A 131598-nucleotide genomic window follows, 5' to 3' on the forward strand; every position below is an offset into this window, starting at 1 on the left:
GTTTCCCAGGACAATTCATTTCACGTGAAAGGGGTTCTTGGCATGCCCCTGGGAACTGTGATCCGGCCCCGCTTCTCAAGTTGTCCGGTCGAGCAGAGACTCGTCTAGAAAAGGCCCAACCTCGCCTCCTCTGCTGGCCGAAGTCTGGTGTCAGCAATCAGCCAGGCTGCCCCCTCCCCCCAAGGCCGCTGGTGCATGACTCTGCCCCCTTTGGAGATGCCACATCCCACCCTTCTTTTCCTAGCCTCTCCTCCTTAAGAGGGCAGCGGCGCCAGGTCTGTGCAGTCTCCCGGGCCCGGTCTCTGAGAGCTCGCCCCTAAAGCCGGCTCCTCCCCTTCTGTGTCCAAGTCTCGGTCTCGCTCTGAAGACCCTGCCCCCAGTCACCCGGCTCCGCCCCTCCATTCTCAAGACCCCAATTCTGTCTTAAGGCCTGACTCAGCCGGTCGTCCAAGCCCCACCCCTTCCGTCTCCAGGACGGCGGGCTTCGGAGATCGGGCGTCCCGAGTACGCGCCAGAAACCTGCCTGTGCTTGGTTTATTTCCCTGGAAATCGGCGAGAAGCCTACACCTACCTTGCCGGGGGGTGGGGGGGTGGCTACGGGGTTCGCGAAGAACCCAGGAAGGCTCCAGGCCCCAGGGGGCGCCCGGGGCAGGGTCGCTTGCAGATCTGTACGCGCGCGCGCGCGCACACACACACACACACACACACACACACACATATGCGCGCGCGCACACTCGCAAGTGGACCGCCCCGGCCCGCGGCCCCCTCCCTCTGCCTCTCACCTGCTGCGACAAACAGGATCCCTGCGCCCAGAATGATGTTCCTCTTGGACTTGTATACCCGGGAGGCGGCCACGCACACTCCCCCGAGAAGCAGCAGGATGGCGCTGAGGATGGGGAAGATGCTGGAGGCCCGGACGACGCCTGCGGGGCACGAGGGAGAACGAGCGCGCGGTCAGAGCGGCCACCCGCGCCTCTCGCCTGCTGGCGGCTCGGTCCTCCTGGCTCTTCCTCCTGGCTCCCTCTCTTGCTGTGTTTTAGGGCGATTTTCTTTCTTCCCTCCTTTTTTTTTTTTTTTTCTTTTTTCATTTTCTCTTCTCTTGCAAAATCTTCCCTATTGCTAGGTCGTATTTCCTCTCCTTTCTCTCTGCCCTTTCCTGCCTCAGTCCTTATTCTGTCCCTGAGTTTTTTCTTCTTTTTTTGCTCTAAGTCATGCCTCCTCTCTAGTTTTTCTCCGAACTTCTCTATTTCTCTGGTTGACCCTCCCCTTTATCTCTTTTTCTTTCCTGCCTGCCCCCTCCCTCCCCTTCTCCGTCCCCCTTTCTGCACGTCTCTTTCCTTTCTCCCAGTCCCGCTTACAGAAATTAGAATCTCTCTCTCTTTCTCTTTCTCTGTCTCCCTTTCTCTCTCTCTCTTTCTCTCTGTCCCTTTTCTGTCTTGGTGAGTCTCTAAGATTTCCTGTCTCTTTCTCCCTCCCGCTCTCTCTGCAATCCTTTCCACCCCCACCACCGAAATCCCAGGCAACCAGATTTTGCGATTTCTGAGCCAGGCCGAGGCCGCAGCCAATCAACACTCGGGATTTGCCGCGCTCTCGGGGTGGCCGCCAGTCGCCGCCCCACAGCCCCAGGGCGCGGGGGCCAATCCCAGCCCGGGAACCCACCGCCAGTCCCAGCGCAGGGCGGCCAGTCCGCGCCCGGGACCCCACTTCGACCCGCGCGGAGGTGAGAGGAGGGGGGGGGGGGGGGGGGGGGCGCCGCGCCCGTGAGGAGCCCGTGGGGAGCCCGCGGACGGCAGCATCTGGACCTGGAGAGGCGGTGGCGCTAAGCTCCACGCATCGCGGCCAGGGCCCGGCCCCTCCCCACCCCCGACCGTCCCGGGCCCCCACGTACGGAGCAGATACTCCGCGCTGTCGTGATCATAATCCGTGTCCTCCGGGAAGTGGTTGATCTTCACGCAGACGCCTCTTTTCAACCCTGCAGGGGGACGGGGTGGTGAGGGGGACCTCGGAGCTGGAGGCCGGCAGGCCTGGGTGAGAAAAGGCCCTCCCCTGACCTAAACCACATCTCTCTGGGTTGATTGGGAGGCGGGAAATCCTAGCTCCTGAACCTGTATTGGGATCTGGGGCAAACTTTCAACTTCTCTGGTCTCAGTTTCCCCACCTGTTAAAAGAAGAGCTAACAAACGAGGGCCTAACAATGCTCAGTAAACGGCCACAGGACCTTGGCCCGGCCACCCCGGGAAAGTCACACAAGCTCTCCAGAACTGTTTCCCCCTCTGTAAGAAAGAGGGCGTGGGTTGCAATTAGAAGACTCTGTCCTTCCAACGCCAAACTTGTCGACACCTCCTAAAACGCGTGTGAAAGCAAAGAAAGGGCTGCAGGGGAGCACCAAGAACTACATTTCCCATGAGACCCCAGGAGGTCTTGAGTCCAGCCGTGGGGAGAGCAGCCCCAGTGGATCATGGGAGTTGTAGTCTCTTCGGTCCTGCGTCTAAAGAACGGGAGTCCCGACCTCTTTCTGCCTTGAACCTGGAACCTAACGGAGCGACGTGGCGTGATTGAAGCAAGCAGAGGCAGGTAGAGGAGGTGGAGTATGTCTTTCGGCGTCCCGCCGTCTCACCTTCCCTCCTGTATCCCAGAACACCTTCCTCCTGCCACTCAGATCCCCCTCCTCAGACCCTTTGGGAATCTACCTTCTCTTCTTTGGAGATGGTTCCTGTGTTACTACCTCTAACACATACCTGGAGATTAATCAATCGATCGATATAAATATATTGAGTTCAGTCAACTCGGGAGGCTCCTGCGACCTCCAGGCTTTTGCCCAGGCTGGCACAGTCTGTTCAGGTTCTCATGTTCTCTCCTTATGGAATACTTACCCTTCCAGGTGCCGCTCAGAGGGCACCACTTGATAAAAACATTCCCTACACACACACCAAAGTTGGGACAGTTTCTTCCTCTAGGGCTCTGCAGCTCCCCCTGCTGTCCCCCTCCTGACATGCTGCAGGTTGGTTTGGGATAAGCCTCAACAAGCTGGGGGTTCCTGGAGGAGGGGGGCGGAGGGTCTGAAGAAGCCTCTATGTCCCCACCATCATCTAACTTGGGCCTGGCACACAGGGGGCATCAAGGAATGGGTGTTGAATGAATGGATGAAATACTGAATGACTGGACAGCATAAGGGGAGAATAAAGGTGGGGTACAGGGAAAGGAATGGGGAGAAAGGAAGAATTGGGAGAGGGAATAGAAGGCAATAAGCAAAACCAGCGAGAGCTGGCATTTGCTAAGTGCTTCCTAGGTGGATTATCTCATTCAGTGCTCCTGGGGCTCCAGCGATAGACAAATGCTTGGGTACTGAGATCAAACCCCTGTGTGTGAAGCCAACTCCGCCCCCTACATACTCTGTGACCCTGTTGGTGGTACTTGGGCCAGCTGGCTTCAATTCCCTCATCCCACTTCCCAGCTGGCGGGTGACAGAAGCAACACTGAAACGCACAGCAGCCTGCCTTGCTGGAATGTAAGGTTTTGGACTGGACACCACTGGCCCCCCAGCATTGAAAACAGTACCTAACACAAACTTGGTGCTTGATAGAGATTTGTTGAATGAATGAATGAACATATAACTCCCAAGTGCAAACTCTTACCCATTGATGCATCCAGTGTAGCATGGAAGTAAGTTCATGGGCTCGGTCCCCTGCTTTCTTAAATGTAACTCTCTCGAGGCATCAAGGATAATTAAATGAGGTGGAGCATGCAACGCACCTGGCATGCAGACTGTCTCAACAGGTGAGCGGTGAGCAAAAAGGACAAGCAGCACTCACTGAGGGCTAGCCGTGCACCTGGCACTGTTCTAAACATCTGATGAGTACTAACTAGCTCACTACTCATGACAGACCCTAGGAAGCAGGGAGGAGTAGTGTCCCTGCTTTGCAGATGAGGAAACCGAGGCACGGAGAGTTGAAGAACTTGCAGAACCCACAGAGATAAGTTGGGGGAGGAGATTCAAACTCAGCTCAAGAAGCGATAGGGAATGGGTGAGGATGGTGGACTCTGGTGTGGACTTTGGAACCAAACTCTTAGCTCACATCCTAGCACTGCTGCTTCCCTGCTCTGCGGCTTTGCAACCCTAGACCCCTCTAAGTGTCTGCTTCCTCACTGGGGAACATGAAAATGATAACACGCTGTATAGGGTTTGGATGCATTTCAATGACATTTGATGAAGAGCCCAGCCAAGCACGGAATACCAGGTGCTTATCGTGTGTGCTTCTTTCTATTGTGAGTCAACTGGGCTGGAAGCTTTCTGTGCGTAGGGCTAATGCTGACGTGTTCCTGGATCTCTCCCAGGACCTGCCTAGCACAGAACTGGGTGGGCGGAGGTTACGGGGAAGCGTGTGTCGTGGTACGAATATGGGAGAACTGGGTTCTAGTCCCAGCTCAGCCCTTTCCACGTGGGTTGGCCCAGGCTGACTCACTCACTACCTCCTGCTGGCCAGCAGCGTCCAGATCTAACAAGCGAGAGGGACGATGATACCGTCCCCTGGTGCAGTTGTGAGGATTCGAGAGATAACAAGGCATGCAAAGTGCTTGGCACACAGGACTTTATATTGCTGGCACTAACAGATGGGGCTTTGGGTTCAGATTCTGGAGTCCGGAGAGAGGGAGAGGCACGGCACGGGGGGAGTGTAGCTAAGATTCCTGAGAAGGGGGCTGGCTCTGGCCTTTCCAATCCAAACACCACCGGCCTCCAGGAGTTTCTGAGCATCTAAAAGATAGTGACGCAAAATTGAGATGGGCTGTGACATCACATATGCCCCGGATTTCAGACTCAGTGAGAATTAAAAAAAAGTGTAGTGCATTAAAATTTTTCTGTTGATTCCATGTTAATCAATCAATATTGATTGGCCACTTTGGTTTAATTTGGTTAATAAATTACTATCATTAACTACACTTGTCTGAATATCGCTACTGGAAACTGTTTAACTCTATATGCGGCTTGTAGTCTATTTCTATGGGAAATTGCGTGGCTAGAGGTCGGGTTTTCAGGACGAGGCTCCAAGGGCCTTGTCCCTTAAATTCTTAATAACGATCAGAAGATAAGGAAAGACAACAATAAAATAGAAACTGAGTAATCTAGTCCTTTATTCCTGCTAGCCTTTATTATTGTTATTTTAAAAATTTATCCTGATAGCCCATGACAAACTCTGGGATCTGTCCTGTAACTTCTTGTTGAAGAGTGGTTTGAAACTATGCTTTTTTTCTTATTTTGCTTTGTATAGACGTTATATTATACAATAAAAAGTTAAAAAAAAACTGTCCTGTTAGCCTTATAAATGCTTTACTCATATCAGCCCATTTAATCCCTCTACTCCCCTGAGTCAGGTGCTATTGTGGGGTACTACTGGGATTCCCCATTTCATGGAAGGTGGGAATGAAGCACAAAAAGTTTACGTATGACTGCAGGTCAGCCTGCGGCATGAGGCAGAGGCAGGAGGTAAACTCAATCCGTCTTGTCCCAGATTTTGTGTCTCACATTAAATCAGAAAGAGGCTCCAAACACAGATGGGGTCGAGCCCAAAAACTCCTAGAGAAACACGACTTCAGGAGGCGATGGCCTGAGCAGCCTAGGTTTTACACTCTTGGTGCCCCCTTGGGCTGCAGGCACTGATGGAGTTGATGCTTTGTTCACCTTGGAAACGAAACAGACCTGAGTTCAAATCCAGTCCCTGCTGCTTATCAGCTGTGTGACTCTGGGCAAGTTCCTGCACCTCTCTGAGCCTTGTGGGAGTTATATTTGTATGTCTTCCAGCAGTCGTGAACATGCAGTGACAAAATGCATGACAATTACAGTAAAAATAAAGTCACCTTTCACTTATCGCCTCCTTAAAACTTACTTCCTTTGCCTTCTAGGATGCCCACTTAACCTGTTTTCTCTCAAATCCCTGCGGCCTTTCTCACCCCTTTGCTGGGTTCTTTTCCTCTCCCTGAACCTTCAGGAGAGAACTCAGCCCCTGAACTGGGAAAAGATTCTGTTTGTTCCTGTCTCTACTCATTCATTCTCTAGGTCATCCACATATGCCAATAACCCCCAAATTTACATCTCCAGGTGCCAGACTCATGTTTCACATCTCTAATTTCAGATCAGGGGTCAGCAAACTGCAGCCCGCAGGTCAAATCCAGCTAAGAATGGGTTTTGTGGTTTTAAATGATGGAGAAAAAAATCAGAGAAGAATAATATTTCGCAGCATGTGCAAAGTCTACGAAATTCACATTTTAGTGTCTGAAAATAAAGTTTTATCGGAACAAGGTCACGTGCATTGCCCACTTGGCATCGCGGCCTGTGCAGGGGCCTTACAGATGCGGTGGCTGCAGAGCCTGCAGCGCTCACCACTCAGCCCTCTGCAGGAAGAGCGGGCTGCACCCTGTCCTAGATGACACCGCTAATAGGCCTCGTAAATAAACAAAACTGAGCTCGTGATCTCCCTCCTGATAGTAAATTAGATGAGAGAAAATCAAAGTAAGTAGATAAAATATCTGTCATCCCATCTTATGAATGGTTTCCCCCATTCCTAGGTGCTCAGGCCAAGAACTTAGCGCAGTGACTCTCGACTAGGGGAGGGGTGTGTGTGGATTTTATTCCCCAGGGGACAGGTTGACAAAGGCTAGAGACAATCGACAATTCTGACAGTCATAACTGGGAGGAGGGACGAGCCCGGCCCCTGAAGGCGGAGACGCAAGGATGCTCACATCCTGTGAATGCACGTCAGGGCCCCCCCATGGCGCAGAAGTCCCAACATGCCAACAGCGCTGGAACCCTGCCTTCGAGGGCTCCTCTCTCTCTCATACCCCACAGCTGACCCACCAGCAGTCCCTCCCCACTGTAGCTTCAGAATATACCCCGAATTCAAGCCGCTTCCCAAACTCCACTGCCCCCTCCCCCCCCCCCTCACCGTGGACCAGCCACCTCCCGCTTCCCCTCACTCATTTCCCTACATGGCTGCCAGAGTGATCCCTTAACAATTAAGTCAGCTCACATCACTCATCTTATCAAGAACCTTCGAGGGCTCCCATCTCAGAATAAAGAGCAAAGTGCACTCCAGGGCCTATAAGGACCTGTTACCTCCTTGTACCACCCGCAACACCCCCCTCACTCACCCCACCCCAGCCCCAAGGGCCAGTACATGCACAGGTGTGCTCCCGCCCAGGTGCAGTTCCCACAGCTCAAAGCCCTGACCCCAGATGGTCACTGACTCTGCCTCTCACGCCATTCAGACCCTCACTCAAATGTCACCTTCTCAGCGGGGCTTTTCCTAGCACCCTTTTCTACCATTTCATGCACACCTGACACTTCCCATCCCCTTCCTTGCTCCTGTCCCTCCTTAGCACTTAGCTCTATCTAACACCCTAAACGCTTTATTATTCACCTCCCTTATTATCGGTCTCTCCCTCTAGAATATAAGATGTACAAGAACAGGGATTTTTTTGGTCTATTTTTCCCCCCACTGTGGTTTCCCCAGACTCGAGAACAGTGCCTGACACACAGTAGAAACTCAATCAATATTCACCTTTGAATGAATGAATAATGAATGAATGACATTCTTACTATATGCCATACACTGACCTAGTAGTTTTGTGATGCAAGCCCTGCATTTGACTTTGTCAGACCAGTGAATGGACGTGAATGCAGATGCACAGAGGAGCAAGCAGGTAATGTATTGAGAGAATTGGCGGGGTGTGAGGCAATAGGGAAGAGAGGCAACTGGGGTGAGATGGAGCCCCTACGCCTGTCTGAAGCAGCTGCTACTCAGATCCCGCCCATATGGGCGCTGCAGAATGTAGTTGTCAGATCTTCCAAAGAAGGCAGAAATTACTCTAATATGAAGATCTCCCTACTTTTAACTGTGGGCAATGGATTCCAATTTGGCTGCAATTTGAAATGTTCCTCATGAATCTGCAGATTCCATGCATCAGTTTGCGGCCTCTGTGACAGGCAAACCTGAATTCTCCTCTGGCCCTCCCCCTTTCACAGCTGGGCCACCATGAGTAAATGGCTTAGCCTCTCTGAGCCTCACCTTTCCCATCTCCAAAGGAAGGTGCTACCGCCTCATAGGACTGAATGAGATAATGATATTTCTGACTTGTCGTGAGTGACCAGTGAAAAAGAGAGAAAGGAAGGAAGAAAAGTGGGGGGCGGTGAGGGGTCTGGAAAAGGGGGTGTCAGTTTCTTGATGTGGAGCAGAAGCTTCAAGATTGGTTAGTTCTGCTCCTTCCTGTTGCGGGTGAGAGCTGGGAGGCTCAGGGAAGTGATAAGACAGCAGCTGCACAGGGGTACAGATGCACAGTGGGACTGGAACCCCTGCTTCCCAGCGGGCTCCAGGCTACCAGGAAAGGAAGCAGAGAGACTGAGGGGTGGGAGAGAAGGAGGGGAAGGAAGAGGGCAGGACTGGGGAAGAAGCGGGGGAGGTGGGAGGGGAGGACCCTAGCTAGGATGGAGCCCAGGTCTGACAGGGAAAATGGGAGAGAGGAAAAGAACGAGTGGAGATTAGAAGAGGCAGTGGGGTCAGCAAAAAGAAGTCTTGGGGTCAAGAAACGGAAGCAGGAAGGAGGGAGGAGGAGGAGGAGGAGGCTGGAGTGGAGGAAGGAGGTGTGGGTCAGGCTTGCAACGGAGAAATGAGGCAGAGGCGCTTCAAGGAAGAGGAGGAAAGGGGCCAGGGCCTGGGGCGGGGAGGGATCCCGGCGGGCGAGGGGTCCCGGGGGCAGAGGCGAGGCCCCGGACGGCGCCGCGAGGAAGCCCGGGGAGCGGGGAGGCGGGGTGCGCGCGGGTGCCCCCGCCCCTACCTTCCAGGCAGCAGATCCTCCAGAGGCCGGAGTGGGTGAGGCCGCCGGGGTCCTTCTTCTCCGGGGGCCCGCCCCCGCGGTGTGGGGGCGCGTCGTCCGCGGCCGTGAGGTTGGTGGTGTTGCAGATGAAGGCGCGCGTGTACAGCCAGTAGTCCGTGCTGATGGCGATGGTCATCAGGCCGAAGGCCGCGAACGCGCCCACCGTGGTGAGAAGCACCTGCACCCCCTTTTCGCACCACAGGCCCCTCTCCTCGTTCCAGCGCTTCAGCGACTCCAGCTTGACCACGGGCAGCCGGGGGGCCGCGGGCCACCACCGGGGCAGCGGGGGCGGGGCCGTGCCGGCGGCTGGGGGGGGTCACAGCGCAGGCAGAAGCGGGGGCCCGGGGCCGGCGGGGCTGGGGGGGCGCGGTGAGGAGGAGGCCGCGGCGGGGGACGGGGTCAGAGGGCAGCCATGGTCGCCGGCTGGTGGAGGGAGGGCGGGGAGTGGGGTAAGGGGGGTTAGACTCCGAGGCAGATGCCCCTCGCCTGGTATCCCACCACCACCACCACCCCCTGCCCGCCCCAGCCCCCCCCCAAACCCACCTATTTCCTCTATTGAAAAAATCTCCTCTTCTCTAGAAAGATCTTCCTCCAGGAAACACTCCTGGTTAATTTTATCCCTCCCCAGCAGTGCTTCCACCCCCACCCCCGCAGCACAGGACACACCCCCAGGCCCCCTCTCCAGCTCCCCCCTCCAGCCCCGCTCCCTCCCCCGAAGGAACCCCTGTTCTGTCCTTCCTGTCTTGCAAGACACCCCTATCCACCATTCTCTCCCACACCTACTATGTCCTCTACTAAAGAAAAATCCATGCCTGTCTCCTAACTTTGCCTCAAATACCTCCGCAACTTAGCGAGGCCCCAACACCACCATTTCCACCTCCCCTCTTTGGGGAACTCGCCTCCAGGAGTGCCTGCTGTCCCCTTCTCTCCTGCAATTCCTCCATGCTTTCCTAAATAAGTTCTCCACTCCGGGGAGGGTGTGTGTGGGGGGTCTCTCCATTTCTCCTCAGCCATAAAAGCATTTTCCCAACTAACCCTGCCTATTTGCACAACTCAGAATAACCACCGGGTCACCAGCCCCCACCCCCCATCTCCTCTGCTGGGGGGGCTCCTGTCCCCTTTTGGGCTCACTGTATTCAACCTCTGCTGCACCCTGAAATTACCTGGGAGTCTTTAAAACTGCTGAGGCCTGGATACCACCTGACAAATTCAGATTTAATTACTCTGAGGTATGGCCCAAGCATCTAGAGTTTTAAAAGTTCCCCTGGGAATTCGAACATGCAGCCAACGGTGAGACACATTGAGAGTTAGAAGAATGCCGGCATCTCCATTACATGCCCTCCAAGGGCCCCCACCATGTCCTCTCACAGGATGTCCCACCCCCTACTACATCTTCTACTCAAGGAAAAATCCCCCGTTCTTCCCTCTGCCTCGAAAAGTCTTCTGAGTCTAGCCCCCACTATCTCTACAACTTAGACGAACTTGTCATAAGCATCATTCTCTCCTCCATTAAGAAAAATGTTCCTACTCGTGGGCTTCCCTTCCTCCAGACCCCAAAGTCTTCTCCATTCAGGAAGCTCCCCAACCACTGACCTGTACCCCCACTTCTGTCCAGGAGCCTCTGCCCAGTGCCCCCAGGTCCCTGCTTCTCTGCCTTTCTACTCTCTCCCACTGCCTCCATATCCCCTCCTTGTAGCCCTTGCCATCGTCACCACACAAGAACCCCCCAACTCTAGATGTCCCCAGCTCGCTTTGATCCCCACTTTCTATTCAACACCCCCCACACACTTCTCTTTTGTCAGGAAGAATCCCCTCTGCTTTTGCCCACTTCCTGTACTCACTCTAGCGCTCAGCATCTCCTCCACTTGGGAAAATCCCCTCCATGGGCCCCCACCAACTTCCCCCCTTGGAAATACCCCTGCTGCCCCCCACCCCCACTATTCCTCCTGTGCAGAATCATGCACTGCCGCCCCCTTCATCTTCAGGATTAAAAAGAACCTCCCCCACCCCCCTTAGACTGTGACCCTCAGAAAAATTCTGCCTACAAGACCACAACTCTCTTCTCAAGTGGGAACAATCTCCCACCCTGTCCCCGTGCCCCACTGTCCGTTCTTTTTCTCTTCTGCAGCTTGCTTACCACCTCGCCCCCGGCCCTGCCTTTTCCCACTCACCCCAACCCCTCTTCCCTGCATGTGCCCCGTTACCTGCTTCCATCATTCTTTCCTAGACTTCTCCCAAACTCCCTCCAGTTCAGAGCCTGGAGGGCTTAGAGGAGGGGGTTAAAATGCTGGGTCCCAGCACAGGGTGACCTTGTCTCCCAGTTACTTCCTGCCCATCCAAGGGCCCCGGCTGGGGCTGAGCCAAGGAGGGGCTGCTAGGGGGGTGTCTCCATGGCAACCGGGCCTGCTGGCCCCACATGCCGCTTCCCCCCTGCCTGCCCACATGCAGACCGACACTCACCAGCCTCCAGGGCACTGGCAGCCCCCCAGCCTCCCTCCTCTCTTTCTTGGTCCTTTCCTCTCTTTCTTCTCCAGAGTTTCCTCTCCTCTTATCTCTCGGCCTCTTCTCCCCTCACTTGTGCCCCCCTAACCACCATCTCCACTGTCTTAGCAAATTTCCTCTCCTCTCTGGAGTGGGCACCTCCCCCTACTGCCCCCCCCCAACCCCGTAAAGAGAAGGGAAGAGGGGTCAAGGAGGGAAATGCCCTTTGTTCGGGTTTGAGGACCTTTTCATTTTGTCTATTCGAGGGACAATCCATTTAGCTTTAGGGACTCTCCATTTAGTCCATCAGTCAGAGGAAGCAAAGGAAGAGGGAACAGGGGACCCCCAACTCTAAAGCTCCTGGATATGGGGGGATGGTTACATCTCCTCTCCCTCTGAGGGGAGCTCAAAACCTGCTCCTTCCTCCTGGATTAGGGGAGGTCACAGAACCTTCATCCTACAGCCACCCACCTCCGATTAATAAAAAGATCTGTCTCACCTCTGTTAACGATAGGTCAAATCTCCGATGCACTGGGGAGGGGACGGTGACACCCCCTGTCGGCACCCCCCCAGAAAAACACTTTTGGCCCCCAATCCTCACGGCTCCCCTCCCCCAGCAGCGAGGGACCCAGGCGTCCGACCGGGCTGGGGGGTGGAGATGAGGAGGCGTAAGGGAAATGGGGGTGTTGGGGTGAGAGGAGAAGCTGGGGGGCAGCTCTGGGCTCGGGCCCCAAGGGAGCGAGGGTCGGGATGAAAGAAAAAAAAGGTGAGGAGACAATTTGGTTCTCGTGTCGCTGGGTAAAGTGCGGAGCTGGAGGACGAGAGAGGGAGGGAGGGGGAGGGGGAGGGGAGCCGCCGAGAGGAGATGGGTGGGGGGAAGGGAGAGAATTGGGGGGAGCGAGGTCTTGGTGGCAGAAGGAAGCTGGGGAAAAAAGAGAGAGAGAGACCCAGAGAAGGAGGGGAGGGACAGAGAGAGAAGGAGAAACGGGAAGAGAGAGATCCAGAGATTGGGAAACAGAAATGGGGGAGGTAGAAATTTGGGGGAGGCTGCGACTGAGAGCAGAAGGAAGTTGGAGACACACACACACACACACACACACACACACACACACACAAATGCCAAGAGAGGAAAGGGGACAGAGACACAGACCCCAAGGGAGAAACCAAGAGGCCGGGGGGGGGGGGCATGTAGGGGGGGAGAGTAAGGAAGAAGATGGGGGGGTCAGGGTCTGGATAACAGAAGGAAAGAAGAGAGAGGGAGAGAGTCATCCAGAGGGGGGGAGGAGAGACAGATGGGGTGAGACAGACAGAAAAAGAGAGATTGAGAGGATGGGGGAGAGAGAGTGGGGGGAGCAAAAGAAATAGAGAAAGGGGGAAGAGAAATTGGGAACAAGAGCAAGGTCTTTGTAGGGAAAGGATGCTTTAGAGTGAGAAAAGAAAGATACCCAGAGAAAAAGAGAGAGAGAGCAAGAGAGTAAATAATGAGAGACATTTAGGGGAGAAGAGTCTGAGTGGCAGAAGGTGCCTGGAGACAGAGAGGCAGGTGCAGAAGGAAAGGGGAGACCCAGAGAGAGACAGATGGAGAGAGACTGAGGCTGGAAGAGAGAGAGAGACCCAGAGAGTCAGAGACCGAAGGCACCAAAAGGTAGGGGAAAGACGGGAGAGGGGCCAGGCTCCCGCGAATTAAGGGGTTCGGGGATGAAGAGGAGCCCTGCCCCCTCCCCACCCGCGGCCCCTGCCCCCGAGCCCTGCCGCCCCCCCTCGCAGCCACCACCCCCACCCCCACTAGCCTCCGTCTCTCCTCAGCATCGCTCGCAGCCGCCACCGCCTCTTCCTGTCGTCATGGCAACAGGATCCAGGCGCCCAGCCAAGGCTGGCAGCCGCGGCCGGAAATGAGAGGAGGGCCTTTTGAAAAGGGCCCCCCCTCCCAAAATCCAGGGGAACGCTCGGCCGTCTCCGGTCCTTACCACCCGAAGTGCCCGGTGCACAGAGATCCTAACCCCCACCCTGCAAAAGCTAAAAGGACGTTCCATGAAAATCACAAGGCTTAGCATCCTTTTGAGTTTCACCAACGATTTGGGGTTTTGGCCTGGCCCCTACCGGCCCCTTCTTGATGGGAAAGAAGGGGTACCATGTGTGTGTGTGTGGGGGGTTAGGAAGCCAGACGTGAAAAGCTTGAGTAGAGAGAATTCTTGAAGAAAGCTGTCCAGAGGGAGGGCAGTGGGGGGCCAGGTCGTGCCCCAGTGTAGGGAAGAACGGATTTGGCAGTTCTGGAATCAGCCAGTGGGCAGGGGGAGGTAGACAGGGTGGGTCCAGGGTCCTGGGTTCGAATCTCAATGGTGCCCTTTAGCCACCGGGTGACCTTGGGCCCAATGTTACCCCCTTGTGGACTCGGTTGTCCTTGGTTCCCGTGGGGACAGACACTGCCTGCCATGAGGAGAGAGTATGGGTGGGCCAGGACTTTGCAGAACCCTGTGTGCGGTCCCTTCAGGGCCCAGCCTCGTGGGCGCGTGGGCAGGACGACGAGCCGTCCGCCCGCAGGGCCTGGTCTCCTCACCGAGCCGACACAGTGCGGGGTGCACAGCCTCACGTTGTGCATGAGGAAACCGAGGCTCGGGGAACTGACATCCTGGGTGCTCAAGATCCCCCAGGGGGTGAGTGCCAGAGCTGGGCATGAAGAAGCCGTCTCGGGGGGTGGTGGGGACCTGGGGTGGGGCCGGTGAGGAAGAGGTGAACTCCAGAGTCACTGAACTCAGCACAGCATTACGGGCCAGTCCCTCCATCCTGGAGGTGGCCGAAGACAGGGACACCCATGCTCCCCTCACACCCCCGTCACCCAGTGTCCATTCCCAGGATCCCCGCCCCTGGAGGCGCAGAAGCCGTGTGCATCCAGCATCTTCGGTGTCAGCTCCTTCAAGTCTCACCATGCCCCCTGGGGCAAAGAGTTTAGACAAGTGTCTTCACACTCCTGGGCTGGAAGCAAAGAAACAGAAGCACCAAACAGAAGGGGCCTGGAACTCTCTCCCTTGGGAAGTATTTGTCCAGCCTCTGCTCCTTGCCAGGGAGAGGAATCAGCTGTGAGGGATAGGGACCGGCCAACTAATGCATGTGCTTGCCTCTGAGCCTCTGAGCGCCCGGGAGGCTTCGGTGCACCCTTCAGAGCCGCTCTGAGGAGTGGGTTCTGTCATCATCCTCCATCTTAAGGAAGCAAAGCCGAGGGTGAGGGAGGTGAAGCAAAACGCATGGCTAGGAAGCTGTGGCGGTGGAAACTGTAGCCACGTTTCCAGATTCCAGAAGCTGTCATTCCTTGCGCTGAGCTGCCTCTCTGTTCTTTTTTTTTTTTTTAAAGTGGGGGAGGTGTGGGGGAATGGTAGGCTGTGTGTCCTCAATGAGGAAACTAAACATAAACACCGATGAAAAAACATATGCTTTCAAATGGGGACAAGAACTAGGTAGGTAAGAAAATAAGCCAGAGTTTCCTCAACCCCAGAGCTATTGACATTTTGGATCCTTTGTTGTGGGGGCCATCCTGGTACACTGTTTAGCAGCATCTCTGGCCTCCACCCTCTAGAAGCCAGGAGACCCCTCCCCTGGTCCATGCCTGACTAGGTGTCCCTTGTGGGCAAAACTACCCCTGCTTGAGATCCCCTCTAAACAGACTACTTTATTTTCTATTTTAAATGAAATTTTATATCCTAATCAAATCAACATATGCCCTGGCTTTAAGAAACAAATATTATCAAACAATACACAAGGGGTTATTATAGAAATAATTCAGTCTACCCCTACCCAAACCTGTTCCTTACAGAGAAAGCCCTTTTAACTTTTTTTGCCCTTTCTTTCTTACCTTTACTCCTCTAAATGACCATTGTTTGCTGGATGTGTCGACGGTAAACAATGTCTGAATCTTTAGATTTTCTCTCTTTGATAGGCAAAGATTTCATTTCAGTACACCACACCTTTCCCTCCTCTCCTCTCAGTAGAGGTGTTTTCCGTTCTCCCTTTGGGTACTTTTATGAGGTTAAGTGGTATGCCTATTTCAACGGGCGTCTCTTGATTGCATTTTGTAAGGTTGGGCTAACAGCGCCACTGATGGCTCCTTCAGCTCCTGGGGTGGGCCGTGGGGAAAGGGGCCTCATGGGATTGCAGGTTGAGGACCCTTTCAGAGCTAATTCCCACATTTGCCGGAGCATTCATCTCACACTCGCCAAGGCCTCCCATGGATCTGATCCTGTGCTAGAGACTGCAGACCCCGAGATAGATCTGATGAGTCCTTTCCTTTGGAAAGACCTCCTGCCCTCATTTCCCCCAATCTCGTGAGGTAGGTAGAATTCTAAAACCCCAAGTTTCCTGCCCCTGGTGTACCTAATCCCCTGCCTTTGAGTGTAGGGCTATCATAGCCATGATCAGGTTACATTATACAGCAAGATAAAAAGCATTTGACAGATATAATTAGGGTCCCTAATCAGCTGACTTTAAGGGAGTGAAAAGGGAGACATTCTGGGTGGGCCTGACCTAATCAGGTGCACATGTGAGAAAAGGGTCAAGAGATCTAAGAGATTTGAAGCATGAGGGATCCTCCTGCTATCCTTGAAGAAACAGACAGCCATGTCTAGGAGAAGACCATGTGGCCAGGATCTGAGAGTGCTCATTAGGAACCAAGAGAAGTCTCTGGCCAAGAAAACAGGGGCCTCGGTCATGCAGCCACGAGAAAATGCATTCTGCTCAACCCGAGGGGGCTTGGAAAGAGGATCTGTCCTTTGTGGAGCTTCCAGGTGAAAATGGAGCTGGCAGACACCTTGATTTCAGCCTTGTGAGACCCTGAGCCAAGAACCCAGAGGACCCTGTGCTGGGCTCCTAACCCATAGAAACTGTAGGAGACTACATTTGTTTTGTCTTAAATCACTAAAGTTTACAGCAATTTGTTACGCAGCACAGATAACTAAAACACCCTGTAAATCACGTTGCACTGTGAAGGTCACACCAGGCTGCCCCGCTAATGTTAAAAATCAATGCCTCCCTCTTCCTCGCTCCTAGCAGCCAGTGAATCCCCAGATGCTGACCCCTCCCTTACCTCTGTCCTGCTCTTGCCTGGACTCACCACCCCCTCCCCAGTCCAAAATAATCCCTGAAGGATCTTTCTATCATGCAGAGCTGACCCTGTCCTCCTCTGCTTTAAACTCTCCTGTGGCTCCCTATTGCTCTCAGGAGAAAGCCTAAGCTCCTCACCTGGTCATTTGAGCCTCTGCATCCTCTTGTCAATATCAGCCTGATCCTATGCCTTTCCCCACTGCTGCCTCCTGCAAACTGGAATAGTTTTCCCTAGCATCTCCAGCTCCTTCCTGCTTTCTGTTTTTCCTCATATGGCTCCCTTGCCTAAAATCTCCATCCATCTCGCATCCATATAACAAACTCTCAATCCGATATTCAAGATTCAGCTTAAATGCTCCTTCCTCCAGGAAGCCCTCTCTGACTTACCAAGGAACTATGACTGTTTTACCATGCTCCATGCTGCTTCCATTGGGGTGCGGTCACCTGTAAATGGCAGGTCAGTTTTCCCCACCAGAGTTGGAGATGTTCAAGAACCGGCACTGGTCTGATTCCTTTTCCAGTGCCCCAGAGCTCAGCACAGCCCATGCCTGGTAAATAGGGGGTCTCAGTGACTGGATGCGGGATGGTTGGATGGATGGATGGATGGATGGATGGATGGATGGATGGATGGATGGGTGGATGGGTGGATGGATAGATGGATGGATGGATGGGTGGATAGGAACTGAGCAGATGCATATTCAGGGTCCTCTCGTCCCCGTCCAACCCCTCTCTCCTGCCCCCCAACATCCTGAGTGTGCTTTTTCACAGGTGCGCGAGTGTTTCTCATCAACAACAGCTGGGGCCTTTGTGTTTGCTCAAGAGGAACAGCGTGGTGGTGGCATGTTTTCCTGCTGTGCCAGGAAGAGGGAATCAGCGTTTCTAAAACGTCCTCATTCAGGGTGAAGTGGAAATATTCCAGCGCCGGGAGTCAGGTGACCTCAGTTCCTATCCTCGGTTTTCCTTACCTCCCTGAGTGACCTGGAGCCGAACTCCGTGCTCCCTGGACTTTGGTCCTCCGGTGCATGAGAGGGGATGGGATGCAGTTCATGATATCTCTCCTGGTGGGATGATTTAGAACCCCAGTTTGGATAACACACGCTGAGAGAAATTCTGACAGCGTTCTTTGGGTGTCTGTGAAGCTCCTAAAATTATGGATGAAATTTTGTGCAAAATTTTGCATTTTTTTTCTGGGGCTCCAAAACTTTGTATCTGATCCTCACAGGGGTTTCTGATCGCTTACAAATTAAGAACCACTCGTATATTCAGCAAGAGTCCATTTGCGTTAATAAAAGATAAAGGCGAAAGAGAATTTAAAAAGCAGGGGGAGAATATATAAAATCATGAATGATGTCCAATGCAGGGCTCCTGAGCCTCAGCATGACTGACATTTTGGGCTGGATTGTTTTTGGGTTTTTTTTGGGGGGGGGGGTCCTGGACATTGTGGAATGTTGAGCAGCTTTTCTAGCCTCTGCCCACCACATGTGGGTAGCACCCCCTCCCACCTCCCCAGGTGAGACAACTAAAAACGTCTTCAGAGGTTGTCAAGTGTCCCCTAGGGGACACAGTCTCCCCCAGCTGAGACCCACTGGTCTAGAAGGATAATAAGCAATGGACAAACATTGTTTTCTCTGGGGAATGAGAGTGGGATTGAGGAGAACAAAAAGAAAGTCCCTTTTTTTCTTTTCACACTTTTATGCTGCTTAAATTTTCAAATCATGACTAAGCGTTAGATTTATAATAAAAATGGGCTTGTTGTTAAAATAAATTTCCTCCATTCACTGGACCACTACACAACCATTTTTTTTAATGAAGCATATCTTTATACCTGATACATTACAGTAGCACTTCTTAGAACTTTTGGTCTCAGAACCCCTTTATAATCATAAAAGTTGTAGAGGACCACAAAGAGCTTTTGTTTATGCATGCTATATCTATTGATATTTAACATATTAGAAATTCAAACTGAGAAAAATGTTAAAAATATTTAAGTAAAATAATAAACATGTTGCATATTCATATAAACAACTTATTTTATGAAAAGTAACTATATTTTCCAAAGGATGAAATACAGCGATACTGTTTTATATTCTTACAAATCGATTTCATGTGTGGTCCACTAGAAGAAAATTGCATTCTCATATCTGCTTCTGCATTCAATCTATTGTACTATAACTTGTCGGGTAGTCTCCAGAAGACTCCATTATACAGTCATGAGAGAATGAGTGAAAAAGGCAAATAGGAGCTTAGTATTATTATGAAAATTGTTCTGATCTTGTGAACCCCTTAAAAGGGTCTCAAGGATCTCCAGGGTCTTTGGACGACATTCTGAGAACCACCACTGAATATTATTGTTATGTAAAAAATAGTAACAACAAGGTGTGGAACAGTGAATAAAACTGGCAATGACCACTTATCAGCTGTGTGACCAGGAGAAAGTTAATTAACTTCTCTGTGCCTCAGGATCTTGTTTGTAAAGTGGGAATGCAGTAAGTTGAATGCAAAGAGGCCGGCAAGTAGCAAGGACTAGATACATACAAATTATTGTTATTAAGCAACCTTGAAGCAATAAGGTAGAGCTACATAACTCATACTAAATGACATCCATAATACATTGCCATGTGAAATTGGAAGACACAGGGCTATGTAGATACCATGATAAACGTTGTGTAAACCAGTCATGTGTGTGATACATGTACACAAATGTGTGGATTTAAACACATGCATATATGCTTGAATATGCACTGAATATTGGTGAATGTATGCATCAAAAGCTGGTGACCCCTCAGGAGAAGGGGGACTTTTCGTTTCAGTAAGTCAGATGTGGAACTTAACTTTTCACAGAATTTCTTAAACAAAACAAAACTGTGGGGTTCCATCTGACTTAAAAATGCAGAAAACAAAAGAACAGCAGCTAACCTAATTTTTTAAAAAGATACAAATTTCAGGATTTTCGTTAAGTTCTGGGCAAAGTCAGCAAATATCCACTCTTGGGGCCACTACTGCCCATCCTGCTGGCATAGCAGACAGCACCAATTGATCAGCAGGACAGACCAGAGCAATCGATGGGCTTATTGTTTCCCATTGAGCAGGTGGGCGTTCCCAATCCTTCTCGAAACTGTGCTCCAAGCAGCCACTACGGATTGATTCGTTTTGACAAAGAAGCTGAAACATATTTGCCATTCTAAATCTTGAGCATGACCTCCGCAAATTTCAGAAATCATCGAAAATGACTCAGAATATTTCCCTCTGGGAATTTGATCCAGCTGAATCTTAATTCTTTCCTGCCAACCTACCCCCACTGCCTTCCCTGATCCAGAGGGATTTGGAGACATCTAAATCCCAAACCTGGGTAGATGCATATAGAATCCTTCTAGCCACCTCTCCTTGTTTTTTACAGGCGAGGAACTGGAGGCCCCAGAGATTTGGACTTGTTCAAGGTCACAGAATGAGTTTGCATTAAAATCCTTAGTAATATAATACCAGGGATTTAGGAGCATGGATTCTGGGACAGGACAGATCTGCGCATGAATTCTGTTTTGCATCTTTCCAGCTGGATGGTCTCTCCTCCTTGAGCCTCAGTTTCTCTGTCTGTAAAGTGGGGCTAATTAGAATGCCTACTTCACAGGATGGTTGAGAGGCTCCAACTAGCTAATAAATGAAAAACGCCTAGCACAGTGTGTGACACCTGTAAAGTAAATGTGTTTGTGGTCCTTGGTTGTGCTTGTGTTTGGGGACATTTGTGATGGCTACTCAAGAGCAAAGAAGTTGCAGCACACTTCAAGAAGAAGCTTACACACACTTAGGGCTGTTCTCAGTCCCCCGGGGCTGCGGGACTGCAGACCTCAGAGGCGCCACTTAATCATTCCAACTTCTTAAGGCGTGGTCCCCTCACCTGCAAATCGGGGGTGACAATTCCCATCCTACAAGGTGACTGTGACTGATGATGGTGGTGTCTGGCTCACAGTTGGTGTGCAAATTACAGTTATTTCTCAAGAGTGACCAAATCAAGGGTTAAGAAAACCCATTGCTCCTTGGTACGAGGGGAAGGAAACTGAAGCTTTGGAACCAGATGAGCCTGGTTTCAAGGGATGACTCTGCCAGTTTCTGAGTGACTTTGGGTGAGTCGTTTTATCTCCTTCAGATTATTTGTTTAAAAAAAGAAAAAGTCAATAAATTCAATTTGCAGAAAATGAAATGAAGCTATGAATGAAGGGGGAAGTTGAGTAACTGTATTACAAAGTGGGTTGTGGGAATACTAAATTACTATTTATTGAGCCTGACCTGACCTTCTCTGCCCTACAGCACTTTACAGGGAGGGTTGTTTGTAATTATGATAATTAAGTCATTTACCCACACCCAATCTAATCTTCTTCTGCAGCGTTAGGGATACAGACCTATCCAAGCCCCTTCCCCTGGGCAGGTGGAGACGTGTTTGAAATAAAGTTTATTGAAGTTTCTGTCGATATTTACATATGATACACGGTAAATAACAGAGCCAGGGCCCCCCCCACTCCGCCCCGCCCCCAGTGTCCCACCCCCACCCCCGCCCCAGCCTCGTTAAAAATCGCTGCGTAAAGACTGGTTAACTGCTGCGGCCCCCTCCCCCTCCCTCCTAAAATGCGAACTAAAAGCCCCCGTCCCACCCCCTCCCCCCACCCCGGGGGCTAATCCGGTTCCGTGTACAACACTGTGCCACCTCGCCCCTCCTCCCCTAATAAGGGGGAGGGGGTTGCGAATTTCTGCGGACCCCCCTCCCCAAATCAGTCCAAGGGGGCGGACGGGCCCTTGAAAGAGGCCGGAGTCGGAGGCCTGAGATGGGAAGGGGACTTCAATGGGGGTGGGGGTGCCAGAAAATGGAAGACTTCGAGGTTTGGGGGGGTGTGGACCCCCGCTACTGCCTCTCCCTCCCCCGACGGGGCCTCGAGGGGGAAGAGGCGGGCGCAGGCGTGGGAGATGGCCTCGGGAACGTCGTCCACCTCGGGCCCCGGTCCTTGTTGCAGGGTGTGCGGAGCTGACCGCACCGCGGGGCTCGGAGAAGTCGGGTGGGGGCGGGGGTGGGGGGGGGAGGGAGTTAGGGGAGGAGGAGAAAGGAAAGAAAAGGAAAAGGCGCGGACAGCTGAGGAAGCAAGGACATCCGTTCGAGCCCCCTAAAAGGCTTCAGGGGGCAGAAAAGAGCGCAGTCGGTGAGGAAGGAGAAAGAGGGGGGTCCCCCGAGGAGCGGAGGCCGCAGGGGAGGACGAGGCCAGCTCTCGCCCCGCAGCCCCGGGGCGCCCTGCAGGGGGTTGCGGGGCGCGGTCCTGTCCGCTCGGGCCCGGCTGGGAGGGTGCAGGGCCTCGGCGGAGGTGGGATCCCGAGGCGGGGGGGTGCCATCTCGAAGGGGCGGGAACCAGGGAAGAGGAGAGGTCGGACCCAAGGGGCCCAGGCAGAAGGAGAGGAGGGAGGAAGGGGGGCACGGCTGGGGTGGTGGGGGCTGGCGCAGCACCCCCCGGGCGGGAGCCGCAGGGGCCTCAGCAGGGCGAGGTGGAGATGTGCAGGTGGTCGGGGTACTTGATGGCCGGAGGGTAGTTCTGGGTCATCTGGATGGACACGTCGCTGGAGATGTCGGACGGGCTGCGGCCGCGGCGCCACGCTTCGGGCTGCAGGAACTGGCCGGAGTAGTCGGAGCAGTCGCTGAGGCGCGGGCGGTAGAAGGCGGGATGCGGGCGGTACATCTCCTCCTCCGCATAGCGCTTGGTGAACAGGTACACCGACATGACGCCCGCCCCCTGCGGGAGGCCACCGTCACCGCCAGGAGCGGGTCCTCAGGCCCCTCTGACCCCGCGCGAGAGCCGGACCCCAGCGTCCTCTCTCCTCAGACCTGGGGCCCCCCAGCCCCTCCTCCTCCAGACTCAGGGGTCCCCCAGCCCCTCCTCCCTCAGACCTGGGGGTCCAGGCCCCCAGCCTCTCCTCCTTCACACCTGGGAGTCCCCAAGCCCTTCCTCCCCCAGACCCAGGGTTCAGGCCCCCAGCCCATCCACCTTCAGACCTGGGGGGTCCAAGCCCCCAGCCCCTCCCCGCTCAGACCCGGGGTCCCCCAGCCCATCCTCCTTCAGATCCAGGGGTCCAGGCCCCCAGCCCCTCCCCGCTCAGACCCGGGGTCCCCCAGCCCATCCTCCTTCAGATCCAGGGGTCCAGGCCCCCACCCCTCCTCCCTCACACTCGGTGGCCCCCAGCCCCTCCTCCCTCACATCCAGAGGTCCAGGCCCCTAGCCCCTGCTCCCTCAGACCCAGGGTCCAGGCCCTGGGCCCCTCCTCCCCCAGACCCAGGGTTCCAGACCCCCTCTTCCCCCAGACCTGGGGGTCCCCCAGCCCCTCCTCCCTCAGACCCGGAGGTCCCCCAGCCCCTCCTCCCTCAGACCCGGGGGTTCAGGCCCCCAGCCCCTCCACCTTCAGACCTAGGGGGTCCAGGCCCTGGGCCCCTCCTCCCCCAGACCCAGGGTTCCAGACCCCCTCCTCCCCCAGACCCGGGGGTCCCCCAGCCCCTCCTCCCTCAGACCCAGGGTCCAGGTCCCCAGCCCCCCTTCCCCCAGGACTTGGCAGTGAGACACCCAGCCACCTTATCTCTTGTGAGCAGGAACCAGGCCCCCAGCCCCTCCCCTTTCACAGCTCTAGTGTCTGAATCCACAAGACATCACCTCTTTGAGTAGAAAGGAGGAAGCAGCGAAGGCAAAAGACCACCCGTAGCGGTAGTGAAAGTACTGCTCCGAGCTGCTGGGCCTGTTCATGACCTCGTCGTTGATGCTGGAAATGTAGAGAACCAAGCCCACCACCAGGGAGAGGCCTGGGGGAGCAGAGGGCGTCCTTGCTCCATCAGAACTGGACGCCTTCTTGAGCAGCAACCCTTCCCCGTCTCACTGCCTTCGCCTCCTCCCGGCCCTAATGTCCATGAAGCCTCATGTGCTGGGCCTTGGCTGAGTGCAGGGAACCCAAGATGAATCAATAACCCCCTGCCACCCCTCAAAAAAACACACAAAAATCCCTGCGTTTAGGCACCCACATGCAACCAAGAAAGATAAATATGGCCTTGGGTCAATAATCATGTGGGTGGTGACAGTAGAGGAGGGAAGAAGCACAGAGCTCTGTGGGAGCCCAGAGGAGGGGTGCGGGTGGACAGGTCAAGGTAAGCTTCCTAGAATGGCCCTTACCCTGGGACTAAAGGACGAGGCCCAGGGAAGAATAGGGGTGTACAGTTATACCACCCCAGGCACTAGGAATAGCACCCACAAAGTCTGGGGATAAGAGCTGTGCGGGCATCGAGCTGATCCATGTGACCAAATGCCAGGCTGGGAAGCTTGGCTTCATGTCAAGGGCACTAGGGAGCCATGGAAGGTTTGAGCAGGGGATGGTCAGGGACAGATCAGGGTGTTAGAAGGTCCTTCTGGGGCTGGTTGGCATAGAGAACAGAATGGAAGGGAAGTCCTGGAGTTGGGATGTTCCAGGGGGAAGGGGACGAAGCCTGAGCGGGAGCTGTCAGATAATTACAACTGCCACTATTCACATCATCAATGATAATCATTATTATTATTATAACAGCCACTTTTTCTACAGGTCTTGCTCTGTCAGGCACTGTTCTCAGAGCTGTTCATATATAATTCACTTGAACCTCACAACAACCCTTTGAAGTAGGTACCGTTTTTATCTCCAGGTATGTTGAGGAAGTAGGGGCAATGGAGAGAGTGGAGAGAGCTGATTTGCAAATTTTTAAGAGCCAATGTCCTTTCCTCCTGATGCATTTCCTCCTCAACCGTAGTCGTGACAAGCCCTGAATTAAACCATCCAGTCCTTACCAACACCTCCCCCCAGAATGCTGCAAATGGACATTTATGTGTCCATCAGATTCAGAATAAAATCGAGTTATCTTGTGCCTAGAAGAGGTTTCAGCAAACTCTGGGGGCCCATGAGCCCAATCCAGGCCCCTACCTGTTTTGTATGGCTCGTGAATTAAGAATGGCTTTTATATAACTAATTGACTGGAAAAAATCAAAATAATTATATTTCAGGGTATATAAAAAATTTATGAATTTTGCTTGACAGTTCCTAAAAAAGTTGGATACAGAGTTGCCACATGATCCAGTCATTCCACTCCTACGTATATAACCGAGAGAAGTGAAACCATAGGTTCATGCAAAAATTTGTAGCATTATTCATAAAAGCCAAAAAGAGTGAAAGCAACTTAAATGTCCATTAACTGATGAATGAATAAACAAAATGTGGTATATCCATGCAATGGAATATTATTCAGCCATGAAAAGTAACGAAGTAGTTTTACATGCTAACACATGGATGAGTCTCAAAAACATTATGCTAAGTAAAAAGAAGGCAAGCATAAAAGGCCACACATTGTATGATTTCACTTACATGAAATGTCCAGAATAGGCTAATCCACAGAGACCAGAAGTAGATTAATGGTTGCTACGGACGGAATGAGGGGGGATGGGAGAATCGGGACGGATTGCTAATCAGGATGGGGTCTCCTTTTGGGATGATAAAAATGTGCTAGAATTAGATAGTCGTGAGGGGTGCACAGTCTTGTGAATATATAAAAAACCACTGAATTGATGCATAAAAAATATGGATGGAGAATGAACAAATAATGGGGACAAAGCTTAAAATAAATTGGGTAGATGGAAATACTGGTGGTCAATGAGAGGGAGGGATAAAGGTATGGTATATATGAGGTTTTCTTTTTTTCCTTTTGTTTCTTTTTCTGGAGTGATGCAAATGTACTGAAAAATTATCATGGTGATGAATGCACAACTATGTGATGCTATTGTGAGCATTGATTGTACACCATGTATAGAATGTATGTTCAGATTTATCAATAAAAATATTTAAAAAACAAAACATGTAACATAATAATTTTAATATAATAAAATAATCACATGTTAAAATCATTTCCAGTGCTATAAACAAATGGAAAAAATGAAGTATCTGCTCCCCATCTCAAGAGTAATGAGTTCAATCATTTAATTAAGGTTATAATTTTGTTAGTTAATTTTTTCCTCTCAATGCAATTAGAAATTGATTCCTTGTCAGTCTTAACAATCAGTGTTATCTTTTTTCCAAAGGAAAGATGACATTTGATTTTAAAAAAACCATGGAATTACATATTTTAAAAGGGTTAATTTTCTGCTATGTGAATTATATCTCAATTTAAATATATATATATATTTCAAATTTCAGTGTCCATAACAAATTACATTGGAATACGATCATGCATGTTCATTTACATATTCCCTATTGGCTGCTTTCAAGCTTTCCACTGTGAAGTTGACGGGTTGTGACAGGGACTGACTTGCTGAGCTGAAAATATTTACTATCTGACCCTTTACAGAAAAAAGTGTTTCCGATCCCTGGGTTAAATGCCTGCAGGCTCGAATCCCTGCCAACTGCATCTCCTACTGGCCTCCCTTCCCCAGGACCCTTGCACTTGCTGCTCCCTCTCCCACAGTTTGATCACATCATGTAGATTCCCCTTGCTTGTCCACTCTTAGGAAAAGACCACCTGGTGTCGTGGTTGGTCTTGTCTTTTAAAGCACTCTCAATGCAAACTATTCTGAGATATGCCTCATCAGTCAGAATGAAAAGTATACTGAGATATCTCTCATCAATCAGTTAGTTAAAAATCTTTGTAACCCACTCTGTCGGTGAGTCAGGGGGAATGCAAAATGGTGTGTCCCCTGTGGAGGGAATCTGGCAATCTGTAACAAAACCAATCTCTTTCTGGCTAGAAACCCCATTTATAGGAATTTACCCTGAAGGCACCCCTCCAAATATGTAAAAGTATATATGTATAAGCTAATTTGTCAGCATTATTTGACATCACAAAAGGTTGGAAATGAACTAAATGCATTTACAGAGGGGATTGTTAGAATAAGCTACAAAATAGTCACATTGCAGAGTGCTGTGCTGCATTAAAATAAGAATGAAGAAGGATTCTACAATCTGCTATGGGGTTCACTGATATTTCCAGAGTGTATCAATAAGTAAAAAAGTAATGTATAAAAGAGTATATACAGTATGCTACCTTTGGAGGAAGGAGGAAGGGCACAAAAATGTATATATATATAATATATATATTCGTATACATATTTTATAAGTACATGCTTATTTTTGCCTGAAAAGACGTAGGAAGGACTAATGGAATTGGTTGATTACCTACGTACAGGAAGGAAGAGTTGAGGATGGAGTGCATTTCTCTGAGTACATATCTTTGTATGATTTCGACTGTTGGAAGCCTGCTAATAATTTATGTGTTCAAAATATAAAAATCAACCAGATTAGGGGGGAAATTAAAATTCAAAATGAACAGAAATAAATTTAACTTTATATCAAATGAATAATATAACCACAGGGGGTGGCAAAAGTACTAATCCAAGTAGCTTTTGAATATATATATCTCAGTCTGAAGACAAAAAGATCTGCAAAGAAACCTACAACCTCTTTTACTAGGTTTATGGTTGGAGGGGGTATAGTAGCAGCAGTTCAGAAATTATTTTGTGTGCATTGTAGGATTGAGCAAATTGTAAATATTTGGATGTTTTGGTAAGCCAAATATTCTAAACAGAAGGAGAGATGAATACAGACTGGGGCAAGGCAAGAAAGAACCCTGTGGTGTTTAGGTATCACTATGAATTCCTGTTATTTAAATAGATATAATTTCCCAGCTTCTTGTCCTGGATGCACTCATACCTGGCAGCAGAGAGCAAACCTGGCGTCCACATCTGTTCTCTCATTTCATCCCCCAGTAAAAGGCACAAGAGGGGCAGGGTCAGTAAAACTGCACCTGAAGCATTTTATTGTGCCAACAAGTAAGGAAATAAGGAAAAAGTAATAGGGACATGTCAAAAAAAAACATACAGAGAGGTATCAGCTAAAAGGGTTCCTGATGATCAGCTTCCCCAAGCTGCACATCAAAATGAAGAAGGAAGGTAACAGCGTATGGCACGTTGAATTAAAAACAACAACAACACGTGAGTCCATAAGGATAATTCAAATAAATAAATAGGAGAAAAGAGAAAGTCTTCTTTTCAGTAGCATACCAATTTATAAATGTAGGCGGAATAGTAGAGTTACAGGAAAACCCCACATGGCAGCCTGCTAGTAATGTTAGGTTCAAGCAGGAATCATCAAGGGATGCTAAACTGTTGGGTGGCAGGATCTCCCAGTAGGGGTAAAAAGGCTCCTTTGTAGTGAAGAGACCTGGCAGACACTGCCGTCATCAAAGTCAGATCACAATTTATGGGGCGAACCGACATCACACACTTCCTGAAACGATACGAGACGCCACTCCGTTTATGGAGCATTCCTGCTGTAAGTGTGTCATCTGAATCCACTCGTGACGGAATGGGGGAACGCTCTATGAAACACTCGGCTGCACTCTTCAAAACTGTCAATACGAAAGATTTAAAAAGAAAGGCTAAAGAACTGTAAAAGATGAAAGAAGACTAAAGAGACGCAAGTAGATGCAAAGCGTAATCCGAGATTGGATCGTGAATTGTGGAAAGAATGACTATAAAAGACGGTGTGGAGACAATTGCCAAAATTTTAATATAGACTGCATATTAGCTATAGTATTATATAAATGTTAAACTTCTTGAATTTATTATTGCAGGGTGGTTATATAAAAGAAATGCACTTGTGCTGAGGAGATACTTGCTGAAGTATTTGGGGATGAAGTGTTTGCAACTTACTCTCAAGGGGCTCCATATATAGGAAAGATATAATTGTCTGTGTGGGTGCACATGGGAGGGAGAGGGAGTGGGGAGAGAGGGGGTGAGAGAGGGAGAGAGGGGGAAGGAAAAAAGAGGGGGAAATGTAGCAAATTTGTTGCATCTAAACGAAGGATAGATGGGAGTTCATTGTATTATTTTTACGATTTTTCTGTAGGCTATTTTTTCCCAAAATAAAACATTTTAAATAAAATAAAAGATATCCTAGAAGAGGATTTGTTTTCAAGATGCCAAAGTGTTACCCTGCAAATCACTCATTAATTATAAAGAGAACAAATGTACCTTTACAAAGGAGCAGTCTGATGGGTACCACCTTTGCCAAGCGTTCACACTTTGCAACCACTCACAGCGGGACAACCTGACACTATTTTCCACCCGAAGTGATGAGATATAAAGTACCTGTCGCCACCTCTGAATGATCTTGCCAAATGTGTTCAGCATGAATCTGATCAAGCCTCTAGTCTAGACATAACTTCCAGGTTACAGAAAACATAGAGAAAGAGAAACAAATTCATAAATACTATGAGGATTTAACAAATCCAGAGTGCAGGGTATTTTCCAAGATTTCTTTTCCTGAAGTCTTCAAAAGAATGATGACACGCATACAGCTGGCACTTCCTAAACCATTGATCAATCTTAATGTCTCAAAAGGAGAGGGGACCAGACATCATGTGCATCCTGATGATGTGAGGTGTGAAACACAACCTATCTATGAAGTTCTCTTGCCCCTCCCCCCCCCCGAAATCAAGCCTGAATACAGCAAGCCTCTTCTAGATCTCACTACAAGTTCATAAGACGATACAGGTATTAAAGGAACATATTAAACCATGACACAGAACCACGATGGGAAAAATCCAGAGTATGGGAATTCTTCATGACAAATGACCAGACTTCTTCAATAAATAAATGACAAGAAAAAAATAAAAGGGGAGAAACTGTTATAGACTCAAAGAGACTTCAGAGATCTATCAACTAAATGCAATATGTGGAATTTGGATCTCTATTCGCAACAAACTAACCATAAAAAGGCATTTATGAGACAAATGGGGGAAATTTGAACATGACTGGATATTAGATGAAATTAAGGAATTTTTCTTAATTGCTTTGGCATGGCAATAACATTGTGGTTCTGTTAAATAAAGGAATGCTTATTTCTCAGAGATATACTTTCATATTTGTGGATAAATGTTTGAGACTGATTTAAAAATAATCCCGTGAAGTAGAATAAGAGGGTATGGGGGTTAAGTTAAAAAAAGTTTAGCCACATGTTGATAATTGCTGAAGTTGAATGATGGATGCATGGGATTTCATTATACTATTCTTTTCGGGTTTTTGTTGTTGCTGTTATGCTTAGAAACTTCTATAATTAAATATATTTTAAAAGTCGATATTATAAAACAAAGTGGGAGAATTATTCTAAACAAAAAGAAACTTAACTGAATGTGAAGCATAGGCTTAAACTGAGTCCTGGTTCTGGGGAAATACTACAAAAGACGTTTTGAAACAACTGGGAGCATTTGAAAATGAACCAAGTTTTATTATGGGATAATTGTACGAATTTTAGGTGTGAAAATGGTCTTGCAGTTATGTGGATGAGTGTCCTCATTCTTTGCAGATGAACATGGAATTGTTTAGAAGTGAACTACGGAGGTGCCTGCAACTTACGTTCAGATGGGGAAGCCAAAATGAATGCATTTGTGTCCACGTGTACCGGGGGAGAGGGGAGCAAGGAGGAGGAAGGAGAGAAAGAGAATGCCAAAATGTTAGTAAATGTAATATTTAGGTGGATCAGAGTTAGGGAATGTAGACTAGTGTTCACTATAGGATTCCATAGATTTCAAAGTTTTCATTTAAGGAATTGGGGTGATTGGGATATGTGCTGGTCTGAAAGGATTATGCGCCCTAGAAAAGCCATGTTTTAATCTTTTTGTGGGGGCAGCCATTTCTTTTCATCCTGATTCAATAATGTAGGTTGGAATCTTTTGATTAGATTACCTCCATGGAGATGTGACAAAACCAATTGTGGGCATTAACTTTTTGATTAGATGGAGATGTGACTCCACCCATTCCAGGTGGGTCTTGATTGTGTTACTGAAATCCTTGAAAGCAGGCAGCATTTTGGGGAGAACCACAGAGCCATGAGAGGACAGAGCCACGAGACCCACAAAAGCCTACGCAGCCAGAGACCTTTGGAGATGAAGAAGGAATATGTCCCTGGGGGAGCTTCATGAAACAAGAAGCCTGGAGAGAAAGCTAGCAGATGTTGCCATATTCACCATGTACCTGTCTGGTTGAGAAAGAAAACCTGAAGTCCATCAGCCTTTCTTAAGTGAAAGTAACCTCTTGTTCATGCCTGAATTTGGACATTTTTATAGACTTGCTTTAATTGGGACATTTTCACAGCCTTAGAACTGTAAACTTGCAACTTAATAAATTCCCCTTTCCAAAAAGCCATTCCGTTTCTGGTACATCACATTCCAGCAGCCAGCAAACTAGAACAGGGTAGGATAAAATAATGAGCCCATCACTTTCCTTCCCCTTAACCTGCTTTATTTTTCCTCATAGCACTTATCACCATATAACACGACACTTTTTTTTTAAACATAACAACATACAAACACAAACATTCTTATCATATGATCACTCCCTTCTTGGTACATAAACAATAACTCACAATATCATCACATAGTTATATATTCATCGCCATGATCACCTCTCAGAACATTTGCATCAATCCAGAAAGAGAAATAAAAAGAAAAAAGAAAGAAATTCATACAAACCATAACCCCTACCCTTCCCCTTCACAGATCACCAGCATTTTCAATCTACTAAATTTATTTTAACATTTGGTCCCCCTATTATTTATTTTTACTCCATATAACATGATATTTTTAATATGTTAATTTTTTATCATATATCTCTCCCATCTGCACTAAGATATAGGCTCCTAGAGGCTAGAACCTAGCCCATGTTTTCCCTCTTGTATTCCTAGCATCTTGCACAATACCCAGTATATAATGAATATTAATTGAGTGGATGAATATACTTGCAATGCAGCCGAATTTCTAGAAAAGCTTATTAGCTGCTGTCTCCCTTTAGAGGCCCACCGTTCTCCCATCCCTTCTAAGAAGCAAACTTTCCTTTCTCTGAACTTCTATACCACTTTCAACTTCTAGTATTCTGTAATTTTCACATTCAGGAAGAGGTAGCCCATGAAGTTGTGTGTGGTGAAAAGTTGTGTGAGATAGCTCTTAAAAATACTGAAGGAAGTACAGAAGCCACCACTCACTCGGGTACCCAAATCAGACTCAAGAAATTCATTTTGATCCTCTACCCACCCACCCATCTCACCTGGCATGAATGATCAGTCGCTAATTCGTGTCCATTTTACTTTCTGAATCCCTCAAAAATCAGAGCCTCCTTTTCCATCCTCAAGCCCCCTGCCTCAGCTCAGGCCCTATTCCCTATACTGGAACAAATGCTTTCAAAACCTTATTTTCCTGCTTCAGATATTTGTTCTCTCTAACCCAGAACAGATTCTCTCCCTCCCTACTCAAAACTTCTCCCTGTGTTCCAGTAGCCATGTTTCTTGAGGATGATTGAATAATGATATAGCTTTCACAATGTGACTGTGATTATGAAAACCTTGTATCTGATGCTCCTTTTATCTACCTTGTCAACAGATGAGTAGAACATATGTAATAAAAATAAATAACAGGGGGAAGGAATGTTAAAATAAGTTTGGTTTGAAATGCTAATGAAAGCAAGGGGTAAGGGGTATGGTATGTATAATCTTCTTTTTTCTGTTTTTGTTTTATTTTTTTTTCTGTTGTCTTTTTCTTTTCCTGAATTGATGCAAATGTTCTAAGAAATGATGAATATGCAACTGAGTGATAATATTGTGAATTATTGTTAATGTTTTAGATCGTTTGTTAGATATTTTTAAATTAATAAATAAATTAAAAAAAAAAAAACTTCTCCTTGTCCAGGGGAGAAAGTATTTGTTCCCCAACCTGACAGTCCAAGCTCTCTAGGTGGCATCTCGTGCCTCACCTCCCACTTCAAACCTGGACCCCAGAAGCATGGGTCATGCGACTTCTCGAAAACAACAAACAAACGTTACCCATGTGTGGAGAGTCAGGAGCGGGGGTTGATGAGAAGGAAGCAAATATTTCCAAAAAGGAAGAAGTAATTTTCACAGTAATTGCAAATTATCCAAAAATAATGTCAAAACATAAGTTATTCCTTCTCCAGCCTGGCCATTTCACAGTAGTTGTGCTTCTCCGAAAATAACCTTCTTTTCCCTCTCCTTTTTTTCTCCTTCTCTCCCTCCATCCTTTCTCTGCAATCCAACTCTCCCCCTCCTTCTCCCTCCTAGCTACATCTGCTTCAGAATTCTTAGAGCACAGTGGACAAGAGTCACCTACATTCTATGCTGAAGAGAAAAACAATCTGGCTTTAGAACAAAAAGATTTCAGAACCATGGAGAGCTGCACACATGGCTATCTCTGAGGATGCTTTCTAGAGCCTTGAAATAATCTGTGAATTCCATCTCCATGCAATGCACTTTTCCTTCTTTATCTGGAAAATCCCCCCATTGCTCTTTCAGAACTTAGATGTCACTTCCTCCTGGAAGCCCTCCCTGGCTGCTCCCACCCTCCCCATACCACCCTAATGCATCCTTCTTTTTCCCAGAACGTCCTGAGCTGTCCTTGTCATTCAATAGACAGTTCAGTGTGTACTTTGTATCAGTAATTAATCTGGCCCTGCAGCTGCAAATGAAAGAGCAAGTTTGAAAGGTCCCTGTCTTTTTGGAGCTTACATTCTGGTGGAAGGAGACAGAAAACAAACAAGCAAAATAACATTAGCCATAAGTGCTATGAGAAAATATATAAAATAGGTGAAATGATAAATGGTACACTGAGTTCAAGACAACATTAAGTACTGTTTTCAGGGAAAATTTGAGCCCCATCGAGAATCAGGAGAGACTTCCGGGCAGAGGCGGGTCATGAGTGCCAGGGTCCCGACGTGGGGGTAGAACACATTAGGATGTGAGGTCAGAGACCTGAGCAGTGAACAGATCACAGACTTCCTCGTGGGCCAGAGAGAGGGGTTTGAATTTATTCTAGGTGCAATGGGAATCCACCGAAGGAATGTGAGCAGGTGTGTAGCACGTTTTAGCTACATGCTGGGGGCTGTTTTGTGTTGTCTCTGCCTGGGCTCTCTTTTGGGATTCAGGTGTGTCTCCAGGACAGAAGCTGGAATTCGGATGGAAATATCCGATGAGCAGATGAACGAGTAGACACATGCAGCCTGTTTGAGGATCAGGGGATATGGCGCATGTGTGGGAAGCTGGCTGGAAAAGAAAGTCAATGCCACTTAGCTTTCTCCCCTACCTCTCACCAACCCCAACCAGTCAGGCAGCTGGTGCTACTGATCCTTCTGTCAATATCTCTTGTCCCTCGCAGTTGACCAGTGCTCTTTATCCTCATTTCCCCAGCTCCAGCTCAGAACATACTCTGAGTGGCTATTGTTGGGACAACTCCATAAGCTTTCTCCTTGGCTTGCCCATTCGCAGTCTCTTTCCCTCTAGTTCATCCACAGCATGCGTCTCTGGGTGGGTGGGTGGGGGGTGTTTCAACACTCAGGTGTCCCTGCCCACCCCCTCGCCCAGCTCTCCACCGGGTGGGATGCTAACCCGCTGTGGATCAGACATTGGGCAACTGCTGTCTCACTCACTCTGAGCCTTGGTTTCCTCACTGAGAACATGAAGGCCAGAAAATTCCATTCTAGATCCAAGGTATTAGACTTATTTCCACCCTTAATCTCTCCTGTTTGGCAGGGCAGCCTGCGCCACGGTGAAGAGCTGGGCTGGAATCTTGCTTCTACTGCTGAGCAACTTGATCTGCAGGTGCCCCCGCTTCCTCAACAGAAAGATGGATAATAATCACATCTAACTTACAGGGTGAAAAAGGGTAGTGCTAAGCACTTGGAACTGCCCCAACCCCTGGCACTCAATAAAGCGTTTATTACTATTATTATTATTATTATTATATTTATTTGTTGTTTTCTTTTCTCGGTGGGGGTGCATGGGCTAGGAATGGGGTCTCCCGCATGGCAGGCGAGCATTCTACCACGGAACTACCATGCACCCTTTGTTTGCTTTTAATTTTTAACTACCACTTGCTGAGCACTTATCTTATAAGCCAGGGTCTAAGCAGGGTCCCTCATGTCTGTGACCTAGATTGGCAGTTGACAAATGATGACCCACAGGCCAGCCAAATTTGGACCACTGTCTGTTTTGGGTATGGTTTGCAAGCTAAGAATGGTTTTTGCATTTTTAAATGCTTGAAAAAAAGAAACAAAAAGAAGAATCCTATTTCATGACATGTGGAAATCACATGAAATTTAACATTGTAATTGTCCATAAATCAAGTTTTACTGAACGCAGCCACGCCCACTCACTTACATGCTGCCAACGGCCCTCAAGAGAGGATGTCTGTAAACCCTGACCAAGATTCACCCTCCCAACAACTCCACAAAGAAAGGCTCGGGCTCCATTGGCTCGCACAGTCAGTAAATGGTAGTGGTGGGAATTGAACTGTGGTCTTTCTAGATTCACAGCATGTGCCTTCAGCCACTGTGCCCCGCAACCTTGAAAGCTACACGACTGGACACCTTGGGATGGGGTGCACAGGTCACAGGGGTGACCAGCGGGGTTCAATGCCAAAACCTCGCTGTGTGGTCCCTCAGAGCTCTGGGCCTGCTCCTGGCTGTACCCATGGGCAGTGAGCTCCTGCCGCGGTGGTGTGACAGGGGTTTGGGGATCAGCGAACCCTTGATTCCAATCCCAGCTCTTCCACTGACAAACCATGTCACCTCTTTGAACATCCGTGAACTGCAAACAACGATGCTTTCCTTATAATGCTTTGGGTAGGTTGAAGAATAGTACCCAGAGCTCCCTACCCTTGCCCCACTTTCTCTCTCTAGGACACTATTTTTCCAACTGAAGAGTGATGCGACCTTTCGATTCTGACACTCTGGCATCGTGATATTCTACGCGTCTTATTTTAGCTTGGTGTCTGGCTCCACATGCCGTGATTCAAGTTTGCATGGAGGTTGCACCCTGGTTTCCCTGGAAAAGGTCTCGTCAGGTTAGGTTGAAGGCACGGGGGAGGCTGAGCCCAGAGAAGGCTGGGTGAGGAGCAGGGAGGAAGCCGGGGGAGGGGTATTTGAAGATCCCTCTACAACTGCTTGCACAACCAGCCTGGGAAAGAGGGAGCAGAATGCCACCCCCCAAGAGACAGAATGGAGATGAGGCGTACATCAGGGTTTGTCTGTAAATTATCAACTGAATTAAAAAGGACTTGAATTGGGTTTAATTAAATTTGTTGAATTAATTTCAATTGAATTGAAATATTGAGTCAGAATGAATTGGGGTTAGTTGGATTGGATTGAGTTAAACCTGATTAAGCTGAGTTGGGTTGGGCTAAGATGAGCTGGATTGAATTGGGTTGATTGAGCTAAAATTTGGAGGAGGGAAACATTTCAGAAAGAAACATGACTCTAGAACCTCAGATACTCAAGTCGTCTGGCAGAGGCTTGCTCTGGCATCTTGAGCAATTCCTGCTCCCCTCAGGACTTCAGTCTATCCCCATTTTGTCAAGTGAGTGGTTATAACTCCTTAGTAGAGATGCTACGAAAAAAGTTTGTGATCACACATGCAAAAGAGCCTCGAGCCTCAAAAGGTAAAAACAACTGGAAACAAATATTGAATTCTAGCTAATGATGTGCATGGTGAAGTATCTGGGGTGAAAGGTATTGATGTCTGCAATGTATTTTAAAATGCATGAAGAAATAAGAGATTGATGGATGGTTAGAAATATAGGTGGACTGATACGGGATAAATGTCTAGCAATATATTTATAATAGGTCTGTGAGCATTCACTACAAACGTCTTTCAACTTTTCTTTCAAAAAATTGTATAATAAGATGTTTGTCAGAAAATAAAAGAGCCCTATAAACTGGAAATTGCTAAAATATCAGTAGTGGTTAAAAATAAAGCCTCTGGAGGCGAATTGTGCAAGTTTCTCAACTCTGCCTTTCACTAGTTGTATGGAGTTGAGCAAAATGACTTCATCTCTGTTTGTTCCCATATCTGTAAAATGAGGCTATTAATAGTATTTACCTCATGGGGTTGTTGTGAGTATCAGAACAGAGCCTGCACATAATTAGCACCCAATAAGCATTAGCTATAATTTGGCCCTCAAAACAGCCCTGGGACATAGGCGCCGCTCTCTCCATTTCACAGAGAGGGAAAGCGGGGCTCAGAGAGGTTGGGCACCTCCTCCAAGGTCACACAGCAAGGAGGTGGCTCTCTCTGAGGAAAAGCGGCCCACAGGTTCCTGGGATCTGAAACAGGCCCCAGCCCCTAAGTCCTTTTCTTGGGCTCACCAGACAGGATGAAGAAGATGCCAGAGACGAAGGCCAGAATGGTCCTCTGTGGACGAATGTGGCCGATGTTGCTGATGACGAAAGCGGTGAACACCAGGAAGAGACTGACCATGGGGAACGGGGTGGCTGTGCGCACTGTCTCTGGGGGAGGGGTGTGGGCAAAGGAGGAGGTGAGGGAGGGGTCTTCGCTGGGACACCGCCGCCACCCCTTGGTGGGGGTCCTCCCGCTTCCTGCTGACTCCGCCCCTATCTTGGCCACACCCCCTACATTTGCCCCGCCCCTCCAGTCTGGCCCCTCCTCCATCGCCCATGGCCCCGCCTTGCCCGTGACCCCGCCCCTCCTCCAAGGGCCCGCCCCGCGACCCCGCCCCTCGTGGCCTAGGCCCCGCTTCCCCTCACTCAGAATATTCTCGGTGTTTTCCGTCACCAAGTTGATCTCCGGTTCAAGGAAATATTCCGAGGCCACGCAGCGACCCTTCTCCCGACCTGGGAGGAGGATAAGGAGGTGAGACCGGATGAGCGCGGCTCGCAGGGCTCCGGACGGAGGCCGGACAGAGGGGAGACCCCCGGACTGGGGTACGGCCGGAGCTCCTCTTCGGGGTGGCGGAAGGGAGTGGCAGGATCTCAGGCAGCTGTCCTGGGTGAGTAGGGGGGTCCGGGCCCGAACCCTGGGTTCTGAGCGGGGAGGGGCCGTGGGCCGGGAATCCGAGTCCCTCTGGAGGAGAACGTCTGGGGCCAGGGTCCCTAGGAAGGGCCTTGGTGGTCGCTGGGAGGCGTGGGCCCTTTCCCCTGCCCCCTCCGGCGGGGAACGGCCCGGGAGCCGGACTGTTCCAGGGGCGGCTCCACGCCCCCAGGGGGCTGGTGACCCGTGGGTTGTTGGAGCCTTGGGGTGCCTAGGAGCGGGGCTAGAAATCTGGGCCCAGGCTCTGGAAGTGCGTTAGGCACTGGGGGTGCAGGATCCCGGGCGGGCGTCCGGGCCGGGCCGAGGGCAGGCTGGGTCTGTACCTGCGAAGAAGCAGACCCGCCAGAGGCCGGCGTGCAGCGCCATCTTGACCTCGGTGGTCTGGTTCTGCGGCAGCACCGTGCCCTCCTCCATGTACAGCCAGTGGTCGGTGCTCACCGCGATGCCCACCAGCAGCAGCCCGCACGCGCCGAACACGCTGCTCAGCAGGGTCAGGGCGCGGCTGCTGCAATGGCTCATCCTCGGCGGCGGGGGGCGCCCTGCGGGGCCTGGCGGGGTGGAGGGCCCACATGAGACCGGCCGGAGTCCCCAACCCCACGCAGTAACCGGAGGACACTGGACCCCAGCCGGAGACACCAGGCCCCAAACTGAAACCTCAGTCCCAAGTCGGACCTCTGTGTCCTATCCGATGACCTGTGGCCCTCACCGCGGACCCTGACTGGAGACTCCAAGCATTGTCCTCCAGCTCCAGGACTGGGTCCTCCAACTGTGACATCTGTGTTCTCCCCCAGGACCTAACCCTGGACGCCAATCCTCTAACCAGAAACATTGACCTTTGACCCCCAACCCCGGCACTGGGCTTCCCAACCCTCCCTGACATCTGTGCTCTGGCCCTGGATACTGACCCGAGCACCAATCCCAGGTCCCCAAAGCCAGAATATAATTTCCGAACATAATTCTTGGACCAGATCTAAAGTCCGAATTTCAGTTCCAATCACGTGTCCAAATCAGCATACCAAATGTCATTACTCGGGCCAGAAACTCTATTTCCAGCTTCTTGACCTCAAAACCAGGCTCCCCAACCCTAACCTCATGCCCTGACCCAAGCCCCAACATTAGACACACAATCCCACCAAAAACCCTAATCCTAAACCTGGCCCATGACTGAGAACTATTACTCTGATCAGAGACCTCAACTCTAGGATAAGTCGCCCCCATCCCTGACTCTGTGCTCTGATCCAAGACCCCAGGGTTGGGTATCAAACTCTAACAAGGTGCCTAACTTCAATTCTGACCCTGGACCTTAGGTTTCGGACCTTGACCACTGGGTGCTGAACAACTTGACCTGAATCTAGGTCACCCAATTCTGATTTCATCCCCTGACCTGGGACCCTGAACCCTTTATTTGAACCCTCTCTCTGGATTTCTGGGGTCAGAAATCCCAAAACTGGGTCACCAACCAAGGACCCCTAACTCTCCATATCCTAGCCACAGACCCTTGACCACAGAGGGACCTAAGACCCTGAGCAAAGCACCCCCTCCCAAGTTTAAACACTTAGACTCTTATCTTGACCTTAACATCCAATTCTAACACCAAGACCTTGACCTGTGACCTTTGAATGCTGATTCTTAGTGCCCTGACCTCAATTCGAGACCCAATCTGGGATCACAGGCCACAACCCAGACCCGGGGTTTGTGTACCTTGTCAACCCCTTCTCCAGGCTCTGACCTGGAGCTCCACCCAGGTCCCCATGCTCCACAATAGTGGGACTCAGAGACTGGAGCCAGGATCTTCATGCGAAGACTCCAAAAGGTCAAAACCATGACCTGAGACACCTCCCCCACCCCCAACCCAGTCTGCCAAACACAGTACCCCAGTCAAACAGGGGGGTTAGCTCCCTTAAACTAGGAATGATTGCACTGGATTTAGAACTCCAACCATGAAGTCCAGCGCCCCCCCCCACTGCCCCACCACAGGACCCCCAAATTCCCACCCAGAGATTCCAGACCCCAATTCCCCATGGTAGCCCTTCTAATCATGTCCTCAAACATCCAACTGGGAATCCTGATCTCTCCTAAAACAAGAGAGCTCAGTCTCACGGCAAATTCCAGTCACAAACCCAAGACTCAACTAGGGGGCTTCTCAACCCAGAACTCAAAGAACTCCAAATCTCCAACCCACAATCCTCATCCCCATCTGAGAGCTTTCTCCCAAACCACAAAATCCCATGATTCGGGGGACTCCTATCGTATTGCAGTCAAGAGACCTATAGATCCCTAAATCGTCCTTTTAACTAGGAAGTTTGAGACCCCCTAAACATTCCCTTAATAATCTTACCCAGACACGAGACTCCCCCTGCCTTAGCCAGAATTTCCATAGCCCTGAACCTCTTCCCTACCCGGATCAGGACTTAGAATGGGAGGCAAGCCCCCTGTCTGCCCAGCACCCACCCCCAGCCTCTGGGGAACTCGGCGACCTGAGGTCTGACCAGGTTTTCCTCCCATCCCCCAACTCGGTGGCTGCTGAGGCCTGACGGCCAGCTGCTTGCTCCTTGTCCAGTCTGCTCAGCTGGGAATCAAACATTAAAATCCCAATCACCCTGACTGCCCTGGTCCCAGGGAGCTGACCGCAGCTTCCCCTACTTGGCCCTTCTGACTCCCCGCAGGGACCATGGCCCACTCTCACCCTTCTCGCTTTCCCTTTTGGATCCCCCTTCCTGCTTCAGATTCCGTCTCACTCTAACCCGCCCGCCCTATCTGCCCATTCTCCTCCGGACCGCCCCTTGGGCTCACAGCCTTTCCTCCTTCGGGACCCTTCCCCCAGGCCCCGAGCGTCCCTCTCATCCTCTTCCACCTCCCTCTCCTGAGTCCCGGCATTTCGAACCCCCCGGGTCCCATTCTTCAAGTCCCAAGTCTAAGCTCCACCTCCCGCAATCTCTTGGGCGCCGTAGCTCCCCCTTTCTGGGGACCCTCCCCCAGGCTCGCATCCTGCTCTTACCGGTCCCGGGCCCTCCATCGGCCTGCGGGACGCCCAGGACCGCCTCCCCCCAGGAGCAGGCCGGCGTCCTCGTCCGGGCCAACGGTCTCTGCGATGTAGGCATTAGGAGAAGAGTTGCCCGGCTCCCGGACCCTCAGGCCCCCTCCTCCGGGATTCCCTAGGCCCGGATGCTCCTCCTTCCCCCCTCCTGCCTCTCCAACTCGGGCGCCCCGACCGCCACCCCCGAGCCACACGCACCCCTTGTACCCCACAACCCCGGCTCCCAGCCGCATCCCGGGGCGACCCCCCTTCCTCCCGGGACCCTCCCCGTGCGCTCACCTCGCTCAGGGCTGGGCGGACGCTCCGGGCCGCGGGCCCCGCAGCCGCATGACCGGCCCCGCGGCTTCCCCCGGCTGCCGCCGCCGCCGCCACCGGGGTCGCCGGTGCCCGCGCCCCCCGCCCCGGCCCCGGAGCCCGGCGTCCCGGCCCCCTCCCGGCCTCCCACCCCCCACCCCCCGCGCCCGCGGCCTCACTCGGCGGACAGAGCCGGGAGCAGGGACCCGCGGCCGCTCATTGGCTGCTGAGAAGGAGGGGAGGGGCGGGGGGGAGGGGGAATGGTGCGGGGACGGGGGGGAGACGGGCCTTGAGAATGGGGGAGACACAGACAGCGAGAGGATAGAAACCGAGACAGAGCGCCCGCGAGGGGCCGGGGCCCAAAGCGGGGCCAGGAGAGCAGAGACCGAGAGTCCCACGCAAGCTTGCGGCGGAGAAATACCGACCCCAGGGCTGGAGGTTGGAGGAGACACAGAGACTGCCCCAAAGAGACCGAGCTAGAAGAGGAGAGGCAGAGACCGAGTCTAAGACACCCCCCACCACCACCACCGAGCTTCCGACGCCCTGAAAGTGGAGCGGTCAGAGGGGCCAGGGAGAGCCAGAGAGAACCGGAGAGAAAAAAAGGCAGACAGAGGTCCTGGGCTGAGAGATGCTGAGACCCAGGGACCTTGAGTTTGGGGAAGAGACCGAGGCAGAGAGAGAGAGAGAGAGAGAGAGAGAGAAAGAGAGAGAGACCCTGAGAAGGAAAGACAGCAGGGGGCGATGCTGGGGGTCGCCTGAGGAGCACTGGGGCTCCAGCCAAGCCTGGGGCGGAGCCTGGGGTCTGGGCGGAGGGAGGAGGCGGGAGGGGGCGTCCCGGGCCAGGGTCCCCAGAGCAGCAGGCGGGCGCAGGAGCAGAGCCGGGTCCTGCAGCCGCCGCGGAGCCGGGAGCCGGGCCAGCACCCCCAGCCCCCCCCACCCGCCGTGATGTCAGCGGGGCCACTCTTAAAGGGGCAGGCCGCCCGCCGAGGGTCGGAGCGGGGGCTTGGGCCGGCAGGCAGGGGATGGGGCACGGCGGCGGTGCTCCAGGGGAGACAGGGGCAGTCCCAGCATCCAGCCTTGCCGGATCCCGGGGACTCAGGAGCCTGTAAAGACGAAGAGACACCGGGGCTCACGAGGGAGCCTGCGATTCTTTGGGGGCTCAGTCCCCCCAAAAAACAGACACAAACCCGCCACCCTGCTGGCCTGGCCCTGCCCAGGGACTACATATCCCATCAGGCCAGGCTTCGAGGGGCCCGTGCTTGGGGGGAAGGGTCCGCCGCGGTGTCTGCTGGGAAACGTAGTCTATTCGTACTGGCCCGTCCACTCCCCACACTCGCAAGTGGGTCAGGGGAAAGAGGGCGGAGGGTGCGCCTGCCCGCCTGCGGCCTCGGCCGCGGGCTCCTCAGCTTACGGGCTCGCTGGTTTCTATGGCGTGGGGTCTCTCCCTCTGGTTCTCCAGGACCCTCTCAAGAGGCAATCTGCCCTTCACCCCTCCCCCAGGTTTCTCCCAGTCTCTAGGTCTCCGTGTGTGTGAGCTGATGCGGCTGTGGGTGAATCCGTGTGCGCGCGTCTCCGGGCCCACCGGCCCTGCCTGACATTCTCAGTGGTCTTTGCGCCTGCCTCTGCTTCCCTGTGCCAGCGTCCCGGGTCTCCCTCCCTCTCTGTGTCTCTGCTCTCTTTCTCTCTTGCCTCTTTCTGTAGTTGCTCTCTCTGCTTTCTCTCTCTCTCCCTCTCCCTCTGTGGCTCTCGACTCTCTCTCTCTCTCTCTCTCTCTCTCTGTGGGTCTCTGCTCTCCTTCCCTCCCATGCTGTGGGGACTTGCTTTCTCATTCTGTAGGTTTCCCCCTGCCTCTGGCCCCCAGCCTCTGTCTCTCTCTGTTTGTTTCTATGTACAGTCATATCCCTCCTCCGCAACCCCTTCATTCTCCAAGCTTAGAAGAAAACATCCCAACACTTCAGCATCAGCATCCCAAATTTATTCCCAGCAGCTGTGGCCGGTTGGGAGCGGCCAAGGGAAGAGGGGGAGGGGGTGGGAGTCCCAGAGAGTGGCAGGCATGAGGGAGGGGGTTCGAGCGGGACTGGAGCCATGCACTGGCGAGCAGTGATGGGTTTAGGATGGGGTGGGGGTGGGGTCTAGAACAAAAGCCAAGTGAGAACGGTGGGGGCAAGAATCTCCCCTACATCCCAGGAATGCCCGAGCGTGGAAGAGGGGCGCAGGAGCGTGGCGGCACAGCCTCCCACTTACACTACAATTGGAGTGGGGGGGTGGGAGGGGCCTCGGAGTGGGGAGGGTTTGTTCTGGACTCGAGTCTGGAACAGCCCACCCCGTGAGACTATTTCCCAGAAGGGGGGGGGGGGGTGATAGAACCTACCAAGATGGAGTCTAGAACCCCATGGAGTTGAGGAGGCAGTAGTTCTGGAGCCTGGGGAGCAGAGTCCAGAAGGCTGGGGGCGGGGAGGGGTGTTGGGAAGAGGACTCTAAGATCCAGCACGGCAGAATCTGGAACACGGGGAGGCTTTAGAGCCAGGATGAAGTTCAGAATGCCAGGAGGGCTGTGGAGGGGTATCCAGAACCCACAGGGCAGAGGCCAGAATGCTGGGGGGGGGGGGGAGGCTAGAATTCGAAGGGGGCTGGTGACGTGGGGGCGACGGCTGGCGCGGCAGAGGGGGCAATGGGGGCACCTGGCGGCGGCAGGTGAGATTACATGACCGGCACGGGGACCGGGCTGCTGGGGCTGCGGGCGTCCGGGTGCACGAAATCGGGGTTAATGTAGGTGAAGCCCTGGAAGTCGGACTGGTCGATACTGGCCAGGACTAGACGGTCTGGGGGTGTCAAGGCCGGTGCCGCCCGCGTGAAGAACTTGTCGAAGTTCTCGCCACTGCGGCCGCACTGTGGGGAAGGCGGGAGGGGAAGCTGAGGCCGTGGCGGCGCCTCACGTCTCCGCTGGGCCCCGCGGCATCTCACCCCCCCCCGCCCCCTCCTCTGGAATATCGGGACGTCCCTTTAGCGGGTTTCCTCTGAAGGAGCCTCCACCCCACCCCCACGCAGGGTTTTGCTCGCGGAGGGTGACTGACCGGGCGGGGTCGGAAGGGAGGCGCGATCTCCAGTCTTTCCAGGCGCTCCCAGTCTATCCAGCGGAAGAAGCCGTGCGCTCGGATGGTGGGTTCCCCGTCGGGCCCTGAGCCCAGGCGCTTCGCTGGGTGCTTGGTTAGGAACTGCAGGGAACACAGCCAGAGACAGAAGGCCAGGGTCCCCAACAGGTTGACGGAGAGGAGGGAAAGAGACAGGGAGAAAAGGGCAGGGGAACAGAGAGAGAGATGGAACTAAAGGTCAGATAGAGAATAATAACAGGATGGACAGGGCTGGGGGGACGGAAGGGAAAGAGGAGGGAGTGAGAAGGGGTGGGGGTGGGGGTGGGAAGTAAGAATGAAGTGTATGAAATCCAGACCCAGAGACCCAGGGACAGACGGAGAAAGAGAAAATTCAAAGTCTGCGGGTGGGAGAGGCAGAGAAACCCAGTGAGAGAAGAGAGGGTCAGAAGAATCCCAGAGTCCCAGAGGGGGGTGGAGAGGGAAGGGAAGAGGAGAAGAGAAGGGGAGGGTAACAGAGACCCCAGAGAGGCACAAAGATGCAAAGGAGGAGTTTCTGGGAAAAGGTAGGACACAGAAGCCCCATTATATGCAGAGGGAGGGAGGATATGAAACAGAAACCCAGACAGAGACTGTCAGAGAGGCAGAGACAGAATCCAGGAACTATAAGCTAAAGAAGTGTGCCGACATTTGTTGAAAAACTGCCGTGGGCTAGGTGCTTTCTCCTGCATTGTCACCATAACCCCAAAAGAGGAAACTGAGGTTCTGAGAGTGCCAGTGACTTGCCCAAGACCCCCCAGGGAGAAAAGTGGCAGGAGGTTTACCTGACCCACCCAGTTCTGTTGAGGTAGGCCCTGGTCTTGCACCACTCCTTGCATGGCCTGGGGTGGGAGTGGGGGTGGGTGGGTAGCAAAAGCCATCCTTGGAACTGAGGCGGCATCATGGCAGTACTTATCATTCTAACCCAATCTGATATTATTAAACTTTCCAGCAGCTGCAAGCCAAGTGACTTGAGGGAGGCGAGCCTTTTACTAATGGACTGCACGGTTTAGGAGGCTGGAGAAGCTCTGAGTCAGGGGCTCTCACCCCCTTGCAGATGGCCACAGCTTCCCGGGAAAGCGACTTGGGGTAGGTGACAGTTTGTTCCATGATGGCCTGAAACAGCTCCTCCTCATCTTCTCCATCAAAGGGAGGCTAAGAAAGGGGGAGGGGTAAAGAGTCAGAGGCTTGACAAAGTGTTTTTCCCACATCGTCCACACTTTCATCGCCCACCGCAAACTTGAGTCCCAGCCCTCCCCCCAGCTTCCTAAGGGGAACCTGACCAACCTAAAAGAGCTTTGTCTTTCTCCTCTCAGACTCTCATTTTCCCTATCTCAGATGCTTCTGCTCTCTGTTCCTCTTTGCTGTTCTGTCTCTCTATATCTGCTATGCAAATCAGCTGGTGTTAATTAGGCAATATGTCATTTAAATAGAAGAGAGTGGGGGGGAAACAAGAATAACCATAAAAGTGTTCTCCTGCTTTGATGAGAAGGCCCCAGCCTCTGAGGCTAGGGAAAGTAACACAGAGGGAACGATTCTCATAGTGTGAGGCTTATAATGTTCATGCACTCTATTGAAGGGGGGGGGTCCATGAATGTAGACGAGAAAAAAATGGCATCTCTATTTTTTAAACCTCTAATTAAATTCAGCATTTCCTTCAGTTATGAAGGAAGGTGACATACTGCAGATATTTTCTTATCACATTAGATTTGCAGGCATTTCAAAATATCAGCCATTCCTACTTAGCATTTGCTGTCATATTTCCAGTAGGTCTTACTATGTAATGTATCCATAAGAAACTGCATATGTTTCCATATCCCAGTTTTTAATATTTAAACAACTGTATGCATTTAAATTAAATTTAGTTAAATTTAAATGTAACCGTATTTCAACTTGATCGGTTTATGTTGGGATGCTGTGTATTTTACTTTGTGCATTTAAAAACACTCTTCTGAGAAGGGTCTATAGGTTTCACCAGACTGCCAAAGTAGTCCACGGCACTTACGCACAAAAGGCTAAGAACCCCTAGCCTATGGTGAGATAACTTTTCAGAACCACGGACAGCGCTGCCCTGGTGCTACCTTCCTCTAGGCTCAGGACAGACTATGAATTTATAGCCTACCCAATCCTAACCTACTCCTCCCAAACTAAAGACCATATTACAGTTGACGCCCACTCCATGTTGTCTTTACCCATTTCTCCAGTTCTGGGCACCGCAGACAGAAGTTATTGCCCGAGACCGCCCACACTCCTAACCGGGCTTCCAAACACTCAGCTCAGCCAAGCCAGCTCCTCCCCCGCATTTCTCACCTGTCCGGCCAACATCTCATACAGCAGAACCCCAAATGACCACCAATCCACAGACTTCCCATAGGGCTGGTAAGCAATGATCTGGCAAGGAGAAGGAAAGGCCGAGGATCATGACTGTTCTTTAAGAAGCTCTGCTAACTGAGAACTCTACTCATATGGAGTGCCCTAGCTCCTCCCACTCGGAATATTTGAACCAGAGTTCCACCCCTTGGGAAATTCGGGCAACAAGCCTTAACTACTTAGAATATTCCTTTGGTCCCCCAAATCTAAAGACTACCTATGGGCAATATCACAATTTCCATCCATTTGGAAGATTTGGGTGGCTGGCCCCTCACCTGAGAATGTCAGGTATATAGGGCCAAATTACAGAGAACAGTGATTCTTAAATCTGGTTGCATTTCAGTTTCTCCTGGGGAGCTGTTTAAAATTCGACTTTCTAGACCCTGAAGAATTCCAGCTCCCACAGGTCAGGATCCAGGTCAAGAAACTGTATTTTTTCAAAAGTTCCCCTAGGCAATTCTGATTTCCAACCTGGGTTTGCAACTGCTGACATGGCTTACCTGGGCAATAGCACTGATGGCGAGGAAATATCACAGACTGCACCACTATCCCTTCCCCTCCCCCAGCTTAGAGAAGTCAGGATAGGGACTCTATCCACTTGTCCATTCAGCTCCCTAGCCCTACCTCCCCTAGCAAGGACAGAGCAATACTCAGCCCCAGTTCAACACTCAGGGGACAGCATCTGCCCCGCCATCTTGGAATGTTCAACACAGAGGAACCATTTACATCAAAGAACCACTTGGAGTACTTAGGGCACCAGCTCTCTCCGTGCGGGAATAGCCCGGGCAGGCCCCACCCACTCTGAATACTCGGTGTTCGCCTCCACACTCTGTGTTCTCTGGGGATGCCCCCCCCCCCATGGAATAGTCCCCGCCTTCTTAGCCCCGTTCAGGAACAGGCCCTGCCCGCCTAGTGGTTCTATGAGGGTCACCCGTCCTCACCCACCAGCTGCCACCCGCAATGCCCAGCGCACTGGCCTGGCCTTGCTGGACGTGGGGGGCAGGGCTCACCGGGTCAGAGCCCCCGAGACTCGGCAGAAAGCCCCCCCGGGGACCCCGCCACACCAGCTCGGCAAACTCGGGGAGCGCCTGGGGCAGCGGGTCTGGGTTACCTCCGGGGCTATGTAGTCCGGGGTCCCGCAGAAGGTGCGGGTGGTGGAGCCGGGAAAGACGTTCTCCTTACACATGCCGAAGTCAGTGATTTTGATGTGTCCTTCGGCATCCAGCATCACGTTGTCCAGCTTCAGGTCCCTGTGGAGGGGGCAGGGGGTGTGGCGCGCGGAGGGCGGAGTTCAGCGAGCTGGGACCCTGGGTTCGAATCCCTTCCCTTCCACAGGGGCCTGCTCCACCCCTCACCTCCCTACTGGAAGGGGTGGGGGTGCTCACCGGTAGATGATGCCTTGATTGTGGAGGAAGAAAAGGCCGATGGCGATCTCTGCCGCGTAGAACCTGAAGGAGGTTGACCAGGTCAACGGCTAGACCCCCCCCTTCCGCCTCTGCCCCCCTCCCCTCCTGGCTGAGACTCACGCTGCATGAGGCTCCTTAAACTTGCCCAGCTGCTGAATGTGGTACATCAAGTCGCCCCCGGTGACATACTCCATCACAAAATACAGGCGATCCTGGGGGTGAGGGGCGGGCCTTAGAGGTGGGGGCTCGCCCGCCTGGAGAGGAAAGCCCCTCTCCCTCCCGCTCAGGACAGATGTGCACGGCTCTGAATCCACCCTGGACCCACCGGGCCAGGGCTCCGGAGCAACTGGCAGCACCCCCCGGGAGGGTCCGAAGTTTCCACCCCTGCCCGGCCCCCGCCCAGTTCCTGCAAACTGGGGGGTTCCCAGGTCTCGGAAATGAAGATGGAGGCCCACCCATCTGCTCCAAATCCAGGCTCCCAAACCTCTCTCCTCACCCACTCACGAACACCTATTACTAAGGACCAAAGTTGTTCAGGCCCCACCTGCAATTAAGAAAGAAAAAAATCCCCACGCCCACCCAGGGTCCCTGTAGGTGGGGTCACTCCCTCTCAAAACCCCGAACGTTCTGGCTCCCAGCCCCTTTCCACCCGTTCGTCCAGGTCTCCGAACCCGCCAGTACCCACCCGCCCTCCGAGCCCGGTTCTGGGCATGCGCACTCAGAACGCTTTCTCCACACACTAACTCTGGAATCCAGGGTCCGGGCTACAACCCACTCACGACCCAGGCAGTTTGGCCACGCCCATCCAGGATCCCAGCCTTCTGGCCACGCCCACCCAGGATCCTAGTCTTATGGCCACGCCCACCCAGGATCCCAGCCTTCTGGCCACGCCCACCCAGGACCCCAGCCTTCTGGCCACGCCCACCCAGGATCCCAGTCTTCTGGCTACGCCCACCCAGGATCCCAGCCATCTGGCAGCGTGTAAGGTCCTTTGGCCTCGTGCTAAGCTCGGCCTTCCACAGCAGGTGCCTGGCCCCTCCAGGTGGGAGGAGGCAGGTCCGGGACAACCCGGCCCCGCCTTCCTTACCGGGGTCTGGAAGGTGGAGTGGAGCTGGGTGAGGAAGTGAGGCCGACCGCCCGGGCCTCGGCCCCCCAGAGCCAGCACGCGTTTCTCCACCAGGGTGCAGTCCACGTCATCGTCCTGCACGATCACGTCCTTCTTCAGGATCTTGATGGCGTAGAGCTCATCGGAGCCCCTTCGCTCAGCCAGCATCACCTACGGTGGAGGTGGCAGGGCTCCACCCAGGGCTGCAGCGCCCCATCCACCCCGTTCCTTCCCGGACTTAGAAGACAGATGGCAGATCCTTGCTCTCTCAGGAGCCAATCTAAGGCCCAGTGGACCCCTGGCTTTGCCACCCACCTCCTCAGGGAAATGTAACCCCATCTTTATGCCTCTCCTCCCCGGAACTCTCCTCACATGACATCTACCCTCATCTGGGCACTCAGGAGCCTAGTGCCCGGCCCATCCCCACACCCCACTATACTTCTCCTAAGGACCAGAAACCTCTGCCCCCCTCCATACCCTCCCCTTCTCCCAGAAACCAGGAATCCAACCTTCCCAAAGCTGCCTTTTCCGAGAACCATGAGGAAGCTGAAGTCGGAGATGTGCAGGCGCCCTGGGCTCACCCCGAAGAAGCAGCGCTTGGGGTCGGTGGGGCTAGGGGAGGGGGAGGGGATGGGGGAGGAAGACGGGCCCATCCGCACGCGCTGCGGGAAAGAGGGGAGATCGGAGGTGGTCAGACCCCAGACCTGAGGTGGACAGACCCCAGACCCGGATAAGCCTTCAACGATACAAAGAATGGGGGAGAGACAGAGATAGAAAGAAAATGTGCCCTTCCTCCCCAGCTTGAGAAATTTCTCTGGTTCCCTATAGCCTGGAGAGTTTATTTATTATGTAACTAAGAGTCAGAGACTTCACTGTATGTCTGTTGTCACACCCATTGTACAAAGGAGGCAACTGGCACAGAGACATGAAGGAACGCGCCCAAAGTCACACAGCAGGAAAACAGCAGAGCCAGAAGTCAAACCCAAGCAGTTGAGTCCTCGAGTCTCCCTGCTCTTAACCTCTAAGCCAGCCTCTCCTGGAGGGCTTGGTAAAACAGACAACTGAGCCCTGCTTCTAGATTTTATGATTCTGTATGTCTGGGATGGGATCTGAGTATCTGCATTTCGGACAAGCTGATCTGGGAACCACTCTTGGCTGGGAGCTATGGTGCCTGCTCCACATTTTCCTGCTTGACCCATGGGACGGGCCCAGTGGCTGAGCTGCTGTAATAACTTCCATGCTTGTCCCACTGCATCTACTATGGACCTTTCTAGCGCCTCTTCTACACAGCAGGCAGAGTGGCCAATTAAGGAAAAAATTAATAAACTAGGTCATGTCTTTCCTATACCTGTGAACCTTCTAATAGCTTCTCACTCTAAGATTTCCTTCCAAGTGGCTTGCCATGCCCAGAATGGACTGATGCCTGCAGGCCACTCTCCTATCCTCCCTCCTACCTCAGGGTCTTTGGACATACCTGATCCTTATTCCTGGAAGCCCTCCAGCTCAACCTTCAGATCTTAGCTCGAGTGCCCTTTCCTCGCAGAGGCCTTTCCTGCATTCCCTAGCCGGGTCAGCGGCCTCTCTCCCTGTCTCCCCTGCCACTGTGGGCAGCTCCTTTGCAGCATTTGGTTGGCTCTAACTTACATCCATCTGTGTGATTATGAGCTCAAGGTCAGTGAGCTCCTTGAGGCAGGGTCCTATGTCTACCTTGTTGTCTGAGACACAGACAGTGTCTAGCGCATGGTTGGGGCTCAATGAATGTATTGGAAGGTGCAATTCCGTGCAGAGGTGCTGGAGACGGATCTCAGTGTCTTGGTTCAGAGCCTAGTGCTGCCACCTGCCGGGGCTCTCACCCTGTCGCCATATGGGAGAATGAGAGTATTTCCCACACTGGACAGCGAGAGGATTGAATCAAAATTAACATATGCAGGGGCGGAGAGAGTGCCTGGCACGCCATAAGGGCCGTTTGCGTTGGCTATTACTGCTATACCCCTGGCTCCTAGCCTGGCACACAGTAGGTGCCCACTGGTAACATTAATTAGCACCTCTGAGTGTTGGGGCACAGCTGCCAACCACACAGTCACAGCCTTGCTCGGTCGCTGACACTTGGGAATAAGAGAATTAATCAATGAGCTCCAAAGGCAGAATTCAAAGGAAATCATATGCACTACTTTTGTGCATTGACTTTGGGTGTTCATTTGTTTCCTTTTCTCAGAGCAGAATCTTTTGTTCTCAAAGAAGTCTGCTAGACCTCAAGAGGTTGAGAGGGCAACACGAAATCCCAGGCTCTCAGTTTTGGATGTTTCAGGCCCAGCCACCACCAGGCACATCTCCCTCCACCAATACAGGTGAACTCTCCACTCAAATCACACACTGTCCCCAAGTTCCTGCCAGCAGACCTCTGCCCACCATCTGCCAGACCTCCACAGACTAAACACCTCAATTAAATGCACGAGCACATCAGCCCTGCTAGGTTTCATAATGAGGAACTTTGGGCAAAAGGCTGCACCTCTCTTTTAGCCTGAATTTCCTGTTATTACTCCTATCTCAAGCACAGCTATTCTCAAACATAACGATGCAAAAGAACCTTTTGTGGAAGTTGTTTAAAGGGCAGATATTCAGGCCAACAAAGAGAGTATGACTTAGTAGGTCTGCAGAGAAGCCTGGAAATACCCTCCAGCAGTGATACAGGTAAGCCACGAGCCATAACTTGAAAACCCTACTGAAAATATCTACAAGAGTCAAGGAAACCCAAAATAATTGAAACCGGGTTGCAAATACATACTCGTTCATCAATGTCCATAGCAGCATAAGGCACAATAGCCAAAAGGTAGAAACAACCCAAGTGTCCATCAACTGATGAACAGATAAATAAAATGTGGTACATACGTGCAAGGGACAGTATTCAGCCATAAAAAGAATGAGGTTCTGATACGTGCTATGACATGGGTGAACCTTGAAAACATGATGCTGAGTGAAAGAAGCCAGATACAAAAGGACAATTACTATATGATCCCACTTACATATGAATTATGTAGAATAGGCAATCCATGGAGACAGAAAGAAGATTGGAGGTTGCCAGTATTGGGAGGAGGAGGGAGTGGGGAGTTATGGATGAACGGGTATGGTTTCTCTCTGGGATGATGACAGAAGTACTGGAAGTAGCGGTGATGGTTGTGCAGTATAGTGCCACTGAATTAGACACTTAGAAATGGCTAAAATGGGACATTTTAAGTTGTGCATATGTTACTACTATAAACTCTTTTAAATGGAAAATATGGTAAATTCTAAGTTATGTATATTGTACCACAATTTTTAAACAAAGCATCAAGGAAAGACTGGCGTGCTTTACAAATCTTGGAGATGCTTACTGCTAGCACTTGTCTTCCAGGTTGCAATCTGAAGGCCATCTCCTCCGGGAAGCCCCAAGCTGGATGCTGACACCTCCTTGGGCTCCTAGAAGGCCCTGTAGGGTCTCCATTATAGCTTGTCACCCTCTGCCATAATAGCATGAGGGAGGGAGACACTCCCCACCAGTCTGTGAGTACCTTAAAGCCAGGCAGTCTGCCTCCTGCCTTTTTGTTTCTCCAGTTTCTCCAGCACCACCGAGCCCACAGCTTCACACATAAAAGGTCTCAGAAAGATGGGTTGAGTGGCTGAGGGTCTCAGGAGAGGGGTGCTGAATGCACTCCCTGTTCCATCAACCTTCTAATATACCCACTCTGACCACCGCCACTGCTGTCACTGGACCAGCCAGCATCTCCCACCTGCTTCTAAACCAACTCGGTTCACGCCTTTACTCAGAACCCTCCAATGGCTTTCCATCTCGCTCAGTTTAAAAGCCAAACTCCTTACAATAAATGACAAGGCAGCCCCCACCCCTTCCCCTACTGCAGACTTCATCTCTTACTTCCCTCCCCCTCTCTTCCTCTGTCCAGCCACACTGTCCTTTTGCTGGTCCTCAAAAACTTCTGTCTTTCTTCCATCTCAGGGCCTTTGCATGTTCCCTTCTCTCTGCCTGGAAGCCTCTTCTCCCCATGACTTGTTCCCTCATTTCCTTTAAGTCTTTGCTCCAAGGTCTCCCTCTCAGTGAAGACCTCTTTAATTACTGCTATCAAAACTGCAATAATGGGCAGGCCAGGGTGGCTCAGCAGGCAAGAATGCTTGCCTGCCATGCCAGAGGACCCGGGTTCGATTCCCGGTGCCTACCCATGTAAAAAAAAAAGAGAGAGAAAAAACCGCAATAACTTCCAACCTTCCAACAGCCCCCCTGACCCTCTTTAATGCTTATTTCTTCCATATCACACTTATCATGTCCTAACACCCGCCATCTTCCAACATGTTATCATTTACTTATTCATTTCATTTGATGTCTTCCCCTGACTGTAAGCCTCCTCAGGGCAAGCGTTTTTTCTTTCTTGTGCACTGCTGTATACCCAGTGGCAAGAACCATGGCTTGCACACGGGGGTGCCAAACAACACATTTTTGGAAAGAATGAATGAGAGAACACTCCTTCCTGCTGCCTGGAAATCTTGCCTTACCTGGGATATCCTGCCCTTCCTCCAGCACTCGCCTCTCTGGCAGGCTTTCTCTGACCCAGGTGGCTCTAGCCTCTCATGCTGAGGCTGTCTCCACGATCAAACACAATCCCACTGCGAATTCTCTGTCCATGACCTCCTCCACAAGAAGAGGTGTCTCGCTCAGAGTGGCCTGGGCCTCCTCTAGGCGTCACCCATAATAGGGCTTGGCTGGTGGGACACCTCGGGAACTAGGCAACTAATGAGTGAGCGAGCAAGGGGAGGGGAGAAAGGCCACAGTGATGGACAGAAAGACTCAAGAGTCAATTCAGGCGTCACCTCCTCAGGGAAGCCCTCCCTGCTCTCCTTCTGCCCAGCCTGTGTCCGTGCATCCTCTCTACGCCTTCAGCTCCCTGGTCTTCCTATAATTGAGCACTTCGTCCTGAATTTTAAGTTATCTGTGATTTGTCCCTTCCCTGGGGAGCTGCTGGAGGGTAGGGAGAGGGTGGGATTCACCTCTAGAACCCCAGGATCAGCAAGCACTGGACCTGGTATGAAGTAGATGTTCAACTGACGCGTGTGGCATTGAAGGCAGAAATCAGAAGAGGAGAAGTGGACAGAGAGACCAGGAGACTGAACGGCCTCCATCCAACGGCTGGGCTCTACTCACCTCGTACAGTTCCAGGGGATAGTTACAGGCCTAGGGAAAAGAAAGGCAGAGTCAGAGCCCCAGGAGAGGCAGGAGACGGCCCTGCAGCAGGGGGGCGGAGTCCCCAATACCCCCAAGCTTTGGGGGTGGACAGGAACTATAACTCCCATCAGTCCCTGGGGCTACTGTCCCCTACACAAGAGCAGGGAAAGGGTTCTCCTGGGATATGCAGTCCCCCCGAGGGGGCAACCAGGGATGGAGGGAAAGAGGCTGGCTCTGAACTGTGGGAAGAAGCTGGGGGCTGGGGTGGGGGGCCCCCCTGACTTGCTCCCTCGTGTCCTTTAAATCTTTGCTCCAAGGTCTCCTTCTCAGTGGGGACCTCTTTAATTACTGCAATTAAAACTGCAGTGACTTCCAACCTTCCAACAGCCCCCCTGACCCTCTTTAATGCTTATTTCTTCCCTATCACACTTATCATGTCCTAACACCCGCCATCTTCCGACATGTTAGCATTTACTTATTCATTTCATTTGATGTCTTCCCCTGACTGTAAGCCTCCTCAGGGCAAGCGTTTTTTTCTTTCTTGTGCACTGCTGCACCCCCAGCGACTCGCCGGGGTACCTCGAACTTCTGCAGGAGGCTGCAGTTGTCAGCGTCGGCCACCGGCACGTTGTAATACTCGCCCTCCTCCTGGTTCAGCAGCTTGTACCTGATGCGCAGACCGAGACCCGGGGGGGTACGGGGTGGGCATGACCCGGGGTGGGGGGCGGGAGGAAGCGGGACGTCGGACGGGAAGGAAGAGACGTAGAGCAGGAGAGGACAGGAGAGTCGCGGGCAGACAGAGCAGGGCAGGGTCAGTGCGGGGAGGGAGGCCCTGGCTGGCCCCGGCCGCCCCGCCCCCGCCCGGCCCCCGCCCCCGCCCCGCCCCGCCGCCCCGCCCCCTCCGCGCCCTCACCAGCCGTCCACAGGCGCCTTAAGCAGCTCCGAGACGCCGAAGGACATGGCCCCCATGAAGTCGTTGCGGGAAGTCCGGTCCCAGTCCCACACCTCCACGCTGAGCCTGCGCTCCACGTCGCCGGGCTTCAGGTTGCTGCGGGACGGGCGGGCAGTGAGGGCGGGGCCTGCCCAGCCCCTTCCTCCCCGAGGGTCTCCCTCCCTGTACCCGGCCCTCAGAAAGCCTAGACGGCTCTGTGCCTCTCTCCCTCCGTCCTGTGTTCTGGGTCCCCCGGCGGGTCCCCCCTACCCCCCAAGGCTCTGTCCTTCTGTCTCTGTGTCAGTTGACCCCTTGCCCCCACCTGTCTACCCACCCGCAACCACCCCGTACTTTGCAAACTCCCTCCATCCGGCTGTTTCTCTTCAGGTTTCAGTCTCTTATTTTCCTACATATATCCATGCCTTTTTCCGGTTCTGTCTCCCTAATTCTTTCAGGTTCTCTGCCTTCTATCTGCACGTCTGTTTCTTTCTGTATCTTTGTGCCCCCATTCGGCTTTACTTTTTAGGGGTCGTCTCTGCCCCTCACTCCCCCACCCCCCATTTCCTGAGATCTGTCCATTTTTCTCTTTGCCTATGTTTTTCTCTTTCTGGGTCTCTGAGTCTCTCCCTGGGACCTTCCCGGCTTCCCCTTTCCTAGATCTCGTTCTCCTTCTCTCACTCTCTCTCTGTATCTCTGGCCTCAGCCCCTGGCCTGGATCTCTGTTTATCTGTCTATGACTTTCTGAAACTCTCTCATTCTCCCCACCCCCACCCCTGCCATGAATATGCCAACTCTGGCTCTCTTTCTCTCTTTCATCCTCTGTTTGGGTCTCCATCCCCCTCTCTGGGTCTCCGTCCCTCTCACTGGGTCTCTGCTCCTCCCTGGGTCTCCGTCCCCCTCTCTGGGTCTGCGTCCCTCTCACTGGGTCTCTGCTCCTCCCTGGGTCTCCCTCCCCCTCTCTGGGTCTCCGTCCCTCTCACTGGGTCTCTGCTCCTCCCTGGGTCTCCATCCCCCTCTCTGGGTCTCCGTCCCTCTCGCTGGGTCTCTGCTCCTCCCTGGGTCTCCCTCCTCCTCTCTGGGTCTCCGTCCCTCTCACTGGGACTCTGCTCCTCCCTGGGTCTCCCTCCCCCTCTCTGGGTCTCCGCCCCTCTTGCTCAGCATTCCCCATCTCAGGCTGACTCCCTCCCTGGCTCTGGCCTCTCCGATGATGCTTCTGAGGAGGCTGCAAGCAGAGCCACAGCACTGCCTTGCTCTGACTTCGCCCACTCTCCATCTGCACCTTCCTTGGGGTCCCGACCACTCAGCCCTCCTCCTATCAGGAGGTTATTTTAGTGATAAACTGTCAGGACTCTGCTCTCCTGCTTCTGCCATTAACTGATTGTATAACCCTGGGCAAATGGCTTAACTAGCTAGCTCTGTTTCTTCACTATAATAGCACATCCTGGTTGATATGAGAATATGACTATGTACTATCATGTCAAGTATTTAGCACAGGCCCTTGTAGAGACTAAATTTATTTAACAAAAGTTAACTATTGTTATTATTATTAGAAAGCCTGGAAACCCTAAAGGCAGGGACCCAATAGGCTTCCTATCCAGGTCCCCAGAGTGAAATTCAATGGAATTTATGTACAGCCAAGATTTGTCTCTCTCGGCTTCTGAATCTGGTCTCTTTCCCTCAGTCACGCCATGCCCTTCTCCCCACTGCCTTCTTCTGCTCTCTTCTAATTTCCTTTATCCTAACACCTTCTTGCAGCTGCTCTCTGGGGGCTGGGGGTGGGGGGCTTGTGGGCCACCAAGGCCCTCAGCTTGTTCTCTGCCAGCCATCACATTCTCCCCCTGCATCCCAGGCTCACAACACGAAGGTCTCGTTCCACACGGGGTTCAGTGTGGCTTTCACCGTCCGGGTCTTCTGTTTTGTCAGGTTCCGAGGGTCAGGAATGAGCTTCAGCTTCACATAGGGATCCGACAGACCATTGGGGTCCATTGGGATGAGGTTACGGGCCTCACCAACTGAGGCGGGGAGGCAAGGGAGGGTAGATGGATTAGAGATCCAGGAAGAAGCCTCCTCGGCCTCTCCCAACCAGCAGCCAGGAATTCCAAGCTTTCAGTCTCCTTTCTCAGGAGCCAGGTATCCTGACTCCCTGCGGTGTTCCCAGCCAAGGACCCAGGAATCCAAGGCCCCTTTTATCTCTCCTCCCTCAGGTCCTCTCATCCCGCCCTTTCAAGGATCCTGATCCCTGGAAAGGCCATTAAGAGAGAAGCAAGGCTCCAGCGGGGCTTTGCTCTAGGAGGGCCGTGCTTCTAGGGAAGGCGCTCAGCCTGTGACCGGGGCTCAGGGCGCGGGCGGCGCCTCGCGGGGTAGGTGGGCGACATGCGCGGGTGACTTCCTTCCGCCCGCTGGCTCGGGTCTAGAGGCGGGGCCAGGCGAGCGCCCGGGGCCTCACCCGTGACGTGGATCTCGTCCGAAGTTGGGGCGCGGATTTCCAGCTGCAGGCGCCCGCGGCGCTCCGTGTGGTCCACGCCGCACAGGGAGGGCACGCTGCGCACACAGCGCCGGTGCACGTTCATCTCGCAGCCTGGGGGACGAGGCTGGGGGGTAGCACTTCAGGCCCCGCCCCAGCCCCCTGGTCCCCCGTTTTTCCCGGAACCCAGACCCTGCGCCTCTGGAGGCACCAAGTGGTGGCGAGGGCGGGAGCTGGAGACTCACAGGAGCATTTCATGCCCTGGTGCACCAGCCCGTAGAGAAGGGAGCCGCAGTGGTCGCAGAAGGTGGGGCTGCTGTAGCTGTGCAGACGGAACTTGTGCTTGTTCCGGGGGTCCTGGGGTGGGGGAAGAAAAGAGGCAGCCGGGGGGCTTGCGAGGAGGAGGTCCTAGGACCCTAGGACGGGAGCACTTGCTCTCTGCCTCCTTTCCCCATGGTCGCTCCGTCTCACGCATTCACACTACAGATTATTTATTGTGCACCTACTGTTTGCCAGGCCCTGTTCTTGGTGCTGGGGACCCAGTGGAGAACAAAACAGAGATCCCTGACCACACGGCATTTACCTTCTTGCAGAGGAGACAAAGTTCACACGGTAAGTAGATAAAATATGTAACAAGATGGGTGGTAATGGGTGTTCTGGAGAAAAATGAAGCAGGAAGGGGAGTAGGGACAGCCAGGGGCGGGGGGTCGAAAAATTTAAATGACTGGTCAAAATAAGTTGGCATTTGGATGGAACCTGAAGGAGGTGAGGGCTTCCAAAATCACACAATCCCTGCCCCCCACACCTCCTGCAAGCTGGCCTCTGAGAACTTGAGGACCACCCTGAACCCCAGATTGTCCTCTGTCAGCTTTTGTGCTGTGTTCCTGCTTCTGCCCACACAACATGGCCTGCTTTATCTGAGCCCCATGTGGAATGTGGACTATGACTCCTCAGTTACAGGAACTCAGGAAGCCCAACCTGTTAAATGTAATGGATACTGTTATTCTTCCTACTTTTTTTTTTTTTTTATTGCTGTGGCTATTAATATTTGACTGCAGTCTGCACATAAACCTCAGTTTAAATAAGAGCTAGGAGATTTGGGGCTTTGTGATTTGGGGCAAAGTTCATTCCCCATTTTGAGCCTGGGCATCCTCCTCTGCCAAACAGAAATAAACAATCCATATCTCAAAGCAACATTAAATTTCCAGAGTCTGCTGAAGCATGGATTTAGGACATCAGCAGAGCAGACTTTCCTCCCCCAGCCCCTGATGTCTCGTTGTCACATAAGTTGTTATTTGCCTTTTTCTAAGCTTGCATGAAAGAGTTATCATATGGGGAGAAATCTAAGAACTTTTTCAGATTTTCATTTATTTTGCCGTTGAGTCGGGTTTCTATTTTGAGTTATGGTTGGGTGGCGGGAGGGTTGGCAGTTGTCACAATGCCTTTTAATGTTCTGGGGCTCTAGCAAGCTGCAGCTGACCCTAACTCCATGGGCCTCCGCGGGACTAAATGCACTGCCGCAGCGTGGAAGCTCTCGGCGGGGCATGTGGCCCAGGTAGAAGCTGTTAGGATTCTCAGGGACAAAGCCATTATTAAAGAGCAGACAGCACTGGGGCTCCAGTTAGACAGATGACGGTCCAAATCTCCACTCAGCCCTCGGCCCAGCCATGCGGCCTCCCCTGCCCACCCCTTCTGGCTGTCCCCGCTGTAAAGGGGGTGCCATGGATGCTCCCTCTTATGAAGACTAAACACCCTCAGCACTTTCTAAGCACTGGGTCCCTACTGCTTACAACAGTGTCCAAAGGGTTAAAAATGAGGGGCGGGGGTGGGGGGAAGCCATTTGAGAGGAATACAGGAGAAAGCCCTGTCTTCACCCTTTCCCCTCTGTTTCCTCATTGGGAATAATGAGTTTTAACAATAATGCTAATGTTTTAGCTGTGGCTATGTGCCAGATACTGTCTGAAGTATTTTACTCATTTAAGCTTCAAGGCAATCCTCAAAGGGAGGGTGGCACTCTGATCACCCCCATTTTACAGACAGGGTATCAAGAGGTTTGGAAAGGCAAGTTAGCTTTCAGAACAAGCGACAGAGCTGGAATTCAAAGCCAGGCATTCCAGGTCTGGAACGCCTTTAGCAGTGCCTCGCCTTATAAGCGGTTGTGCAGATTCAGGGATGGGGGCACCCAGCGGGTACTCCATGAAGGAAAGCTGGGACTGTGGGGCACGTAGACAGGAGAGGCTGCCATGAGTGAAAGCATCAATGATGTCTATAGTGTTGGTAGCTAATGGTGCACGATAAATGTTCTAGGAAATCATATGCTCTGTGTCAGCTTCAATTTTCTTCCTCTGACAAGCTGGCAGAATGCCTCGTGGATGTGTCTCTCTCATAATTTCCCAGTGTCTCTCCCTAACCCCGAGTCTAACCACCTGTGTTTTTGATCTCCAGCTTCAGACTCACTCTACCTCTGTCTCCATCCACTAATCATACAATCATCTTCAACCCTGTGCCAAACTCATCGCCATAACTTCAAACTTAACTGTTAAAACAAGGCTGGTATTGCCATCCCATTCTGGTGGCTTCTAGCCACCGGTGGCTGTTTACATTGAAGTCAGTTCAAACGAAATGAAATTGAAATTTCCGTTCCTTGGGCACAGCAGCCATCGTTTTAAGAGCTCGGTAGCTACATGGGGCTGGGGACTGTCGTGTGAGACAGGGCAGACAAAGAACTCTGCCACTGCCATTGGTCAATAGCAGATCATCAGCCCATTTCACAGGAGAGAAACTGAGGCTCAGAGGGAAAAGCTGACCTGTGCCCATGCCAGGCAGAAAGTGAGGAGGGAAGAGGGATGGGCTCCAGGGTTGGCTGTTCTTGTAACACTAGGGAGTGGGAGAGAGAGACTGTGTGTATGTGTGTATACACCTGTGAGCTTGATGTTGTGGGGCATCTGTGTATGCATACACGTGTGTACATATGTGGTGCAGATTCTCTCTGGGTCTTCCTCTTTGAGCACCTCCTAAGTCATGCTTATTCGTTTTCTATTTTAGTCTTCCTTTGGGTATCTGTATCTCTGTCTCTCTGAGTTCTTCTGACTTTGTCTCTCTCCCTCACCCCCTCAGTCTTCCCAGATCCCCTTCTGTTTCTCCCTGCATCTGCGTTCCCTCCGCTTCTGCCTCAGTTTCCCCTGGTCTCCATCTTTCTCTACATCTTTGCTCCTCTTTCTGAGACTCTTTCTCATCTTCTCTTGGAATTTTGGCATCTGCATTAATATTTCTCTTTCTTTCCGTCAGTCCTCTATTTTAAAAAATCTCTTAACCCCTGGATTGCAGCGCATGCCCCCCAGTACCTCCTGGTCCCCTCACTCCTACTTCCTCTCTGTCCCCCACCTGGGTCCCTGGCCTGTCTCAGTTCCCCCTCATTCCCCCTTTCCAGGCCAAGGGCAGGGAATCTGGGCCAGACTAGCTCCCCCTATCTCCCCAGCCCCCCTCCCCTCCGAGCCTTAAAAATAGCAGGAGAAATTGGGACGGACGCCGAGGGGGTGAGGGCGGGGGCGCGGCCCGAGGAGGAAGGACCAGGTGTCCGGGCACTCACATCAGTCTGGGGGCCCTTCCCAGCGCCTGGACACTCGAAGGTCACAAATTCGTGGCATCGCCGATGAACCACAAAGCTGCAGACTGAAGGGAGGAACCACAGAGACACAGAGACAGAAAGAGACATGGATACATCCAGAGAGAAGCCCCAAGAAGCAGAGACGAGAGCGAGAAAGAGACCAACAGAGAGAAAAATCCAAGGAGAAACCCCCGACGTGCAGAGCATGAGACAGACAGACAGAGAGACACCGGGGGAAAGACACCCAATCCAAAAGATGGGTGCAAAGAAAGACAGATCCAAGTGCACGATGCAAACACAGCCAAAAAGGAAGATGAGAGAGAGTCAAGAGAGTGGAAACAGGGACCCAGTATAGTCAGACCCAGGCCAGAAGGGGAGACACAGAGACATCCCGGGAGAGAAAACACAGAGAAATATTCTCAGACAAGCAGAGAGAACAGTAACTTGGGGCAGAAGTGAGTCTGGGGGTGCCTGCTGCCGGCCCGCCCCCCTCCCTGACTCACACTGTTCTCAGCAGTGGCAGCTGGTCTTGTGGGACTCGCCCCCCTCTCCCGCCCCCCCCATAACTGCTGGCCCGCCCGGCCCCCACCCGCCCGTCCATGACCCCACCCGGCCGGTCCCTGCCTAGGATGGTTGGTGTTGTTATGGAGACAGCAGCCTGGGGGGGGCCCTGACTTGGCATCTCCGGCCCCCCTCCCCTTCAGCTCCCCTTTTCCAAATCTCCCTGTTCCCATGGCAACAGATTCTCCAAATATCTGTCCCCACCTGCAGCCGGCCGAGGGAGGGGCCCCCAGCACCACCTCCGCCTGTGGCCCCACCATCGGAGCTCACCCCCCCCCCACTGCAGGCTGCGTCTCTGCCACACCCCCCGCCCCGGGCTCCCCCACGCCTCTCTGGGGACTGGAGAACACGTGTGTCAAGCAGCCTCAGCTGTGGGGCCCCAACTTCCACCCTCCGGAGGGACCCAGGAGTCCAGGTCCCCAGTTCTCACCTTGACATTGCAGGCCCTGTTTTCCAATCCCCCTGGAAGAGGCAAGGACCCAAGGTCAGAGCAGGGAGGGGGATCTGGGCCCCGCATCTCTGTGACCCACGGGGACCGTCATCCTCAGGTCTTCCTCCAGCAGGACCAGGAGTCGCAGTCCCAACCACTCCTCTTTCCAGAACCCAGAAATCCTGGCCCCCACCCTCCCTTCCTTCGACCCAGGAATCCAAGCTCCAGCCCCCCGCACCCACCCCCAGAACCTGGGACTCCAGAGCTCCTGCCCCTTCCTCTCCCAGGACTCAGGAGCCTAGTCTGCTGTCCCCTCCTCCCTTAGACCCAGGGGTCTAAAGCTCCCCAGTGCCTTCCTCCCTCAGACCCCCAGCTCCCCTGACCCCAGAACCCAGGAGTCTGGGCTGCAGCCCCCTCCTCCCTCGGAGGTCTTCTGTGGCAGGAGTCTACTCCCCCAAACCCTTCTTCCTCAGGCCCCCAGCGCTCACCAGATGAAGTCGGTGCAGTGGCTGCAGAAGGTTGGCTGCTTGAAGAAGCGAGCTGTGAACTTGTGGCTCTTGACTTCGTGGACCACCTTCTGCCTCAGAGCCCCCTTTCTGCAAAACAGGGGCCGGGGTCCCCCCTCTGAATCACCTCCACCGGGGCCCAGGCCCGCCATGGCCCCTGGAACGGCGCAGGAACCAGGATCCTGACTATCTGAGGGAACAGGTGCAAGGGAACGAAACGGAGATCAAGGTGCCCCAGGGAGATTCCGAGATGGGAAGGAGAGGGGCGAGGCACCTCCAGGCGCCGCGCGTGCAGGGCGGGGAGCGGCACCTCCGGGCGCGCCTGCTCCGCCAGGGGGAGCGGGCGAGAAGGGGGAAGAGCAGAAGGAAGGGGCGCCGTGGAGCCAGAGGCACGGGCGGCGGCGGTGGGAGCTCCAGCTCCGGCACCTGCTGAAATGTGGGAGCCCCGGGGGGGGGGGGGGGGAGGCGTTGCCATGACGACCGAGAGGCGGGGTTTCGGCTTAAAGGCGCTCCCCTCCCCGAGACACGGGACCGGTGCCCTTCCCCCCCGCACACGTGCACACGCCCACTCCGGAGACTGGCCGGGGGGGGGGGCGGGGGATCCTCTGAGCCTTGCCCCCCACTCCCGGCAATCTGTCGTCCTGCCGCGTGCCAACCCCCCTCTAGGATGCCTGGGGTGGGGATAGGCGGGGCCTGTGAGCCCACCGCGGTGGCACGCGAGTCTCTGCATCTCTGGCTGGGCCACGCTGTTTTCATGCATGCAGTCAACAAACTTTGTGCTCAGTGCTGGGGATCCATCGGTGAACCGGGAGGCTCGCTCCCTTGCTCTCTACGTCTTGCTATCTCTCTGGGTCTCTGTGAATTTTTATGTCTATGTCTCTCTCTGAGATTGTCTCTTTCTCTTGGTCTCTCGCGCTCTCTGGGCGGGTCTGCTTTCCTCTCTCTGTCTCTGGGAATTTGTTTCTGCATCTCTTCCCTTCTCTCGGTGTCTCCATCTCCGTCAGTCATTCATCCCGTGACCCTCTCTGGGTCTCTGTGTCAGGCCCTTTCCTGAGTCTTGGTCTCTCTCTCTCCTGTAAATCCTCTGTCTCTATCTGTCTCCCTGGCTCCGCGAATCTCTCTGCGTCTGCGTCTCTGAGCGCCCTCCTGCCCCTGGATGCTTGCGCCTGGCCGTTCTACCGATCCAAGCTGTCTCTGAGGGCCTGCACCCTCTCTCTCTCTCTGACACGCCCTCCACTCGTCTCTGTGGCTGTCGACCTCTGAATGCCTGCGTGTTTCCTCTCCTTCCAGGTCTCTGTGATTCAGCCAGTCTGTCTCCCTGTTCCTCTCTGTTGACCTGCTCTCCATTTGTCTCTGGCTCTGTGGGCTTCTCTTTGTGTGTCTGGGGTTCCCTCCCTCCCCCCACGTCTCTCTGTGATTCAACCCCTGTTTCTCTCTGCCGCAGCCCCCCTTCTGTCTCGCCTGCCCCGCGAAGCAGTCTGCCTCGGCACCCTAGGTTCCACCGCCCTCTCCCTCGAGGCTCTCGGGCCTCCCCCAGCTCCCCGCGCTTCCTGGTCGGGGCTCCGCCCAGTCCCGCTCTGTTGCCAGGGGCAACGGCGACCCGCCCCGGGCTGCGGGCGCAAGGCCTCCTGGGGCTTGTAGTCCGAGCCTGCGGGCTGGCTGCGCTCGCCGCCAGGCCGAGGACTTCCTCTCCCGGCGTGCACCGCGCGGCTGGGCGGGGCGCTGCGGCGGCCTCGCGCTCTCGGGGACCTCTTGGGGTCAGGATTCCCGGATCCCCGATCCTGAAGGGGAGGTGGGAGATCTGAGTTCCCCCTCCTCCACTCCAGAGATGGGATTCTGCGCCCACGACCTCCCAGCCACCTTCGGACGTGCGGCCCCGCCCTCAGGCAAAGGAAAGGGGTGGGGGGAGGAGCGCGAAACCGGCGCCAGGAATCCCCCGGCCACCCTCCAGCGCTCCGGGGGTCCTGGAACTGGGCGGTCGGGCGCCTGAGTCCAGGGATTCCAGCAGGAGACCGGGGCGGCGGGGTTGGGGAGACTGACGCCCTTGGAGAACGAAAGGATGGGTGTAGGTCAGAGTTCAGAGGGCGCCGCAGAGACCAAAAGTGTGTTGCAGTTGGCTCTTCCCGATTGCTTTTGCAGGTGGAGGTGCTGAAAAGGGGTTGCATGATCCTGGAATTTCCGGGACTTTTGTGACCTGTGGGACACACTCGTTGCCTTGAGTAATTCGTTTGTCTTTCTCTTCTATGGACCAGTTGTTTCGGGGAATTTAAAGCTGGAGTTAAGAGGGGGCTGATGGTGGGAAGGTAAGCTTTGAGTGGGGGCTGAGGGGGCCTTGACATTACCGTGGGCAAGGTGGAGCGGGACGTGGGTGTGACCGGGGAGGGCCGGGTCAGATCTGGGTGCCTCCGGGCCAGTGTGGGCTGTCCTCCGGGCCAGTAGGATGTTCGAGGCTGGGGCAATAGCAAAGGTGAAGGCAAGTGCAACCTGAACTGGGTCAGGTCTCTGGAGAGAAGGGACGGGTATGAATGGGAGTTAGGAGGATGAATGGGCCATGCTGTATGAGTGATTGACTGGGCATGGGGAGAAGGTGAGGACAAGTTCCCCGGTTCCTAGCCTTGAGAGAGTTATAAGATGGGGAACCTGTGAGGAAGTCAAGTTTGGAAGGAAGATGCGGTACTCAAATTGGGACATTGTTATTTCTGAGGTGCTTGTGGGACTCCAAGGAAGGAGAACTCTTGTTTATTTCTAACCCAGCCACCTCTTCTGGTCTGAGGGAATAATCTGGAGGATCTGACTAAGCTAGTATTTCTGAGTCTAACGTTGTCTGGCCCCAACCCCCTTCTCCCAACAGATCCAGAAAATCTGGGCCCTGCCCCCTATCCTGGAACCCTCCCCAATAATAAAGAAAGCACAGATCCTTCCTTTATCTTTATATTGAGGTAAAAAAAAAAAAATTGAAAATGAACATTACGAATGTGGGAGTTGGGAAGGGAGACTCTTCCTATGACTGATAGCAGAAGCTGATGGGAAGCAGAAGCTCCAGAGAATTAAAAAAAAATAAAATATATATTTATACATTTATATATATCACGTTATGCGTGTGAGTCCCAGAGAAGCAGGAAGCAGCAGGAAGCAACTAGCACACAGAAACACACGTGTGTGCGCCACACACTCAAGCAATGCAATTCCTCCAGCTATGGCAGCAGCAATCGCTGCCACCCCCACCCCACCCCAAAAATAGACATTGAAAAGAAATTTCCCCTTTTAAGAATAGGGCCACCCAGTAATTTTTGCCCTCATGACCAGAAAAAGAAGAAAAATAATAATAAAGCAGGCTGTTATCATCTTTAAGGGTGCAGTGGCCATTTTCTTCTCCCTGCAAAAGCAGGACACGTGATTTTTAATACTGAGGACAGAGGGCCAAATGGCTGCCCCCCCACAAGTACTTCATTTGTCTTCAAGACAGCTTGGGTCCTGGCCCAGCTCCTTTTTTTTGATCCCACAGAGAACAGCTGGGATGGAAGGCATCCCCTTCTGGCTTCCTTTAAGGTGGCTTCCAGGTGGTGGGATTTTAGTAAGCCAGACAAAAATCCTGGAGTCAGGTGGGGAACCCGAGTCTGTGCTTAAAGGCCTGCGTCCATTGGGAATTATTGACCTCCAGAGACTTTTTTTTTTATCTTAAAGGGACATTGGAAGAAAGATGGCCCAGTCCCTGCCCACCCCCAACCCCCTGAACACACACACACACACACACACACACACACACACACACATGCTGACTAAGGCACAGCGAGGGCAGGCAGGCATGCTTTGGCAACAAGGCCCCTTGGGGGTTCCGGGACATGAATAGCTGCAATGAGGGGTGGGGTGGTGAAAGTGTGGAGCTCAGCACCTTTGGAGGTGGAGAAGAGGGGCAAGGAAGACCTGGGGGCTCCCGAGGAAACTGGAAGAAGAAAAATGAGAAGGAGGTGGGCGGGTTATAGGTGGAAAACAAACAGGGAGACCAGCAAGAGAGAGAAAAACAGCTCGGAGGCCAAGGAGGATATGGGCAACAGAGCAAAACAGGGAGAAAAGGAGCCAGAGAGAAATGGGAGACGGGAGGAAAGGAGCAAAAAGAAGAGAAAGAGAGAGCAGGTGGGCCAGCAAATGAGATGGGTTGGAGAAATGGGAGCCAGGAGGAAGAAATACGAATGGAGCTGAGAAAGCCCATATGGGAGAAGGGACAGGGAGGCTGGGGGCTGGGCCATGGGACCCCCGCGAGGTCCTTCAGACCCTGACAAAGACCAGGCGGGCAGAGTAGACCAGGTCGGCCAGGTAAGCCAGCAGGTTGATGGCGGTCAAGATGGCCACGGCCAGGCGGCGGTCCCAGGGGCAGATGGAGTCGGTGTGTCTGTTGCCGCAGCTCACGTCGCGCCTCCGCTGGGGCTGGCCTCCGTACTTCTCGTCAAACTGGTAGAGGGGCCAGAGGACGAGTGCGGTGGCATAGAGGAGCACCGATAGCAAGGCCAGCCCCGAGAGGAAGCTGGGGAAGGGGATGGGGAGCACGTTGGTGCAGTCGCCGAGGTTCAGCACGATGGCCACTGCGGCCAGGATGAAGCAGATGGCGTACACGGCCACGCACCACTCCAGGGCCGGGTGGTGCTGGTACAGGTGGGGGTCGCTGATGAAGGTGAAGATGACACACGCCACGAAGGTCTCCAGCACCTTGAGCAGCCCAGGCACGGTGGCCATGTACCCGGTGATCTCGCCGGGCCGGGCACGGGTCCAGGCCACTTCGGTGGCATAAGCCACACAGGCAATGCAGGAGAAGGTGGTGGCCGCGATGCTGTGGTCCCGCACGCGGCCGTGGGACAGGAACTGGACGTAGGTGGTGGGGTAGATGATGGAGGCCGAGAGGCAGAAGAGGGCGGCGTAGCAGGCGTAAGTAATGGGGAAGTTGCGCCAGGACAGAGGGAAGCGCGGCTGCAGGCCGCCCACCTCCACAATGAGGATGAGGAGGGTCACGGCGAAGCAGAAGCACCAGGTGAACATGGACCAGTGGCCCATGGGCCCCGTCCAGGCGCCCACGCTGGCCACCAGCGAGAAGGCCACGCAGGTCGACAGCAGCTGCAGCAGGCGCAGAAGGCCCAGGGGCTGGGTCAGGGCCCGGGGGGACCCCACGATGGTTGGGGAGCCCAGGCCCGAGGATGACGACGTGGTGGTGGTGATGGTCGTGCGGGTCACTGTCACCGGCATGGCTGAGGGGCAAAGAGGGTGTCCTAAGAACCCTGGGGTGCCGGCCCCCAGGCCTCCTCCCCCAAACCCGGGGGGTGGGGTCCAGGCGGCCAGCCCCTCCCTTCTTGGAACAAAAGAATCTGGGCTCCAGCTAGGAGGTTCTTTGAACACGGAGTTGGCAGTTTAAAAAACCACACAGGATTGGGTTATTCACCCTGATTCTAGCCCCTTCCTCTCTAGAGACTCAGGTTCCTTCCTCCTCCCACCCATGTCAGAACCCAGGAAATCTAGGCCCAATCTCTCCCCTTCCTAAGAGGCCCCTCTCCTCTCTTTGGGACCCAATAACTATAAAACTTGCTCTTTCTTTCCATTCCAGGCACTCAAGGCTGCACGGGCCCTGCCTACATTCTCCAGCTCTGGAGCCAAAGCATTCCACCCCATGTGTCAGGTCAAGAGGCCGCCTCTTGCATCTCACAACTTCTGCCCCTTGGGTCCCCAGGGCTCTGCACCTGAGGCTTTGTGCCCAGGTTCCCTCTTTCACCTAAGAGGCCTAGATATTTCCAGCCTCCGTCTTGATCAGGACTCGGAGGTTCTCACTCCACCTGTTCTCCCAGAGCAGATGCCTGCTCCCAGCTTGTGAAAGGCCAAGCATTCTTCCCCTCCGTCTACAGCTGGATCTGAACCCTTGGCAGCACCTCCTCCAGTCTCCTTACCCAACAGGGACTCAGGCCTGCAGAAGTTCAGCCCCAAGATGCTGAGCTTCCTCCTCTCTGCACCCCAACAAGGAACAGTAAGTGCAGCCCCCCAGGAAGAACCCAACCAGCTGGTTCTCCAACTTCTGGCAACCTCTGCTGCCCAGATTCCGTCCCCACCCTTCCAGCGGTCAGTTATTTGGTTTCAGACCTCAGAACGCCGGGCCTCAGCCCTAAGCATACCAGACACCCTGCACACTGGGAATCTAGCTTTTTCCCTGTGTCCCTCTAGAACCTGCAGCTGTTACCTCCTTCTGCTGAAGCCCTGCAGGGATCAGGTGCCCAGCGTGTTGCGAAGCAGGTTCCAGATCCTTCCTCAGGCCCTAAAATGTCTAATATTTCAGCTGCCACCCCCAAAGAACTCAGGAGATCTGTTTCAACCACAGGGCAATAAAAACTTCCTCCTTCCAGAGAAGAGGGCATAGGAGTGCACTATGTGGCCTTAACCCCTTCTGCGCCAAGCAGTCCCTGCTCCAGGCCGCTCTGGGAGCAGACAGGTGCCCTGAACAAGCTGCTCCTCAGGTACCCGCGTGCATGGGACCTTCTCCCTAAGAGCCCAGCCTTCCGGGCCCTTCTCTCAGGACCTAGGAGTCCCAGGTCCCCGGCTCCCCCCCCAGACCCATAAATTTCGCACTCTCCTCGCTCATCCGAGCCCCCGGCCCACTCACCGGCGGCCTTAGCTCAGAACCCAGACGGAGGGAGATCCGGCTCTGGAGGAGGACTGGGTCGGACACCTGGAAACCGCCGTTCAGGAGACAGGACAGAGAGACGACATCAGCGTCCGGCCGGGACTGGGCTCCGCCCTCCTGGGGCCCGGGCTACCAGCCGACCGGGCCGAGGGAAGCCGGGGGAAGCTGTGCAGCGGGGGCGCGGCTCCCCGCTGGGGCGAGGATCTGGCCGCCAGCCCCGCAGGGGTCCTGACGGCAACCCCACAGGAGCCCCGCCCCTGCCCTTGCCTCGCGTCGGCGAAGTGCGTAGGCAGGAGCCCAGAGCCCACCCTCGAAGGTGCAGGGCCCGCGGGCGGCGTGGGGGCGTGCGTGACTTCGACCTGGCGGAACGCAGGGCCACCGCGGGGGTGGCGGGCGAGAGGGCCGTGGGCGGTGGCTGCGGTGGCGCGCAGCCCGGGCAGCCCCGGCGTCTGCGCGCCTTATAAGGACCTCGATTCGGCTCAGCCGTCTGGAATGTGACTGGGGAGGCGGTGCCGGGACCCCCTCTCCGGCCTCTGGATTTCCGGAGGGTGGGAGCCCCGACTCCCAGGTCCCGGAGGGCGAAGGCTGCAAGCCCGAACTGCGGGGGCTTTAAAAGGGTGAGTTCTGGAACCCCACAAGTAAGGGCTGGGGGCCTGAGCTCTGGACCTCCAAAAGAGAAGTGGGCTGGACACCCGGACTCCTGGGTCGGTCTTGCCGAGGTGCCCGCCTCGAGGCCGGAAACTTCACAGTGTTGGCAGCAAGTCCAGAGACAAGTGGCCACACCTCACGCCCCCTTCCGGGGCGCGGATCTCAAAAAGGAAAACGTAGGCCTCCCCTCCGGGACACCCCGGTATGCCACGCGGGAGCCGGGCACCCCCTGCTCCCCCACGCCCCTCCAGCAGTCGCAGGGAGGAAGCCTCCTGGGCTCCAGAAGGCGCGCTAGAGCCGCCCCAAGGAGGGAGGAGCGAGGAGCGAGGAGGCGCTTGGTCCACTCAGCCTCGGCTCCGAGGTGGGTCGGTAGGGCGGCCGCTCGCCCAGTCCTCTAAGGGGTGGGGTCCGTCCCCGCCCTCGGGGGCCCCCCAGCCGTCGCTTGAGGTCACAGCGCAGGAATGCGCAGCAGAAGGCAGGAGGAGCAAATACCCCTTGGGGCTTTGTGGAAAACACGGGAGGACTCCCCCGCCACGCCGCGCCACACCCAGCCCCTCGTGCCCGCCCCACGTCACTCCAGACCCCAGAGCGCGGTCCTTAGACTCCGTCCTCCGTTCTGACCACCCGGACACCCGGCCGGGGGATGCTGGGCTCAACCTTGTCCTCTCCGGGCCTCAGGACCGGGGGCTTCTCAGCTCCGGCCTCACTCTAAGGAGGAGCCCTTGGCCGTTCAGGGAGTCCGAAGTTGGGATTCTCTCACCCGGTAGGGACAGGGGTCAGCGGATCTACGGACAGGGGTCAGTGGATCTGAACCCAACCCCAAGCTCCTCCCCTCCTGGGGAGGGTCCGGATTCCCACCCACCCCCTTCAGCCTGTGGGGCTCATCCCTCAGGGCCCCTATCCCCTGCTCTTTCGCGTGCAAGCGTCCAGACCCCAGCCCCCTCCTCTCCTAGAACCCCGGAGTTCCCGCGCACTCCCAGTCTTTCCAGCACCCCAGATATTCTGAATCCCAGCCCACCCCTCTTCCTGCACCCCAGGCCCCAGGTCCGCTGCTCCCATCCTCTGGCGACCCCTCAGCCTCACCTCCCGGCCAGTGGCGGCAGCGGCTGGAGAGGAGGAGGCGACAGCAGCACACTGGAAGGGTCTGCGCGCGGGGTGGGGTTGGCGGGCTGGGGAGGGAGCGCGGGCGGGGCCGGGGGCGGGGCCGGAGACCGAGCTCCCGCGCCCTGCCCGGTCCCGGGCAGGGAATTCCCCTAGCCCGAATCCGGGGTACCCTCGCCCCGTCCCCCCCGGGGGCGTGGCCTCGATGGGACCACGCCCACCGGGGGAATTAAAAACTCTAGCTGACCTCCCTCCCGAGCAGCCGTGGGGGTGGAGGGCTGAGGTCACCGTTGCCGTGACGACAAAACAGGAAGACACAACAGCTGGCGTTGTGGGGGCTCTAGGGGAGTGTCCTCCCGGACACAGCCCCAGGGACGTCTCCGGGGGAGGCTGGGGAAGGCCATGGCCATAGCAACCCATCTGTTTTGGGTTTGTTTAGGTTTGAGACCCCCCAGTCCAGGCCCTCCGTCACACACACACACACGCACACACACGCACACACACACCTCAGTTCTCCACTCTCCCTCTTCCTGGGCTCCGGCTCCGCTCGGAGAGGATGGCGGAACCCTCGGACACTTGGGCTGCAGCGGGGTGGGGGGACCCGGTCCCTGTTTTTTATGGGGTTTCTGGGCCAGAGCCTCCGTCTCCTAGGATCCTAAGGAGGAGAGGGTTGAGGGTATCTTAGGGGCTTCTGAGCCCGGCCCCTAACTGCTGGGTCCCTGGAAAAGCGCAGGCTGGATTCTTGTATTTCAGGAACGTGGGGGGGGGGGAGGGGATGGGTCCCCAAATCCTGGGCCCCGCGGTGAAAGGGGCTTTGAGGCCGGATTCCTGAGTCCCAGATATCCCAGTTGATTGCGGCGGGGATGGGGAGGGGGGAGGGGGAGCTGAGCAGAATTTCTGCGTCCCAGGCGGGAGCCCTTGGGGGCCCGAATTCCTGGGTCCCACGGGGAGCTGGGCTGGGGGCTCAGGTTCCCGGCTCAAAACAGCAGCATTCGCTCGCGGCCCAGCCTCCTGGGTTTGGGGAACAGATGTGGTTGGAAGCCGAGCCTCCTGGGTCTGCTAGGGAGAGATATTTTTGGCCTGCATTCCTGGCTCCCGGGTACGGGGAGGGGCCCAAAGCCTGGGTCGTAGAAGGACGCTAGGTCGGGCGCTGGAAGCAACTATGGGGAAGGCACCCGGACTGCCGAGGATGCCCCGACCGCGGCGCAGGGAGGAACCGCGAACCCGGCGGCGGAGACCTCCCTTATGGGCGACTCTGGGGCCCTGGAACGGATGGACGCGGCCCGGAAGGAAGAGGAAGCTTGGGGTTGGGATGCCGGGCCCGGGGCAGGGGCGGGGCGGAGGCCCGGGGCGCCGGGGTGCCTCCCTCCCAGCCGGGCTACTCACCGCGCTGCGCCGCCGTCCCCGGGCGCGGCCTGGCTGGCGGGTAACGCTGGGCGGGGCTGGCGACAGCTGAGTTTGCTCCGCGGGGCTGAGCTAACCCCACCCCTACCCCCGCCGCCGCCGCCGCCGCCGGGAGCCTTCCGGGTGGACGAACGAGGGGGCTTGGGGGGCCGAGGTCCAGGGTGGGAGCCGCGCGAGTCTCGCGATGGGAAGCGGCCCGGGAGCTGCGGAGGTGGGTGAGGCCTGGGGGTGGGGGGGGACCCGCGGGCCTCGCGCTCTGCAGAGGGGTGGGGGGTGCGGGGAGAGCCTGTGCGCAGACTTCAGTGCCTCGACCCTCAGCAGCCTGGCCCCTTCAAGGACGCGGGGTCTCCCTGCGCCCCAGGGACCTCTCCAGGTTCTGTGCGCACGCCTCCTTGGCCCCCCCGAGTATAGCAGAATCCACGCCCCGCCCCGGCCTAAGTCAGTCATTCCGGTCAGTACCAGTTCTCTTTGCCCGACCCCAGAGTGGCAGTCTTGGTCGACCCCAAATAGTCCAGGGGCAGGCCCTACTTTGCTATTCAGTGTTCCGACGCCGTGGGCTCTGGGGGACGCCTTCCTCCTTTAGATTCTAAAACCCCTCAGCAGTGGAGTTCAGGGTAGCCCGCAGCAAGCAAACATTTGAAAACTGAGTCATGGGGTGGGTTCTTGACCAGAGACACCCCGGGATCCCCAGATCTGTGTCATCCAGCACCCCTCAGAATCCAAATCCTCAGGCGGCTGTCACCAGCCTGGTGCTGAAACCCAGTCTCCTACAGGTCCAGCCCAGTGGGTGCCTTCCTAATAAATCGAGTTCCTTGATCAGAAGCAATATTGTCCTTGCTAGCATGATGGTGAATAGGGCTATTCAGTGAATCCATGCTGCTGCTGCTGGCAGAAGTGTGAAGGGCAAAGAGCAACTAACAAACCCACAGTTATTTATTCTAGGGAGGACAAATCGCTGCCCAGTGTGTGATGGAAGAGGTCCAATGTAATCTTTTTGTGACCAGGTATCTGGCTGAGTGTCCCAGGAAACAGTGCCTCACTGGGGGCTCCGGGGTGGGGGCTGGTGCCAGCAAGTTGGACACCCATCAATGACATGCCTGGTGAAACCTCAGTGAGGCATGTCTGCGAATAATCCGCCATAGCCATCTTGTGGATAAGCTGTCAAGCAAGCACTGGGGAAGCTGGGGAAAGAGGCTGAGTGACAGCCACAGGTTGGTCATCTTGTCTACCTGGCTGCTAACAGCAGTCTCTAATAGAGGCTTTGGGGAGAGAGTTCACCTGGGATACAGATCTTTCCATATTTGGGGTCCATCTGAAAGGTTTCTTCATTCACCAACAAATTATTCATTCTGAGTGCTTCCTATGCGAGAACAAAACAGACTAATACTTACTCGAATGGGGATTTTTATCTCTTTTGTTTAGTAGCCCAAGATTTAAGGTGTAGCAACTTCTTTCTTTCTTTCTCCTTTTTTTTTTTTTTTTTTTTGCATGGGCAGGTACCGGGAAAAAACGCAGTTTGCCAGAGGGGAAGGTGAGAACTCAGCCTGCTGCGCCACCGCGGCTCGCCCAACTTCGTCATTTTTAGGGGAACTTTCCATACTCTTCAGAACATTGGATTCTCAGAAATTCCCCCAAGGTGATAGGCTGTGCAACTTCCTTGGAGGTTATCTTGCATTTTTCTGGCATGTATGTGTATGAGTAGGACATACAGAATCTCTGTGTCTTCTTACTAACTAGAACTTCTAAGTATAATATCATCAATATAGTTGACTAGAATATCTATGGATATCAAGTAAAAGATCAAGTTTCCTGAAGCATTGATTGTGGAACAGAGCCAGAGAATGAATGTAACATGAGGGAGGTGTGGGGAAACTACTGCACATCTGAATTTGTTTCCCAAGGCTATTGTAATAAATAACCACGATCTGGGTTTCTTCAAGCAACAGAAACTTTGTTTTCCTATGTAGGAACAGTTTTTGAAAGCAGTTTTATTGTGATTACATTCACACGTCATATTTTCATCCTTTGTGTGCAATCGATCTGTGGCTTTTGGTAAACTCACAAGGCTGTGCATTCATTACGACAGTTAATTTTAGAACATTTTCTTTACTCCAAAAAGAAAAATCCCACACCCCTTAGCAGTCATCTCTCAATCCCTCTATCCTCCAGACCCTAATGGCCCCTGATCTAATTCTGTTTCCATAAATTTATTTATATTTATATTTTATATAGATGGAATCATACAATAAGTAGTATTTTGTATCTGGTTTCTTTCACTTAGCATAAATGTTTTTTTTAATTATTGTTATTTATTATTTTAATTATGTTTATAGAAAACATGTAAAAATACATTTCCATATTGCATGAGTGTGTACCTTTGTTACAACTGCTGAAAGAATATTAAAATATTACTGTTAACTATACAATTTACATTAAGTGTAGTTTTCTCATATACCAACTTATTAACACCTTGTAATAGTGTCACACATTTTTTGTAATGCATGAAAGAACATTCTTATATTGGTATGTTAACCTCAGTCTGTCGTCTACAACACGGTTCACTGAAAACAGAAATTTATCATTTCACAGCTCTGGGAGCCACAACTCTGAAATCAAGGTGTTGGCAGCACCGCGCCCCCTCCAGAGGCCTGAGGGAAGAACGGATTCCTTGCCTCCTCCAGCTTCTGGTGACTGCAGGCGTTCCTTGTTTTATGGCCACGTGGTTCCAGTCTCCTCTGTGTGTGTCTGTGTCTTCTTTGTCCTCTTCTGTCAGTCTCAGACCTTCCTTGACCTCTCTTAAGGAATAAGGATGCTTGTTGCATTTTGAGCCCACCCACATGGTCCAGGGTGAACTCCACATCTCAAAATTCTTAACTTAATCATACCTGCAAAGGCCCTTTTTCTAAATAAGGTAACAAAATACAGGTTCCAGGGATTCGGGTGTGGACACGTCTTGGGGGGCCAGTCCTGACTCATCTGCACAGTTCCAGGTGGAAGCAAACCACTTCTGGTTTCTCTGCCTACTGTGATAGAGAGAAACAGATTGGCCCTACCAGATGCCAAGGGCTGGGTTGGTTTGATCCAGCAAGGAGATCACATCTGGAATAGCTGCTGCAATTGGAGGTCCCTGGCTAGTGCTCTGAATTTCCAGTACTGAGGGTCCTGTGGAAGTGGACACGAACCGGGGGGTGGGGTAGGATGGAGATGGCTATGTAGCCAGCCCCCTGCAGGAGGAGGAAGTTTCCTAGATATTAACACTCTCAGTCTTCCATCTACCTGCTGCCCCAGCTCCTCTCTGCTCAAGGCCTTCCACACCCTTGCTCTGTGCCCTTTGGAACTGTTCCAGGATCAGCAAATTCTCCTTTAGGCACAATTTCTTCTTCATGTGTCCTTTCTTCTCTAGTCTTTGTTGGCATAGCTCTATCCCCTAGGAAAGATCTCTGACTAGGTTATCTAACTATGACATAGTTTTATCTGCTTACCTATTGGCCACTCCCCTCATTTTCCCCAGATGTTTTCAAAGTTCTCTAAAGATCTTCCATGTGCCATGAGCAGATTGTAGATGGGCTGAGGTGTTGGCGCCCTCAGCCCTCAGAGCCGTCTCGTTGCCCCTGGCTGTGGCAAGCTCCTCTGCTTACCCCAGCCTGCTGTGAAAACATCTTCGTGTTTCTATTTGCCCGTGAGGTCAAGTGTTTGGGAGGCACTGACTTAGAGACCCTAGCACCGCCCTCACCTCCAGTCCACCACACACACCCACACAGTCACCCACTTCTCCCAACAACCACTTCTTCCATCTTGTTTTCTCAGCAGCGTCCTCTACGACCTTTTCTTAGTGTGATAGGAACCCTTGGTCCCTCCGCTTTCCTTTCTTCACTTTTCCCTTTATTCAAAGTTGACCCCATGATCCATCATTTCAATAAACACTGAAATGTCAATACCTGACACCCTTTGCCCTTCTTTTTCTTGCCCTCATCTGGAAAAAAAAAAAAAAGCCCATCTATTATTGTTGGTTGTTTTTTTTTTTTTTTTCATGCTTCCCTGAAAAGAGGAAATTACATTACCAGGCAGAATATTTCTGCCATAAATTCATGATCACCAAATTCAAGCGTGCCTTCAACATTACTGACAACCTTATACAATTCTCTAGGCAACTCGTTCTCTTCCTCCACGGTGGCAAGTACGCTATTTCTGTCTTCTTCAACCTCTGACACCTTCATTCCCCTTCATTCTCCGCCTATGACTTGCCTTTTTTTTTTTTAGAGAAACAACAGAAACCATCAACTGGGAAACCTCCCAACTTCCCAGTATTAAAACCATACACCCGAGTACATTTCCACGACCACCATCCTATAATAGAAAACAAGTTCTTCTCATCTCATTGGCCAAATGTTTCCTTTTGAATGTTTTATCCTTTAACATATCCTTCTTCTCATAACTCTATGCGAGTCTGTTCTCTTTTGTAAAGCCAGCATCTTCTGCTCAAAGAACCTGTCATTGACTTTTGAACGTTTTTATTTTGATGAAATTTGCCATTTTAACCTTTTAAAGTTAATTGCATTCAGTGGTATTAATTGCATTCACAATGCTATACAACCATCACCCACCACTCTGTACTTCCAAAACTTTTTCGTCGCTCCAAATAGAAACTTTGCCCCATTACTCAATAACGCCTCATTTCCTCCCTCCCCCAGCCCTTGGTAACCTCTAACTGCTTTCTGTCTCTATGAATTTTCCTATTCTAGTTCTTTCATATAAGTAGAATCATACGATGTTTGTCCTTTTGTGTCCACTTTATTTCTTTTCTGGTTTGTCCTTGTTGAAGCATATTTCAGAACTTTTTCCTTTTTTATAGGAGAATAGTCATCAGTTTTTTTGTTTTTGTTTTGTTTTGTTTTGTTTTTGGCCATGTGCAGGCTCCGGGAATCAAACCCAGGTCTCCTGCACGTTAGGCAAGAATTCTACCATGAAACGACCTTTGCAGTGCCCTAGTCATTAGTTTTTAAATATTATCCTATGGGGAAAAAAAATCAAGAACTCCGAGTCTCTGTCAACTTCTCCTTCAGTCCAGGCTCATTATATTAGTTATCTATGTCAGGTAACAAATTGCCACAAAATTAGTGGTTTAAAACAATGCACAGTGTCCTAGTTTGCTACAGCTGCAGAAATACAATGCACCAGAACTGGGTTGGCTTTTACAATGGGGATTTATTAGTTTATAAGCTTCCAGTTCTGAGTCCATGCAAATGTCAAAATCAAGGCATCATCAAGATGACATCTTCTTTTGTACGATGTGCAAATAAAACTTCAAAAATAAACAGAGAGATACAAGTGCTAGAGAAAATGTGGAGAAAGAGATGTACCTATTCATTGTTGGTAGGGAAGCTGTGAGCTGCAGCCTCTCTGGAGGGCAGCGTGGTGGCTCCACAGGAGGCTAAGGGTGGGGCTGCCATAGGATCCTGAAACCCCGTTGCTCAGTATATACCCAGAAGAACTGAGAGTGGGGACACAAATAGACATTTGCACACTGGTGTTTATGGTGGCAGTGTTTGCAATTCGCAATAGATGGGGGTGGCCTAATTTGGTGTATACATATATCCGACTACTGAGCAGTTGCCAGAAGGAATGAAGTTGTGAGACATGCAACTGGATGAATGAAATCTGAGGATAGTATGTTGAATGAAATGCCATAAACAAAAAGACAGTATTATCATGCCTCACGCATATGGACTAACTGTAATATCCAAATTTGGAGAACTGAAGTCAAAAGTATGGTTATTCAAATTTGGGGAATTGAAATCGAAAGCATGGGTTATCAGATCGGGCCTATTGTAAAGCGTCCTAGATTCTAAGCTCTCACAGCAGTCACATCTATTCTGGAGTTGTAACTGTTATTTCTAAATTCTAAGATGCTGAGGTATTTGTGTATAACCTGGTCACTCACCGGAATTTCTGGTATTTCAGGTGTTTCTGTGACATCAGAGACTTATAACTAGAGCTGTGAAGCTATGAAAGTCAGCATTACCCCACTCAGCAACTATTTACAAAGCTGACAAAGTGATCAGACTTCGACCAGAGCTAGAAAAAGCTGATCTGGATAGGACCAAGGTAAACCAGAATACAGGGTAAAAGATGATTCGCTCTATATTTTAAAGCTTCCCGTGTGAGACCAAAGAAAGAGATATTTATTTTGTACAAAATTTATATTTTTGGTAGCACACTCATTTAACTTGGATGTCAGTTTATTCGAACATCATAATTACATGGAATCTTGAATAGGGAGTGAGATCTTTTTGGTTTGTACAGGTTATTGTGATGCCCTGATGCATCCCAGAGTAGCTGGGCAGAGAATTAAAAAGTATTTGCAAAGTGCCCTTGAGGGACTGGGGAGAAAGGAAGAAATTAAACTGGGGAATTTCTGATATTCTCGCAAGCAGTGGGGAAAACCAATCCAGTAGGCTGAGCCATAGATCTTAGGGTTTGCCCCTTTGAAACTTACTCCTGCAAAGAAGCTAAGCGTACTTATAATTATGCCTAAGAGTCACCCCCAGAGAACCTCTTTTGTTGGTCAGATGTGTCATCTCTTTTTAAGCCAACTTGGCAGGTGAACTTATTGCCCTCCCCACTACATGAGACATGACACCCAGGGCTGTAAATCTGTCTGGCAAAGAAGGATAAAACTCCCAGGATGAACCAGGACCTAGTATCATAGGATTGAGAAAGCCTTCTTGACCCAGAACAAGACAGAAATAAGACAAAATAAGTTTCAGTGGCTGAGAGATTTCAAACAGAGCTGAGAGATTATCCTGGAGGTTACTCTTATGCATTATATAGATATCTGTTTTTAGTTTATGGTGCAGTGGAGAGGCTGGAGGGAAGTATCTGAAACTGTTGAACGGTGTTCCAGTAACCTTGATTCTTGAAGGTGATTGTAGAAAGATATGACTTTTACAATGGGACTGTGTGATTATGAGAACTTTGTGACTGATGCTCCCTTTATCCAGGGTATGGACAGATGAGTTTAAAAAAAAAATGAGGACAAAAATAAATAAATAATGGGGGGGTGTAAGGGATAAAAAGAAATTGAGTAGATTGCAATACTAGTGGTCAATGAGATGGAGGGGTATGAGGTATGGGGCGTATATGTTTTTTCTTTTTTCTTTTTATTTCTTTTTCTGGAGTGAAGCAAATGTTCTAAAAGCGATCATGGTGATGAATACACAACTACGTGATGAAATTGTGACCCACTGATTGTATGCTTTGGATGGACTGTGTGATGCACCCCATAAGCTGCCGGGATGCAATACACAAGAAATGGAACGGCTTTTAAAAAGGGAATTTAATAAGGTCACAGTTCTAGGCCTATGAAAATGTCCACACTAAGGCACTCAGGGAAAGATACCTTAATTCAAGAAAGGCTGATGGGTCAGGAATGCCTCTGTCCGCTGGGAAGGCACGTGGCTGGCATCTGCTGGCCCCTTGCTCCTGGGCTCCGTTGCTTTCAGCCTCTGCTCCTTGGGGGCTGCTCACTGTGCTTCTCCAGGGCTGACCTTCATCTCTTGGCTTCCCCTGGCTCTCTCCAGGTTCTGGCTTGCTTCCCATCTCATGGGGAGGCACACGGCAACATCTATTGGACATCAAGCATCTCCAAACATCCATATCTCTGTATCCCATTCTACGTGGGCCTTGACTGGTTTACTGGAACCCTATAAAAGAGGAGACATTTTGGAGATGGTTGGTTTTTGAGAACGAGGAGAGAGCTACAGGACCACGACAGAATGACAAGAGAGAAAGCCACAAGATTCCAAGACAGAGTCCACCAACCAGCAACCTTTGCAGATGATGGCGAGTGCCCCTGGGGGAGCTTTATGAAGCAAGAGGCCTGGAGAGGAAGCTAGCAGATGCCGTGTTCGCCATGTGCCTTTCCACTTGACAGAGAAACCCTGAACTTCATTAGCCTTCTTGTATCAAGGTATCTTCCCTGGATGCCTTAGATTGGACATTTCTGTAGACCTGCTTTAATTGGGACATTTTCATGGCCTTAGAACTGTAAACTAGTAACTTATTAAATTTCCTTTTTAAAAGCCACTCCGTTTCTGGTATATTGCATTCCGGCAGCTAGCAAACTAGAACATGTCTGAGTAACAGTAAAAATAAAATGATGATCCCTTCTTCCTGAAGACAGACTGCAGGCGATTCCAGACTCCTGTCAGAATGGCAAGGTACATGGTGGCATCTGCTGGTCTCTTCCTTCTCGCTGGTTTCATTGCTTCCAGCTTCTAGCTTCAGTGGCTTCCTCTCTGTTTCTTTGGCTTTTTCTCTTAGGTTCTGTGTCTTTCTCTGTGTGTTTCATCCACTTACAAAGGACTCCAGTAAGAAGATTAAGACCCACTGTGTATGAGGAGGGCCACATCTCAACTTAAGATCCTGTTTACCCGAAGATCCTACTTACTGTGGGTCCACACCCACGGGAATGATTAGCTTTAAAAACATGCTTTTCTGGTTCTACATACTGCTTCAAACCATCGCCCACACTTATTATCCCATAGTTTCTGTGGTCCTGAAGTCTGGGCACAGTTTAGCCAGTTCTCCTAAAAGCTGAAGTCATGGTGTTGGCCAAGGCTGGGGTTTCCAATGGACGCTTGATGGGGGATTGATCTGTCCAAAAAGTTAATTCAGCATGTTGGTAAAATTCATTTATTTGTGGCTCTAGGGCAAGCTGGCTAGCAGGAAGTCTTATAAGACATTCCATCACCTTTGCTATAGAGTGTAACATCCTCATGGGAGTGGTATCCCATCATCTTCACAATATTCCATTATTTAGAAGCAAGTGACAGGTCCTCTCAACCCTCAGGGGGAGGATATAAATGCTGGAAGGTGGGATCACAAGGGCTCATCTTAGAGTGTGTCCGCCATGTGACTCAAAGCAGGTATTTCTGCTCAAGGGCTCCTCTTACCTTGCTATTCCTTCCTTAACTTGCTCCAATGTGGTTTCCAGCCCCACCATTCCATGGAAATGGATTTTGTTTGGGTTACCGTATGAGTTTCTTATTGCTGCTGTAACAAATTAGTGGTTTAAAACAACACCGACCAATTTATTATCTCAGGGTTCTGAGGGTCAGGAGTCTGGAATGAGCCTCACTGGGCTAAAATCAGTGTGTCAGTGGAGCTGCATTCCTTCTGGAACTTCTCGGGGACATCCGTTTCCTGGCCTCTTGCAGCTTCTAAAGGCAGTCGGCATTCCTGGTCCTTCCATCATCAAAGCCAACAGTGGACAGTCAAGTCCTCATATCATCTCTCTGACACGTCTCCCTCTTCCACATTTAAGGTCCCTCGTTATTCTATTTAGGCCCACCTGGATAATTCAGAATGCTTTCCCCATTTTAAGGTCATCTGATTCGCAACGGTAATTCTCTCTGTACCTTCATACTCCCTTTGCCGTGTAACATATTCACAGGTTCTGGGTATTAGGATGTGGACATCTTTGGGTGACCACAACTCTGTGTGCTACAGTCACCGATGACCAACCCACCTTTGCATCTCTCACCTTCATTTCACCTAATGTTTTGGAGTATCCAATTCAGTTGGCCATTCCCTACCTTTTTGAAACAATTTTTTTTTCAGTTCTCATCTTTTTTCTCTCTTAAGTCACCAATGCTGCTAGCATCTTCTTCCAGCTGGCAACACTGTCCTCTGGGGGTCATGTGGCACATCATTCTCCCAGTTTTCCTTCTGCTCCCTTGGGTTCCTCCTCTGCCTTCATTGCATGACCATGCTCCTTTTCCTGGCCGTTAAATATTAGAATTCCTCAGAGCTCTTTCCTGGGCCCTCTGCTGTTCTCGTGACATACCCTCACTAGGGGATTCCACACACATCAATGTGCTGGTTTGAACCTGTATGTACCCCGGAAAAGCCATGCTCTTTTATCCAATCTTGTGGGTGCAGACCTACTGTGAATTAGACCTTTCGATAAGATGTTTCCAAGGAGATTTGACTTACCTGATTCAAGGTGGGTCTCAATCCTTTCCTGGAGTCCATTATGAGAGGGAGTCAGAGACATTTAAAGTAAGAAAGAAAATGTCTGAAGACATTTTGGAGAGAAGAGCCAGCAGATATCCCCAGGTGCCTTCCCCTGTGACAGAGGAACCCCGGATGCTATTATTGGCCTTTCTTCAAAGTATCTTTCTCTGGATTCCTTGATTTGGACATTTTCATGGCCTTGGAACTCTAAGTTTGTAACCTAATAAATCCCCTTTGTAAAAGCCAATCCATGTCTCGTATATTGCATTCCAGCTGCTTTAGCAAACTGAAACACCAGCATTTAGTTAGCACCAATGAATAAATGACTCATGGATGAGTTAAGATGCTAGTTTAGCTGTTATAACTAAGACAAAATATCAGTGGTTACCGTATGAGTTATTTGTACTCATATGGTACAATATGGGAACCCAATATTTGTACTGAGTTATAATGAGAATTAGTACCGTCCAATAAACAATGGGAGCCACATATGAAATTTAAAATTTCCTGGTAGCTTAATTTTTAAAAAGACAAGTGGACTTAATTTTCATAATATATTTTATTAAACCCAAAATATTGATGAGATGTTTTACACCATTTTTCATGGTTCTCTTTAAAATTTAGTGTGTAGTTAAGAATGTTTGTGTTTGTTTGTTATATTTTTTTAATTAAAAAAGAATGCTAAAAAAAATCTAGTGTGTGTTTAACATGCAAAGCATATCTCAGTTCCGATGCTAAGTTTTCACGGGAAATATTTGATGTTGATCTGTGAAGAATTCATAGCATTTACAGTAAAAAGAAAAAGAAATCACACATTCAAATTGTCCAAACATACCTAAAAGATATCTAATAATGGAATCAACATCAGCTTTTAAATTTAAGATAATGCAATGCAAGTCAAATTAAAAATTCAGCTCCTTGATCCCACTAGCCACATCCGAGCACTCAGGGTTGTTAGCACTACTGAAAAGCATGAATTCTTTATGTTCAGAATGGAGCACTCATGGTTTGGGAGTTTCAGCCTGTTTCAGCATTCAGATTCCATCAACATATTAAACCATCGTACGTTGTGACCAAGAGGGGTTCATTCTAAGAATACAAAGATGGCTAAAATTAGGAAACCATTAAAGAAGTTTATCATATTAACAGAGCTAAGCAGGAAAAAAAATCACATCACCCCTTGTGCCAGTTTGAAAAGATTATGTACCCTAGAAAAGCCATGTTTCAATCTTGATCCATTTTTTAATCCTTATTCAGCACTGCACTTTGGAAACCTGATGAGATTATGTCCACGGAGATATGACTTACCCAACTGTGGGTATTAACCTTTGATTAGAGGGAGTTGTGCCGCCAACCCATTCCAGGTGGGTCTTGATTAGTTTACTGGAATCCTTTAAAAGAGGAAACGTTTTTGGAAAAGAACTTGAGAGCCATAAGATTCATTACAGCCCACGCAATCAGGGACCTTTAGAGATGAAGAAAGAAAACACTACCCAGGGAGCTTCATGAAACAAGAAACCTGGAGAGAAAGCTAGTAGATGTCACCATGTTCACCATGTGCCTTTCCAGTTGAGAGAGAAACCTGAACTTCATCGGCCCTTCTTGAGTGAAGGTAACATCTTGTTGGTGCCTTAATTTGGACATTTTTATAGACTTGCTTTAATTGGGACATTTTCACATCCTTAGAACTGTAAACTTACAACTTAATAAATCCCCCCTTTTAAAAACCATTCTGTTTCTGGTACATCACATCCTGGCAGCTGGAAAACTAGAACACCCCCCTAAATGCTGAAAGGGTGCCCGATAAAAGGGTGTTACCCATCTGTGGCCCCTGGAGTCCCCAGCGCCTGCTCTGTGAATGGATTTCTCTGGTCTCCAGTGTCAGAATGTCTAAAGCTACTGCTTTTCAGAATGTCCTTTGTAGGACTCAAGCATATATGGACCTTGTAGCCAACATTGGATATCTGGGGGGCTTCCCAGCATCTCCACCTCCATCTTGTTTTGGAGTAATTTCTCACTGTGGGCATACTGGTGGGAGCCCGTGTCTAACTCACAAAGAAGCTTCAGGAGGCTTGACCTGCCCCCTACTCCCGGGTAGGGAGGGTGCCTGCAATTGGATGCCTCTCCCTGGGGCCTTGAACCAGGAAGGCGAAAGGCAGGGGGGTAGGAAAATTCGGGTGCAGAGGGGTGAAGGTGTCACCGGTCAGTTGCCTGTGGAGGCGAGTGTCCAGTGGTGCCGGTGGCCGAGGCAGTGTCCTGACCAGCTGTGGTCATGGGGTGCCTTGGATGCGTTCCCCTTTCGGCTGCCTATTCCTCGCTCCCTGCCAAATTCCTGAGCCTCGTTCTCCAGTCTTCCCGGGTACCCCGTTCTCTCGATGGCCTTCCAATAAATTCCCACTCTGCTTTAGAAATCCAGAGATAACTTCCGTCATTGCCAATCAAAAATCACAGTAGCAAACTCAGTTGCCCTAAAGCAGGAGGTCTTCGGGAATTTCCCTTGGTGTGGCCGGGAGGAGGTTCAGCCACCATGAAACTATTTTCCTTTTCCTTGTAAGGCAGAATGCATTAACAGATGCTCACTATTGTCTTCAAGCAAATTATATCAAGATCTTCTGTTTGGAAGATGAAGTGGGGGTGGGTGAGAAAGGAAATGTTTGATACATACAGCCCCCTGATCAACATCCTTGTGACACTGGAAATGCAGCAAGTTTCCATCTATAAGGGATTGGAAAAATAAACTAATAAAGCACATTTAAGAAAAGATTAGGAAGCCATATTTGCCTAAACAAAGCAATCTTTAGATTATATTGTCTTATGTGAGAAAAGCAAGAGCAGAATGGTGTTTGAAGATACCTGCTTTTGTGTGAGTCAATATAAAATAAGGATACTTCCTGTTTTATTACATTTGCATAAACACTGGGAGGATACACAAAAAAACTAATGAGAGTGGTGACCGCTAAGGGAGGGTTAAAAAAAAATGAGGTGCATGGTAGAGGTGCGGGAATGAAAGTTCTTAAAAATATATAAATACATCTTTAATTTTAAATACATTAATGCATTCCTTATTTAAAAATCATATATATGTACTACATGACTCAATGCATGTAAAATACTTACAGCAATGTCTCATCCCTATATGCTAACAATTGTGTGTGTGTGACTATGTCCATATATGTTATTTATTTATACATACACCAATGGATAGTTCTGGAAAGATACAGAGAGCAGAGGGAGAGGGGAACTGGGCAACTGGAAAACTGGGATGGGAGAGAGACTTATTTTTCACTGTCTACCCTTTTGTATTTTCTGAGGTCTCTGCCACGGTAAATATATTACCAAGTCAAAACACATAACTGTGCATGCATTTCAATGAACTATTTATACCCTGCCAGGCAAGGAGCCTTAGGATGCCAAATGAATACAGATGCCTTTTTCTGTCACGTTCCAGGAGCAGGCTACAGGGGACCCTGTCACCAGAAAAATGTTACAATCCCAGAAATTCCACAAGTTCACAGATAAAAATAGTGCGGATCAAAGACTCACGGTTTGAAGGAACGAAGGCCAAGGTTTCTGCAGCTGAAATCCTGTGGGGCAGCACCCTGCCCCCTCCCCCACCCCTCCCCACCCCCACCCCTTCTCCAGCACATCTGGCTCCCTCGGGGAACTTGTCCCGTTAACCTCTGGGTGCCCTATGTGACCCGGCGTGGGGCCCAGGACACAGGAGCCTTCCATAAACATATGTCATTTCAGATCATCCAGGGCTGAACTACTTGCGGTCTCTCTTTCTAAATTTAGCCGGTCAAGCCGAAGTTCCTGAGAACACCTCAGGGCTGCATGCAGAGCTGGGCAGAGCCGGGGCCCCGACGGGACTGTACGGATGAAGGGCATCCCTCCTAGATAAAGGAAGAGGGTAATTATTCCAAGGGAAGGGGGAGACCTCAGAGGCAAAGACACAAGCTCACAGCCACCCGCACACGCAGTAAAGGGAGGGAGAAAGACTCGTGTCCTTCAAATGGGCACATGAAGAACTTGCTTTTGCTTGGGAAGTTATAAATGAATCTTGGGGTGGACTGTGACTGTGCTGAATTGCACAAATATAAAAAATATTTAAAAGGTTTTTCATCTAGAGGAAATGTATGACACTATTATGAGGAGTTAATAAAAGAGGGGTATATGGAAAAATGTACCTATTGCAAACTATGGAGTAGAGTTAACAGTAATATTTTTATATTTTTTCATCAACAGTAGCAAATATACTACATTAATACTGTGGGTCAACAATGGGGAAAGAATAAGCAGCATGGAAGGATTTTATTTTTATTTTTATTTTATTTATGTTCTGGAGTAATGAAAATGTTCTAAAATTGATCATGGAGATGTAATGCATAACTATGTGGTGATACTGGGAACCACTGATTGTATACTTTGGATGATTTATATGGTGTGTGAATATATCTCAATAAAATTGAAAAAAAGTGTTTTTGAATAGCAATGGTTCTAATAGGAAAATTAAAAGATATAGGGAATGTAGGGTCTGTTTTAGACTGAGTGGCCAGGGAAGGGCATTTTGGGGGTTGACATTTGAACTGAGAGTTGAGGTATAAGAAGCCACCTCCACTGAAAGAGTCTCAGGAAGTCTGGGCCTAGTCCAGTCACAGGAATAAGAATGTGTGAATGCACAAAGGAAGAAGCCTGAAGCGGCAGATTCAGAGAGATAAAGGAACTGCAGTAGGAAATGAGGCTAACTCTATAGCCTTGTCAAAACGTAATACTGTGGTTGTCATGATATGGTATTATCATAGTGTGATTGTCACAAAGATACATACATGAATGACGAAACACAATATGGAAATCAGAAACAGTTACACACATATGAAGCCACTTGATTTATGAACAAATTCATAATGGAGTGCTTTTTACACAGTGCTGAACCAATAACCCCTACCTCACACCATACCCCAAATACATTTCCAGATGGCTCACAGGTCTAACTGTGAAAGACAGAACAATAAGTGTCTGGAAATAAGTCACTCAAAAACAACTTTGTCATATGGAAATTGGCAAAGATTGCTCAAACAAGACACAAATGCTTCAGGAACAAATGAAAAAGTGATAAATTGGTCTTCAAATAAATAATTTCTGTCCATCAAAAGTTATTTTTAGCTAAGGAAAGGAGATAACTTTGGCACAAAGGGGATTGTTGAAAAGAAAATGAAATGTCGCACAGGGAGAAAAGGACCTAGTTTGCCTCTGGAGTATGGTCATTAATAAGGGGTTACCCCAAATGTTAAAATAAATTGGGTAGAATGAAATAATAGTGGTCAATGAGAGGCAGGGGTAAGGGGTGTGGTATGTATGAGTTTTTTCTTTTTTCTTTTTATTTCTTTTTCTGGAGTGTTATAAATGTACTGAGAAATTATCATGGTGATCAATATACAATCATATGAAGAAATTGTGAGCCTTTGATTGCACATCAAATATGGAATATTCATATGTTAAGAATGTTCATGTTGTATGTTAATTGGTTTTATTAATAAAGATTTTTTTTTTAACATAAGGAGTTACCCCCAAGCTCTGTGAAAGTGGGATGGAAACTAGAAGCAGAAAGAATCATTTCCAATGTGGGAAAAAGTGGAGAAATAAAAGTTTGTTCCAGAGGCTCTGGGTGTCTGAAGGGACTCAGAGGAAGAAACTCAGGGATCGAAAATACTGTGAAAAGGGATGCAGACTGGAATGTGAGTGGGAGCCGTGAGGGATAAATGACTTCTCATGTTCAGTTCTCTAGTACTGACGTTTCTAGTTTTATCACCTCTGAGTGGATATGTGTTTTTCCTACTTGGGTCTGTCCTTCAGGGTATACAAATCCCATGTCACCCTTATATTCTTGTGTGATTTCCAGTTGTCTAAATGTATCAGTCAGATTTTGAGACAGGAAAGAGACAGCACACTCAGATTGGGTAATTTGAGGATATTTTTACTATTTTCAAAGGTGTCAGTAGGGTGTATGGGGGCCCCATGCGTAGACACATACCCTGGTGGGATAGCCGTGAGGTAGTATTACTATCCCTGATGTGACAATGGCAGGCGCAGCTCAGTGACGGGAACCTCAGGAATGCCCTTCAGTAAGCTGGGAAGAGCTAACACCTCACTGATGTGCATTTCCTTTTCTTCATCATATATATTAGATTAGCAGATAGGAACTTTTATTACCTAGCAAGCTATACTGAGGCCTTCTGTGTTATTTTTTAAAATTTATTTTAAAATAGTGTATATTCACAGGCAGTTGGAAAATAGTACAGAGAGTTCCTGTGTGCTCTTCAACCAGTTTCCTCCAATGGTGGCATCTTATGTAACCACAATACAGTATGCAAACCAGGAAGTTGACACTGATGAAGTGTATGCAGGAAGTTGTATGCTGCTTTATCAGATGTAGATTAGTGTAAACACCACCACGGTCAAGATTCAAGACTTGCCAACTGCTGTAAAGTTCTCTTCACCCATTCACCACCCACACCACACCCAACTCCTGACAACCTCTAATCTCGTCTCCATCTCTATAATTTTGTTATTTTAGGAATGTCGTGTAGATGGAATCAAATGGCATATGACCTTTTGAAATAGTATATGACCTTTGGAGACTGGCTTTTTTTTTTTTTCCATTCAGTATAATATCTTCAAGATCTATGCAAGTGATTGAGTGTATCAATAGTTCACTTCCTTTTGTGTGGGGCAGTAAACTGTATGGGTGTACCACAATTTGTTTACTCATTCTCATAGCGAAGACCATTTTTATTGTTTCCAGCTGTTGGTATTACAAGTTCCATGATCTTTTGAAGAAGTGGGTTGTATAACTGTGGTGAGAAGAGAGATATATTGAAATTTTGAAATATGAATTCGAAAACATATTTCTGTTTGGTAGCAATTTAATGGCCCATATGAAGGAGATCAGTTAAATAAACGATGCTAATAAAGCTATGGGAAGTAATAATAACTCACATATCAAAAAAAATAATGAGGAAACTGGGACACTTATGCACTCCTGGTGGGAATGTACAATGGTGCAGCCACTATGGAAGACTGTTTGGCAGTTCCTTAGGAAACTAAATATCGAGCTGCCCTATGACCCAGCAATAGCACTACTTGCTATATACCCAGAAGTGCTGAAAACAATGACACTAACAGACATTTGCACACCAATGTTCATAGCAGCATTATTCACAATTGCCAAAAAATGGAAACGAGCTAAATGCCCATCAACAGAGGAGTGGATCAACAAAATGTGGTATATACATAGGATGGAATATTATGCAGCAGTAAGACAAAATGACATCCTGAAGCACAGGACGAGATGGATGAGTCTTAAGGACATAATGCTGAGTGAAATTAGCCAGACACAAAAGGATAAATACTGTATCATTCCAGTTTTATGACCAGCATAAAGGTATAATCAGAGGCTTATAATACAGAATACAGGGACTTAGAGATACATAGAAGCTAGAGATGGGTGAACTGTTAGCTAACGAGGTTGAACTCCAATGTAAGGGAGTAGATAGGAGCAAAGGTAATTCTCTAGTCAGTCTAGAAGTAATATTATCCTGATACTGTGTCAAACTTTAGGGACACCCAAATCAATAGGCCATGCCCTCGATCATGAGGCTTACTCCTGTGAAGCTTATGTAGGTAGTGGAGAAGCTTAGACAACCAACAGGCATGCCTAAGAGTTACTTCTGGAGGACCTCTTTTATTGCTCAGATGTGGCCTCAGTCTCTCTAAGCCCAACTCTGCGAGTGAAATCATTGCCCTCCCCCCTACATAGGTCATGACACCCAGGGATGAAAGTCTCCTTGGTGATGTGGGAGATGACTCCCAGGGATGAATCTAGACCTGGCACCATGGGATCAACAATTCCATCCTGACCAAAAGGGGGAAAAAGAAGTAATTAATAAAGTATTAATGGCTGAGAGAGTTAAAATGGAGTCGAGAGGCTACTCTGGAGGTTGTTCTTATGCAAGCCCATGACTAACTCTGGGAGCTGTCCTGTAACTACTTGTTGAAGAGTGCTTTGAAAACTACTGCTTTTTTATTTCTTTGCTTTGTATACATGTTATACTATACGATAAAAAAAAGTTTAAAAAAATAATGGGGAGGCTATATTTGTAATATTTTTATTGGCATGGAAATGTCTTCAGGATCTAATATCCAGTGAAATAAGCAGAATGAAGAGCACAAGTTTTGAAAAATGAAAATGTATTTATCTAGTTGCTGGTCTTTCATAAATCCTGGGAGGAAGCACAGGAAGCCCATCAGAGTGGTGATGGCCATGTGAGGAAGGAAGAAAACATCTTCATGTGCAGCTGGGGGACGAAATGTCTTAGTTTTTGTACACTTCAGTAATATTTGGATTCTTCGAACTTAAAAGTGTGTTACCAGCTTAAGTTATAGATTAATTATGAGCTTCAGATCAAGTAAAGTATTTAGAACAGTGCTTCAAACCTCAGTACATGCTGACTATTAGGCATATTCTTGCAAATGCAATGAATTTCTGGAAAGAAATACCAGAAAGTGGTGCAAGCAGAGGGCCACTGAGAAAGTGGAAAATGGGGATGGATGAGCTATCTGTTTGACGCAGTCCTCTCTTTTGTACTTTGCACAAAAAGTACTTTATACTTTGCCATTTACTGTGTAAATTTTTCCTGAGTCAGAAATTAGGTACATAATTGTATTCTGGCTATCAGGAGCCTGATGATGTCAAATGAAGGCAGATGCCTATTTTTCACCCAGTGTCTGGGAGGAGACCTCAGTGAACCTCTCATTAGGAAGACACAGCCCTGTTACAGAGATAAAGGCGATGATGAACGAAGACCGATTCTTGACACATGCTCTAAAACACGCAGCTGGAAGGCCAGCATTTGAAGAAAGTGTCCGGGACTCCTAGTCGGGATCTCAATCCTTGTGCTTCTCGCCGGCGACTGAGGATCCGTGAGCTGCTGTGTCCACCCCAGCAGCCTGGAGCGCCTTCGTGGCGGCCACACCCAGTTCCTCTCTAGATCTTCTGGAGCCAGGATCACAGGCGGCTTCCAGGACCGTGTGTCATCTCCCAGATAAACTTGGCTCCGGAGTATGAGAGGAAAGGCTGGTCATGGGCCAGAGACAGGCGCCTCACCCTTGTGCTCTCTCCCCCTGTATTCGTAGACACAAGGCCTAGGGTGGGGTGGCTCGGCTAAAAAACTGGACAAAGTTTCATAGATGAGTCTGAGTCCTTGAAGGCTCGTGTGTGCTTAGATCACCCTCTAGCGGGCGGTGACGGAAAATGCATTTGTTGTAGGCATTGATGAGGACGGTAATGAGTCCTTCTCAGCGTTGGTGTCTGATGTACCAGACATCTGGTGGTCACGTAGAGGGAGGGCATGGCGGTGGACCAGAGACACACAGTCCTTGCTGCCTGTCTGGGTTTGCTAAAGCTGCTGAATGCAATATACCGGCATGGGTGGGCTTTAACAATGGGGATTTGTTAACCTACGATTTACAGTCCTTAGGCTGTGGAAACGTCCAGCTCCAGGCACCAACAGCACGATACCTGGGCTCTGGGGACAGGCTGCCGGCATCCGGGATGCCCCTGTCCCACCAGAAGGCACGTGGTGGCGTCTGCTGGCCCTTTGCTCCCCCGCTTTGTTGCTTCCAGCTCCTGGTGTCCGTGGCTTCTTTTCTCTGTAAGCTTCTCTTAATTCCATCTCTTAGCTTCTGTGTGTGTTTTATCCTCTCACAAAGGGCTCCGGTAAGAGGATTAAGACCGACCCTGAAGGAGGTGGGTGGCATCTTTGTTGAAATCGCCTCATGAAAAGGTCCCACCCACAATAGACCGACACCCACAGAATGGATTAGAAGAGCGTGACTTTTGGGGGGGTACGTGCAACTTCAAGCTGCCACACTGCCCTTTAAGGGTGTCATTCTATGGAGAGTTGCAGACGATAAATAAGCAAACACATGAATAAGATGTTTCCAGAGAGTTAAAGGGCATAAGTGTAATCGGATATGAGGAGCCCAGGGACAGAGGGTGCTACTTTAGAGTGGCCAGGCAGAGGGGGGCCATCTGGGGGGTGGCGTTTTGTTTTTGTTTTGCATTCATATATTTTTATTTGGAAATGCTTCCATCAGTACAGCGAAATTAAATTTCAGAGACACTAGATTATCATGTGTTTATTATAAAAGAGAGGCATGGAAATTACTTAACTGATGGAAGAGTTCAGAACTTCAGGGCCATGGGTAGCTTCACACGATGCCTTTTCAGTAGTGATTTATTTCACTCTGCATCCTTCCCAAGAATGTCGGCATCTCTAAATAAGAAATAATTCTTGTCACCTAGAACCACCTTGGTGCTTCCATACTCTGGAAGAAGCGCTTTATCTCCAACTTGCACACTAACTCGTTAAACATCTCCGCCCTTTCCTTTAGACCCCAACCCAACAATGGCACTGGTGCTTGCAATCCTTTTCCTTGAGATTTTTCTGAAAGCATAGCGCCACCTTTGGTTGCACGCCTTTCAACCAATACTCATTCAAAGAGGGGAAGAAGCTTTCTAAATGCCGCCACAAGGAGAGAAACCGCAGGCCGGCCCTCAGACATGACACGAGAACTTGGAGAAGAGGTGTCCAACAGGTCGCCCAGCCCGAGACGGTCACGTTCAGGCTCAGAGCTGGACGTGGAGAGCGGCTCCCTACGGAAGGGTGGACATGTCTAACCCAGGAGTGTGTTCGTGTGAGGGCCCTAAACAAAAGGGATGCCCCACCTAAGTGCGTGAAGGAGGGAGAAATGGTAGAAGGGAGTAGGACATGAAGCTCATCAGGAGAGCCGGAACCAGATCAAGGAAGGCATTTTAGGACCGAATAAGGAATCCGGCTTTTACTCAAACTGAAAACGGAAAGCAATCAGAGGCTTTTCCATGGAAATGATATGATCTGGCTTTCAAACTGGAGATGACATAATCTAATTTTAGTTTGCAAAAGAGTACTGCTGTGTGGAGAAAAGAAAGCAAAATGGGGAGAGTGAAGATAACAAGCCCAGTGAGGATAGAGCAGGGTCTTGGAAAAGATGCTTCCTCAGCCAGAGGAAGCAGGGGAGACAGATCTAAGAAAACTGACCGAGGAGATTCCTTCACCCAGAAAACACTCATCGAGCACATTGTGCCTTGTCATAGGCACTACAGATAGAGTGGTGAAGTAAACAATGTCCCATCTTCATTGGGTTCCCTTTCTACGTGGGGAGATGGATAATTAAACATGTAAAGAAATAGACACAGCATGTGATGTCAGACAGTGACAAATGCAATGAAAGAAAATAAAGCAGGGCCTTGGAATAAGGGTGACTTAGTGTAATTCTAGGTGAGGTGATGGGAAAGGCCACTCTGGAGATGGTGCTGGACCTGAGATTCGAATGAGGTGATGGAGAAACCAAGAACTTCCTCCAAGAAGTGCATTCCAGGCAGAGGGAACAGCAAGTGCAAATTCCTGGAATGGGAGCACACTTTGTTTTGTTTCAAGGAGAACTAAATGGGCACTGTGGTTAGAAAGAATGAACGAGGGGAAGGTAAGTGGGAAATGAGACCTAAGAATCGGCAAAGTTTGGGGGAGATACATTTGGAAAGTAGATTACCAAAAACTTGGCTATGGATTCCAGATGGATGACCTATGTTTAACCTATGGGCAGGTTACCTGACAGCTGTCGCTCATGGTGTCAACAGCCACCATACGTGGTGAGTGACCAACTCATGGACTCTTTTTTTGTTTGTTTGTTTGTTTGTTTTAACTTTCATGAAGTATTTTTGAGAACTATAATTCTTCAATATATATCTATACATAGGAACACACTCAAAGACAGTCTATTGAGGGGATTATGGACTCACTCTGTTACAGAGGCTCCATTGAAGGATTATTAGCTGAGAAAATCTGAGATGCCCACTAGTCTCTTGATGATTTAGAGGCATATGTTTAGGGCAAGGCAGCCTAGTCACTCCATCGGATAATATTGCAGGGAGAGGAAATCCACCATGGGCCCTGAACATTTTTGCATGTTTTTGCTGGGTATGCCAAGAATGCAAGGCCCAGCCCACTCTTTTTCTGGTCATTTCTCAGGGCTGAGTTTGCAGCAAGCAACCTTGATGGATGAGAAACCATCTCCTCTGCTAAAAGAGGTGAATGCTTCCACGCTCAGGGTTCTTCAGCTCTGGGGCTCCCCTCTGCATGTGTAACATCCACCTGTGGGCCACCGGAAGAACCAATGCGAACGTGAAGCCTGTTGTGCTGTGAGTAATTCAGTTCTTTGCTTCTGACTCAAGAGGCTTGTGCCTTTTGCCACCATTCATGAAACAGGAACACGATAACATATTCTCTTGTAAGTATGGTGAAATCCCAGACCCTGATAAATATGCCTTCAGGGAACAGATTGCCAATCACTCTACCGTCTCTGAGAAGTCCACCAGTGGGGGTTGGTTTGAATGTCTTAAATTCCTTAAATTTAGGAATAGGGTCTTGCTCTCCAAGACCCAGGGAAGTATATGCAGGGAAAGAGCTCAGTCTCTAAAGGATTTGGAAAGATGTCTGCACCATATTAAGAGGTTTCAAGAAAGTAGCTGTTCTTCTTAGAGTTATTGAATTATTATGTGTTAAAGTGGGCATTCAGAAATGGGAAGATATCATCTGGGGATATTCTGGGAAGCAAATGAGTAATCCAGGAGATTTAGACTAAAGGCTTTTGAAAGGCAGATGAATTCACTTGAGGATGTGGCCTCCCACACTCTGAAGGATTGAGATATCACCTCAGATTGCTGTTGACTCCAATGCGGTGATGACAAATACATCAAACGAGGGGATCTGGGGAGAGTGTACAAAAACAAATCTTGCCCTGTAGGATTTGGTTTCAGATGCAAAGTCATTGCTTTGGTCTGGGTCCAGTTAGGAGAGAGGCAGTTATCTGAACAGAGATAACTTAATATAAAATCATTCACTAGGCATGACAGAATGTTAACACTAGGTAAGCAAAGGGGAAAACATACTCTAAGGTAACCGGGAGATAACGACTGTGGGAAGCCATGACGAGTGCTAGGGCTGAGGGATTGTAAACAGTCAGTGGGAAACTCATTCTGTATGTCGTCAGATACCCTGAAAGGCACATAAACACATTCTGAGGACTGGGGGGTCAGGCACTCATAGAGTCACTAATCAATCAAAGAACTATGGGCTCAGATACTCTCAGGGATAGGTAAATCAATTCAGTGCATATTGATTGGCTCTGATACCCTCATGTATAAATGCATCCTTTCAGGGGACTCTCCATTTGGCAGGTGAAAACAGAAAAGGAACCGAGTTTCAGATACTCTCAGGTCAGTGAATCATGCGCTGTCCAAATGGTGGCTGGAGTCCCAGATATCACATGGAGACAAGAAGACATCCAGAGGAAGGATTCAAACCCAGGGCTTCCTGACATCAAAGTTTGTGTTTTAACAATATGCGGTGCCACCACCCTTCACTTGTTAGGCTGGTCCCCAGAAACTAGGTCATATCCTTTATTCCGAACTTCAGAGGGGACAGCTCTGTTTCTGCACTTCCTTTGACACATGTCTTTGGAAGTATGCAGGGAAGACAAAATAGCATCATGGCACTTGTGGAAACAGCCTAGATTCAAATCCTGGTTCCACCAACTACAGGCCTGTTACTTACTGTGTGGAAAGACGCCTGCCAACAATTCCTGCCTTATCCGTGTTCTCACGTTGCTTCTTCCCTCAAGACGCGGTCCTTACTTCTCCTCCCCTTGAATTTCGTTGGTCCTATGACTTGGTTTGACCAACTGTGAGATAAACGAGCCAAAGAAGATCTCTGTTAGCCCCAGATGATTTGCCTCTTCACAGCAGATGTCCTGGGAGCCCCTGGCTCAAATCCAGATTCTTACATATCCAGTTGTTTTAAACATTGCCCAATAGGCGATTTTTAGCTATCGAGTGCCAGTCTGCTTTGTACCCATTATCCCACAAAATCGCAACCAATACCTGTTAGTCACAGGTAGGAAGAGCCCTGCAGGTAAAAAACCCCAAGCTCTGCTATTGGTCCTGGGAGCTCTATGACCAGGAGACCCCCTGGTGTGCTGGTTGAGCCCCACGGCCTGGACTTGCAAGCACCCCTGCCCTGTTCTCCCTCCCCAGGATTTTCCCTTGCTCTGCTCCTCTTCGGCCTGTCCCTTGAGGGACAGCCCTTGGCCATGTGTCCCACTGAGAGAGAGACCACCCCTCCAAAGCCACCTGCCTCAGGTCGTCCCAATGGATAGCTTGTTTTACCTCAACGCTGCCACCTCGTGGCCACCTTTTTCTTAGCTCAGCCCCCAAACCCCTCACACTCATTGCAGTGTCAGTAGAATGTGGTGGAAGAGACACCTGGTGACTTCCAGGCATAAGAAGGCCTGCAGCTTCTGTTTTCGCTCTTTGGGAAGCCAAATACCAGGCTAGGAGCCTTGGGTCGGACCCCTGAATGATGAGGCAGCTCCTGGAGAAAGAACTACCCCGGTGTGGCCACCGCGGCCGAGGACCCAGGGGTCCTCTTGGGCCCTCCAGCCCAGCCCTTCCACCAGCTGCGTACACAGCTCAGCAGCTCTGTCACCGTCACGCAGAATGGAGAACCTTCCAGTGAGCCCAGCCAGCTCCTGGAATCATGGAAATTAGTAAATCACTGTTGTTTTAAGCGTTTCTGTTTTGGGGTGGTTGGTTGCACAGTGTGCTTGGGTAGGCTTGGGTCGGCTGCTTCACCTGTTCCATCACCTGCAGACTGAGAATGATGATAACATACATCACGGTCAAGTTGCTGATGGTTACATGAGTTCGTGCATGTAAAGTGCGTAGGTCGTTGCCTAACCCAGAATGATACCGATCAAAAGGGGTGGGTTCTCTTCCTGGCAACGTGGGACAGAAATCCTGGAATGAGCTGAGACTCAGCATCAAGGGCTTGAGAAAACCTTCTCCACCAAAAGGGCGAAGAGTGAAATGAGACAAAATAAAGGGTCAATGGCTGAGAGATTCCAGAGTTGAGAGGTTATCCTGGAGGTTATTCTTACACATTAAGTAGATATCACCTTGTTATCCAAGATGTAATGGAGAGGCTGGAGGGAACTGCCTGAAAATGTAGAGCTGTGTTCCAGTAGCCATGTTTCTTGAGGATGATTGTATAACGATACAGCTTTCACAATGTGACTGTGTGATTGTGAAAACCTTGTGTCTGATGCTCCTTTTATCTACCTTGTCAACAGACGAGTAGAACATATGGAATAAAAATGAATGATAGGGGGAGCAAAGGTTAAAATAAATTTAGTTTGAAATGCTAGTGATCAATGAAAGGGAGGAGTGAGGGGTATGGTTTGTATAATTTTTTTTTCTGTTTTCATTTTATTTCTTTTTCTGAATAGATGTAAATGTTCCAAGAAATGATCATGATGATGAATATGCAACTATGTGATGATATTGTGAATTACTGATTATATATGTAGAACGGAATGATCAAAATAGGAATGTTTGCATTTATTTGGTATTTTTTTGTATTTAAAAAAAAAAAGGTGATGGGTTCTTTGCCTGATGCACACAAATGACCAATCACAGAGACACTGGGGTTTCAAAGCGAGAAAGAGTTTATAGCAGGAGATCACACGGCCTACCAGCCTAAAAACCTGTCTCCCCGAACTGTAGTAACTCTGAAAGATTCTAGTATCAAAAGATGGGCAGGTTTGGGATAATGAGTATAATGGATCGAGATGACGAGGTTAGACATGATCTAATTATTCAGCATGTTTAGACTGTTCACATGCTTAGTCACAGAAGGTGTGCAAGAAAATGTGGCCCTCCGAGGGTGATGGGTGTGGATTTTAGTATTATGATGAGCACAGGCCACTCCTAGGTTAGAGTTTAAGCTACTGCATGTGTCAGGTGGGCCCATGTAGGTTAGATCCAGGGCCATCTAGGAAGAGAATTTTGGAATTGGTGTGGGTCAGTTTTGGGCTGACTTAAGGCCTTTCATTTATAAACATTAGGGGCTGTTTTTAGTGATCCTAAGACTTAAAGTTGAAAAACAGGATAAGACGGTACCAGTGGGGGTCTGTCACCGGTTTTTACAATCATGAGATAAAGGCTACATAGTTATACTATCATTATCAGAGATCAAGGTAGTTGGATTTTCAGTAATTTCAGGTATTTTCTCCTGGCTATTGAAGTACAGTAGTAAGCAAAAAGAAATATCTACACTTTGAGACCAAAGGAAGAAAGGTGTTTTTTTTTTTTTTTTGGTCTGGAAACTAAATTTTCTGTAGCAATAATCTAATTCAATCTGTCTGGATAGATCATTTGAACAAGTGAAACACAAGGAGCCCAGAATAAGAATGAGGGCCCTTAATCTTGTAGAGCTTAATGCAATGCCTGGATACACCAAAAAGTATTGGCAAAGAGCAGATAATCAAAAAGTATTGGCAAAATCCCTTGAGGGATGGGAGAGAAAATATGAAACTATTAAACTTTACTCTCAGAGAATCTCCTGATGCCGTGTCAAACATTAGGGACACCCAAATCAATAGGCCAAGCCCTTGGTCTTTAGGCTCACTCTTGTGAAGCTTATGTAGGTAGCAGAGAAGCTTAGCCTACCTATAGGCATGCCTAACAGTTACTTCTGGAGGACCTTTTTTGTGGCTCACATGTGGCCTCAGTCTCTCTAAACTCAACTCTGCAAGTGAAATCATTGCCCTCTCCCCTATGTGGGACATGACATCCAGGGGTGAACGTCTCCCTGGCCCTGGCACCATGGGATAAACAATTCCATCCTGACCAAAAAGGGGAAAAGAAGTATAACTAATAAAGTATCAGTGGCTGAGACATTTCAAATAGAGTCGAGAGGTGTGTTAGTTAGATTCAGTTGTCAACTTGGCCAGGTGAGCATACCTAGTCTTATTGCTGCGGACATAAGCCAACGGTACGTGAACCTCATCTGTTGCCAATTACATCTGCAGTCAGCTAGGAGGCGTGTCTGCTGCAATGAGTGATGTTTGACTTAATTGGCTGGTGCTTAAATGAGAGATTGCAACGTAGCACTGCTAAGCAGCTTGGCATTCCTCATCTCAGCACTTGCAGCTCAGCCCAGGCCCTTGGAGATGCAGAAAGAAGTCACCCCGGGGAAAGTTGTTGGAACCCAGGGGCCTGGAGAGAAGACCGGCAGAGACCATCTTGTGCCTTCCACATAAGAAAGAACCTCAGTGGAAAGTTAGCTGCCTTTCCTCTGAAGAACCAACAAAATAAATCCCCTTTTATTAAAAGACAATCCACAGAAAATGACAAGTGCTGGAGAGGATGCGGTGAAAGAGGCACACTTATCCACTGTTGGTGGGACTGTCAAATGGTGCAACCACTGTGGAAGGCAGTTTGGCGGTTCCTCAAAAAGCTGAATCTAGAATTGCCATACGACTCAGCAATACCATTGCTGGGAATCTACTCAAAGGAATTAAGGGCAAAAACTCAAACGGACATTTGCACACCAATGTTTATAGCAGCGTTATTTACAATTGCAAAGAGATGGAAACAGCCAAAATGTCCATCAACAGACGAGTGGCTAAACAAACTGTGGTATATACATACGATGGAATATTATGCAGCTTTAAGGCAGGATAAACTTATGAAGCATGTAATAACATGGATGGACCTAGAGAACATTATACTGAGTGAGTCTAGCCAAAAACTAAAAGACAAATACTGTATGGTCCCAATGATGTGAATCGACACTCGAGAATAAACTTGGAATATGTCATTGGTAACAGAGTTCAGCAGGAGTTAGAAACAGGGTAAGATAATGGGTAATTGGAGCTGATGGGATACAGACTGTGCAACAGGACTGGATACAAAAACTCAAAAATGGACAGCACAATAATACCTAATTGTAAAGTATTCATGTTAAAACACTGAATGAAGCTGCATCCGAGCTATAGGTATTTGTTTTGTTTTGTTTTGTTTTGTTCTTACTATTATTACTTTTATTTTTTTTCTCTATATTAACATTCTATATCTTTTTCGGTTATATTGCTAGTTCTTCTAAACCTATGCAAATGTACTAAGAAACGATGATCATGCATCTATGTGATGATGTTAAGAATTACTGATTGCATATATAGAATGGTATGATTTCTAAAAAAAAAAAAATGGACAGCACAATACTACCTAATTGTAATGTAATTATGTTAAAACACTGAATGAAGCTGTATCTGAGCTATAGTTGTTTTTTTTCTTATATATTTTTGTATTTTTTATTTTTATTTTTATTTTTTCTCTATATTATCATTTTATTTCTTTTTCTGTTGTCTTGCTATTTCTTTTTCTAAATTGATGCATATGTACTAAGAAATGATGATCATACATCTATGTGATGATATTAAGAATTACTGATTGCATATGTAGAATGGAATGATTTCTAAATGTTGTGTTAGTTAATTTTTTTTAATTAAAAAAAAAAAAAAAAAAAGGACAATCCGTCTCTGGTGTGTTGCATTCCGGCAGCTAGCAAACTAGAACAAGAGGCTACTCTGGAGGTTGTTTTTACACAAGCTTTAGGTAGACATTGCTACCTATCATAACTTGGCAAACCCCAACCAAAACCATTCCAGCCAATCCTAAAGAGTACCCAGGGCAATATATAGGATTCTACAAAGTTTCCATGGACGATAACTTTCCAGAAATCTACAACCTCCAGATAGGTTCCTGAACCAGATAAGTCTTGAAACCTAGAGGGCCCAGCCTCTCCAGAACATCAGCTAGTTCCATTTCCCTACCCCATTTTCTTGACAGCCCCTTCCAACATGAAAAAGTTAGAATGGCCATAGCCCAAAATCCCCTAAAGAGAGGGATAGAAAGATTAAAGGTGGTAGTGGAGTAATACAGAGAAGGTAGGGTTTAACAACGAATATGATTTCTGAATCATTAAGTTGATATTTTTTTTAGTCTCCAGTACCTTAGAGCAACTAGAAGTAAAAACCTAAAATTGTAGAATTGTGACTCATACCAAACTCTGAAATCTGTTCTACAACTAACAGTTGCACTGTGCTTTAAAATTTATTGCTTTTTCGTATGTATGTTATTTTTCACAAAAGAGAAGAAAAAGTCAATTGTGATGATAAAAAAAAATTTATTCCTTCTAGTCTCCTATATTCTGGTGCAGCTAGAAGGAAAAATCTGAGAGGGTGGTATGGTAACCCATGACAAACTCTGGGATCTGTCTTGTAACTACTTGTTGAACAGTGCTTTGAAAACTATTGCTTTTTTCTTTCTTTGCTTTGTATATATGCTATATTGTACAACAAAAAAAAAGTAAAAAAAAAATCTACAAATTATAATCATTCATTAAATCTAACTTCTCACTAAATGTTAGATATTATTGTTATTTAAGCTCTACAAGTATGAGGCACACTTGACAAGGCACATCTCCATCACAAGCATGCTTCCAACTGTCACCTCCGGGTTTATTTATTTATTTATTATGATCATTCCGTTCTACATATATAATCAGTAATTCACAATTCATAGTTGCATATTCATCATCATGATGATTTCTTAGAACATTTGCATTGATTCAGAAAAAGAAATAAAAAGACAACAGAAAAAAATTCATACATATCATATCTCTTACCCCTGCCTTTCATTGATCACTAGCATTTCAAACTAAATTTATTTTAACATTCGTTCCCCCTATTATTTATTTTTATTCCATATGTTCTACTCATCTGTTGACAAGGTAGATTAAAGAAGCATCAGACACAAGGTTTTCACAATCACACAGTCACATTGTGAAAGCTATACCATTATTCAATCATCCTCAAGAAACATGGCTACTGGAACACAGCTCTGCATTTTCAGGTGGTTCCCTCCAGTCTCTCCATTACATCTTGAATAACAAGGTGGTATCTACTTAATGCATAAGAATAACCTCCAGGATAACCTCTGGACTCTGTTTGGAATCGCTCAGCCACTGACACTTTATTTTGTCTCATTTCACTCTTCCCCCTTTTGGTTAAGAAGTTTTTCTCAATCCCTCTCAGCTCATTCTAGGGTTTTTCTCAATCCCTTGATGCTGAGTCTCAGCTCATTCTAGGATGTCTATCCCACATTGCCAGGAAGGTCCACACCCCACCTTAGGGTTTATTAATTCTGTGGAAAAACAAAATAAATAAAGACTATAAGCCCTATCTATGGTCAAAATTATAGATGAAACTGGAGATCACAAGTTTCAAATCACACGTACTGAGAAAACCTTCAGAAAAAAATCTCTGAGTAAAGAAGCTGGCGACACAAGTGAGCACTAGATTAGCCATTGGTATTTGCTTAAATAGCTAAGAAAACAGCAAATATTTGCATGCCGAATTCCGTAAGGTTAGAGTCAAGTATATAGTCATTCCATAATCTTCCATCATAAAAGACCATATTATGGCCTTTAGATTTAATTGTTCTAAGGATTAAGAAGTTGAAATATTGTATGTTGTTTTAAGCCGCTAATCTTGTGACCATTTGTTACCAGCAACAGATAGCTAACATATTTAAACTATATCTGTTAGTTATGGGCAGCTGTGTTTATTATGAAAAATTCTGTTGCTCAAAAGCTGATCAGTGCGATGGCTCAGGGGCAGAGTTCTCGCCTACCACTCCTGAGACCCGGGTTTGATTCCCGGTGCCTGCCCATGCAAAAAAAAAAAGCTGATCAGAAGCTAAAAGAAAGGTGAGTTTGCTGAGCAAAATCATGGTAATTAACCTTCCAAAATTGTTCCATGTGTGAAATAAATGAATGACTAAGAGATTAGGCTTAAGGCAAGGGTTCTCAGCTGGGAGTGGTTTTGCACCCCCAGGGAACAATTTCAAGGTTGGGAGACGTATTTGGTTATCACAACTGACTAAGGAGAGTGCCCCTGGCATGTTGTGGGTGACAGCCAGGTGTGCGACTCAACATCCCACCATGTACAGGACAGCCCGGAACTGAGCATGCCGTCCCCAGTGTCAGTTGTGCCAAGGTTGGGAACTCTGGTTTAGAACAAAAGGCGAAATCTTATGTTTTCCCAATGGATTTATTAAATAGTTTCTTAATCCAGTAATCTTTTATGGATAGACTTCTTGTATGCTAGATCTAGGGCTGGAAAATGGCTGAAAATACAAGTTGGACAGACTTGGGCCCTGCTGCAGGGAGTGCCACAATCTGAAATAACTGTGAGTCAAGACCCAGATGTTCAAAATGCATTGGGAGCACAGTTCTAGAAAGAGTCCATGAAGTGAGGGTTCTACCTGTCACCTGTGTGTGTTCTTATTCCCGAGCTTTTGATTTGAAGAAAAAATATGAGTAATTATTTTGCGGAGAAAAGGATGACATAGAAAGAGAGCAGAGGATGGCCAGAAAAGAACTAGAAATTTTGAAAATTTCAGAAATGACTACTAAACTGTAAGAAACACAAGAATGAATAGGCCCTCAGAAAGTATGTAAGTGAAACTGAGGACAGAAAGGAGGAAAAAAAATCATACATGAAGGAAGAGATAAAAACTATTCAGAAGAGGGCGGTGCGATGGTGGCTCAGTGGCAGAGTTCTCACCTGCCATGCTAGACACCTGGGTTAGATTCCCGGTGCCTGCCCAGGTGAAAAAAAAAAAAGAAAAACTATTCAGAAGAAATTGATAGATATAAAAGAGAGACAAAGAAGACCCCAAATACCATAATAGAAATTGCTGAAGAGGGAAACCAAAACAATGGAACAAAGCAAATAATAAAAGCCATGATCCAATAAACTTTCTCTAAATAAAGATTTGAAACTTCATGTAGAAGGACACAGTATGCAACTAGGAAAATTAACCAAGAAGGTCAACAATTGGACATATTCTAAGAAAAGTATTCGATACATAAATATATATATGCATTTGGAGGGGCTGCATGGTGTGGGAATAGAGCCCAGGTCTCCTCACGCCAGGTGAATATTCTACCACGGAACCACCCGTGCAACCCTCAGTGTTTTTTAGGGGAAAATAGTTATTCAGATATCTAAGCCATTGGCCAAGTTACTTAGAAGGGAAAGGAAGTCAGATTGGCATCAGATTTTTTGACATGGTACTGCTTCCCAGAGGGCGTGGTTTAACAAACTTATGACACTCTAGGAAAGAAAAAAACCCAGCCAGGCTGCCCAAGAACACACATTAACAGTGACGAACATGTAAGGACTTAAGGGACTATTGCTTTCCTACACCACTTCGAGTAATACACTAGGAAAAGAGCTTCAGTAAACCAAGAAATGATTAATGAAAGTTTAGGCATATGGACTGGTAATGAGCACTAATACCTATTTAATGATAGAACTAAGATAGAATCAACACCATAGAATAGTGTATGATTGCCAAATCCACCAATGAGGTGATAAAATTATCGCAGAGTACATGAAAACTATAATAGGCTCATTGATTGCCTTATAAGAATGAACTTGGAGTTTCCCTAAGAAAACAATTGGTGTACATTAACTTGCATTTCTCAGTGATTTATTAAGGTATACAGTCTTTGCTATTTAGTTGAGCGGCAGCTGATACTATTGTTCATTGAGATATGTATTTACTCTCACTTCCTCAGTGAGTCACTTCAAAGTTTATGGTACAATGCTTTATTAGTTTCACTTCCTCACGTAGGGCTCTCTGTGTACCCTCTTCCTACAGCCGAGCTCCCTTTGCTGGTGCTCAGGAAACAGGCCAGTGACTGGCTGGCTGTGCAATGAGAGGTCAGCTTATGTAACAGTTTATAAAAGAGGGCACTCTGCATTGTCTCACAGGGAAATGATTCCAAATTCGATCATATCCACAGAAGCCCAGGTTTACCTTATTTCCTTCCCTGAATTGACTGCTGGGCAATTAGTCTAAAGATAAAATTGTTGATTTCCAGTTGCCGTTAACCATCAGGCAGGAAGAAATACCTTACCTAAAGACCCACATAGCTTCAGCTTCTGTTGGTGCGTCTGTAAAAGTTGGCGCCTGCCTGCCGGTGTGCTCGTTAGCTTTTTCAAGTGCAGGCAGGTGTGGGACTTGAGACAGTTTTGATCAGCTCGCACCAGTCCCTACAATTTTATACACCAACTTTAACCAGGAGTTTTTTGTTCCCCAAACCAGCTGGATGGAACAGTTCTTCTATAATCATATCTTCATTTGGCAATCAAACCAGGGTCCCTTCTGTTTGAAGCCTGAATCATGAACATACTACAGTTTCTGATAGGATACTTTTTAAAAGGGTCTAGAATATATGTTTTTAGAATTGCCTCAATTTTTTCTTATTTGTTGAACTCCAATGTTCTGAACCTTTCTGTTGCTATTAGGCAATGTTTACTTCCAACACAGAGAATTTACATTTATATAGAAGAAATTGTTTGTATTATTATGAGTTTCCTATAATTTAATAGAGTCATAAATAGCTTAAAGACAATCCAAAGTACAGAGATCACATAGAATGAGATAACCTAGAAGAGTGTGCTTGTTTTCTACAGAAGACACCCAGTATTACTTTTGGTCCGTTTCAAACTCTTTTGCAATTTTTCTTTTACACTTGTCGTTTTGACTCCTTATCAGATGGCCCTACAGTGGAGTCTAAAAGGGAGGTAAAGGGATTACGGACAAGTGTGACCCTGATGGTTTACTGTGGTGACTGAATTACAATCAGCAAAATAGGGGAAGTAGAGAAAAAGGAAGGGCATGTTTGGAAATTTATTGCTTTTTTCGGTATATATGTTATTTTTCACAATTAAAAAAAAGGAAGGAGATGATTCACTTTTTCCTTTTTAGGGTTTGACTTGGAAGTTATGCAGTCCCTGCTGTCCAATCCATTTGGCTAGAATTTCGATTCCAGCCCTAGATGCCTGCCAAATGATTCTTAACTGTACTTTTCATTCAGAGTAGCCATGGACCCAGCCAAAACAGAGAGTCCTGGAAGAAGAGGAGAAGTGGTGGGGGAGCAAACAATCGATTCTGTCACATATTAGCAAGAGACAATTTCCAAAAATGGTGATTGGGGTGTTGTTACAAAAGACGGTGTATCTTGGCAGGCCAATTTAAATTTGTCCACTATGGCAGATATTTCAAAACTGGTAATCATTATGGGAATTATTATGGTGCTAAAGCTTAAAGACTCAGGAGGAATATCGCCAGACCCCTTGACTCCGTGATTTTGACTTTTGTTACTCTGATGAAAAATAAGCAGGAGAAGAGAAAATAAACTGAATCCAATCCCATTTGTGGTGGGACAGCAAGCAAGGGAAGCAAAAAGAAACTGTCCCCAAAACTTTTGCCTCCAAACAAGTCATCCTGACAAAGTTTGAAGGAAACTGTTAATCAGTCCCTAAAAGATGACTATAAATTTTCAAAGCTTTCTGGATCCCTGAGTCCTGACCCATCTCCCCAGGGCACCTCCTGAGACGAGGAGGTGTTGGGAGAGTTGGAAAGGAGGAAGGTTTCCTGCCCCGCCATCTGAGGTAGGACCTCGTATCCGAAATAGCAGTGGTCACGGGGCCGAGAGAGTTCCGGGATCGCCAAGGACCTCCAAGACGGACTCAATTCTTCTCTTCTTTTCTCATAGCTTCTCTCTGGTCTTTACTTTTCTCTATTTCTGTCTTTCTTGCCCTTTGCCTCCCTTACTCTTATTTTTTCTTGCTTTGTCTTCTTTTCCTACCTATTTCTTTCCAATTATTTCTCTGCTCTTTCTTGCCCTGTCTTCTCTCTTCTGCCTCCCTTCCTCAATCTGAGTCTTGCTTTTCCTGAGGTTCTTTTTTCCCCCCCAGTGTTGGTTTTTCTGTCTGTCTCTGACCCTTTCAATTCCCTTTTCTGGTCTCTGTCATTTTTCTTGCGTATCTTCTCCTTTTGTCTCTGAGTCACATCAAATGTTTCTCTGGAAAAATTCCAGAATCAGGACTTTGGTCCTTTGTGATAAAGGAGGCTGATACCTTCCAGGTAAAGTAATGCTGTTTCCTGTTGTGTGGATGACATTCCAGACCATCCTCTGGGAGGCTGGAGAGAGCAGGAAGGAGAGGACGTAGAGGAAGGAATTGAGAACGGGGAGGTCGCCCGATACCAGGCCGGCGCAGATGGGACTGCAGAGTGGTGATGGGGATTCCTTCCCGGGGGTTCTCTGAGCTCATGAGACTCTTTTCGGTTTTATCTGTGCTGACGCGCTGGGCGAAGGTAGCTGGGCCACCTGCAGACACAGGGTCTTGTCAAACCAAAGGTTTCAGGTTTGGGTGTTAAATCTTTAGCTGGACAAAATGCATGGATGTGAAACATGTCAACGGAGTGAGAAGATATGATTATTTTAATAATTCTCGTGTTTGTGTCACATGTGATAATTTACAAGAGACTTTCACATCCATGGGTTTGCTTGGTTCTCACAGACTATTTATAGAAAGGTCAAAGCAGGTATTAGTCTTATTTTTGAGGTAAGAAACCAAGGCCCAGAAAGAAGAAGTCCGTTCCTCACAGCCACATACCTGACGAGTGGCAGGGCGAAAGTTCAACTTCAGGCTGGCCTAACCCCTGGATGGGGTCCTTTCTGTTTCTTGTTTGTTTGTTTCTGGTTGAAGGGAAGGACACACTGGGGAATCTAAAGCATCTGAATGGGAGACATTTCCCTCAGTTATGCACTCACTTTTCATCCCCTCTGAACCTCCTGCTTTTCCTCTCTTATTGGTTCACTCGTTCATTCAATGACCCATTTTCTCATCTTTCCGGTGGTTCCTTCTCCACTCACGTTCTCCTTCACTCACTAGTCACAGGACTCATTATTCCTTGGTTCATTCAATAACCATTAACTTACCGACAATGACTCACAGGCTCTACACATGTGGTAGGCATAAGGATGACCCCGAAATGTCCCTAATGGCCTAAGGACACAGCACCTGAGGAATAAGGGGGGCTGTGGTGGATATGTACAACAGACCACTGAGCCGCTGCAGGAAAGAATGGAACTGGGAGGCATGCAGCTAGGTGATTGAACGTTGAGGACAGCATGTTGAATAAAATGTCAGAAATGTAAAAGACAAATATTAGGCTCAGACTCTCAGAGGCTGCTCGGCTGAGCCCTATGGCCACAGAAAATAAAACCTACTCCCTGAAACTTTGGAGCTTCGGCCCAGTTTGTTCTATTTCTGTATGATATTCCAGGAGGCTTAAAGCCTTGTTCCTTTTGTTTGCACATTTCTGGGGGCTCGTCCGGGATATGAGGCGGGTGTATTGACACCTCCCTTGCGCGGGGAGGTGGCACCCAGACCGGAGACCCTACAGAACCCACTGCCCGCAGCGGGGCATTTCCCCCACTCTCAGATTCCTCACCTCCCCGGGTGGGGCGGCCGTCAGCGCCGGAGCAGTGACAGATCCGGGACAGTTTCTGGACCCAGGTTTCTGGGAGCACCGCCAACCTGACTAACCCCAACAGCTGTCAAGTTCTTGGATTGAATCCTATGAATTCACCACTCTCAGGTCAAAAGGACCACCGCAGGCAACCCCTGGGAGTGCACCCTTGATTCTGAACACCTAACATGCCTCACTCTCCGGGAGCCACTGCGCCCTTCTCCATCGCAGCCGAGATCAGCTGACCAGCCTGCGACTGAGGCCTGAATGACCGTTGCTGCCCTGCTCTAGCTCACCAGAAGCAGCGAGTCAATGCACGACCCAAGAGCCCTCCTAGCCCTGCCTCAGTCACCCCGGAAGCTGACTGATCTATGCACAGCTGAAGATTAAAGAATCAGCGCAGCCTGCCGGGTCTGTGGACTCATTGTCTTTTCTTGCTCTTTGCATTTGTCTTTCCTTTAGCAGTTCTAGCCCTCCTGGAATAAGGTGTCCTGGAGTTCTTCCCGAAAAACCAACTTTACTCTAATTTGATGGAATCCCTCTTACCCAGGTAACTTCCCCCTTCCTAGCTGCTGCCAAGAGTGTGTGTCTCCATTCCTTCCCTGAGGCCGATTGTACATTCATGTGGTGGCACTCCCCATAGCCAGCACTCTGTGCCTCACTCCTGTATTTCTGCTCGGCATGGTCAAGAGCCCTTCCAAGGGGGATGGTGCATGCCAGGCATGCCTCAAGGCCACCTATGTTGGAAAAAGGTAAAAACTATAACCAGTATTCATGCCAGGGCCGTTCTCAAACCTGAATTATTCTGTATCCATCCTAGAGAAAGATCCCCCAGTATGCTATAATCCCACCTCACCAGGTTCAGTAATGCTGTTTCCGCTACTCTAGAATGGCAAAACTGTGAGGGCCTCCTGGGAGCTGGTGCCAGGCAGTTCATCTCTTGCCCAAAGCTATGAGCTAAGCCCTCACTGAAGAAAAAGCCTGGGTTCCATAAAACATGTGACCAAAGTTGATACCCCACTGACAGATGAAGGAATCCCAAAGCAGGTGCTGGGCATAGCCAGGGGACATAGGCTGTCAAAAAGATAAATCGGACACTCTCAGGGGGCATTGCCACTCCCTCACTTGTACGCCTCACATCCCCCTGCTTGGCCCTGGAAGATGGCTTGTTAGCCAAAGACGGATAACAACCTAAGACAGGCACAGTTGTAAAGGGCCATCAGGAGAAAACTTGAGGCCAACAGAGGAGGGGTACAGACCTCCCCCCCCTCAACTCCGCGGGGTCCTAAGCCCTGCATGGCTATATTGTTTCCCACGCCCAGCTCAGATCCGGACATACCAACACCTGCAACAAAAAAGGATGAAACATAGGTGCTGCTATAATCCCTCCCTACAAGTTGGGGTAAGCAGCAAAGGGGGGACATGTAGCAAGCAGGCTCTGGAGCAGGCAGGTCGCTCCCCTACTTCTTCTTTTGGTTCAGCTGCCTCCTCTGTGGAAAATCCCCAAACCTCCACTCCTTGCCTCCAGGAATGGGTGAAACTGCAAGTAGGTAAGATAAGACACATTCCTGGGATGGGGGGGAGGGCTCTCGCTTAAGGCTCAAGTGCTTCTGTAACTGAGCTTTGCACCCTTCTCAACTTAAGCCGGCCAATCGCTTACCTTGTCTTTAACATGTCTGTAAAATCTAATGTTAGCCTTTTGTTTGGGGCTCAGACTTTCAGAGGCTACTTGGCTCAGCCCTATGGCCATAGAAAATAAAACTTACTTCCTGAAAAAAAAAAAGACAAATATTATCATACCTCACTGTGCTGGTTTGAAAAGATGTATGGACCCGGGAAAAGCCATGTTTTAATCAAAATCCCATTTAGTCCCAAAGTGATTTGATCAGTGAGTGGAAAAGTATTTGCAAAGCCCCCTTCGGGGAATGGTGAGAAAGGGGAGAAATTCAACTTCCCCAAGTTGAATTCTTGATATTCTCACAAGCAGTGTGGACAACCAAAGCTATAGGCTGAGCCCCCAGTCTCGGGGTTTGTTCATATGAAACTTAACCCCACAAAGGATAGGTCAAGTCTACTTAAAATTCGGCCTAAGAGTTACCCCCAAGAGAACTTCTTTTGTTGCTCAGATGTGGCCTCTCTCTCCAGCCAACACAACAAGCAAACTCACTGCACTTCCCCTGTCTACGTGGGACATAACTCCCAGGGGTGTGGACCTTCCTGATAACGTGGGACAGAAACCCTAGAATGAGCTGAGACTCAGCATCAAGAGATTGAGAAAACCTGGACCAAAAGAGGGAAGAGTGAAATGAGACAAAGTGTCAATGGCTGAGAGATTCCAAACAGAGTGAAAAGGTTATCTTGGAGGTTATTCTTACGCATTGAGTAGATATCACCTTGTTATCCAAGATGTAATGGAGAGTTCAGGAGGGAACTGCCTGAAAATGTAGAGCTGTGTTCCATCCTCATGTTTCTTGATGATGATTGTATAATGATATAGCTTTCACAGTGTGACTGTGTGATTGTGAAAACCTTGTGTCTGACGCTCTTTTTATCTACCTTGTCAACAGATGAGTAGAACATATGGAATAAAAGTAAATAATAGGGGGAACAAATGTTAAAATAAATTTAGTTTGAAATGTTAATGATCAATGAAGGGGAGGGTTAAGGGATATGGTATATATAATTTTTTTTCTGTTTTTGTTTTATTTTTCTGTTGTTTTTTATTTCTTTTTCTGAATTGATGCAAATGTGCTATGAAATGATCATGATGATGAATATGCAACTATGTGATGATATTGTGAATTACTGATTATGTATGTAGAACAGAATGCGCATATGTTAGGAATGTTTGTGTTTCTTTCTTGTAATATATATTTTTCAAGTTAATAAAAATAAATAAATTTAGTTTGAAATGCCAGTGATCTATGAAAAGGAGGGGTAAAGGGTATAGTATGTATAAATTATTTTTTTCTGTTTTCATTTTATTTCTTTTTCTGAATAGATGCAAATGTTCCAAGAAATGATCATGATGATGAATATGCAACTATGTGATGATATTGTGAATTACTGATTATACATATAGAACGAAATGATCAAAAGAGGAATGTTTGCATTTGTTACGTGTTTTTTGGTATTTAAAAAAATAAAATAAAATAAAATAAAATAAAAATTAAAAAAAATCCCATTTAGTAAAGGCAGAATACTCCCTATTCAAAACTGTATGCTTGAAACTGTAATCAGATCATCTCCCTGGAGTTGTGATTTAATCAAGAGTGGTTGTTAAGCTGGATTAGATGATGATATGTCTCCATCCATTTGGGTGGGTCTTGATAAGTTTCTGGAGTCCTATAAAAGAGGAAACATTTTGGAGAATGAAAGAGATTCAGAGAGAGCAGAGAAGAATGACATAGCCATGAGAAGCAGAGTCCACCAGCCAGCGACCTTTGGAGATGAAGAAGGAAAATGCCTCCCGGGGATCTTCATGAAACAGGAAGCCAGGAGAAGACGCTAGCAGATGATGCGGTGCTCGCCATGTGCCCTTCCAGATGAGAGAGGAACCCTGACTGTGTTCGCCATGTGTCTTCTCACTTGAGAGAGAAACCCTGAACTTCACCAGCCTTCTTGAACCAAGGTATCTTTCCCTGGATGCCTTTGATTGGACATTTCTATAGACTTGTTTTAATTGGGACATTTTCTCGGCAGGGGTTATCAGGTTAAGGCCTTGTGTAAAGAGTTCTAGACTGTAAGCTCTTACAGCAGTCACATCTATTCTGGAGGTGTAACAGTTATTTCTAAATTCTGAGATACTGAGCTATTTGTGTATAACCTGGTCATTTCCTGGGTATGATGAGACACCTGAGATTCAGAGTCAGAGCTCTGGAGCTATGAAAGTCAGCAGTACCCCATACAGGAACTGTTTAAAACATTGGAAAAGTGATCAGACTTTAGCTACAGATATGAGTGAAACTGATCTGAATACAGGGTAAATCAGAATACAGGGTACTGGATAATATTGTCTATATTTTAAAACTTCAACTTCTGTTTGAAACCAAAAAAAAGAGATATTTATTTGGTGCAAAATTTATATTTTGCATGGTGCATTATCTAATTTAACTTGTATGGTCAATTTATTTGAATACCCAGTTACATGGAATCTTGAACAGAGAGTGAGATCTTGTTGGTTTGTGCTGAGAATAAAAATGTATTTTCAAAGTCCCCTTGAGGGACTGGGGAGAAAGGAGGAAATATTAAACTTCTCCACCTAGGGAATTCTTGTTATTGTTGCAAGCATTGGGGACAGATAATTTAACAGGTCAAGCCCTCAATCTTGGGGCTTGCCCATATGAAATTTATTCCTGCAAAGGAGAAGCTAAGCCTACTTATAATTATGCCTAAGAGTCACCCCCAGAGAACCTCTTTAGTTGCTTAGATGTGGCCTCTCTCTCTAAGCCAACTCGGCAGGACTTGGCAGGTGAACTCACTGCCCTCCCACCTATGTGGGACGTGACCCTCAGGGCTGTAAATCTTCCTGGCAATGTGGGACAGGACTCCAGGGAATGAGCCTAACCCTGGCATTGTGGGAGTGAGAAAGCCTTCTTGACCAAAAAGAAGAGAAATGCAGTAAAATAAATTTTCAGTGGCTGAGAGATTTCAAACAGAGATGAGAGTTACTCTTGAGTTTAGTCTTATGCATTATATAGCTATCCATTTTTTAGTTTTTAATGCATTAGAATTGCTAGAAGGAAATACTTGAAGCTGTTGAATTGTATTCCAGTAGCCTTGATTCTTGAAGACAATGTGACTGTGATTTTGAAAAACTTGTGGAGGATGCTCCCTTTATCCAGAATATGAACAGACAAGTAAAAAAATAAGGATTAAAAAAATAAATAAATCATAGGGGGTGCGCTGGTTTGAAAATATTATGTACTCAAGAAAAACCATGTTTTAACCCTGATCCAACCTTGTGGGAGCAACCATTTCTTTTAATCCTAGTTCAATACTGTAGGGCAGAAACTTTTGATTAGACTGTTTCCGTGAAGACGTGACGTGCCCGATTTTGGGTGTGACCTTTTGACTAGCTAGAGATGTGACTCCATCCATTCCAGGTGAGTCTTAATTCGTTGACTAGAGTCTTTAAAAGGGGAAAAATTTTGGAGAAACCTCAGAAATGACAGAGCCAACAGAAACTTGAGAGCAGACCTGACACAGATGCTGGCATTGGAGAGCAGAGACACAGATGCTTGGAGATGCTTGGAGCCCAGCAGACGTCACCATGAGATGTGAAGCAACCTGGAGAGAGCCAAGAGGACCCAAGAGGTGAAAGCTAGCCCTGGAAAAGCCAAGAGAGAAACCCTCACAGGAACAGAGGCTGACAGCTTTAGAACCCAGGAGCAAGGGACCAGCAGATGCCAGCCACGTGACTACTCATCGGCTTTCCTTGGATGCCTTAGTTTGGACATTTTCAAAGTCTTAGAAGTGCAAACTTATAACTTATTAAACTCCCTTTACAAAATCAATCCAGCAGCTTACAAATGAATATGGGGGGATAAGGGGTAAAAGATAAATTAGGGTAGATTGCAATACTAGTGGTCAGTGAGAGGGAGTGGTGGGGGATATGGGATGTATGTTTTTTTTTCTTTTTCCTTTTTATTTCTTTTTCTGGAGTGATGTAAATGTTCTAAAAAATAAACATGGTGGTAAATACACAACTATGTGATAATATTTTCAGTCATTGATTGTATACTTTGAATAGACTCTATGGTGCATAAATATATCTCAATAAAAAATATATATATACATTTTAAATGAAGTGTCCCTAAGTTGGTATTATTGCTTAAATGGTGCAGAGTGTCTGTTTGGGGTGATGAAAAAGTTTGGGTCATCGATAGTGATGGCGGCAAAATGCTGTGGCTGTGACTGATATCACCGAAGGTACCCATATATGTGGTTAACATGGGAAATTTTATATCCTATATATGTTACACAATAAAATTAGAAAACAAAACAAAACAAATGCTTCTAAGGCACTAGTGACAACACACACACACACATCCATACACTCATCTGTGAAAACATGCGTGAACACATGGATGGATACATATGAAGTGGATGAAAGGTGTTCTGTTTGCCTAGAACAGACAACAACAAAATAACCCAGTCAAAGGGATTCAAGTAGGCTACACTTTTCTTGAAATTAAAAAAAAAACATCCACACAAACAAACATACAAAATAATCTGGGAAGCAGCCACCCCTTACATAATTTCAACTCTTGCTACACTCACAAATCTTGAACTCTCATCGCCTATCTCTTTCCAGATCTCCAGCTCCCAGTGCCCCAGGACCTTTGTGCTTACCACATTCCAAACTGAACTCTTTACCGTTGTCTCACAACCGTTCCCTCTCTCTTCCCTGTCTCGCCGAGTGACAAGTGTCCTACGTTTGCACTCCCTCATCGCTCCTACAGGGTTCTTGTGGTTTGACCTCTGAAATCCCTCTCAAGTCCTCCCCTTCTTAAGTTCTGCCCTTCATCACATGTTACGTTCGTTATTGCACCAAGTTCCTCAAAGCCTGTCTGGGCTCTCCTTATTTCTCAGCCTCCGTCCCTCCACCCTCCACGCTTTCCTTTGCCAGCCACCAGGACTCTCCGGAAGGCATTTCTAAGTCTGTCCTTCCTCTGAAGCCCAGGGCCTCGGGCAGGACACGAGGGCCCTCTTGAGCTGATCTAGAATTCCCCAACCCAATGCCCAGTTATGGCTTTGAACACTGGATTGACGTGGAACCATTTGCTGTTCCCTAAGCGAGGAGGCACTTCGGGGTCTCAAGCGTCTTTGTGCAATCTCTTCTCTCAGCTCACAATGCTCTCCTCTCTGTTAGGAATATATGAACCCCTTCCTTGACAGAGGCGAGTCTCAGTTCCTTCGGGAAATAGAAGCTTCTTCTATTTCAGCGCAGCATTTGTCATTTGTTTAGATGCCTCCCTTTCTCCTCTACTTCACTCTAAGTGTGTTCTTCATTTCTGTGTTTTCAGGATCCCCTATTAGATTGTTGCTCAATACTTGTTTATTATATTAATTTAAAAAAATCTGAAAGCCCATGCAGGTATTAAATGTGGGTCTTTAATGGATGCCTACTAGATGGTAGGTAGAGTGTCCCAGGCAGAAGGAGAAGGGTGGACAAAGGGTTGAGAGCACCTCTTTGACTGGTCGGTATGGCGAAGTGAAAGGGAGAGTGCCCAGTTGCCTGTGAGCTGGGAAACCGGGGAAGGAAACACTCCATTACCCAAATCATGGAGTAGAGAGCCTTGAATTCCAGCCCCGGCCGTGCCTCTGATGGACTTGTGACATGTGGTCGTGGACATGTCAACTTTCTGAACCTGTTTCCTCATCTATGAAATGAGATAATAATGGAATCTCCCTCAGAGAGCAGCAGCAAAGACTTCCAGGATGGACGGTATAGACAGAACTCAGCTTGGCAGCAGACTCAATAAATAGCAGTGATTTTATTACTGTCATTTCACAGGGGATTTTTCTCTCGTCTTCTTAAGGATGCTGGAGCACCCGATGTTCAGTCAGTGAGGGGCAGGTCAGAGTCTTCCTGTCCACCCACTCTCTGTGCTTATTCATGTGAGCTCAGGGGACGTGGGTTCCCACGCACCACTGATAGGCAGCTTTGGTCCTCTACTGCTGTCTGGAACTGGTCCAGAATCCTTGGCTCGACGGTCAAGGATGATGCCAGCAATCTTGTATGTCTTGTTTCCTGCTCCCTCACCCAGGTCGAATTCAAGCTGTGCCTAAGCAGGGGCGACCTGAATCGACTTTTCAGGTAGAGAAAGACTGGGGCTGGTGTTTCAAGCAGAGGATAGAGGGTTGGGTAGGTAGGGGAGGACGGAAGGTGCGCTTGTAGAGTCAGCCTTGAGGGCAGGCTGAGGAGCTGAGAGCAATGGGCAGCCATGGAAGGGCTCTGAGCAGAAGACGTAGTGGGTCAGGCCGGGGTGCTGCAGATGTCTCTCTAGGGTTGCGGTGGAAGTTAGAATGGGGGAGGGTGCGTGGGTGGTTCCGTGGGAGAATGCTTGTCTTCCAAGCAGGAGACCCAGGTTCGATTCCTGGACGATGCACGCCCCGCCCTGCACACAGAAAAGATCAAATGGGGGGGGGGGCAAGGGAATGGATGCTGGGAGAGCAGGTCCCGGAGTCATGGACTAGACCCGACTGACCGCTCATGTGGTCAGTGAGCACTTGAGGTGAGGTTGGTCTGAGATGGGATGTAAAATACCCACTGTCTTCAAATACTTAGTATAAAAAAAGCAATGTAAGCAACTCACTAAATATATATATATATATGTTTGTATATATTATATTGATACATATCGGTATAAAATGGGCAACCATTTTATATTGGGTGCCTGTTGAAGTGATAATTTTGGATAAATGGGGTTAAATAAATTATATCAGCAACACTAATAACATCAGTTTCTTTTTACTTGTTTACATGCTACTTGAAAACGTAAAACCATACATGTGGCCTGCATTTCTGGCTCACGCCATATTCCTGTCGGATGAAGTCTGATCTAGATGAGTGAGTAGGACAATTCAGACGAGGACGCGGGCATTCGCCAGCCCCCCGCAGGATGGAGAATGGATGTGATACAATCGTTCCCGGTTGCTCAGACTTCTTGAGAGAGCCACCTCGTCTCTGTGGGCCCCCCTTCCCTCCGGGGGGTAGCTTGGGACTGCAGGGCATGGGGTGCTGGTCCTGTGGTCTCTTCACCTGGGTGCTAGCTGCGAATGTGTGCACCGCTGTTCCCAATGCATGCTGTGGTGCCACCCAGAAGTACACGGAATCTAACTAATAAATAGTTGTAAGGAGAAAACCAAAAATTCTTTATGCTATCCTGAATATTCCCTTTCCATATGCACTCAGTAGATAAAAGGGAAACCCTGCGAGGGATGGACAGGCCTCGTTCCCCAGTAGATGCTCAGCCAGCAGAACCCGCCTCTGGGGGCAGGAAGCAAGTTCTCACCCTCGTTACACTTGCTCTGCCGGGCAGCAGCAGGTGCTGGACACTCTCTGGGGACTTCAACAGTGTCTGCTGACCTCCCTCTCCCTTGATGAAGAGGCTGCTCCTGGACCCCGCCCCCCAGGGCTCTGTTCTTGGGGTCACCCATGTGCGGGGCCTCCAGCTCCTCTTCTTCACCTGAGCTGACCGCCCTGGGGACCTGCTCACCGCGCCCCAACGTTGGCTGACCAGCCCCTGGCTGCCCCCACGGACTTGGAGATGGGGTCCCCTCCACCGTGACCCCCACATGCTGGTCCATCTCCTCAGGGCCACAAGACCATCCCACAAGCTGGACACTCAGTCCAAACGGCTCCCACCTCCTCCTGGGGACCGTGCTGACCCTGCTACTGGCAGTGTCATCCTCAGTCCTTCTCGTGTGACCACCCCCCATCCCCGGGCTGGAGCTGGAGCTGGCGTCTGCCCACCCCAGGCCTGAGCGGGTCTCGGTCCTGGGGGCTGCAGGTGCCCAGCTCAGCCGCGGCGGTGACCACCGACCCTACGGGAGCAACCCTGGCACTGCCCACCCCTGCCCTCCCCGGGGGCTGCCCCGGACCACCTCCACCTGCTGTGCCCACCTCCCCGGGGCGCCCTTCACCCGGGGGAGCCTCACGCACCCCAATCCTGCACAAGCAGGGCGGCTGAGCCTCAACGAGGGAGCGGCCTTCAGCACCCCTTCATCCACCATCCCCCGAAAGGTCAGCGGGGCTTGCTGGCCCAGGGGAGAAGCTTTTCTTCCAGAAAGCTCAGGGCATGGACTGTCTGGAGGGCCGCTTCTCGTTCGTTTCCTCTTCTTCTTTCTTTTAATTAAGGAGATTTTTTTGGAGGGATAAAATAAAAATTGCTAGTTTAAAAGGCGATTGCGGAAACTTTACAGCAGGGAAACCTGGTGGGCGCGACCTCAGCCGGGGATCAATGTGGCGGTCAGCGAGCGCAGGGCGCGGTGACGGCGTGTCCCCTGAGGACGCGTCACCTCTGGCCTCCATCCCCCAGACCTGTAGCCCCAGGCGTCTCCCGAGAAGAGCACCCGAGCACCTGAGAGACAGAGCATCCTGCAGCGCACCTGGGCAGAAAGTCACGGGAGACACGGGAGGCTGAGACACCGTCACAGGAGGCTGAGACACCGTCACAGGAGGCTGAGACACCGTCACAGGCGAGAGTAGCTGAAGGAGGCAAAAACCCAAAATAAATCAACACCCAGTACTGGAAAGTAGAAATGTCACGGTACCCTCTGATCACAGTGCAGAAAAATGAAATTAGTAAGATCAAAACATAAAACCCCCGCCTATCTGGAAAGTTGAAATCACCTATTAACAAGTTTTGAGTGAAAGGGAATACAAACTGAAATTATGGAAATTCTTGGAAAAAATAATGATAATGAAAACACTACACATCAGAATCTATCAGACACATTTAAAATGGTGAACAACGAAAAATACACAGTCCTACTCAATAAGAATTTTTAAAAATAACTGAAATTCTAAACTTGAAGAATTTCATTGGTAGCAGAGACCATCAGGAGATAGAAATAGGGTAAGATATTGGGCAATTGGAGCTGAAGGGATACAGATTGTGCAACAGGACTGATTGTAAAAACTCAGAAATGGACAGCACAATACTACCTAACTGTAATACAATTATGTTAAAACACTGAATGAAGCTGTATGTGAAAATGATAGAGGGAGGAGGGCTGGGGGCACAAATGAAATCAGAAAGAAAGACAACAAAGATTGAGAAGGCATAATCTAAGAATGCCTAGGGTGTATAATGATAGTGACTAAATGTACAAATTTTAAAAATGTTTTTGCATGAGGAAGAACAAAGGAATGTCATTACTGTAGGGTGCTGAAACTAGATGGTACTTAATATTTTAAAATTTCAACTTGTGTGTGAGACTAAAGCAAAAAATGTTTATTTAGTACAAAATTTATATTTTGACTAGTGCATTTCCTAATATAACTTATGTAGACAGCTTAATTGAACACCGTAAGTACATGGAATCTCAGGTAGGGCATGAGATTTTGTTGGTTTGTCCAGAGTGATGCCCCAATAAATCCCAGAGTGATTTGAACAGTGAATAAAAAAGTATTTGCAAAGTCCCCTTTGGGGAATGGTGAAAAAGGGGGAAAATTCAACTTTCCCAAGTGGAGAATTCTTGATATTCTCACAAGCAGTGGGGACAACCAAAGCTATAGGCCGAGCCCCCAATCTTGGTGTTTGTTCATATGAAACTTAACTCCACAAAGGATAGGCTAAGCCTACTTAAAATTAGGCCTAAGAGTCACCCCCAAGAGAACCTCTTTTGTTGCTCAGATGTGGCCTCTCTCTCCAACCAATACAACAAACAAACTCACTGCCTTCCCCTGTCTACGTGGAACATGACTCCCAGGGGTGTGGACCTTCCTGGCAACGTGGGACAGAAATCCTGGAATGAGCTGAGACTCAGAATCAAGGGATTGAGAAAACCCCTAGAATGAGTTCAGACTTAGCATCAGGGGATTGAGGAAACCTTCTTGACCAAAAGGAGGAAGAGTGAAAGGAGACAAAATATAGTGGCAATGGCTGAGAGATTCCAAACAGAGTCGAGAGGTTATCCTGGAGGTTATTCTTATGCATTAAATAGATATCACCTTGTTATTCAAGATGTAATGGAGAGGCTGGAGGGAACTGCCTGAAAATGTGGAACTGTGTTCCAGTAGCCATGTTTCTTGAAGGTGATTGTATAGTGATATATCTTTCACAATGTGACTGTGTGATTGTGAAAACCTTGTTTCTGATGCTCCTTTTATCTACCTTATCAACAGATGAGTAAAACATGTGGAATAAAGATGAATAATAGGGGGAACAAATGTTAAAATAAATTTAGATTGAAATGCTGGTGATCGGCGAGGGGGAGGGGTGGGAGGTATGGTATTATGATTTTTTTCTGTTTTCGTTTTATTTCTTTTTCTGAATAGATACAAATGTTCCAAGAAATGACCATGATGATGAATATGTAAAAAAAAAAATCCTATGGAGTTTTTTTTGGTTTTGTTCTGGCTTGGTCTTGTGTTTTGGTTTTTTATTTTTATTTTTTATTCTTTGCAAAACAGGCAAACCACTAGTTAGTTTCCTCAAGAAAGGTAAGGGAAAAAGTGCAAATATATTATGAACTAAGAAGGGCCAAGAATGAGGAATCATAAGAGAATACATTGCAGCAGTTTGCAAAGACACAAGAGCAGACATAAACAAATGGGGAGGCTTTTCTTGTTCCTGCTTAGGGGAGAAAAGTTCCCTCTAAAGTTAATTTATAAATTTAACAGGGTCTGAATAAAAATATCTATAAGCTTTTTTATGGAACAGGGCAAGTTGATGCCAAATATATATGGAAAAACAAATATGCAAAAATTGCCAGGAAAACACTGAAAAAGAAAAACTATAAGAGAGGAGTAGCCACACCAGATATTAAAGCATACTTTGCTCTGATTATAGGATGAATACACGATTTTGTGATGATATTATGAGCCAGTGATTGCATACTTTTGAGTTTGTGTAGTATATGAGTTTATCTCAATAAAAATGCATTTTTAAAAAAATGAAAATAAACGTGTATGTGGTATCTTGGCTGGCGATCCTGGAAGAGAAAGGGGACATTAGGGGAAAACTAAGGAAATATGAATAAATCATGGGCTTCAGTAATAACAACATAAATATTGGTTTGTTAATTATAACAAATGTACCATAATTTAGCATATTATTAATAGAAACTGTCTAAGGGACATATTGCAATGCTCTATACAATCTTTCAAATTTTTTGTACATCTAAAACTATTCTAAAAAATGAAGGGCATTAATAGAAATGAAAGATGATTGTGGTTATTTCTGCATTCTAGGAGAATGAAGATAGGATGAATTGCTCTTTCATTTAGGAAAGCACAGCCTTTTGACAATAATGAGACTGCCAATCATTCTACTTACCGATGCTTATTTTGGTAATAGAACAATCTGCATGTTATCTGAACAAATGATGGGCATCCCTCCTTGTAGCCAGTTCTGGTCATATGACAATGTTTTGGAAAATGGAGTGGAATTGAAATAATTTATGCAATTTCCGGATCATGGTTTCATAAGGAAATTTCTTGCTCTCCACTGTTTTTCTCTTTCCTCTTCCTGCTGCCTGGGAAATGGTGACAACTAGGGCAGCTCCTTAGGATAAGGCATGGAAGCAACTGACTGAGAATGGCAGGGACATCAATTGGATCCTTGATGAATTTGTGGAATAGGGACTTACTTTGAACCACCCACAAAATTTTGACTTATGTGAGAGAAAAATAAAGGTCTATCTTATTTAACCATTGTGATGTGAGTTTCTTTGTTATAGCAGCTCATCGTAGTTCTGCCCTAACTAATGGAGCTACAAAACAGAGTCCGGAGCATAACCTGGAATGGGGAAGTCAAAGTAAAGGGCATAGCACTGCTGTGCCAAGTAAAGCAAAAATTGTTCCAATGCAAAATGGGCCAGGTCCTAGAGAAAATTGCGAGCCTGAAACTTAAAGAGAGAACAGGGGAGATGAGATTTGCTTGGGGAAGAAATGAGCCCTAACAGACCTGCAGCTTGGTGGGCGTAAAGCAAAGGCCTAAGGTGAAAGAAGGCAACCAATGGGAGGCTCCAAAGAGTGGTTCAAACTAAATGGACTTCCTGAACAGTGATGTCTGATTTTTAGGTTTAAAGTTCTTAATTATTATGCTATAATTCTCTGGGTTTGCCCGGCACACACCTTCCATAAAACTTTATTTAACAATTGACTTAAGCTGAATGTGAGAAGGATAGAGGGAGGGGGGCTGGGAGCACATATGAAACCAGAAGGAAAGATAGATGATAAAGACTGAGATGGTATAATCTAGGAATGCCTAGAGAGTACAATGATAGTGACTAAATGTACAAATTAAAAAATGTTTTTGTATGAGGAAGGACAAAGGAATGTCAATATTGCAGGGTGTTGAAAGTAGATGGTCATTCATATTTTAAAACTTCAACATCTGTGTGAGACTAAAGCAAGAAATGCTTTTTTGTTACAAAATTTATATTTTGACTAGTGCATTTCCTAAAATAACTTATATGGTACAGGTTAATTGAACACCAAAGTACATGGAACCTTGAATAGGACATGAGATTTTGTAGGTTTGTCCAGTGTGATGCCCCCATAAATTTCAGAGAGATTTGAACAGTGAATAAAGACGTATTTGCAGGGTCGCCTCAGCGGAATGGCGAGAAAGGAGGTTATTCTTACACACTAAATAGATATCACCTTGTTAGACAAGATGTAGTGGAGAGGCTGGAGGGAACTGCCTGAAACTGTAGAGCTGTGTTCCAGTAGCCAAGTTCCTTGAAGATGATTGTATAATGATATAACTTTAACAATGTGACTGTGTGATTGTGAAAACCTTGTGTCTGATGCTTCTTTTATCTACCTTATCGACAGATGAGTAGAACATATGGATTAAAAATAAATAAATAATAGGGGGAACAAGTGTTAAAATAAATTTAGTAGATTGAAATGCTAGTGATCAATGAAAAGGAGGAGTAAGGGGTATGGTATGTATGGATTTTTTCTGTTTTCTTTTTATTTCTTTTTCTGAATTGATCCAAATGTTCTAAGAAATGATCATGATGATGAATATACAACTATGTGATGATATTGTGAGTTACTGATTATATAACAAGAATGGAATTATCATATGGTAAGAATGTTTGTGTTTGTATGTGGTTATGTTTCATTAAAAAATAATTATGATGAAGAATATACAATTATGTCATGGTATTGTGAGCCACTGATTGTATACCATGTATGGACTATATGTTTGTGAAGATTTGTCAATAAAAATGATATATATAAAATAAAATAAATAATAGCATATAATATAATATATAATAAAAATAAAATATTAAAAATATAAAATATAAAAAATATTTTTAAAAAAGAATGTTCGTGTTTATATGTTGTTATGTTCTGTCCAAAAAAATTAAAAAGCTAAAAATAAAATAATTAACTGTCTAGCTTGAGGAATGAAGGGAGGGCTGTGACACATTTTGGAGAAAAGCAGCTGGAGAGAGATGAAGCAGCTTGAAAAGATCATGTGGCAGTGAAAATAAGTCGTAAGAGCTGACAAGTCATAACCGGAAGCAGGAAGCCCCTTCCTCACCCTCAGAGCCTCTGAAGTCATTTGAATGGAATTAAATTTCCTGCAGCCAAACGGAGTCAAGAGGCTACTCTGGAGGTTGCTTTTACACAAGCTTCAGGTAGACTATCATAACCTACCAATCCCAACCAGGACCATTCCAGCCAATCCTAAAAAACACCTAGGGCAATATATAAGATACCACAAGATTTCCAGGCACTAGATTTACTTTCCAGAAACCTATAACCTCCAGATGGGTCCCTGGTTCAGATAAATCCTGAAACTTAGAGGGCCCAGCCTCTTCAGAACATCAGATAGTTCCATCTCCCTACACTATATTAGTGACAGACCCTCCCAATATCAAAAATTTAGAATTGCCATAGCCCAAATAACCCTAAAGAGAGGGATGGAAAGATCAAAGGTGATGGTGGAGTTATACATAGAAGATAGGACTTAACTGCGAATATGAAGGCTAAATCATTACATTGATATCTCTTTTAGTCTCCAGGATTTTAGAGCAGCTAGAACTAAAAACCTAAAATTGTGAAATTGTAACCCATGTCAAAGTCTGAAATACGTTCTACAACTAATCGTGCTGCTGCGCTTTGAAATTTATAGCTTTTTTGTATATGTTATTGTTCACAAAAAAAAAAAAGAAAAAAAGTCGATTGTGATGATACAAAGTTATTTAAGCCCTCTGGTCTCCTATATTCTGGAGCAGGTAGAAGGAAAAATATGAGAGGATCATATGGTAGCCATGACAAACTCTGGGCTCTCTCCTGTAAAACTAATGCTTTTTTATTTCTTTGCTTTGTATATATGTTATATTATTCAATAAAAAAAGTTAAAAAAAAATTCCTGCAGCCAAATGCCAGTTGGGGGCTCAGTAAAATTTTTTTTAATTATTAAAGGTTAAGAAGCCTTTAGGGACACATGAAACAAGCAATGCATGTTTCATAGAGATGGTGATGTTTAGACTGGCTTTTGTAGGGCAGTTAACTGACTTGGTAGCAAAAAAAGGGAAGGGTGAGAATAAATGTGTAAGATTATAGTCTTAATTAATACAGTAAATAGCTGATGTTTGCTCCCTACGGATCAGCTGAGGTATGTTGAGATTTCCCAGGTTCTACTTATCTTGTAGGCTGCCATTTAGCCAGACCTCTCTAGAAATGTTATTATAAAATAATAGTTTATTTTTCACTTTGAAAAGGCAAAAGAAGAGAAGGAAATCTGGGCGGGCCACAGTGGCTCAGTGGCAAGAACGCCTGCCATGCCAGGGGACCTGGGTTTGATTCCCGGTGCCTGCCCATGTTTAAAAAAAAAGAGAAAGAAATCTTCTAGCTGGACAAATTCAAAACATAGCTCTTTATATTCTGTTGTATTTCTTTACACTATGTGGTAGTTAGGTTCAGGTGTCAACTTGGCCAGGTGAAGGCACCTATTTCCGTTGCTGTGGACATAAGCCAATGGTAGATGAACCTTATCTGTTGCTAATTACATCTGCAGTCCGTTAGGAGGTTAGGAGGCATGTCTGCTGTAATGAGTGACGTTTGACTGAATTGGCTGGTGCTTAAATGAGAGAGCGCAACGTAGCACAGCCCAAGCAGCTCAGCATACCTCATCTCAGCACTCGCAGCTCAGCCCAGACCTTTGGAGGTGCAGAAAGGAATCACCCCGGAGAAAGTTGTTGGAACCCAGAGGCCTGGAGAGAAGTCCAGCAGAGAGCACCCTGTGCCTTCCCACATAAGGAAGAACCTCAGATGAAAGTTAGCTGCCTTTCCTCTGAAGAACCGACAGAATAAATCCCCTTTTATTAAAAGCCAATCCATCTCTGGTGTTTTGCATTCCGGCAGCTAGCAAACTAGAACATATTTTTGCATATTCTTACACAGTTGTTCTCATGTATTATATATAATTCTCTACATATTTTCACTCAACACCACATTATAAGTATTTTTCATACAATTGTAATTGTTTCATTCGTAAATAAGATCTCAGATAACCACATTACCCTCTGGTGAGTGAATGTACCATGATTTATTTAATCAGTTCCCTTTTTGAGCGCATTTAAGCTGCTCATAGTTTGACTGTTACAGAAAATGCAATTTAGACCATTATTGCACATAGAACTTTTTCCATATTTAGGATCATTCCCTCATGACTTACTGCTTGAAATGGAATTATTGAGTCAAAAGCATCAATATATTATTTTTAATTTTTTATTGTATAATATAACATATATACAAAGTAAAGAAAGTAAAAGAGCATCAATATTTTAAAGTCATGTTTATATTGGCAATCGTTTTCTCAAAGGGTCATATCAATGAATCCTTCCACCTGCAGTGATTGAGAGGGATTCTTTCCCCTTAGATTGGTGAAAACACTTCTCATAGTAAATAAAAGAGAAAAGGAAAGGAGACGAGGAGAAAAAAGAAGGGTGTAATAGGGAGACAAATGATTAAACACCCATGGCCACATTTTTTCTTATATGAATTTGTTCACCTGCAGACTATGACTTCCCCAAAATGAAAAACTGGGACCTCTCCTGTCATGCTCTCTCACCACCCCCTGCAATCAATAGCTCGCTTAATCCATCTATTTCTGTTTCATAAATCTCTTTCCAATTAGTTGTTTCCTCTCCAGTCTCAGAGCTCCGGCCCCAGATCAGGCCTCCCCCTTCTCATCATCTTTCTCATGGAATAAATCTGACTTTGTGAGATGCTAGGTTTTTTTCCTGGTTGTTTCAGGTTAACTGGACTAGGATAACATATCATTTCAAGCCGTGCTTCCTATGAAGAGCATAGGGACTGAAGCAGCAGTACGTGACCTGGCCTGGGAAGTCAGGGGCATAATACATTTTCTTTCTGTGCCACTCATCTCTCCATGATGGCAAGCATCAGGGTCATGGGTGAGTGCCTGTGCCTCCCTGATGGAGTGAGGCAGGTGTGGGGGGAGGCTGGTGGGCTGAGCTGTGTGTCTGTCTGCAAACCCCAGTGTAGGAAGGGCCGTCCCGGCCGGGAGCCTCCTGCAGGGCCTGTGGCCAGAGAGAGGGAGGACACAGCCAGGGAGGAAGTTTCACACGCCCTGCTCTCGGGCCCCAGCGGTGCAGTGACTGTGGTGATGGGCAAAGGGGGCCCTGGCCAGTGGGGCACCAACTGGCTGCACCAGATGGCTTTGGGTACCATATGACGGACTGCAGGGAACTTCACTTCTTTGGGCCTCAATTTACCCGTCTTTCCAATTTGAGGAGGGGGCTGAAGGGTCTGATATGGGCTCAAGAGCTTGAACTTTGGAGCCAGCCGGAGCAGCGTTTGAATGTCCACTCCATTTTCCATGTCCACAGTGTGGGTCATGCACTCTGAGCCTCAGTTTCCCCATTGGTAAGTTGGGAATGGTCACTTCTACTCTGTGGCCTGTTGGTTATGAGCTGGAGACAGTGATGGTGGTGGCAGAGCTGGGAGTGTTTGGAGGGGGGCAGCTCCTGGCGTCCTCTCGTGACACCAGGCGCGTATGTAAAACTCAGATTCTGACCCTATCCAAACCCACCTAAAGCCTCAGCATTTCATCTAATCCCCTGTAAAAGCAAAAAATCGAGGTCCACAACATGTTAGGATGTCACCTTTACTGATGACGGGGACGAGGGAGAATTTTCATCACACAATATGCAGTGAAATGATTAAAATTCCCATTAGTCACTGGTAGATCCACTACAGAGTCTCTCTGGCCATCTGACATCTCCTCTCTCTTCTACTGCCTTTCCCCAGGTGGCTTCTAAAATTCCTTTGCATCCATAATGATCCAGTTCTAGCTGCAAACTAGCATCTCTTGTGCTGCAAAACAAAATCCCTGCAGTTCCCAGGTCTCGAACCTACATGACTTTTCAAAGTATCCCCTTCAACTAGAACAGGTCTCTTCTGGAACGGAAAAAAAGAGAATTCTTCTGTTGGAAAAATAACAATACCCCTGTGCTTTTACACACGGAGGGCAGTATTAACAGAGAAATGTTTCTCCGAAGAATCACCTGGAGAGCTTCATGAAAACACAACGTTCCTGGCCTCACTTTCCCCCAAATCCCCGCCAAGACTGACTCAGGAGGTCATGGGAGGGGTTAATCACATATTTGTATATAATCTTTTAAAGTTTCCCTGATGATTATGATCTCTGCCCTCAGCTAAGAACCAAGGAGTGGTTAAAAGCCCTGACTTTGAATAAGTTTAGCCCTAAATCTGCCTCTTACTATACTGGCCATGAGACACTGAACAAGTCGTCTTCATGGGTTGATTTTGTCTTGTGTATATGGGGTACAGTACAGCCCCTACCTCAAGGGTTGGTGGTGTAAACAGAGTCAAGAGGTTATCCTGGAGGTTATTCTTACGCATTAAGTAGATGTCACCTTGTTATTCAAGATGTAATGGAGAGGCTGGAGGGAACTGCCTGAAAATGTAGAGCTGTGTTCCAGTAGCCATGTTTCTTGAGGATGATTGTATAATGATATAGCTTTCACAATGTGACTGTGGGATTCTGAAAACCTTGTGTCTGACGCTTCTTTTATCTACCTTATGGACTGATGAGTAAAACACGTGGGTTAAAAATTAATAAATACTGGGGGAAACAAATGTTAAAATAAATATAGTAGATTGAAATACTAGTGATCAATGAAAGGGAGGGATAAGGGGTATGGTACGTATGAATTTTTTTTCTGCTCTCATTTTATTTCTTTTTCTGACTTGATGCAAATGTTCCAAGAAATTATCATGATGATGAATATACAACTATGTGATGGAAAAAAAGAATGTTCATATTGTATGTTGATTGGTTTTATTAATAAAAATTTTAAAAAAAGAGTTGGTGGTGAAGACTCAGAGATAACATAGGAAAGTATCCAGTGCCTGGCACATATTCAGTCATTCATTCCCTCGCTTATAATTCATTTAATGCATTTATTCAACTATTGATTGGACAGCCTGTATGCACCAGGTACTGAGAAGACAATAGTGAAGCAGGGTGGACAACTCTGCCCTCATAATGGGGATGGTACATCTGTGTGACATCTGAGCCCTCAGCCAACTTGCTCCCGCCATCCATTGGCTCATACAGGAATCAGTCACTAGCAAAAAATAGCACCAGCTCTTTATTAAGGACCTAATAACACTAGTTCATTCCATCGTCACATCAACACCGTAGGTATTATCATGCCCACATTCTGCGGAAGAAAGTGAAACTACAAGATGGGAAGTGGTTTACTCAATGTCAGGCAGCCGAGTCTCTCCAACTCCGGGAAGTGTGGTCTTTTCACTGCATCACTCAGTCTCAGGCTTGAACTTTAATACCAAGAATTTTAGAGTTTGTCATTATGACAAACTTCTGAGGCCAGATTCAGGAACTGGAGGTTGGGGTTAGAGTTGAGTCAGAGGCAGAGCTCTAAACATAGCTTTAAATATAGCAGACACAAATAGGACTTAGGGAAAAATAATTTTACTTGCTGAACTCTATACCAGGTGCTTCGCAAACCTCTAATTCTTGTTGTTATCATTATTTGTCATAGATAAAGTTTAGGGAGGGGGATTGCTCGTGGGGAGATGTCAGTAGAAGTCTATTGCCTCCTGGAAAGGCATTTGCTTTTCCTTATAAAATACAGTGCCACCTATTTCCTGCTGGCTGGTGCCTTGAATGTGGTTGGGAGGCTGGGAGCTGTGGAGAGCCACCTTATCACCTAAGAGAGAGGAAATTCTTGCCAAGGATGGGAGAACCAAGCACTAGAGAAAATCTGGGAACCTGAGCGAATCATTAAAACAGCGTAATATGCATCACTATTAAAAATGTTTGCAAATAGCCAAAAGGTGGAAGCAACCAAGTGGTCATCCACAGATGAGTGGATAAACACAGCGGGGCATACCCACCCATATGCTGGAATATTATTCAGCCATGAAAAGCAATGTAGTTCTGATACATACGACAAGACAGATGAACCTTGAAGAAATAACCCAGACACAAAAAAGACAAATGTTGTATGATTCCGCATCTATGAAATACCTAGAATATGTAAATTAATAGAGACAGAAAGTTAATTATAGTTTACCAAGGGTGAGGGGAGGGTGGGGAAACAGGGAGTTAATGCTGAGTGGGTGTATGGTTTTCGCTTTCCTAAAGGATGTGATTGTGACACAATATTGCAAATATAATTAATATCACTGAATTACACTGGTGAAATTGGCTAAAATAGACATTTAGTGTTGTATATATGTTACCACACACACAAAAAAACAATAGAGTCTAAAAACCCTTTAAAACAGTGTTTGTAGAAAAAATAAAATTATGTTTGTAATACACTCGTCACCTGAACTTTTCTGGCTCCTCACCTTTTTCCTGCCTCTCCTACTCTCCTCTCAATCTCCTCTCTCCCTATCTAACCGAGATGTGCTGCTTATTTCTGCTCAGCATCTACATCCCCTCTCTGGTTGCAGAAGTATTGTCCTCTTGAGGGAACACCTTTCCCTTTAATCCAAGTGCTCTGAGTGGGGTATAGCATTGGTCCCAGGCTTTGGGTGACCCATCAGACGCAGAAATGGCCACATGACCGAATTTTGCCTTGTAACATGGGGACAACCCATCGGAAAAGGAACCGGTGCAAAGAAAGCTGAGCAGAGAGCTCTTGATGGGCTGTCGTTCACCTGGGTTGGCTGTGCCTGAAGCAAGGACAACCCCTGGATGCTTTCTTATTCATACAAATTTTTTTTTATTGAGTTACAATTCACCCTTTTAAAGTGTACAAGTCGATGATTTTTCGTACATTTTCAAAGTTATGCAACCATTACTGTTATCTAATTCCAGAGCATTTCTCTCCCCCAAAGAACTCCTATTTTCATTAGCAATCACACCCCACCATCCTTCCCCCAAGCTCCTGGCAACCACTAATCGACCTTCTGTATCTGTGGATTGGCCTATTCTGGACCTTTCATACAAATGGAATCACACAATAGGTGTCCTTTTGTGTCTTCCTTCTTTCACTTAGCAAACTGCTTTCAAGGTTCACCCATGCTGCAGCACGTATCAGTACTTCATTCCTTTTTATGGCCAAATAATTTTTCACTGTCTGGCTATACCATATTGTGCTTATCTGTTCAATGGTTGATGGACGCTTGGGTCGTTTCTACTTTTTGACTATTTTAATAATGGTGCTGTAACTATTCATGTACAAATTTTGTGTGAACATACTTTTTAAAATTTTTTTGTGTATATACCTAGGAGGGGAATTGTTATATCTTAACAATTCTGCATTTAATTTATTAAAAAAAAATTCCCTAATGATTGATGATGTTGAGCATCTTCTCATTTACTTATTTGCCACAGATATCTATATGTTTAACTTTGGGGGGACTTGCCTAACTGTTTTCCAAAGTGGCTCCATTTTGCACTGATCTCTAGATTTTTTTCATTGATTTGAGTTTTAGGTCTGTCTCAACGGTAAGAGTTTTAATATACTGTCCCATGTAGGAGCAAATCAATACGTTAATTTTTACCCATTTATGAGCAGTAGCTTTCTCCCTGCTTTGAATGCTTACTCCTGTTTCTCTCTTCCAAACTCTCCATCGAGATTTGTTTCGTATGCATACACTAACCGTCCTTAACACAAATCCTGCTGCTCATCATTCTGGCAACACAATTCCTTGTATCCCTTTAGCTTTCTTTCCACTAATGAAGACATTAGAATATTTTACAATAAAGAAATGGCATGCTTAACATCAGAAAGTCATATTCTTTTGGTAAGAAAAAA

The 131598-nt window shown here is 48.5% G+C and overlaps 4 protein-coding genes, 2 long non-coding RNA genes and 1 pseudogene across 20 annotated transcripts in view; 2 read left to right on the plus strand and 5 right to left on the minus strand.

The window, feature by feature from the left end:
* CACNG8 (calcium voltage-gated channel auxiliary subunit gamma 8) overlaps positions 1 to 9115 on the minus strand; it is a 10540-nt gene extending 1425 nt beyond the window's left edge. The window contains exons 1-3 of the mRNA XM_077133550.1: positions 8827 to 9115; positions 1889 to 1972; positions 783 to 923 (exon numbers count right to left, since the gene is read on the minus strand). Coding sequence (XP_076989665.1) covers positions 783 to 923; positions 1889 to 1972; positions 8827 to 9001 — 400 coding nt within the window. The 5' untranslated portion in view covers positions 9002 to 9115. The remainder of the gene's footprint in view (positions 1 to 782; positions 924 to 1888; positions 1973 to 8826) is intronic.
* A 12715-nt stretch (positions 9116 to 21830) lies between these two features.
* On the minus strand, positions 21831 to 40687 carry CACNG7 (calcium voltage-gated channel auxiliary subunit gamma 7). The gene is made up of 6 exons (XM_077133552.1): positions 40661 to 40687; positions 37668 to 37892; positions 37062 to 37148; positions 36663 to 36803; positions 23112 to 23257; positions 21831 to 22202 (listed from the first exon to the last, which is right to left on the minus strand). The coding sequence occupies exons 2-6, from the start codon at positions 37861 to 37863 to the stop codon at positions 21945 to 21947; spliced, it is 828 nt and encodes a 275-aa protein (XP_076989667.1). The 5' UTR covers positions 37864 to 37892; positions 40661 to 40687; the 3' UTR covers positions 21831 to 21944.
* Positions 40688 to 43347: 2660 nt separating this feature from the next.
* PRKCG (protein kinase C gamma) lies at positions 43348 to 62684 on the minus strand. The gene is made up of 18 exons (XM_077130833.1): positions 62375 to 62684; positions 61887 to 61918; positions 60878 to 60960; positions 57534 to 57645; positions 57271 to 57402; positions 56680 to 56836; positions 54807 to 54941; positions 54473 to 54560; positions 53873 to 53902; positions 49194 to 49346; positions 48667 to 48855; positions 47700 to 47791; positions 47559 to 47621; positions 47285 to 47423; positions 46114 to 46194; positions 44851 to 44958; positions 43750 to 43890; positions 43348 to 43564 (listed from the first exon to the last, which is right to left on the minus strand). Exons 1-18 carry the CDS (start codon positions 62542 to 62544, stop codon positions 43376 to 43378), a joined length of 2094 nt encoding a protein of 697 aa, XP_076986948.1. The 5' UTR covers positions 62545 to 62684; the 3' UTR covers positions 43348 to 43375.
* Positions 54814 to 69198, plus strand: LOC143658674 (uncharacterized). Of its 2 annotated transcripts, XR_013163287.1 has the most exons (4): positions 54814 to 54937; positions 57805 to 57900; positions 67983 to 68396; positions 68591 to 69198. It is a non-coding gene; the product is annotated as an uncharacterized LOC143658674 (long non-coding RNA). The 2 variants fall into 2 exon arrangements; XR_013163286.1 differs by having other exon boundaries at positions 67983 to 69198.
* Positions 65308 to 72312, minus strand: MYADM (myeloid associated differentiation marker). Of its 5 annotated transcripts, XM_077130835.1 has the most exons (4): positions 72183 to 72312; positions 71303 to 71451; positions 69027 to 69092; positions 65308 to 67629 (listed from the first exon to the last, which is right to left on the minus strand). In XM_077130835.1, exon 4 carries the CDS (start codon positions 67625 to 67627, stop codon positions 66659 to 66661), a length of 969 nt encoding a protein of 322 aa, XP_076986950.1. In that variant the 5' UTR covers positions 67628 to 67629; positions 69027 to 69092; positions 71303 to 71451; positions 72183 to 72312; the 3' UTR covers positions 65308 to 66658. The 5 variants fall into 5 exon arrangements, with proteins under 5 accessions (XP_076986950.1, XP_076986952.1, XP_076986951.1 ...); XM_077130837.1 differs by lacking the exon at positions 71303 to 71451 and having other exon boundaries at positions 72183 to 72291; XM_077130836.1 differs by lacking the exon at positions 72183 to 72312 and having other exon boundaries at positions 71303 to 71541.
* LOC143658673 (uncharacterized) lies at positions 69398 to 86121 on the plus strand. Of its 10 annotated transcripts, none has more exons than XR_013163278.1 (6): positions 69398 to 69664; positions 73143 to 73204; positions 73697 to 73836; positions 74790 to 74887; positions 78162 to 78305; positions 79781 to 82847. It is a non-coding gene; the product is annotated as an uncharacterized LOC143658673 (long non-coding RNA). The 10 variants fall into 10 exon arrangements; XR_013163279.1 differs by lacking the exon at positions 69398 to 69664 and adding an exon at positions 72192 to 72411 and having other exon boundaries at positions 73130 to 73204; XR_013163277.1 differs by lacking the exon at positions 69398 to 69664 and adding an exon at positions 72192 to 72411.
* A 6396-nt stretch (positions 86122 to 92517) lies between these two features.
* LOC143658251 (10 kDa heat shock protein, mitochondrial pseudogene) lies at positions 92518 to 93943 on the minus strand (annotated as a pseudogene).
* Between the last annotated feature and the right edge of the window lie 37655 nt (positions 93944 to 131598).

Source organism: Tamandua tetradactyla, chromosome 16, assembly GCF_023851605.1.
Source record: "Tamandua tetradactyla isolate mTamTet1 chromosome 16, mTamTet1.pri, whole genome shotgun sequence".
NCBI classification, from domain to species: domain Eukaryota; kingdom Metazoa; phylum Chordata; class Mammalia; order Pilosa; family Myrmecophagidae; genus Tamandua; species Tamandua tetradactyla.

What these genes read in the sequence shown, in the direction of transcription:
- CACNG7 (XM_077133552.1), bottom strand. Translation starts at nt 37,863, where the DNA reads ATGAGCCATTGCAGCAGCCGCGCCCTGACCCTGCTGAGCAGCGTGTTC. An exon ending in GCGGGTCTGCTTCTTCGCAG is followed by an intron (nt 37,149 to 37,667) that starts GTACAGACCCAG and finishes TCCTCCTCCCAG; the next exon opens with GTCGGGAGAAGGGTCGCTGC. An exon ending in CCTCCTTTCTACTCAAAGAG is followed by an intron (nt 22,203 to 23,111) that starts GTGATGTCTTGT and finishes GGCCTCCCGCAG; the next exon opens with GGGGCGGGCGTCATGTCGGT.
- PRKCG (XM_077130833.1), bottom strand. Translation starts at nt 62,544, where the DNA reads ATGGCGGGCCTGGGCCCCGGTGGAGGTGATTCAGAGGGGGGACCCCGG. An exon ending in GCCTCCTGCAGAAGTTCGAG is followed by an intron (nt 53,903 to 54,472) that starts GTACCCCGGCGA and finishes TCTTTTCCCTAG; the next exon opens with GCCTGTAACTATCCCCTGGA. An exon ending in CTCCCTTCCGACCCCGCCCG is followed by an intron (nt 43,565 to 43,749) that starts GTCAGTCACCCT and finishes CCTTCCCCACAG; the next exon opens with TGCGGCCGCAGTGGCGAGAA.
- MYADM (XM_077130835.1), bottom strand. Translation starts at nt 67,627, where the DNA reads ATGCCGGTGACAGTGACCCGCACGACCATCACCACCACCACGTCGTCA.